We start from the raw sequence: 131,821 nt of genomic DNA, 5'->3' as shown, positions 1-131,821 counted from the left end.
TTCTAAACGACGCTGTTCACAGTTTTAAAGCTAACTTTGGCTCAGTACATTTAGCAAGAATATTGATATATCTCAAAATGATAAGTAAGTTTAATAAATATGATAAAAACCTGTTCAAATACCAACATATATCAAATTAAAGAGAGAGCTGAATACGGTCTGCGTATCACATGAATAAGGGTGTGATAAGAGTCTTTTATGTAGAGAAGTGCTTTTTAAAAAAATTTCCTTGTTACAATTGTCGTCTGTAGATGAAAAGGTTTCTTGCTTTTATGACTTATTCAGATTGCATATTAAAATGAGTACTTGTTTGCTTTGATATATTTGTTATAAATTATTTAACTGATTTATTATATATGAATATTTTTCTTTAGTATGGTATGCAAATATTGAACTCAGCTGAAATCTGTTTCATTATATATATGCTATATAATGACTGAATCTCATTACACTGAAATGAAGGTACGTTGCATACAGTTATCTATGTGATATGACTACGGTCAAACTTTGCTTATGAAACAGAAATATTGAAATAATTACAATTGTATGTTTTGCTTGACCTTCACTTTTTAATAGGTGTGACGTCATTGTCCAAAGATTCTCGAATAGCGAATATGCATTTGTTAAAGCAGGATCAGTTGGCCTATTTTACAAATAAATAAAAATAATAAATAAAAAAATCCTTTAATTGATTTTTTCTCATGTATTCTAATCAAACTTGATTTGTAGCATCTTTATTAGGCCCGCAGCCAACTTTGTTCAGCTGGGACATTTGACCCCTTTTAGGGGCTGCTAGAGCTAAAACTAGAAATGCCTTTATACAGCGTCTCATGAACAGCTTGGTGGATCTTTGTCATACTTGGTCTGGAGCATCATTATAAGGTCCTCTTCCAAATTTATTTATATAGGAACTTGGGCCCAATTAGGGACCACTATAGCTAAAAGTAGATATGCCTTTCTTCGCATTAACCACTAAAATGTAATGGATTTTTATCAAACTCGATGTGTAACAATATCGTAAGGTCTCATGCTATTTTGTTACAAATGGGGATAGGGACCAATTTAGCTAAAAATATAAACACGTTAAATGACCTCTTCTCATGAACCGCTTCGTGAATCTTCATCAAACTACTGCTGTAATTATTCGTCTAAGGGTAAACGAAACAAAATTGCAACCCTACGAAACCTTTGCGAAAAATTAAAAGAGAACCATTTAAATTGTTAAAGTGCAGTGTTTAGTTTTGCAATTTGAAAAATGTTAGATGAAAGATGAATGTTAGATAAAAAAATTCATAAACTTCTTTCCTTATTACAATTCGCCGACTATCATTTTTAAAGATATTTCTTGTTTATTATAATTTGAAGTTTACCAAAAACATCAAAATTATGTAGTAGTGGGTTTTATTGCAGAACATTTAATCTATAAAGAACAAATAAAATCAGAATGAGTTTTTAATATTAAAACAAAAACATGTAAAAACGAATCTCAAACTTGTACAATTGTTACATAGGTTCAACTTACCTTCATATGTGTAGTGAAGTTGGAAGTTACTCTAAAACTGCCACTTATAAAAGTCGGGCGCAAATCAATCAAATGGCTGTTCAACACCTACATTGTGGTCAATCAGAAGGTGAATTTATTTATTGAAACATTTGTTTTAAAGACAATGAAAGCATGGATTTCCTCAATATAAAGATAAGTAATGACAAGTAATGGAAAACTAACTGACCATTACTCTCATTTTTCAAAGAAATGCATTGGATTACCATTACATGTAATGAGAAGATAGCTCCATTACCCATTACATTCCATTACTGAAAAAATAAAATAATAATGCCCATTACCATTATCCATTACCCACTGCCCCAGTCCCTGATGACATGTGTTTCATGTAGTGGTCTTAGCTTATTCTCAAAGTACTGATTGAAATTTTAATGTCCTTTGCTAATATCTTTTACAGTTCACGCTGATCTTAGATTTGTCACTCGAGTTTAATACGTGTCAATATCTCTGTTTTCAAGTAGGCCGGTTTCAACATATATAACTTGCAGAATTCAGTTCTATCCCTCAACGGAATACCCACTATGTATTCCATATACCTGTTTGTAATTCGGCGTAAATGCCCGGTACGTGACATATGTGTGCAACCACTGAAACGTCGGTAAATCGAGTTTTTAAAAGAAGGTTCTTCGTCTCTTCATATCGTTACATGAGTTATTTCATTATCTGTCAAGTTATCCGCTAGTTCATGTAAAAACGATGAATGGGCTTTGGTTGTGCGTCTGGTGCGTTGGTCCAAAACATACTGGATGGTCTCCAGTGGCACGTTTCAACATTGACTTTCGGGGTGACGTGAAATTCAGCTAGATTATAAGTCTGATCTACATCAAGTATTCAACCAGATCTTTGCAGCAGAATCCCTGAATGTCAGTAATTTGCTGCCGCGTGTACAGTATGGCCAATAGGAAATTCATTACATTTACATGTTTGACGCTCTGTACGCATGCATGATTTTTCGTCATTTCCTCTGAACTTGATCTGCAATATTATTTGAATGTCCACCAGATTTTTTATTTGACAGCATATAGTTAATGTGTCACAATTTGTTTTCATTTCTTTGCTTATCCATATTCCTAAGATTTTCTCTTTCCATGTCCTTTGCTTGTCTGTTTTCAACATGACATTGTAAGGTTTCACAAACTTGCTCTTTTGTTCTATAGTATTTTATGTACTTTAATTTTTCACTAAACCATGATAAGCATGGCCGGGAAACATTCCAATGTACTCTAAAATTGTTCTATCTGTTTCTACTCACTGTACTATATGGTTGACACTTATAAAAGGTTCAACGTACATGCTTTGTTAAAGTTGTACATGGGACAGGATTTTCACTAATTTGCATGTTTAGTGTATATGGACCCTTGTAAATGTTCACAGTAGCATTTAAGTCGGTGATTTTGCGAAGTGCGCCTCGGGTGAAATCTAGTTCACTTCTGTGTCACTACTAACATCTGAAACATGTTCGTTAAGAACATCTGACAAATTGTCACCTATTAATACTATCCGAGTCGAAGTTATCATGACTGGTATCATTTATATCAGAATTAGACACAAGCTACAAGTACTGATGAGAACAGTATTGAAACTCTATTTGTAGAAACTGTTAAAGATCTCTTCCTACACCAGCATGTGAAGGAAGCAACAAGATACCGGCATGGGCAAGAACCCTCTTTACTTGATCTCATTTTCACAAACGAAGAAGACATGATACAAAAAATTGAATACAGAGAAAGTCTGGGCAAAAGTGATCACCTTATCCTACAATTTGAGTATATATGTACAGAAGAAATCAAAACAAACAATATACCAAAACTGGACTACAATAAAGCAAATTTTACAACTATTAACCAAGAAATAACAACAAGTGACTGGTCAGTGAACGAAGATCTGGGAATTCAGGTATCTTGGGATGGCTTTGCAGATAAACTTTCCAATATTCTAGAACACAACATTCCAATAAAAACCATTGTCAAAAGACACAGGAATCCCTATACTGATCGTGAAACTGCAAGAGATATAAAAGATAAAAGAACAAAATGGATAAAATACAAGTACTGTAAAAATCACATTACTTTTAACAACTATAAAGTAGCAAGAAATAATGTTTGCAATCATCTAAAAAGATCAAAATATAAATACGAAAAAAATATTGCAGATTCAGTAAAAGATAACCCAAAAATGTTTTGGAAGTATGTTAGAAGCAACTCAAAAACAACATCAGGAATCAATGTGATTGAGGTCAATGCAGAGAAGGTGACAGACGATCAGTTAATAGCAGAAGAGCTCAATAAACATTTTGTAACCGTCTTCACGAATGAAAACAGAAACGTTCCCAACCTTGATGAAGTATCTGCTGTAACTATCTCTGACACAACTATAAACAACGAAATAACATTGAAGGCAATGAAGGAAGTCAATCCATCAAAATCACAAGGACCTGATGGAATACATCCTAAGGTTATTTATGAGTGCAGAGAATCACTATGTAGAATACTGTCAAATTTATATAGGTATTCACTGGATGAAGGGCAGCTACCATCACATTGGAAACAAGCTAATGTAACAGCAATTTTTAAGAGCGGCAAAAAATCAAATAAAGAGAACTATAGGCCTATAAGTGTAACACCGATCTGCTGTAAAATCATGGAAAAAATAATAAGAAATGCCATAGTCAAACACCTAGAACAAAATAATATTCTATCTATATATCAACACGGATTTCGCAAAGGGAGATCTTGCACTACACAACTACTCGAATGCGTAGAAGAATGGACAGATGCAATAGAAAATGGACTTGAAATAGACATTGTCTACCTCGATTTCAAAGCATCATTCGATAAAGTCCCACATATGCGTCTTCTCAAGAAGGTATGGAGTGTAGGAATTAGAGGGAAATTCTACTCTTGGATCAAAAGCTTCTTAGAAAATAGATTCCAAAGAGTGGTAGTAAACGGCAAAAAAATCAAATTGGAAAAAAGTGACCAGCGGAGTACCCCAGGGTAGTGTTCTAGGCCCTGTCCTCTTCCTCATCTTCATTAATTATCTCCCAGAAGCAGTAAATTGTACCCTAAAACTCTTTGCAGACGACACTAAATTGTATTCAATTATCAAGAACAGCTTAGATTCAGAAATCCTACAGGACAAAAATTTTTATGCTTGTGATTGGGCTGAAAAAATGGCAAATGATATTCAACATAAAGAAATGCAAAACTATGCACATCGGAAAAGAAATATCTAACGAATATTTCATGAAAGATAGTCAAAAGAAAATATTCAGGATTCAGCAAGTAAAACATGAAAAAGATCTAGGTGTTATATTTGATAATGAACTATCCTTTAACAAACACATCAGTACTAAAGTAAACTTGGCAAACAGGAACCTGGGATTAATATTGAAAACGTTCACATATCTAGATAAAGAAATGTTCCTGCTTTTATACAAATCTCTAGTACGCCTGCATCTAGAGTATGCCTCGGCAATCTGGACTACTAAATACAAAAAAGATGCCATAGCAATAGAAAATGTCCAGAGAAGAGCAACGAGAGCGCTGCAGAGTCTCAATGGACTAGATTACAGTCAAAGATTGAAACAACTGGGATTACCGACTCTTGAATACAGGAGGGATAGAGCAGACGTAATTGAGGTATACAAACTCATAAACGAGTTAGACAAAACAGCTATAAGTTTATTGAAATTTAGTCAGAATGTTGTAACTAGGGGGAACAACCGAAAATTACAAAAGGACTATGCCAAACATAAATCCAGGATCAGTCATAGAGTGGTTAGAAACTGGAACAGCCTCCCAAATAATGTAATAGAGGCACCAAGAATAAACTCCTTCAAAGCTAGACTGAATAAATATTGGTCAGGAGACAGCAAGTTTCAAGCCAACTGTTACACCCCCTATGCTAGAATACAAGGAAATAACTATATCAACTGAAAATGTTTGTGTGATTTTGTGCAGGAATTGCTTTGCCAAAATGTACAGTAACAGAAACAATTTAAAAGTAATAAATATGCAATCGTGGTTGTGCAGGAATTGTTCTGCCAACAACATAATATTAACATATGAAAGAAACAGTCAACAACAATCTGTTGTGCAGGAATTTTTTTTCCGACAGAAATGATAGAATATTACCAATTGAGCGAAAAGAATAAGAAATTATTAACAAACCTAAAATAATAATGTGCCAATATTGAGAAAGCAAAAACTAAAGGGCCTAAGAAGCTGTAGCTTAACTCCATAAAATGGTGTTCTGGTCTCTATTTCTACATGGACTACATGGAATTTCATCGTTTTGTTGATAGATCCAGAGAAAAATCGTGTTCATTTTCCACAGAAGTGGTTATAGGGAACCATTCAAGTATTTTCTTCGTGTCTTTGTTTTTAAAGAGCAATTCTTTTTTCAAATGGGTACTTTTATGAATGACGGAATTCAGAAATGGTATAACACTCGCATAGACTCTTCCACGGTCTAAAAATTGTTGAAAAGGTACAATAGTACTAAATAGGTAATCAAGCAGCACTTGCGGGCTATAGTCGGATAATTGGGAAAAGAAAGAAGTATCCATTTTTTCCAAGTTAAAGTGGCATTTCATGTTTTATGTAAGCCAGGTCCTGTTTTTATTTCATTGTGGACCTATATTTGACATTTTGGTTGCATTTTCAAGGAGATATTTTGCGTTTAAAGAAAAGTAAACAAACCAAATTACACGTACATGTTCCTCTATATGGCACCCTTGGCAAAAATCCCTCACATACAAAATTGAACGAGTACAAGGATCTGCAGCTCGATACGTATGTAATAACTATGGCCATACATTAGCTGAAACCTTATATTGCATATTTTTGAATGGAAGGGAATAGAGCTCTGACTGAGGCCCGATAGGGGTAGCCGAATTCAGAGCTCTATGTATAGATCTAACTCCTTTTTTCCAAGAACAATTCGTTCCTAGAATGGTCTTCCCCTACACATACAGTCCAGCCCCAGTTTGATTCTATTCATTGAGAGGCTGGCAACTGTAACCATCTAATTTATATCTATGTTTTTAATCTTAGCAATTGTAGTTCTTTTTAACTTTGCACCTAATGAGCTTGCTCATCTTTTAACAGTCTTTCCCAGACAATTAAGCGCCTCCCAGTTGTAATCAGAATTGATTGTTGGTCAGTACATAGTAGATGCAGATGTAGATATTCATATCCACATTTTAGCTCTCAGTTTGGAAGATATCACATAGTGTTGACCTGTCAGACAAAAATCTCTCTTAGAAGATACATGACCCCTACTTTTCTTGGTTTCTTTTGTGGTTAAAAAATCAAATCAAATCAAATCAAAATTTATTTATTGTCGGAGATATTTTAACAAGTTAACATAAGCTATGTATAGCTTTTTACTTCCACTTTTTCTATTCTGTATGTCATTTAAGAACATAAGGCTAGCAATCCTTTTTTAAAATGGGCCTGGCTATATATATATATATATATATATATATATTAGCGACGTTAAATAAAGCTTAGGCCTACCTTTACCTTTCAGAAGATTGCTATAATTTTATGTAGAACATATAGCAAATTTATTTACTACTGTATACCCAAAACGAGCATGCGCGATTTTAACTTTTAGTTGTTTCAGTCCTGTTGACAAATATTACGGTGTACCGGGTACGCCTATAGTGCGCAATGGAGATAAAGTGCGAAATGGAAGTAAGGTGCGCAATGGAGTCAATTTTTTCTAGGAATGATTATTTATTTAAAGGAAATATTATTGGAAAGGTAATTAAATAATAATAATTAAAAAGGAAACAAAACATCAAATAATTATATATTTTTACATGTTATTTTTTTATATATTTATACTAAGTTTAAACGTATTTGAATGAAATGGAAGTAAAGTGCGCAATGGAGTCAATTTTTTTTTAGGAATGATTATTTATTTAAAGGAAATATCATTGGAAGGATAATTAAATAATAATAATTAAAAAGGAAACACAAACATCAAATAATTATATATTTTTACATGTTATTTTTTATATATTTATACTAAGTTTAAACGTATTTGAATGATATATATATATGATGTTAAAAATATACAAACATATGAATTTAATAGATTTAAAAGTAATCATTTACAACATGCTGCAAATCGTAAATGCAGTTTAATTTCATTTTTTTTCTTAAACAGAAATAATATATTTAAAACAAACAATGCGATGAAAACATAGCAAAAACATTTAGATTTCATACATTTTTAAACATATAATATATGTCATATATGCGCGGCTCTAAGTCTTTTTTAAACTTAATATCAATCATAAAATAATTTTTCTATATCAATATTTCCTGAAGTACAGACAAAGTTCAGAATAACAAACAACTGAACTTAAACAAATAAATTACGTTAGAACAATATACACAAACATTTGATTCTAGAAAGATTCGAACCCATAACTTAACATTTTGAAAAAAATATAGATAGACAGACAGACAGACATACAGATAACTTTATTTCACCTATGGTATTATACAGTACTACGTTAATAGTTTTATTTCTCTAAACAATTTTCCCAAAAAGGTTATAAATTATATGTTAAACATATAAACACGCGAATTTGAAACTCACTATAAAAACATGCTAAAAGTCTACTAGTTTAATATCAATTGTAAAAAGGAAGGGTCATATTTAAAAGAAAAAAATGGCAAAAACATGTAAATCTTAATACATCTTTATACAAATAAGATAAGAAATATAAAATGATATGTTTAATAACAATAGTATGGTACATATAAACAAAAAAAAAAAATATTTACACACTGCTCAGTAAACCCATGACCCTTTATTTATAATGTGCTAACATTTTTCAGAATAATTTATAGTTGTATATCTAAGAAAGGCGATAATACAACTTGGAACAATCGTAGCATTAGGATATTTAATCTCAAAGCTTACTTAATTAGTCTTTTATACATTAAAAGGCATCATCCAGCGATAGTTAGATCAATAAACACGTGCGCTCTTTCTTGATGTAACCAATTAAAATAGCGTGAAGTACTTACCAGATGCGTGATTTAATTAGTTAGCATAGGTGTGATAATCCTGATATTTCAAATATACACCTTAATCAGTCGGCAGTTTATTTTTAGATAAAGCAATAAAAGGGTTATTAAAATTCGTTAAATTTATAATTATGATATATCTATCATTTTATTGCAATATTATTTACCGATAATAAATTAAGTAAAACTATTTTAAACAGAAAATCTGTAGCTGGGAGTATTTTTTTAAAAATCAAGTTATCGCTCCTAATAGAATGTTTCCATTGCGCATTTTGCCTCCATTGCGTGCCAGTGATTTAGCACAAATATTTGTTATGTGCCTATTTTTTTAAAAGATTTTTCACGACAATTCCGTTATTTCAATCAAGTTTACACAATAATAATCGTTCCTATACAACGATTTTACAATAGATTTGATTGATTTTTTTAAGTCGGCAGTTATATAAGGGTTATTATTAATGATAGATATAATTATAATTATGATACATCTATTATTTTATTGCAACAGCATTTATCGAGAGTAAATAAAATTTTCCAAACAATTTTAAACAGATAACTTTGAGTGTTTTCTAAATATTCATCCAATTATACAGATAAGATAAAAAATATAAAATGATATGTCTAACAATAATAGTATGGTACATATAAACAAAAAAAATATATAATATTTACACACTGCTCAGTAAACCTATGACACTTTATTTATAAAGTGCTAACATTTTTCAGAATAATTTGTACTTGTATATCTAAGAAAGGCGATAATACAACTTGGAACAATCGTAGCATTAGGATATTTAATCTCAAAACTTACTTAATTACTCTTCTATACATTAAAAGGCATCATACAGCGATAATTAGATCAATAAACACGTGCGCTCTTTCTAGATGTAACCAATTAAAATAGCGTGAAGTACTTACCAGATGCGTGATTTAATCAGTTAGCATAGGTGTGATAATAATCAGTTAGCATAGGTGTGATAATCCTGATAATTCAATTATACACCTTAATCAGTCGGCAGCTTATTTTAGATAAAGCAATAAAAGGGTTATTAAAATTCATTAAAGATATAATTATGATATATCTGTCATTTTATTGCAATATTATTTACCGATAATAAATTAAGTAAAACTATTTTAAACAAAAAATCTGTAGCTGGGAGTATTTTTTTTTAAAATTCAAGTTATCACTCCTAATAGAATATTTCCATTGCGCACTTTGCCTCCATTGCGTGTCAGTGATTTAGCTCAAATATCTGTTATGTGCCCTTTTTTTTAAAGATTTTTCACGACAATTCCATTATTTCAAACAAGTTTACACAATAATAATCGTTCCAACACAACGACTATACAATAAAATTGATTGAATTTTTTTAAGTCGGCAGTTATATAAGGGTTATTATTAATGATAGATATAATTATAATTATAATTATGATACATCTATCATTTTATTGCAATAGCATTTACCGAGAGTAAATAAAATCTTTCAAACAATTTTAAACAGACAACTGTGAGTATTTTCTAAATATTTGAACATCCAATTATCGCTCCTAAAAAGGTTCTTTGCGCACTTCACCTCCACTGCGCACAATTTGAATTAGCACAAATATATGCTGCTTGTGTGCCATTTTCATTTCTTGGCATTTAACAACGTTTCCATTAACTATAGCCAGCAAGTTTACCCAATAATCGACGCTATAAAAAAATTGACTCCATTGCGCACTTTACCTCCATTTCGCACCATTGCGCACTTTACTTCCATTGCGCACTATAGGCGTACCGCGGTGTACCCGTATTACGGGGAATTCCCAGTGAATTGTTGTCATTGTTCTAGATATTCTACGAAGACTTTTTATATCAAATGCCGGTCAAATGCCACTTGAATATGTAGAAAAACATAGATTGGAGGTAATATTTGTTAAAGATTACATGTAACACCTGAAAGAGGCATTGATTGACATTAATAGGTTATATCAAAAGCTTAAAAAGAATGCCAGTCTAAGGGGGCAAGGGACAGTGAATTTGAAAACTCCACAACTCTGCGCTGATACCAGTGCGAAAAAATTCATAAAAAATCCAATTTCGACAAATTCAAGGCAATTTTTGAGCGAATGTCTCGCATAGACATAGCACTTCATTATGTGACATTTTCAGTCTGCCGATTCTGTTGCTTCTGTGCAAAGAAGTACAGTGAACTTGCCTATTCCGAACCAGTCTGTGAATTGACTCATTTCCAAGTTTTTAAGCAGCCGTCATGTATACGTCAAGAAAAACCTTAAGCTATGTTTTGGTTTTATATCTAATACATTTAAACTAATAATTAATTGCTGGTAAATGTTCAAGTTATTCTTACATAATACATATTTGCAACATTGTCCAAATGATATATTTTTTCTTATGTGGAAATTTGACGAATGTAAACAAAAATGTCAGATTCAAAGAGCGCTTGCGTTCTAGCTTTTTAATGAAATGAAACGGAAGGGAGATTAAAAAGAAGGAAATTTTATGCTCTTTCCAGTCATATATCCCACATTAAAAACAATTTGACCATTGAGATGCCTAAAGAGGAAATATTGATGGCATACATTGTGCCTATTCCGAATCACACATTTTCAGTTCTGTTCTGCTGCACGTTGTTTAAAGATTGCAGAAAAAATATCGATCCAATGTGTCCAAAATATTAATTTATGTTATTGTTTTTACCCATGGCCAGATGTTAAAGAAAAAGGCGGAGGTATTATTATACAATGTGACTATTTAATTCACATAAAGGACAAGACCGCCCACATGACTGTTTTCAAACAGAATATTTCAATAATGCCAAAGAAGGATGTCATGCCTATCGTTTTAGTCATTTAATTAGCCTTAAATGCGATTATTTCTATTCCTGACATAAAATAATTTCAGTTTTCGATTCAAGATGGTAGTTTTACGTTGTGGTGGATAGTAGTAAGAAAACCATTTCAGGTCATTTGTGGTGATTCGGAATAGGCGAGTATGACCCGGATTACGCACAGTACCAGTCTGATCAATTACAGAAATCTGTTACAAACAATGTTTTGTTTCGAATTTCTTTTCACATTATTTTAATCGTGACATATTTGTACAGCATTTAAAATGAAATGTATATTTAAAATATAAACTTGACGAAGTAAAACGATTAAAAATTAAAAACTGGTTCGGAAAGGGCAAGTTCGCTGTATAAAATACACAGAATGGCAACTGGCTGTAATCTCGCGTGAGCTCGTGTCAGAGCGTGATTCGGCGTTATCTTACTAAAACAAACATCGGCGAGCATGGAGTTACAATTTGTACCTTTAAAACTACATTTAAAATACATGTTAGCTTCCAAAACAAAATAAGTTTAATGTGAAATGATCTTAAGACACGAAGTACACGTTTTTTTTTTTTTTGCCGTCGAAAGAAGCGTGGTCATACGGTGATAATTATTTTACCGATGAATAATTGCATACAAAATGGCGCGTGGAGAAAGCGCCACTTTCGGTAAACGAGATCTCGTTTTTTTGTCACGGGAGGTTGGCGAGATTTGCTCTATATGCCTTTCAAGTTGCCAATCTATTTATTTTTATAGCTCTTTGTTCTGTGATAAAAACGAGTAAAACGCAGGTTTCAGGACACTAAATTTTTAGACAAAAATGGCCCAAAATGCACTCCTTGCGCGACCTGTACCGTATTATCTGCAAATGACTGACCTAAAACACATGCATATTTTTAAAGCATGTGGCCAGACAAAAATAATGGTGGGAAGAAAAGTATCACATAACCGTTTACTTTTTCCGCAAATTTGAGCTGAAGCTGGATGGATGGAGGACCGTTTCCAATTTGTCTGACTTCCGTTACCTCAGGTAAAGTTTTAGACCCGGCCGTCTACATGGAGCTAGGAAAATCGATACATGCACATATTTATTTTACACAATAATCACTCGTACGCAGGAATCCTTAGTTCTATAAACATCATAAATAACCAGTTGAATATATATGCCTGTAAAGTACATATGTCTATTTTATTTAAATAACGTACCCGGGCCAAATGCGAAACTGGCCCCTGCCACTTTAAGATTTTTCTTTTTATGACCAAAAGCGGATTTTACTGATTCTGAACTTTAATACCTCTTTTGCGAATAAAACCACACAAAAATAATTTTAGTAGCATGAAAAGATGTCTGTATGTGAGTGTCTAAACTAGCCCACCCCTCTCGCGCAAAATGAGCCAAAGTTTACAATTTGTCGCTACGAGACAAATAATGTAAAATACGTCTGTTTTTATCATTTTCTGGCGTAATTCAACGTATTCCATCAGTAAAAATGAAATAAAGTCATATTCGCATCATTTTGCGAAAATAAAATGCACCCACCCCCTGTTTGCCTATTTCATGGGGTCCCCACCCTCCAAGCATCCCCCTGATTGGTGGAAATCAGAGCTGATTGGCTAAATATGCGCTACGTGGGTTAAGAATAATGAAAACGGTGTTTTTACGGTGCTAAAACACTGTTAATGGTGGTAGAATTAAAAAAATTCGTCTGACTGTGCAGATACTGACTTTCAAACCTTGATGTGTCCTCACCGTAACATTTTTGAGCTGCTGTGTCGTCATTTAGCGTTTTAAGTGCCCAGAAGGTTTAAAATATCAATCTAGAGGTTCTTAACTACCTAAAACTGCGCAAAATCATGAGATTTTTCGAAATTTAATTTTGGCCGAATTCACTTATGGGGGCAAGGGACAGTAAATTTGAAAACTCCACAACTCTGCGCTGATACCAGTGCGAAAAAAGTCATAAAAAATCCAATTTCGACAAATTCAAGGCAATTGTTGAGCAGATGTCTCGCATAGACATAGCACTTCATTATGTGACATTTTCAGTCTGCCGATTCTGTTGCTTCTGTGATAAAAACGAGTAAAACGCAGGTTTCAGGACACTAAATTTTTAGACAAAAATGGCCCAAAATGCACTCCTTGCGCGACCTGTACCGTATTATCTGCAAATGACTGACCTAAAACACATGCATATTTTTAAAGCATGTGGCCAGACAAAAATAATGGTGGGAAGAAAAGTATCACATAACCGTTTACTTTTTCCGCAAATTTGAGCTGAAGCTGGATGGTGGAGGACCGTTTCCAATTCGTCTGACTTCCGTTACCTCAGGTAAAGTTTTAGACCCGGCCGTCTGCATGGAGCTAGGAAAATCGATACATGCACATATTTATTTTACACAATAATCACTCGTACGCAGGAATCCTTAGTTCTATAAACATCATAAATAACCAGTTGAATATATATGCCTGTAAAGTACATATGTCTATTTTATTTAAAAAACGTACCCGGGCCAAATGCGAAACTGGCCCCTGCCACTTAAAGCAAGCACGGGGATCCGTCACATGCTACCTAAACTGGGAAGAAGATAGCATTGCTCCAGCTAAAAGGCAGAGCTCCCTTGAAAAATCACCAGTGCCCCATAAAAAATTAGGAAGTGTCTACGAGTACGGATCCTCTAGACAAGCCTATTAGGGGTTTTCTAGGGGTACGGACCTTCGTTTTTCTAGAGATTAAGGGTCATTTACATTTCAAATACAGTGCTTTAGGGTATAGCGGATTTTAGGGTATAGAGGATAGATTGATAAATTTTATATTTAGACTTGAATTATTGTATAAATTTTCATATCATTCTTTTACTGGCATGCAAACAGACATTCTGACATACATTTTAAATATTTGCTTGTTGTGTTATTTTTCATATGTCATCAAATGTAAAATAAAGCTATCCCCTATCTGGAACAACTGATACGGGGACTGGAAACTGGCATTTTTCTTATCTTATGCTGTCGTCCAATCGAAGCGTATGCCGTAGGTTATTCTGCTATTACTCAAACACTTATGCCTTACAGTTTAACTCGTCCTTTCAGTGAAAATCTGGGAATGCATTTGTTGAATTTTTTGTTGAAAACAAAAGTTCTGTCATGAAATTATTGCCTGCATCTGTTTTTAAATGGAAAATATCTACATTAATGTTACTTTTCGCCCTGTGAAAATGGCTAAATCTAGACTTGTCTTACCCTGAGAGAAAGATGTCATTTTTTACATGATATTTGCCTTGTTGATTCAGAGTATTTAGAACAAAAAAATTAGGACATATTTTAATGAAAATAGCAAGTCAAAACTGTAAACTGTTGCCTGAAAATATTTGTTTATGATATTGCTCTGTTCTTTACCATTTAAATGCGTGTTAAACCATGTTAAACCTAGATGATTTTCTGCAGTTTTATCTAAAAGTTCGGAATACTAAATGTAACTTCGTTGTCGGCCTTTTTATAAAAAAAAATTTGTTATTTTAATTCAAATACATTGTATTTTTCACACATCAGTTTTAAGATTAAATTTATTAAACTAATTTTTGGAGTTTAAACAACAGTTTCGTTTGAAACATTCCCTACATTCAAGAAGAATGTTTGTTTCTGTATGTAGAAATCTGACATTATAAACAATAATTATAAATATGGCTCTACAAGATTAAGAAAAGTGTCAGCTTTCTGTTATTTTCCATTTTTTTAATTCAAATCCAACAAAAATCGGCCCTTTGATAAAGGTTTGAAGTTACATGGTAAAATATTTCTTCAGGGAAGTGAGCTCGAGTTAATTCATAATAATTAAGCATACCACATGCAGTCGCATGCTGTTTTTGCTTCAGAATCCCTTTAGATCAATCTCTGATCATCTAATTATCGCCACTTAACATGTGACTGGTAAACCCTTTGAACAATAAGTGTTATAGCTCTATGATTAACATGAGGTAATATGCTAATTACACGCTAATCGATAGTGGCGAAAACAAAATATCGATCGCTAACGACTGGTCGATATTTACAGGTATGGACGACAGCATAATATAGATAAATGTATTGATTTATACGGAGTTTCTACTCCCCGTATTAGACCTTCCTGCCCCTATAGACTAAATCAGTGTATATGTAAAAAACGTCAGTGAATGAAAAGTATTTGATAGAAATTTAAAAAACTGAATGTTTTTGAAAAGAGTATACATTATTATTCTGATTTATAGTAAAGAAATCTTGGAAAGTTTGCTAAGATGTGGATTTTAAACTAATAATGGAAAAAATGACCAAAACTTTTCTGTACACCCTAAATCAGCTCATATGTAAACAATGGCTTGGAGAGAAAAAACGCATTAATTTCTATGAAATGCTGAATGTTTTAAGAAGAAAAGATGTTTTCTGCCTGATAAAATGATAAAAAAACTACTATTTTCATTTCTTTGAATTGGAATGCAGGAAAAATTAGTTAGCTATCCGCTATACCCTAAAGCACTGTATTGTTGAAAATGAAATAACAAATTAGACTTCATCAGTATTCACCTTAAACTTGGATCTAAATGGTTTACAGACCGATAACAACGTTCGATCACCCGATTTGTTACATTTAAATTTCTTCCAAAACATAAATAACTGAGGAACACCAAATAAATTACGAGGATTCGAACTGGCAGAAAAAAGATATAAAGATTAAACAAAATAATGTTATTAGAATTGTTGTGAAAAAAAAACAACTATTTTTTATTGATAATTAACCCTTATGGTATTTATGTTTTCCACACATTTGGTAGCCTTCCGTTACGAGATACAAACAGTTTTCACTTATATATTAAATGTCAGTTAATAGATTATTAAACAATCAGTTGAACTGTTCTGTGCCGATTAACACAAAGTTATGTCTTGTTGAATAACAAAATAAATAAATGTGCATATTATTATGTAATAAAGTCATGCATTCTTTTTTCTGCTGAATTTCAAATTAATATAATTCATTCAGTGGTTAGATTCACTCATTAATCTGTTATCATCAGTTTATTTTACAATGTGTTCATTTGGAGTTCCCCGGTTATTTAGGTTTTGAAAGTGAAGGTCATTATACATTTTACAAAACTGAGACGATATATATCAACACAGAAATCTCTATAGAGTTTCATTAGAAAAAAAGTGTTTCGATATATAACAGCACAGTAAAACTGTTCCTATATATATCGCAACACTTTTTCTCTATTGAGGTCCTATCTGACAAGGGAGTATATTTTTTTCCTTTCAAAGAAAAGATGATTTTAGCTCCAATTTACAGTTCACAGAGAAAGAATTATCACAAACACCTACATTTATAAAGTAAAAGAATAAATAAACTAGAATATTTCAAAAACTCGATAGTTATCGCCAAATTCAGAAATAGGCCTACATGAAATTCTGGGATTTCTCAATTTGATTTATTTTACAAACAAAACAACAAGTTTTACAGTATGTTTGGCCAATGAAATGCAAAGATTTAAAACCAATGCAGAAATCTGTTGGATACTTTTATCTGGGGAACACATTTTCTAAAACAGAAGTTTTAGTGTTTCAGTCAGCGAGGTGCAGAAAGGGAATCAAAAGAGTAAAAATAATAATAAACAAATTTAAATGAAAATAATATATAAATTTTAATGATAAAACTATGCGATAAAACAGATATAATATGTAATGCTCGTGTGTTACGAGGATATGTCAGAGCTACGGGTACATCTCGGTATTTTTAGCTCACATGTCACAAAGTGACAGTGTGAGCTTTTGTGATCGCGCAGCGTCCGTCGTCCGTCGTCCGTCCGTGCGTAAACTTTTGCTTGTGACCTCTCTAGAGGTCACATTTTTCATGGGATCTTTATGAAAGTTGGTCAGAATGTTCATCTTGATGATATCTAGGTCAAGTTCGAAACTGGGTCACGTGCGGTCAAAAACTAGGTCAGTAGGTCTAAAAATAGAAAAACCTTGTGACCTCTCTAGAGGCCATATTTTTCACAAGATCTTCATGAAAATTGGTCAGAATGTTCATCTTGATGATATCTAGGTCAAGTTCGAAACTGGGTCACGTGCCGTCAAAAACTAGGTCAGTAGGTCAAATAATAGAAAAACCTTGTGACCGCTCTAGAGGCCATATTTTTCATGGGATCTGTATGAAAATTGGTCTGAATGTTCATCTTGATGATATCTAGGTCAAGTTCGAAACTGGGTCAGCTGCGGTCAAAAACTAGGTCATTAGGTCTAAAAATAGAAAAACCTTGTGACCTCTCTAGAGGTCATACTTATGAATGGATCTTCATGAAAATTGGTCAGAATGTTCACCTTGATGATATCTAGGTCAAGTTTGAAACTGGGTCACGTGCCATCAATAACTAGGTCAGTAGGTCAAATAATAAAAAAACCTTGTGACCTCTCTAGAGGCCATATTTTTCATGGGAACTGTATGAAGGTTGGTCTGAATGTTCATCTTGATGATATCTAGGCCAAGTTCGAAACTGGGTCAACTGTGTTTAAAAACTAGGTCAGTAGGTCTAAAAATAGAAAAACCTTGTGACCTCTCTAGAGGCCATATTTTTCACAAGATCTTCATGAAAATTGGTCTGAATGTTCACCTTGATGATATCTAGGTCAAGTTCGAAACTGGGTCATGTGCCTTCAAAAATTAGGACAGTAGGTCAAATAATAGAAAAACTTTGTGACCTCTCTAGAGGCCATATTTTTCATGGGATCTGTATGAAAGTTGGTCTGAATGTTCATCTTGATGATATCTAGGTCAAGTTTGAAACTGGGTCAGCTGCGGTCAAAAACTAGGTCATTAGGTCTAAAAATAGAAAAACCTTGTGACCTGTCTAGAGGCCATACTTTTGAATGGATGTTCATGAAAATTAGTCAGAATGTTCACCTTGATGATATCTAGGTCAAGTTTGAAACTGGGTAACGTGCCGTCAGTAACTAGGTCAGTAGGTCAAATAATGAAAAAACATTGTGACCTCTCTGGAGGCCATATTTTTCATGGGGTCTGTATGAAGGTTGGTCTGAATGTTCATCTTTATGATATCTAGGTCAGGTTCAAAACTGGGTCACATGAGCTCAAAAACTAGGTCACTATGTCAAATAATAGAAAAAAAAACACGTCATACTCAGTTCAAAACTGGGTCATGTTGGGACAGGTGAGCGATTCAGGACCATCATGGTCCTCTTGTTCTCTGCACATATCTGTCTCGGCCTACCAGCCTCGACGATATGTGTAGAGAAAAATACCCTCGATGTACCCCTAGCTCTGATATATCCTCGTAACACACTCTCACACATACTATAACTATTACTTCATAATTTGGTATTTCAAACATATGATCTTTATTCATTTTTAGCTCGACTATTCGAAGAATAGTCTAGCTATTCTACTCCCCCTGGCGTCGGCGTCGGCGTCACACCTTGGTTAAGTTTTTGCATGCAAGTACATACAGCCATCAATTAAAGGCATATAGCTTTGAAACTTATTTTTTCTTTTTCTAGGTCAATTACCAACCTCTCTGGGTCAAGTCCCATAACTGTGACATGTATTTTGAGCAAATTATGCCCCCTTTTGGACTTAGAAAATTTTGGTTAAAGTTTTACATGCAAGTTACTATCTCCAAAACTAATGCAGATATTGATTTGAAACTTCACGTGTCTTCGGGGTTATAAAACTAGTTGATAGCAGCAAGTCCCATAACTCTGACTTCCATTTTAACCAAATTATACCCCCTTTTGGACTTAGAAAATTCTGGTTAAAGTTTTGCGTGCAAGTACATACAGCTATTTCTAAAAGGCATATAGATTTGAAACTTATTTTTTCTTTTTCTAGATCAATTACCAACCTCACTGGCCAAATTATGCCCCCTTTTGAACTTAAAACTCTTTTGATATTTAACCTTTTTGGGTAATATTTTCCTGCTTCTGGGACAATATTTCGAATAGTCGAGCTTGGCTGTCTTACGGACAGCTCTTGTTGTGTTAATTTTCATCTTGTAATCAAAACTAACAAAAAAGTGGTGGTTGTTGATATGGTTAAACTTACCTGAGATACTCACAGTCATTACTAAGATAGATAGATACTAAGAGTAAGATAGAAAGGGAAAGTAAATTTATTTGGATTATTGAAGGTTAGAAGATTTTTTTTTAATATCATCGGCAAATTCTGAACATTTCAAAGAAGCATTTAAATCGAAAGCTTTGGGGTATTTGGTAACTATAAATGTAAAAAATTTCAAATATGAGAAATAACGGTCAAATCACGGCGGGTAGTAAACGTGACGGCTATATGTCTAGTCGCAGGGTACCTGTTGTGGCAGCGCTAGCACTGGCACAGTAGTAAACAAATTTGCTGTATGTTCTTTTTAAAATAAACAATCTTCTGAGAGCTTTCACACATAGCTGGGCCAGTTTTAAAAAAGAATATTACCAACCTCTTGTTCCTATGTATATTTAAACCACAAAAAGCACCAAAAAATATATAGAGCTCATCAACTTCTGAGACAGATTTTTGTCTGACAGATATGGGAAAACTTCAACTAAAACATGGGTATGAACTCATTGTGTGATACGATTTATTTACATACATGTCTTTAAATGAAAAAGTTCTCCTTGAAAATCCTACCAAAATGTCAAGTATAGGTCCACAATGAAACAAGAGGTATCTTTAATTAGTTTAAAAAAGATACACATCCAGATTAGTCAATACACACTTTCATGCATGCATTCTGCACTTTTACATATATGATCAGGTATTTGTAAAAGCAAAACATAATGTAGTTTTTAAAGTAAAATTTTCATGTTTTTTATTGTAGAATATATTTTACAGAACACATATTTTAGGTCATAATTATATTAATCATAATCAAGGAAACGTTGACAAAAAGACTAAAAGGGGGGGTGGGGGTGCGCGAAAAGTGGGGGACGAAATGACCAATTTGAAATCGACAAGGGATATGAAATGGCCAAAATGGGTTCGAGATGACTGGGGGACATGTTGACTGGGGGACAAAATGACTGTAAATCGTTTATGGGAGATCACTCCATATCATAGTAGCAGAGTTGGCAGGTTTGTAGTGGAACTCTGCCACAGTTTCACCACTGGGGGTTTCAGGTTTATGACATGATGACATAAGCTATTTCCACAGGAGTCTTGCAACGGATTATAGTGTGTAACAATACAGCTCAGAGCACCTGCACACTTCTTAAGAAAATATCTATTCCATTCAAAAACCTGTGGAATTTTTCATCCACCAATCAAAATGTACAGTTTTCAAAGAATAGTCTAGCTATTCTACTCACCCTGGCGTCGGCGTCTGCGTCGGCATCACACCTGGGTTAAGTTTTTGCATGCAAGTACATACAGCCATCAATTAAAGGCATATAGCTTTGAAACTTACTTTTTCTTTTTCTAGGTCAATTACCAACCTCTCTGGGTCAAGACCCATAACTGTGACATGTATTTTGAGCAAATTATGCCCCCTTTTGGACTTAGAAAATTTTGGTTAAAGTTTTACATGCAAGTTACTATCTCCAAAACTAATGCAGATATTGATTTGAAACTTCACATGTGTCTTCGGGGTTATAAAACTAGTTGATAGCAGCAAGTCCCATAACTCTGACTTTCATTTTGGCCAAATTATGCCCCCTTTTGGACTTAGAAAATTCTGGTTAAAGTTTTGCGTGCAAGTACATACAGCTATTTCTAAAAGGCATATAGATTTGAAACTTATTTTTTCTTTTTCTAGATCAATTACCAACCTCACTGGGTCAAGACCCATAACTCTGACTTGTATTTTGAGCAAATTATGCCCCCTTTTAGACTTAGAAAATTTTGGTTAAAGTTTTACATGCAAGTTATTATCTCCAAAACTAATGCAGATATTGATTTGAAACTTCACATGTGTCTTCGGGGTTATAAAACTAGTTGATAGCAGCAAGTCCCATAACTCTGACCTTCATTTTGGCCAAATTATGTCCCCTTTTGGACTTAGCAAATTCTGGTTAAAGTTTTGCGTGCAAGTACATACATCTATTACTAAAAGGCATATAGATTTGAAAGTTATTTTTTCTTTTTCTAGATCAATTACTAACCTCACTGGATCAAGTCCCATAACCCTGGCATATATTTTGGGCAAATTATGCCCCCCTTTTGGACTTTGAAAATTCTGGTTAAAGTTTTACATGCAAGTTTCTATCTTCAAAACTAATGCAGATATTGAATTGAAACTTCACATGTGCCTTCGGGGTTATAAAACTAGTTGATAGCAGCAAGTCCCATAACTGATATGCATTTTGGTCAAATTATTCCCCCTTTTGAACTTAAAACTCTTTTGATATTTAACCTTTTTGGGTAATATTTTCCTGCTTCTGGGACAATATTTCGAATAGTCGAGCTTGGCTGTCTTACGGACAGCTCTTGTTAATCAGCTGTTAAATGACCTTCACCCTAGGTATTTACAGGAAGTAAAGGTGAAATCAAAACCAGGAGTGTGGCCGGAAAAACAGAAACTGGCTTAATTAAAACATGAAAACTGCCTATTTAGCTGGGAATAAATTGAGGATTTTTTCTTTCCTTTCATATTCCGGTAGTACGTTTTTAAACGAAACTTCTTACACTTTTAGAAAATCATTACTAAGCATTGCTAGTCATATAAGAATTTGTTATAATTTTAACCAATTAGGTGTAAAATAAAGGCACTGATAGAAATATGAATGATATTGCCAGAATATGTGGAAGTGTTAAGAGTTTGTTATTTAGTTAAAGTATACTATGACATTTGGTTTACGGCTAAAACAAGATCAGATAGGGAAAATGAAATGGGCCCATGTTATGGTGATGGCATTCCTTACTGTTGACAGATAGGGAATAAGTACTTTGTGCATGTAAAAGTACAGGTTTCGGGCTTTCTTAAGATGTATAACATTACATACTTTCCTGCGATTTCTTACACACTGTAATAGATAATATGGTCGAAAAATGGTGTTTTTTCATCGTTATGGTGTTGCAAATAAAAAATGGCAAATTTTAGCAAGCAAGTGATCAAAGCAGTATTACATTAATGTGAATTGGCAATAACAGACTTAAAATGTGGCATTTCAAATTAAAGAAAGTCAAATTATTTCTTTATCAGTGAAGGAATTAAGTTTTAATAAAAAAAATACGAAAACAGGCCTTCGTTATGTTTTTTTGGTTTTTGAAGGTCTGTCTCTATCACCCTATTACAAAGGCAACAGTGATATGCCAGATACAGTATGGTAGTGTGTGCTGTTGCTGATAATCATATACCACTCTGAATATAAAGATTTTGCTTCAGGTCCAAATGAAAAAAATTGAGTCATAATTTGGTAACATGACTTTTTCGTAGTGTCCGTAGATCAATGTTTGCAATATGTAAATAGTAAGACCTACAAATAATATTTACTATTTTGTATTATTTTCTATTTGAGACTGTTTAGTTTTCTGACATTTTGTGCAGTTGATAAATGATTTATGACATTTCTCTCATAGCTTCTTAGTTTACTGGTTTTCTAGAATAGAAACAAGTTTGTAGCTCTAACAGCCAATATTTTTGCTAAAATTCTATATTTCAGGAAGATATGTGTCAAAGATGGGCTTTCACTGTTAGAGGCTAGGATCACATGGCAATGGCAACCAGAAGGTCCATTAATAAAGGTATATATACAATATTTGTAGTTCTCAAAATGACATAAAATTCATTGACTGTGAAAATGAATGGTCCTCATGAATGGTCCTGACTGCAAACAAGTGTTCATCTTCTTATATAAACTTACCTGACTGTAAAAACTTATGGTCATTGCGTAAAATTACTGAACTATGAAAGTCGGTAGTCATTCGATAAAGTTACCTGACCAGAGCAGGGTTCGAATTTAAGCTCGCATACTCGCGAAATGCGAGTGCAAATTTCAAACTGCGAGGTGAGATTTCAGACACCAGCATTTTTTTGCGAGTGAAATTTTTTGGCCGAATAATGTGCATTTCTAACGGTCGTCTCGATCTTACACTGTTCTTTCTTTAACAACTTGCAGTCATTGCAGCGCATTGTCATTTGTAGAACGAATTTCAGAGCACTCTTTCATCTTTCGTCGTAAACGGAAGTTTACACTCGATACATGTCCCGTGCGCATGTCTTTTCAACTGCTGACAAGTACCTGCGCCAATTTTGATGACGTTTGCCACATCCGGTGGGTTTTTTGGTAATCTATAATAAGTTACTATTTATATAGCGCAAATACGATTGGCTGGACTCGTCACGTGGATGTTTGTGTTAATGTTCTAATAAAGTGACAAGTCGCAGAAAATGCAAGTTGTTTTTTCATTCAGCAAGTTAAAAAAAATACCACTTGCGAAAAAATGCAAGTAGAAAATCTGGCTAAATTCGAACCCTGCAGAGAGATGAGTAACTCACATGAAATTGCCATGCTGTAAGTGACTCTCACATAAAGTAAACTGCCTGTGAAAAAAGAATAGTTCTCACATAAAGTGACCTGATTGTACTTTAGAAATAAGTGGCTCTCAAATAAAGTGACCTGTCTGTGGAAATAAGTGGCCCTCACATAAAGTGACCTGTCTGTAGAAATAAGTGGCTTTCACATAAAGTGACCTGTCTGTGGAAATAAGTGGCTCTCACATAAAGTGACCTGTCTGTAGAAATAAGTGGCTCTCACATAAAGTGACAAGTAGCTCTCACATAAAGTGACCTGTCTGTAGAAATAAGTGGCTCTCACATAAAGTGACCTGTCTGTAGAGATAAGTGGCTCTCACATAAAGTAAACTGTCTGTAGAAATAAGTGGCTCTCACATAAAGTGACCTGTCTGTAGAAATAAGTGGCTCTCACATAAAGTGACGAGTGGCTCTCACATAAAGTGACCTGTCTGTAGAAATAAGTGGCTCTCACATAAAGTGACCTGTCTGTAGAAATAAGTGGCTCTCACATAAAGTGTCCTGTCTGTAGAAATAAGTGGCTCTCGCATATAGTGATTGTCCTGTCCGTTCGTTCGTTTGTCCGTCCGTACAAGGTTAACCAAATGGGACCGTTTTGTCTAGCATCATAATACCCCTGTCTGTAAAAATTAGTGACGAGTGGCTGTCACATAAAGTAATCTGTCTGTAGAAATAAGTAGCTGTCACATAAAGTGACCTGTCTGTAGAAATAAGTGGCTCTCACATAAAGTGACGAGTGGCTCTCACATAAAGTGACCTGTCTGTAGAAATAAGTGGTTCTCGCATAAAGTAAACTGTCTGTAGAAATAAGTGGCTCTCACATAAAGTGACCTGTCTGTAGAAATAAGTGGCTCTCACATAAAGTGTCCTGTCTGTAGAAATAAGTGGCTCTCGCATATAGTGATTGTCCTGTCCGTTCGTTCGTTTGTCCGTCCGTACGAGGTTAACCAAATGGGACCGTTTTGTCTAGCATCATAATACCCCTTTACAAATGGCATTCATTTTCAAAGGGGGACAACTTTTTCAGAATATTTTCAGTACGGGACAGTACGACAGAACATGTAATGGTTAAGTAAAATATTGGTAACGATGTTATTCGTTTATAAAATATTTCTGTGTTTTGGTGATATACTCCTAAACCTTAAATTATCATGCGGGAGTAGTATGAAATACTTGATTTTTATTGCACCTGAATAATTAGACATATTTTACTGAAAACAAAGCGGAAGTGTTATTCACAATTTATTTGGAGATTACTTGACACTGCTATAAATATACATGTACTATCTTTGTCCTATTGTAGTCAACACTGGATATGTAGTTCATTCAGGTAGGGTTTTATGCTGAAAATTTAAACTGCATTTTTGTAGTTTTGTAATACATGTGGATTTAGTTTTTCTGGTTATGTTTTGTGTGTTGTGATTGTAACTGTAACTATGTATATTACAATGATAAACTTATTTTGGATGTACTTCAAGGTAGGTAGAAGTATAACTTTTGAGCTGTTGTCTAGGGAAAAAAAGTTGATTGAACTTTTAAGTATAAGATGTTTGATAGTAAATGTTCAGCTTGTAATAATTGAAGTTCAGAACACTTTGAAATTTAAATCTATTAGAGGCATGCATGAGAAATTAAAAATGTTTCCATTGCACTGAATTATGTTACCAGGGTCTGTTTCCAATGGATTTGGGTTTAACCCTTACCGTGCTGGAAACAAATGGTTCTGCCTTTGCGACCAGTGTAGATCATGATCAGCCAGCACATCTGTGTAGTCTGATCATGACCTGCACTGTTTGCCATTCAGTCAGTACCATTTTGGTAAGCACCCCTTTTAACAGTTAATGGTTCTTTCAAATTGAAAGATGGACTAGTTCATTATAGAAATTTAGCAAGGTAAGGGTTAATGTATTGGTGCCCGTCTGGTCATTGCTTTAAGCGGCATGGTCATATGTCTGAGTAGCACTACCGATCTTCCGCAAGTCAGCTAAATGGAATAAAATAGGTGATACTCATATAAAGCTACCTGACGATAACAGTGTGTGGGTCCCACTTTAAGTTTGTAACCAAACTGTAGAAATATTGAGTGGTTTAAATAAAGTTAACTACAGAAGTAAGTGGCTCTTACAAAAAATTACTTTACTATAGAACAAGTGGCTCTCAGAAATAGTTACTATACCATAGATTAAGTCGGGCTCGCAAAGATGCCGCAACTGGCTCTCAGAAAAAGTTACTATACTGTAGAATAAGCGGCTCTCACAAACAGTTACCATACTGTAGAAATAAGTGCTTCTCACACGAAGTTACCTGATTATATAGAAGTATTTAGTGTTACCTGAATGTAGATATAAGTGGTAATACTTGCATAAAGTTGCCTGACAGTAGAATAATTAAGAGACTTCCAGACTAGGATTTCAAACGAAAGAAATGAATGGTTTTCATATAAAAATACCTGATTACACAAATAAACGTGTGTCATATCAATTGATTTTAGAAGTAGACATAAAATTTACCAAAATTTAAAAGTAAGTAGTTACAGATTATAAAATATTATTATTATAAACTTTTTCTAAATGAAAGTTCTTTCGATTTTGTGCAACTGCTCGATGGTATTTTGTACCATACAGAAATTTCAGTCTCATTACAAAAAGCTAACCAGTTGTATGTGTATTTCAGTGTAGTATTTTAGTTATTTGATAACAGTACTTCAGCATTTGAGTGGGTATATCCTTTATATTTTTTTGTGCCTGAAGGATTACATATACCGTATAACATGTTTAAAGCAAAACGGAAGTAGATCGCGATCACAATTTTACATAATCTCTTTGTATTATGTCAGCCATAAATGTATGCCTTTTATCAGATTGTAATCAACACCCGAGATAAAGTGTGTTTGGACCTTTTATCATACTAGTATTGTGTATGCCAGATAAAATGTTCATTTTACAATAGGATTGATAACTATTAATTTTGACTTACAAATTTTACCAGTATTAAAATTTACATTCTGGTAGTTTTTTAATGGTTTAGTGTGTATTGTGAATAGGAAATGTATGTGAGAAAAATGGAGAAGCTTTGAAAAGTAAATGAAGCATGGAAACTAGTTGTTGTGTGTTTTACTTTCTTGTGTCATGGAAAGAAATACAGGAATAACTGGAGGTATATATTACAATGATATCAGGGAATTGTTTTGAATGCATTTGGATAAATCTTGGAAGTAGAGAATATATTAGTTCTTTCTCTGAAGCTACATGTCTTCAGATGTGTGGCAAAATTTGTAAAACAGACTGTGAATGAAATGTGAAAAATCATATATAAGATTTTTAGCTTGACTATACAAAGTATGGAGAGCTGTCCTTCTCAACCTGGCGTCGGTGTCCATCCGCATCAGCGCTTTGGTTCAAGTTTTCATTCACTTTCTCTTTATCTCTGTAATTACTTGATTGATTTGTTTCAAACTTAAAATAGTTATTCCTCATCATCACTCACATCATATGGCACAAGGGCCAATACTCTCACACCAATATTTTATGAATTATCTCCCATTTTTACTTAAAATTTCAGGTTAAAGTTTTGATGCACTTTCACACTATAAATGGATTTGATTCAAACTGAGAGTAGTTGTTCCACATCATCTCCCGCAACACAAGGTCCATAACTCTGGTACCAATATTTAATGAACTATCCCCTCTTTTACTTAGAATTTCAGGTTAAAGTTTTGATGCTCTTTCACCCTATTTCAGTTAATACTACATGGATTTGATTCAAACTTAAAATAAGTTGTTCAACATCATCACCCATATCATATGACACAAGGGCCATAACTCTTGTACCAATATTTCATGAATTATGCCCCTTTTACTTAGAATTCAGTGTTAAATTTGTGCATTTTCACTATATCTCAGTTATTATTAAATGGATTTGATTCAAACTTGAAGTAGTTGTTCCACATATCATCACCCACATCATATGACACAATGTGCACAACTCTTGCACCAATAATTTATGAAGTATGCCCCCTTTTTGCTTAGAATTATACTTACTATTTGGTGTTTTGATACACTCTATCTTTATCTTTATCTCTCTTTATTACTTAATATTTTTGACACAGACTCAAGCTATTGTGCAATATCTTCATCATACTTTAAACACTCCAGTGACAGCTCAACCTTCCTCAGATGTGTCCAGTTTCACTATCCAGCATCGAAATAGTCAACCCCTCTCTCTCCTTTGACAGCTCTTGTTCTATATACAAGTATGAATATTTGGTAAATTATGGGTAAACTTCAAAGACCTATACATTACAGTTTTAATTATTAGAATACATAATGGCACTACTAAGCTGCAGAAGCAGTTAGTACCTGACTGCAGAAATACAAGTTTGTGTGGTACCTTACGAAAATTAGTTGCATACCTGACTAGAAATGAATAGTACCTTATTGTAGTGTTTACAAACAGTAAAGAAAAAAACTTTCTCTCAAGATAACTTGGTTTTAGAAATAAGTGGTTTTTGCATTTGATATAGTATATTCTGTATGAGCTGATGCAACAACTTTGATATGAACCTGTTCCATGCTGGCAATGATAAAAGCCAACAATATTGCAATGTTTGAAGATGCTATTCAATGTTACTTTTTTCTGGTCAGTTTAGGGCCAAAATTATTCCCTAATCCAAATGGCAAATATTATGTTTTTCCCCAATTCCCAATTTAAAACGTTCTTGCTTTTTCAACCAAGAAAAACCTCTGAAACCTTAAACATTTGAAACACAAGTATGTATTTATGACCATCTTTTTTCTTAAATGTTACATTTTAATGAAAAAAAATATGACTTAACAGTTCCCAATTTAGATGTATTTTAAAAGATGCATTTTTCCCGAATTGTAATGGCCCTGGCTCAATTCCAAAATTTGTGTTTTCTGTGGATAGCAAAATTGTCAGAAGAAGTAAATGGTGGATTCATAAAAAAAGTAGTACAGTCATAGTGATACACTCCTAGTTTTTCTTTTGTATGATATTGATATATATACAAAAGTCATGTACTTTATTCTTCAGATGAAAATTTTTATAAAAGAGTACTAAACAGAAGTCATCAAAGGTTTTTGGAAGACCTTGATCCAGTATCCGTGTTGGATTTGTTCTTGGAGAAGAATTACCTGCTATACACACAAGTGCGCGATATTCAGGTACATGTATATACATTCTGTTCTGCTTATTTTCCTATACCCTATTGAAGCAGACAGTTTATATTTTTTGCCTTATGCCAGTTGCACTGTCTGTTTTGTGAGAATACTTTATTATTTCAAATTAAAGAAACTTGGAAAGGACTGACTCTAAAGCTATCAATTTTTAGAAAGATGATTTCCTGTGGTGAGTAGATGACCTTTAGAGGTTTTGGGTTCAGTAGGTCAAAGATCATAAAATTTTGGTGACCTCAGAACTGAAAAAGATTTATTATCAATAACTTGAGAAAGTTTTGGTTGGTCTAGTGCTTGACAGGATAATTGTTTGTAGTCCTCAGAGGTAGTCATAGTAAAAATAGAAAAAAAAAATCATGACCTGCTTATGTTCCATAATATTTATTAAATTATGATTATAGGTGCAAAATAGATAGAGCAGCTTTTCATATACAGAATAACATGAAAAAAAGTTTCCATTCGATGGCCAGTTTGGATCAATGTATTGAAATTGAATTGGCCTATAGGTAGCTTATAGAAAAACCAAGGTTTTGGTTGTATATGTGGTCAGTGGGTACAAGTTGAAGGTCAGCATAACTTAATTAATATGCACACTTTGAAAATCCCACTGTGACACAGAAGTGGATCATTTGTACCTTCCGTACTGAGGACAGCAGATGGGAAGTGGTTTTAATCTCAGGTGTGTTATATATAGCAAGCTTATATGAAGAACTGGCTTTTGCTTGTATTTAGGATTATTGTTACTAAAGATAGAAAAGAAGATTTCCACTCGTTTTTATGGAGACAAAGCTAAGGATTTTATTTGAGGGTCACTCTACTCTAGGTTCAGGTCAATGTAATGGTTTCAGCTCAGTATCTTTAGTTTGGATAGATCAGTTAGAAACCAAACTTGGTGTGTAGATAGCTTTTAGAGACAAAGTATATGATAGTATTTCAGTTATTCAGTTCAAGGTTGGTGTTACTGAAAGCATTGAAGAACTTGTGTCATGGTGTTGCAAGGTGTCTTGTTTGAAACTTCTCATACACCATGTAGTATATTATATTACTAAACACAGTCTTTCGATTATAGGAGCAGAGATTAACTTCTGACAAGACTAGAGAGATAATAAAAAAAGTTGGTTCTAAAGGTGTTCAAGGTTATAAAACATTTAAAGAAGTGTTAAGAGAATCGCATCAAGAACATCTTGCTGAATTCTTGGATAAACAGGAGAGGATTTTAGAGAGAGAGATTCAAATGGCTGAGAGGGAAATAGGCAGACAAGCCAGGGTCCAGCAGCTTGTTGCCCCTGCACAGACTGGTAAGTCTAATGAAAACTATGTGACAGGTGAGCTTTTGTGATCACCCTTCGTCCGTCATCCGTCGTGTGTGCGTCCGTCCGTCAACAATTTCTTGTCTGCACGATAGTGGTTTCATTTATGATTTTATTTTAACCAAACTTGCACACAACTTGTATCACCATAAGATCTCGGTTCCTTTCTTGAACTGGCCAGATCCCATTATGGGTTCCAGAGTTATGGACCCTGAAAGTGCCAAAATTAGCTATTTTGACCTTGTCTGCACAGTAGCAGCTTTATTTATGATATGATTTTAACCAAACTTGCACACAACTTGTATCACCATAATATCTTGTTTCTTTTTTTAAACTGGCCAGATTCCATCATGGGTTCCAGAGTTATGGCCCCTGAAAGGGCCAGAATGACCTATTTTGACCTTGTCTGCACTATAGCAACTTCATTTATGATTTTATTTTAACCAACCTTGCACACAACTTGTATCACCATAAGATCTTGTTTCCTTTTTTGAACTGGCGAGATTCCATTATGGGTTCCAGAGTTATGGCCCCTGATACGGCCAGAATTAGCTATTTTGACCTTGTCTGCACAATAGCAGCTTCATTTATGATTTGAATTTAATCAAACTTGCACAAAACTTGTGTCACCATAAGATCTCGGTTCCTTTCTTGAACTGGCCAGATCCCATAATGGGTTCCAGAGTTATGGCCCCTGAAAGGGCCAAAATTAGCTATTTTGACCTTGTCTGCACAATAGCAGCTTCATTTATGATTTGATTTTAACCAAACTTGCACACAACTTGTATCACCACAAGATCTTGCTTCCTTTCTTCGACTGGCCAGATTCCATCATGGGTTCCAGAGTTATGGCCCCTTAAAGGTCCAAAATTGGCTATTTTGGCTTTTGCAGCCATATAGAGACTTCATTTATGGTTTTAATTTGATACAAACTTCCAAAATATCTTCAACAACAATAAATCTTGGATTCAATGACAAATCAGATCCAATCATACGTTCCAGAGTTTTTTTATATCTGATTACCTCCCCTGATTGTAATCAAAATGGATTTATATCAGTAAGTACTTATAGGACTTATTTGAAATTTCATTATTGTTATTAGTTGGACTGAGACAATCAGGGTAGATAACTATGGACTGATTTTATGTCAAATTACCTCCCTTTATTTCAAATTAAAATGGGTATATCACCATAACTAACGAAGATACTGATCTGAAATTTCATTTATGTCAACAGATTTTTTTGGCAGATCCTTCTTTTGTTCACTTACAATATTTTTTTTTAATTACTTCCCTTTTACATTACTATAAATAGCTTATTTTTAGTAACTTTTTTATTATTGGCCGTAGGGAAAAACCGAGACCACTTGTCTGTGGTACAACATGGATGGTACCTCCAATTTTTAGGTGTATATGACATATCTATACCTTGTAAGATTTTTTTTTTCTTTTTGGTTAAATTTCTTCCTTTTGTTGTTCCTGTCCTTTCGACTTAGATATTTTTTCTGAGGACCTTCTTGTCCTCAAGTGCAATGATAACAGGTGAGCGATATAGGGCCATCATGGCCCTCTTGTTTGTGCATTGCACATTAAATTTTCATAAAACTTACAGTTTGATAGTGCTGGTATCTCTGAGATTCTGTTTGACAACACAATGTGTGACTTAAATTAGGTCCTGTCAGTTCTCAAGTCTACCTCTACCAAATGAGGAGGCGTTACTACTGAGCCATGTGTTAACAAAAGTGAAATCTTCTAATAATTTCTTTTAAATACAAATTTATTAATTGTCTGGTTTCTTAGTTTCTTTTTATATTTGTACCCCCACCAAACATATTTTTTTTGTGTGGGGGTGGGGGGGGCTATATAGGAGTCAGTTTGGCATGTCCCGTCCCGTCCCGTCCCGAAATCTATATGCCTGGAAGGATTTTAATTTCACTTTGCATTATTATTCCTTAAGACCAGATGACGTGTTGAACACATCACCTATGCCTGATGGTTAAAGGTCAAAGGTTAGATATTTGGTTTTTGCTCCGTAATTTCTATGTGCCTGGAAGGGTTTTATTATGCCCCCCTTCGAAGAAGGAGGGGTATATTGTTTTGCAGATGTCGGTCGGTAGGTCGGTCGGTCTGTCGGTCGGAATGTAGACCAATCCGTTTCCGGATGATAACTCAAGAACGCTTGGGCCTAGGATCATGAAAGTTGATAGGGAGGTTGATCATCACCAGCAGATGACCCCTATTGATTTTGAGGTCTGTATGTCAAAGGTCAAGGTCACAGTGACCCTGAATAATAAAACGGTTTCTGGATGATAACTCAAGAACACTTGGGCCTAGGATCATGAAGGTTGATAGGGGGGTTTGGTAATGACCAGCAGATGCCCCCTATTGATTTTGAGGTCAGTATGTTAAAAGGTCAAGGTCACAGTGACCCTGAACAGTAAAACGGTTTCCGGATGATAACTCAAGAACTCTTAGGCTAGGGTCACGAAAGTTGATAGGGAGGTTGATCATGACCAGCAGATGACCCTATTGATTTTGAGGTCAGTATGTCAAAGGTAAAGGGTTTTACAGTGACCGGGAACATTTAAAATGGTTTCCAGGCAATAACTCTAGAACGCTTGGGCCTAGTGTCAGGAAAATTGATAGTTAGGTTGGCCATGCCAGCGATGACCCTTATTGATTTTGAGGTCATTAGGCAAAGGTCAAGGTACATTGGCCAGGAACATTTAAAATGGTTTCTGATTTTTCTTGTCCAAAAATAGGGCTAGGGCTTTGATATTTGGTATGTAGCATCATTAGTGGTTCTTACCAAGTTTGTTAAAAATTATCCCTCTAGGGTAAAATATGGCCCTGCCCAGGGGTCATATGGTTCATATAGACTTAATCTATAGGGAAAAACTTAGAACCTTCATGTCCATAACTACATCATTCAAATTTGGACCCCATGTATAGTTTTGAGTGGCAAGATGAACCTTGACATGAGTTGACCTTGATCTTGACCCAGTGGGCCTACTTTTACATTTCTGTAGCTACAGCCTTCAATTTGGACCACATGCATAGGTTTGTGTACCGAAAAAAAAATTTGACCCTTTTTATTGACCTAGTGACCTACTTTCACATTTTGAAGGTACAGGCTTCAAATTTGGACCACTTGCATAGTTTTGTGTTCCGAAATAAAATTTGACTTGATTTTGACCTAGTGACTACTTTCACATTTTCAAGCTATACAGCCTTCAGATTTGAACCACATGCATAGTTTTGTGTACCTAAATGAACTTTGATCTTGAGATTGACATAGTGACCTACTTTCACATTTCTGAAGCTACAGGCTTCAAATTTGGACCGCATGATATTTTTGTGTTCTGAATTGAAATTTTACTTTGATTTCACCTTTTACCTACTTTCACATTTCTAAAGGGCCAAAAGTTTTCCCAAATTTTGGGAAACCCCAAACCATTTTTTTGAAACCGAATAAAAATTTGACATTGATTTGCCCCTTCCTTTAGTCTTAAAATTGGGAACATTCAAAAAGGCTCAGGGGAGGCCCCAAAGACCCATTTTTAATCTCTTGTTTTTTTAAAATAGGTTAAAGGTCAAGGTCGTTTAAATTCCGGGAAATGGTAGAATTTTTTGTTTCCCATGAGCTTTATAATTTCTGTTCCTTGGGGGCCAAATTACTAATGCATCAAGGGGGCATTTCGTGTTCGATGAGCTTTTTGTTAAAAATTTGGATTTGATTCAAATTTAAAATATTTGTTCAACATATAAACCCTTTAATCATATGACAAAAAGGGCTAAAAAAATTTTTGCCCCCAATTTTTCTTTAAAATTAGCCCCCCCCCTTTTTATTTAAAATTGCGGGTTTAAAAGGGTTTTGAAACACTTTCATTTATCTCATTTATTTACTAAATGGATTTAAATTAAAATTAAAATGAAAATTCCCCCTTATCCCCCACATCAGGTGAACAAGGTGAATAAACTCTGACACCAATTTTTCATGAATTTTCCCCCCTTTTACAAAGGGAACTTGTTTTTAATTTTGAGTTTTTCACAATATCTCGGTTTTTACGAAATGCATTTGAAAAACTTGAGAAAGTTGTTCCCCATCCCCCACTAAAAAAGGGCATTTTTTTTTTTTTTTTTTTTTTTTTAAACCTTTTACTGGGGTTGGTGCGCGGAAAAAACCCAAATAAATAAAAAAACAAACTAAAAAAAACTTTTGGGGACAGGTACCCATCCCCTTGGGAAAGGGGAATTTTTTTTCGTTTTTTAAACAAAAAGGGGAAGTTTTTACCCCAATTAAAAGTTACTGCTTTTTACAAAAATTTTAAAACTGGGTTTTAATCATTTTAAAATAATTTTAAACTATATAGAAGCAGTATTCTTCCCTTTTGAGGCACTATAAAAACAAACTTGAAAGAGAGTTCATATTTAGTTGGTCAAACAAAACCCGTTTTTAGGGGAAATTTTCTTCCCGAAAAAAGGGGGGAAAAAAAAAATTTTTATGAAGGGGGAATTTGGTTTCCCATATTCGGCCCAAAAAAGGCCCCAAAAGAGTGCCTGTAAAAGGGAAAACAAGTGCATAAACTCTTGCAAACCCAAAATTACCTGAATTATACCCCCCTTTTTTTTTTAAGTTAGAATTTTACTTTATAGTGTTTTGATACATTTTTTTCTGTTTTATATTTTTTTTCACAGACTCAAATATTGGTAATTTTTCATCCCCCATTGGAGGGCTTTTAAAAAAATCCCAGTGACAGTTTTGACAGATTTAAAAAGTTTTTTGGGGCGGTGTAAAAAATCAGAAAAAAAAGGGAAAGGATTTTACTTTGGTACAAACCCCCAATTTTTAGTCACCTGTCACAAAAATGACAAGGTGGCCCTTTTTTGACGCGCGGGGGTTTTCTCCCTTGTCCGTCGTCCGTGTGCGTGCGTTCCGGTTTTTTTCCGTAAAAATTTTTGCTTGTGACCACTTAGAGGTCACATTTTTTATGGGATCTTTATGAAAGTTGGTTTAGAAATTTTTCATTTGATGAATCTAGGTCAAGTTTGGGAAAAAAGGGCAATCCATTCCCAAAAAAATAGGTCAAATAGGGGCTTAAAAAAAGAAAAAACCCTTTTGACCCTCTTTGAGGCCATGTATTTCACAAAACCTTCATGAAAAAATTTGGGCGAATGTTTATTTGATGATATTTAGGTTAGGTTTTGAAATGGGGGCACATGCTATCAAAAAAAAAGGTCAGTAGGTTAAAAAAAGAAAAACCCTTTTGACCTCTCTAGAGGGCCCTATATTTTAATAGAAACTTCATGAAAATTGGTAAAAACGTTCAACTTTATGATTCTAGGTCGTTTTTGAAACTGGGGGCACGTGCCATCAAAAAAATAGGTCAGTAGGTCAAAAAATAGAAAAACTTTGTGACCTTTCAAGGTCATATTTTTCATAGGATCTGTATGAAAGTTGGTCTAAATGTTCATCTTGATGATATCTAGTTTAAGTTTGAAAATGGGTCACGTGCGGTCAAAAACTAGGTCAGTAGGTCTAAAAATAGAAAACCTTGTGACCTCATAGAGGCCATATTTTTCATGAGATTTTCATAAAAAATTGGTCAGAATGTTCATTTTGGGATGTATCTAGGTCAGTTTGAAACTGGGTAAAGTGCCTTAAAAAAAACTAGGTCAGTGGGGTCAAAAAATTTAGAAAAAACTTGTGACCTCTCTAGAGGCCATACTTTTGAATGGATCTGTATGAAAATTGGTCTGATGTTCATCTTGATGATATCTAGGTCAATTTTCGAAACAGGGGTCATGTGCAGTAAAAACTAGGTCAGTGGGTCTAAAAAAAAAAAAACCCTTGGACTCTCTAGAGGCCCATACTTTTAAAGGGAAATCTCAAAAAAATTTGGGTAAAAATGTTATTTGATGAATCTGGGTCAAGTTCGAAACTGGGTTTTCCCTTCAAAAACTAGGTCATTTGGTTAAATGATGAAAAACCTTTTCCCCTTTTAAAAGGCCATTTTTTTCGTGGGATCTGTTGAAAGTTGGTCTGAATGTTTTTGAGATATCTGGTAAATTTCGAAACTGGGTCTGTGCGGTAAAAAATAGGTCAATAGGTCAAAAAATAAAAAAACCTTGTGCTCTTAGAGGCCATTTTTTTATGAGATCTTCATGAAAATTGGTAGAATGTTCACCTTGATGATATTAGGTAAGTTCGAAAGGGGGCCCCGTGCCTCAAAAACTAGGTAAAGGAAAAAATTTAAAAAAACCCCGTGCCTCTAGGGCCATAATTTTCATGGCATCTGTATGAAATTTGGGTTGAATTTTTCTCTTGTGATATTAGGCAAGTTCGAAAGTGGGTATGTGCCTCAAAAAGTGGTCGTGGTCAAAAAATAGAAAACCTTTGTGCCCTCCTAAAGGCCATATTTTTCAAGGGTTTGTATGAAAAGGGTTTGAATTTATCTTGAGAATTAGGAATTTTCAAAAAAAGGGTTATGTGCGATCAAAAACTAGGCAGTAGGTCTAAAAATAGAAAAACTTGTGCCTCTAGAGGTTACTTGTAAATGGATTCCAAAAAAATTGGTAGAATGTTCACTTAATGTATCTAGGTAAGTTTGAAAATGGGCCCTTGCCGTAAAAAATAGGTTAGATCAAAAAAAAAAAAAACTTTGTGACTTTCAAAGGGGGCCTATTTTCATGGGAGAGAAAGTTGGTCTGAATTTTTCTTGTGATATCTGGGTAATTTTAAAACGGGCCACGTGCGGTCAAAAATAGGTCAGGGGGTCTAAAAATTAAAAAATCTTTTGATTTAGAGGCATTTTTTTTAAATGGATTTCATGAAAATTGATCTAAAATTTTCACTTGATGATTTGGTAAAGTGCAAAAGGGACCCGTTCCTTCGAAAATAGGTCAATAGGTCAAAAAATAGAAAAACCTTGTGACTCTCTAGAGACCAATTTTTAAGGTCTTCTGAAAATTGGTCGAATTTTTATCTTGATATTTAAGTCAGTTCAAAAATGGGTCACATGAGCTCAAAAACTAGGTCACTATATCAAAAAATAGAAAAAACGAGTCATATCAAACTGGGTCATGGGGGAAGAGGTGAGCGATTCGACCTCATGGTCCTCTTGTTTTATGTAGTTATGGCCCATTTCCAATTTTAAAATTTCCCAAAAACCAGGTTGCCGGAAAAATAATATGATAGGTTGACGATTTAGAAAAAATTTTGTACAGGGGGTAACATCATAAAAACGGGCCCAATTTCGTTTTAAATTTTGCAGCTTTTGTGGGCCTGTCTTTTTTAGGGTTGCCTTTTCTGTGACAAGACCGTATTGTGGGGGTATTCGTCCCCCTGTGACAGTTCTAGTTCTGTATTTTAAAAATAACAAAAATAAAAAAGTTTTCCTTTATTTATAAAGTTTTATTAACTTTCATGTTAAAAGATTTTTGGGGGTAATAATTTTTTTTTTTTGTTTGAAGAAAAAGGGGTTTTAAAAATTGTGGCCTCAACGCGAAAAAGTCTATCTGCCCCTATTTCTTTACAATAGATGTTTGCGTTTATGGGGCCCGGTTATTCAAATTGAATGATCAGTTTTAGCTCACCTGTATGCGACAGGGTGAGCTTTTGTGATCGCCCTTCGCCCCCCTCCCCTTTTCCCTCCACAATTTCTTTTGAACCCGATAGAGGGGAAAACATTTTGCAATTGATTTTAATAAAAATTTTCACACAATTGTATTGTTATTTCGATTCCTTCGAAAACTAGCCTGATCCCCTTTTAGGTTTGGTTATGTCCCCTTTAAAAAGGGCCAAAAAAATTTAAATTTGGTTGTAACACGATAGGACCAATTTTGCAAATTTAATTTAATCAAAATTAAAACAACTTTTATTGCATAATATCTCGGTTTCTTCTAAAACTGGCCAGATCCCATCATGGGTTTCAGAGTTATGTCCCCTTAAAGGGCCAAAATTTGCTATTTTGGCATTTGCAGCCATATTATATATAGAGACTTCATTAATTTTATTTTTTGAATTGATACAGACTTGCAAAATATTTTTAACAGCAATAGATCTTGGATTCCATGATGAGTCTGGCAGATCTAATCATAGGTTCTGGAGTTACACCCACTGATTGACCCCTGAAAGAGCAAAAATTTGGTAATATTTACCTTGTGAGCAAGGTAGAAGTGACATTTTACACTTTATTTTAACCACACTTACACACAACTTAAGTCACAATAAGATCTTGGTTCCTTTCGAAAACCAGCTAGATTCCATCATTGGTTCTAGAGTTACTGCCCTGAAACGGGCAAAAATTTCTGTTTTGGGCCTTTCAGCTATCTATTGATTTCATTTATGCTGTAATTAGATACAAACTTGCACAGAATGTTTATCTTGATGATCTCTAGGCCAAGTTTGAAACTGGGTCATTTGGTTTCAAAAATTAGGTTATCAGGTCATATCCAAGGAAAAGCTTGTTAGCACCCTAGATGCCACATTTATGACCCTATCTTCGTGAAACTTGGTCCGATTTTTTATTCCTAGACCAAGTGCGAAACTGTTTCATGTGCTGTCAAAAACTAGGTCACATGCTCAAATTAAAGGAAAAGCTTGTTAACACTCTGGATGTCATATTTAAGTCCCTATCTTCATAAAACTTGGTAAGAACATTTATCTTGATGATCCCTAGGCCATGGCAAGGCCAAAACTGGGTCATATGGGAAAAAACTAGGGCCAAAATTTGCTATTTTTGGCTTTTGAACATGATAGAGACCACATTTTGCAATTGAATCTAATTAAAGTTTAGGCATATCTTGGTTCAGTTTAAAAACTGGCCAGATCCGAGTTTTCTCATCATGGGTTCCAGAGTTATGGCTCTTTAAAGGGCCAAAATATGTTATTAGCTCATGAGCTTTTGTGATTGCCCTTCATCCGTCCGTCCATCTGTCGTCCGTCACAATTTCTTGTGAACACGATAGAGATCTGTTTTAATCAAACTTGCACACAACTTGTATTGGCATAATATCTCAGTTCCTTTTGAAAAATGGCCAGATCCCATAAGTCACAATAATATATGTTGGTTCCTTTCGAAAACCAGCTACATTCCATCATGGGCTCTAGAGTTACTGCCCCTGAAAGGGGCAAAATTTTCTATATTGGCCCTTTCAGCCATATAGAGGTTTCATTTATGCTTTGATTTGATACAAACTTGCACAGAATGTTTATCTTGATGATTCCTAGGCCAAGTTCGAAACTGGGTCATTTGGGGTCAAAAACTAGGTCACTAGGTCAAATCGAAGAAAAAGCTTGTTAACAATCTAGATGCCACATTTTTGACCCTATCTTCATGAAACTTGGTCAGAATGTTCATCTTGATGATTCCTAGGCCGAGTTGGAAACTGGGTCATGTGGTTTTAAAAAGTAGGTCACCCTTTCAAATCAAAGGAAGTGCTTGTTAACACTATACAGGCCATATTTATGACCCTATTTTCATTAAACTTGCAGATTGTTTATCTTGATGATTCCTATGCCAAGTTCAAAACTTGGTCATTTTGGTTCAAAAGCTAGGTCTTACCGTTCCGGTTAAAAGAAAGGAAAAGCTTGTTAACACTCTTGAGGCCACATTTATGATCCTATCTTCATGAAACTTGGTCAGAATGTTCATCTTGATGATTTCTAGGAAAAGTTTGAAACTGTGTGATGTGGGGTCAAAAACTAGGTCACCCGCTTAAATCAAAGGAAATGCTTGTTAACACTCTAGGGGCCATATCTTTGACCCTATCTTTGTGAAACTTGGTATGAATGTTTATCTTGATGATTGCTTTACCAAGTCCGAAACTGGGTCATGTGGGGTCAAAAACTAGGTCACCACTCAAATCAAAGGAACAGGTTGTTAACACTTTAGAGGCCACATTAATTTATGACCTTGTCTTCATGAAACTTGGTCAGAATGTTTGTCTTGTTGACTCCAAGTCCAAGTTTAACTTGTGAGCGATATAGGGTCATCATAACCCCCTTGTATATCTCTCAGATGAAACTCGCTTCTTTACCTCACTTTGGTGGCTGAACAACTAAGTTTCACTGAATGTAGCCACTTGTAAATTTATCTAAACTGACCACATAGAACATAAAATGAAAAAGGAAGAGTTTTAACCCAAACTGGTATCTAATACAGCAGATAATGTGTTACTTATTTTGTATTATCTTAGAAGATGGAATGTTTGCTAAAAATATGTTTATGTTTGATCCCTGGTATGTTGGTATTCTTCCGATATTGAATAAAATGTAAAAAAAAAAATGAAAATTATCTCATTTAGTGGAAAACCATTAGACCTTTGGTTTCCATACTTCATAAAGTGATTGCCTGTGGTGAGTAGATAACCCCTGTAGACATTTGGGTCAGTATGGGTCTGTAGGTCAAAGGTCAATGCCACCATAATTTAAAGACTGTATCTGGGTCACTCTGTTGCCTTCAAAATTGATCTGATGATTATTGTAGTCAGTGGATAGTCTTTAAGGGTCAGTTTGCCACAGGTCAAGGTCACAGTGACATTCTTATAAAGAATGATTTCTGACCAGTACAGGTAACTAGAACTGCCTTCAGTCTCTATAAATTATAGTGGTCGGTTGGTAGTTAGAGAATAATAGGTTAGTGCCGTAGATGAGAAAGTTTATTTGGCGAGGTGGAGGAGGTTATCGGGTGAGCCGAAGGCGAACCTGATAACATCCGGAACCGAGCCAGATAAACTTTCTCCATCTTAGGCACTAACCTATTATTCTATTTATCTTGTCATTACTTCATTTTCCAATATTTGACAATATATTTTACCAAAATTAGTGTGCGAAAACCGTTTTAATGACGTCATACTCGTAATGACGTCACTTATATAATGACATAATCACCGACACAGTAATGTGGTTACAATTAAAAAATCGCAATAACTTCTTCGTTTTTGAATAAAAACTCATTATTTGACCATTCATTTTCTAAGTCCGGACATTTCCAACACAGTGATGATGGTTTCATTGCAAAATTTCTTATGACAACAATATCGATCATAAGGTCACATGATCAACTGACCGTATATCACTGGTCACATGATCAACTGACGGTATATCAAGAAAGGTATACGGCACCCTGATATCGGGTCGAAAATACTGCAAGTGACCGGATAAATTTAGATAACCTCATTTGTTCAAGGTTATTACTTCAATAGATAAGAATGGCTTTGAGGATGAAAAATTAATGATTTGGGAAAACTAAATTTTGTCTACAGGGATCAAACTTCGTAGGATCATATCCTGTTACTAGATGACTCAAACAAAAAGGTCACAACATACTGGAGACTGAAAATTACTGGACTGAAAATTTGATGCCCTCCGTCGTGTTAGGCATGTGTGTTTTACCAATATCTTTTGTCATTTTAGTTGATGAAATGTAACTATTTTCAGGAAATAAGAGGATCCCTGGTGATAAAGAGTTAGTGTCCATTTCTGAACACATTGGAATGAATTGGGAAATGCTGGGACCTTTTCTTGGAGTACCTACACCTACTATTGACCAGATTAAGTTAGATAACCCCAGAACACGATTGCAAATATTCAGACTGTTTTATGTCTGGCGGGGCATGAGAGGTTCAGATGCTACTGTGGAAAATCTTTTGGCACAGATGAAAATGGCTCCTTCAGCTGTCAATATTAATTGGGATGCTGTGAATGGTAATGATAAGTTTATATATGTACACTGTTTCTTTTCATTTTTTTATGTGCACATGGCACAAATTTAGCTATATTGTTTAATATAAATTTAAAACTGCTTGAGCCATTAAGCTGAAATTGCACACATTTATCGATTTGGATATAAATTGCCCCAAAAAACTTTCTAAAACTGAACTGAACTAATGTAAGGAGAGAAGAAATAACCTCATAATTTTTCAATTCACCCATATATAAGTCATTACTTAAGATATTCAGTTTAAACATTTTATATTTATTATGTCTCCCACCACACAGTGGTGTGGGAGACATATTAATTTACTCCAGTGTGTGTGTGTGTGTGTGTGTGTGTGTCTGTCACAAAGCTTGTCCGCACTCTAAGTCGAACATTTCTCATCCGATCTTCACCAAACTTCAACAAAATGTGTCTGCCAAAAAGTGCTCGGCCAAGTTCGATAACTAGCCAAATCGGCCTAGGCACTTTGGAAATATGGCCCTTGAATTACCGAAAAATGCTCAGATTTTTGGCGCATTCCTGGAGCCAAAAGGACCCCTATACTACTCATGAGTAGTCATGAGTAGTATAGGGGTCCTTTTGGCTCCAGGAATGCGCATGCAGTCTGAGTAGTATAGGAGTCCTTTTGACTTGATGAATGTGCATGCGCTCTAGTAGGGCAAGTTCGATAATGAGCCAAATTGGTCCAGGCACTTCGGAGTTATGGCTCTTGAATTACAGAAAATCGGCCTTTTTACTCTTGTCTGCGCTCTAACTTGAACATTTCTCATCCGAGCATCACCAAACTTTAACAAAATGTGTTTGACCATAGGTCCGCGGCCAAGTTCGATAACTAGCCAAATCGGCCCAGGTACTTTGGAATTATGGCCCTTGATTTACCGAAAATTGGCCTTTTTATTCTCGTCCACGCTATAAGTCCAACATTTCTCACCCGATCTTCACCAAACTTAAACCAAATGTTTTTTACCATAACTCCTCGACCAGGTTCATTAACTAGCCAAATCGCCGGAGGCACTCCAGAATTATGGCCCTTGAATTACCCAAAATCGGCCTTTTTACTCTTCAAAGGTATATTTGTAGTGAGTAAACAGTATATAAAGACTGACTTGCTATTTAGATGATTAGGCAGTTGTGGGAGACATGCGCTTTTCTCAAAAGCAACTCTAGTTTATAGTGACATGTGTTTAATGTGACAAGATTAGTTTTCCCCCCTTTTTAGCTCAAGTGAACTGAAGGTTCAGGTTGAGCTATTAGTATAGATGGATGGTCTGGCATCATCTGGGTTATTTGGGGTTAAAAACTAGGTCACCAGGTCAGATTAAAGAAAAAGCTTATTTACACACTAGGGGCGACATTTTTGATTAAATCTTCGTAAAACTTGGTCAGATTGTTTGATATCATGAATTCTTATAGATTTCAAATCTGGTTCACGGTAAGCCTAAAGTGCGAAAATAAGGTTATTTTCGTGAAAATAGGAAATTTTTACGAAAATAAGCTATATTTTTTATATTTCTTTATTTTTTTTTAAATTCTTTTTTTACTTTCTTAAAGGCTATATTAGTACACACCTCCTTACGAAAAATGAGTGATTTTTATGTAATAATAAAGAAATAATCAGCATTTGTATGCCAACCGCGCTGATTTATAAAATAACCGTAATAAATGCGAAAATAAGCCATATCTTTTATATAAGTTTATTTTTTTAAAATTCTTTTTTTAGTTTCTTAAAGACTATATTAGTACATGCCTCCAATGAATGAATTTTATCTCGTGATAACGAAATAATCATCATTTATATGCCAACCGCGCTGAATTTACTTACGAAAATGACCGTAATAAATCGAAAAAAAGCTATATCTAAGTCTATAACAATACATGCCCCCATACGAAAAATGATCGATTTTAATCTTATAATAACGAAATAGTAATCACTTGTGTGCCAGACACGCTGATTTCAGTTACCGAAATAGCCGTAATAAATGCGAAAATAAGCCATATCGTTTTAACTTTATTATTTTTTTTAAATATCTTCTTTTACTTTCTTAAAAACTATAACAGTAAATACCTCTATGTGAAAAATCAATTATTTGTATCTTTTATTAATGAAAATAACGGGAACTATGTATCAGCCGCGTTTATGACGAAAATAATTTATGAACGAATCTATTTAAAACCTTGATATAACATATTACATACTTGGTGTTTAATTGTTTATTTTCTAAAAATCATCTTAAAGACTATTTTAGTACATGGCTATATACCAAAAAAAAAAAAATGAATGATTTTTTCAACCATGTGCCGATTTCGCTGATTTTATCTACGAAAATAACTTTAATAAAGTCACATCTTTTAAATCTCTATAATTTTTGTTGTTGTTGTTTTTGGTGAACGATACATGCATCTCATTTCAATGGGTTTCAACCAAATATAAATAATTATAATGTCATTCACAGAAGTTTTTTATGTCACCTTTTTCATTATATTAATATCTAAAATCATAATCAGGAAAACGGGTAATTTCAGTAAAATACATAGAAAAATAGTATATATCATATAAAATAACGATTTATGTTTCTTTGAAATAATATTGTTTCTCACCATAGTTCCCTTTAATTGCTACTACAAATAACATATCATTTTTGATTGGATTATCACACCTTGATTAATTGATTGTTGATATACAGCACGTGTATATTTATCTGCAGTGCGCATTGCAATTAACAATCAATTAAGCGATTGTGGTGACATCAGATAACGCTTTGGTGTATAAACTTCAAAGAAAAGTGCGACTATTATGAAAATATTTCTTTATTCATTTGAGAAATTGCTATTATGACTATCAGTATATATGCATTAATTTAAACAAGTTATTATCGTAAAAGAATGAAACGATAATCGATCTTTATTTTATCATTTGTCTACCAAATATCAGTGATTTTTATCTATAAACATGTGTCAACATTGTCTTTAAATTAACCAACATATGGCTTATTTTCGCACTTAATGTTATTTTCGTAAGCGATTTTAACGCACACATCTAAAGTATTTGCTGTTCATTTAGTTATTATTGGTATAAAATCAATTATTTTTCGTATATAAGTATGTACAAACATGTTCTTCAAAAATACAGAAAATGCAGATTTTTAAAATGTAAAAAATGAAACATATAGCTTATTTTCGCATATAAACAGTTATTTTTGTCAGCGATTTTGACGCACACATCTAAAATATTTGCTGTTTATTTCTTTATTACTGGTATAAAATCAATTATTTTTTCGCAGACAAGTATGTGCAAATATGTTCTTTAAAGTAACATAAAATACAGTTTTAAAAAATGTAAAAAATCATATATATTATATATAGCTTATTTTCGCATATAAAAAGTTATTTTCGTCAGCTATTTTGACGCTCACATCATAAATATTTGTTCATGTAGGGTCAAAAACTAGGTCACTTAGTGAAGTCAAAGGAAAATCTTGTTTACACTATAACCACCTTTTTGCTCCAATCTTCATGAAACTTTGTTCCAATCTTAATTGAAGTTGGTCAGAACATTTCCCTGTGAAATCTAAGGTGGGTTAAAAATTAGGTCCGGTTGGGTAAAAAAACTAGGTCACGAGGTTAAACCGAAGAAAAATCTTGTTTACACTCTAGAGGCCACATTTTTGCTCCAGTCTTCATGAAACTTGGTCAGAATGTTTATCTCCTTGAAAACTCGGAGGAGTTTGAAACTTCGTCATGTGGTGTCAAAAACTGGGTCACTAGGTGAAACATGTTTACGCTGTTATGGTGTGTTACTCTGCTGAGCGACCTAGGGCCATCTTGGCTGGGGGCAGTAAGCCTCTTTTAGGAGATGCTTAAGTTGTAAATAGAAATATCTTTAATGGTTTCTTCTCATGAACCATTTAATGGATTTTATCAAACTTGGTCTGTTGCATCAATTTAGGTTCCTTTCCCAAATTTGACCATATGGTGACATTTAGCCCCTTTAAGGAGCTGCTAGAGATAAAAATAGAAATAGCTTTAAAGAACTTACCATGAACCACAGGATGGATCTTCATCAAACATGTTCTGTAGCATCATTGTAAGGATCTTCTCAGTTTTTAGCTCACCTGAGCCAAAGGCTCATGGTGAGCTTTTGTGTGTGTCGTGTGTCGTCCGTCGTGTGTCAGTCAACATTTTCTAAAAAAAATTTCTTCTTGAAAACTACTGGGCAGAATTGCACCAAACTTCACAGGAATGATCCTTGGGTGGCCCCCTTTCAAAATTATTCAAAGAATTGAATTCCATGCAGAACTCTGGTTGACATGGCAACCAAAATGAAAAACTTTAAAAATCTTCTTGTCAAAAACCACAGGACCTAGGGCTTTGATATCTGGTGTGTAGCATCATCTAGTGGTCCTCTACCAAGATTGTTCAAATTATCCCCCTAGGATCATATATGGCCCCGCCCCGGGGGTCACATGGTTTATATAGACTTATATAGGGAAAAAATTGAAAATCTTCTTGAACAAAACCACATGGCCTAGGGCTTTGATATTTGGTATGTAGCATCATCTTATGGTCCTCTATCAAGATTATTCAAATTATTCCCCTAGGGTCAAATATGGCCCCACCCCGGGGGTCCCAACTTTGACATAGACTTATATTGAAAAAAAAATGTTAAAAATCTTCTTGTCTGAAACCACAAGACTTACGCCTTTGATCAGTCAGGGGAGTAACTGTTTCAAGTTATTGCAGTTTATAACCAGAGGTGTGGAAATCCTAATATTTTTCACTTGTCCACGGACAAATGAGACTTAAAAATCTACTTGTCTGCAGTCAAAACTTACTTTGCCCGGATTTTCAATGAAACCAATGATAATTCTTTATTTTGCACAATAATCTACAGGTAGTAATCAGCAATCGTAGTAAAATGTAATACTGTAACTGTTTAAAAATTAAGCTTACAACACTTTTGCTTGTGTTCGTCCACGAGGCAGTCGAACATTTAACAGAAATGCCTAGAAGACTGCCAATCATACCATGCGAAGCCATATTAGGACACATGAAACTTTCTGACTCGTACTAGCGGAAGAAATTGCAACAACGAATTTGTCCAAAACTTTGTGAATCACTGATAATTGTTTACGGTCCCGGTTTCTATTCACCAAGATACCATGTGCAGAATCACGCGAGACCGTGACAGGGAACCAATCAGAATGCAGAAAAATAGATGCTAAATTAAGACGCAGTATGATTTTCCCAAAACTGCAGAAATTGAGAGGCCCTCAGCGGATGAAACATCAATTTCGTATGTTAAATTCATTTATAGACTTCATAAACTTGAAGCAATGTTCAGCGTTTCTAAATTATTCTTTCCTTTCCTCATGTCAAACCAGAAAATTTGTGGAATGCAAAAACTCACTTGTCTGCAGTCAAAAAGTCCTGTGTCGGACAGTTACAGTTACACCCCTGACTGTTGATACTTGGTTTGTAGCATTGTCTTATGGTTCTCAACCAAAATTGTTCAAATTGTACCCCTGGGGTGAAAAGATCCCCTGCCCTGGGGGTCCCAAGGATTATATAGACTTATGTAGGAAAAAAACCTTTAAAAATCTTCTTGTCTAAAACCACACAACCTAGGCTTTTGATATTTGGTATGATGCATTGCCTAGTAGTCCTCTACCAAAATTGTTCAAATTATGCCCCTGGGGTTAAAAGAGGCCCCGCCCCGGGGTCATTTAGTTATTATATGAGTTATATAGGAAAAAATACTTAAATAATTATCTGATCCTATTTCCAAGACTGTTTGATTATAATTACCTGATGATTCCAAGTAATATGATGTCACTTGACTGTGACCTTGACCTGCTGACCTACTTTCTTGTTTTCGTGCCCCCCCCCACCCCACCCCCACATGAGTGGCGGGGGCATACAGATTTGGTCTTGTCCGTGCATCTGTGTGTCCGTCCGTCCGAAGTTCGTGACGTGCCTAGCTCAAAAAGTACTTGATATAAATTGATGAAACCTTGCATGAGTCTTTATCATGATATGAACTTGCGCACCTCCTATTTTTCGTCTGGCACCGCCCCCTATTTTCAGAGTTAAGGCCCCTGAAATAGTCAAAAATGCACATTTTCACCTTGTGATGCACCTAGCTCAAAAAGTATTTTTTGGCTGCTCCTCCCCCTATTTTTAAAGTTATGGTCCCTGAAATAGTAAAAAAATGCACATTTTCACCTAGTTATGTGCCTAGCTCAAAAAGTATTTGATGTAAATTCATGAAACCTTGCTTGAGTCTTTATCATGATGTGTCCTTGCACACTTGGCATTCTTCCTGAGAATCTTGGCATTTATTACAGAGTTATGGCCCTTGAAATAGCCAAAATAGTGGATTTTTTGTTTGTGATGCTCATAGCTCAAGAAAATATATGGCCTAGAATAATGAATCCTTTTCTTAAAATGCTATACTCTATTAAGACTGTAAACATTTTAATTATTTCCCCTTATTTGTGACAAATGTACTAGTGGGGGGCACACCCTGTGTCCTGCAGACACATTCTAGTTTAATTCACCTGAGCAGTTTTTGTGATCCTTGATGTCCGGCATCCGTCTGTCTGTCTGTCTGTCTGTCAACATTTAGCTTCTGTATGTGATAGAGGCTGTATTTTTCAACTGATCTTCATGAAATTTGGTCAGAATGTTAACCTTGATGAAATCTAGGCTGAGTTTGAAAATGGGTCATCTGGGTTCAAAAACTAGGTCACTAGGTCAAATCAAAGAAAAACCTTGTGTAGGCGATAGAGGCTGTATTTTTAGCTCACCTGTCACATAGTGACAAGGTGAGCTTTTGTGAACACACTTCGTCCGTCGTCAGTCCATGCGTGCCTGCGTCCGTCCGTCCCTGCGTCAACAATTTCGTGTCTGCACGATAGTGGTTTCATTTATGAATTTATTTTAACCAAACTTGCACACAACTTGTATCACCATAAGATCTCGGTTCCTTTCTTGAACTGGCCAGATCCCATTATGGGTTCCAGAGTTATGGCCCTTGAAAGGGCCAAAATTAGCTATTTTGACCTTGTCTGCACAATAGCAGCTTCATTTATGATTTGAATTTAATCAAACTTACACAAAACTTGTGTCACCATAAGATCTTGGTTCCTTTCTTGAACCAGCCAGATCCCATTATGGGTTCCAGAGTTATGGCCCCTGAAAGGGCCAAAATTAGCTATTTTGACCTTGTCTGCACAATAGCAGCTTCATTTATGATTTGATTTTAACCAAACTTGCACACAACTTGTATCACCATAAGATCTTGGTTCCTTTCTTGAACTGGCCAGATTCCTTTATGGGTTCCAGAGTTATGGCCCCTGAAAGGACCAGAATTAGCTATTTTGACCTTGTCTGCACAATAGCAGCTTCATTTATGATTTGAATTTAATCAAACTTGCACAAAACTTGTGTCACCATAAGATCTTGATTCCTTAGTTGAACCGGCCAGATCCCTTAATGGGTTCCAGAGTTACTGCCCCTGGAAGGGCCAAAATTAGCTATTTTGACCTTGTCTGCACAATAGCAGCTTCATTTATGATTCAATTTTAACCAAACTTGCACACAACTTGTATCACCACAAGATCTTGGTTCCTGTCTTGAACTGGCCAGATTTCCTCATGGGTTCTAGAGTTATGGCCCCTTAAAGGTCCAAAATTGGCTATTTTGGCTTTTGCAGCCATATAGAGACTTCATTTATGGTTTTATTAGCTCACCTGTCACATAGTGACAAGGTGAGCTTTTGTGATCACCCTTCGTCCGTCGTCCGTCGTCCGTCCGTCCGTCAACAATTTCGTGTCTGCACGATAGTGGTTTCATTACTGATTTTATTTTAACCAAACTTGCACACAACTTGTATCACCATAAGATCTCGGTTCCTTTCTTGAACTGGCCAGATCCCATTATGGGTTCCGGAGTTATGGCCCCTGAAAGGGCCAAAAATAGCTATTTTGACCTTGTCTGCACAATAGCAGCTTCATTTATGATTTGATTTTAACCAAACTTGCACAAAACTTGTGTCACCATAAGATCTTGGTTCCTTTCTTGAACTAGCCAGATTCCTTTATGGGTTTCAGAGTTATGGCCCCTGAAAGGGCCAGAATTAGCTATTTTGACCTTGTCTGCACAATAGCAGCTTCATTTATGATTTTATTTTAACCAAACTTGCACACAACTTGTATCACCATAAGATCTTGGTTCCTTTCTTGAACTGGCGAGATTCCATTATGGGTTCCAGAGTTATGGCCCCTGAAAGGGCCAGAATTAGCTATTTTGACCTTGTCTTCACAATAGCAGCTTCATTTATGATTTGAATTTAATGAAACTTGCACAAAACTTGTGTCACCATAAGATCTTGGTTCCTTTCTTGAAACGGCCAAATCCCATAATGGGGTCCAGAGTTATGGCCCCTGAAAGGGCCAAAATCAGCTATTTCGACCTTGTCTGTACAATAGCAGCTTCATTTATGATTTGATTTTAACCAAACTTGCACACAACTTGTATCACCACAAGATCTTGGTTCCTTTCTTGAACTGGCCAGATTCCATCTTGGGTTCAAGAGTTATGGCCCCTTAAAGGTCCAAAATCGGCTATTTTGGCTTTTGCAGCCATATAGAGACTTCATTTATGGTTTTATTCGATACAAACTTCCAAAATATCTTCAACAACAATAAATCTTGGATTCCATGACAAATCAGATCCAATCATAGGTTCCAGAGTTATTTTATATCTGATTACCTCCCCTGATTGTAATCAAACTGGATTTATATCAGTTAGTACTTATAGGACTTATTTGAAATTTCATTATTGTCATTAGTTGGACTGAGCAAATCAGGGTAGATAACTATGGACTGATTTTATATCAAATTACCTCCCTTTATTTCAAATTAAAATGGGTATATCTCCGTACCTAATGAAGATACTTATCTGAAATTTCATTTATGTCAACAAATTTATTTGGCAGATCCTTCTTTTGTTCACTTACAATAAATTTTTTTTTAATTACTTCCCTTTTACGTTACTATAAATAGCTTATTTTAGTAACTTTTTTATTATTGGCCGTAGGGAAAAACCAAGACCACTTTTCTGTGGTACAATATGGATGGTACCTCCAATTTTTAGGTGTACTTTGACATATCTGTACCTTGTAAGAATTTTTTTTTTCTTTTCGGTTAAATTTCTTCACTTTGTTGTTACTGTCCTTTGGACTTAGATATTTTTTCTGAGGACCTTCTTGTCCTCAAGTGCAATGATAACAGGTGAGCGATATAGGGCCATCATGGCCCTCTTGTTTGATACAAACTTCCAAAATAACTTCAACAACAAAAATTCTTGGATTCCATGACAAATCAGATCCAAGCGTAGGTTCAGAGTTATTTTGTATCTGATTACCTCCCCTGATTGTAATCAAAATGGATTTATATCAGTAAGTACTTATAGGACTATTTGAAATTTCATTATTGTCATTAGTTGGACTGACCCAATCAGGGTAGATAACTATGGACTGATTTTATGTCAAATTACCTCCCTTTATTTCAAATTAAAATGGGTATATCTCCGTAACTAATTTTTTGTTCACTTACAATATTTTTTTTTTTTTAATTACTTCCCTTTTACGTTACTATAAATAGCTTATTTTTAGTAACTTTTTTTATTATTGGCGGTAGGGAAAAACCGAGACCACTTTTCTGTGGTACAACATGGATGGTACCTCCAATTTTAAGGTGTATTTTGACATATCTGTACCTTGTAAGATTTTTTTTTTCTTTTTGGTTAAATTTCTTCCCTTTGTTGTTACTGTCCTTTGTACTTAGATATTTTTTCTGAGTACCTTCTTGTCCTCAAGTGCAATGATAACAGGTGAGCGATATAGGGCCATCATGGCCCTCTTGTTCAATTTATCTTCATGAATTTTGGTCAGAATAATTACCTTGATGAAATCTAGGCCGAGTTAGAAAATGGGTCATCTGGGGTCAAAAACTAGGACACTGGGTCAAATCAAAGAAACACCTTGTGTATGCGATAGAGGCTGTATTTTGCTTTACTGATTGCCCTGTGTCCGTTGTCCGTCAGTCGTCAGTCGTCCGTCCGTCATCCGTCGTCGTCAACAATTTGACTGTTAACACTCTAGAGGTCACAATTTTAGCCCAATCTTAATGAAACTTTGTCAGAATGTTACTCTCAATAAAATCTTGGATGAGTTCGATATTGGGTCATCTGGGGTCAAAAACTAGGTCACCAGGTCAAATCAAAGGAAAAGCTTGTTAACACTCTAGAGGTCACAATTTTGGCCCAATCTTAATGAAACTTGATCAGAATGTTACCCTCAATAAAATTTTGGACGAGTACAATATTGGGTCATCTGGGATCAAAAACTAGGTCACCAGGTCAAATCAAAGGAAAAGCTTTTTAACACTGTAGAGGCCACATTTATGACTGTATCTTCATGAAACTTGGTCAGAATGTTAACCTTGATGATCTTTAGGTCATATTTGAATCTGGGACATGTAGGGTCAAAAACTAGGTCACCAGGTCAAATCAAAGGAACAGCTAGTTAACACTCTAGAGGTCACATTTATGACCGTATCTTAATAAAACTTCGTCAGAATGTTAATCTTGATAATCTTTAGGTCAAGATCATTAGTCCTCCACCTCTGATCATTCATGTGGGGAAGTTGGCAGTTACTTGCGGAGAACAGGTTTGTACTGGTACAGAATCCAGGAAAACTGGTTAGGTTAACTGCCCGCCGTTACATGACTGAAATACTGTTGAAAAACGGCATTAAACCCAAAACAAACAAACAAACAAATTAGGTCAAGATCAAATCTGGGTCAGTTGAGGTCAAAAACTAGTTCACTTGGTCAGATCAAAGGAAAAGCTTGTTAACACTCTAGAGGCAACATTTATGATTTTATTTTCATGAAACTTAGTCAGAATGTTAATCTTGATGATCTTTAGGTCAAGTTCGAATCTGGGTCTTGTGGGGTCAAAAACTAGGTCACCGGGTCAAATCAAAGGAAAAGTTAATTAGCACATTAGAGGCCATATTTATGACTTTATGTTAATGAAACTTGGTCAGAATGTTAATCTTGATGATCTTTAGACCGTCTTTAAATCTGGGTCATGTAGGGTCAAAAACTAGGTCACCAGGTCAAATCAAAGGAAAAGCTAGTTAACACTGTGTAAGCCACATTTATGACCGTATCTTAATGAAACTTGTTCAGAATGTTAATGTTGATGATCTATAGGTCAAGTTTAAATCTGGGTCAGGTGGGGTCAAAAACTAGGTCACCAGGTCAAATCAAAGGAAAAGCTTGTTAACACTCTAGAGGCTGTATTTATGACTGTATCTTCATGAAACTTGGTCAGAATGTTAACCTTGATAACCTTTAGGTCAAGTTCGAATCTGGGTCATGTGGGGTCAACAACTAGGTCACCAGGTCAAATCAAAGGAAAAGCTAGTTAACACCCTAGAGGCCACATTTATGACCATATCTTAATGAAACTTAGTCAGAATGTTAATCTTGATGATCTTTAGGTCAGGTGAGCGATACAGGGCCTTCATGGCCCTCTTGTTTTTGTGCCCCCACCCAACCCCATGAGTGGTGGGGGCATATAGATTTGGTCTTGTCCGTGCATCCGTGCGTCCGTGACGCGCCTAGCTCGAAAAGTATTTGATCTAAATTGATGAAACCTTGCATGAGTCTTTATCATGATATGAACTTGCGCACCTCCTATTTTTCTTCTGGCTCCACCCCCTATTTTCAGAGTTATGGCCCCTGAAATAGTCAAAAATGCACATTTTGACCTTGTGACACGCCTAGCTCAAAAAGTATTTGATATGGATTCATGAAACCTTGCATGAGTCTTAATCATGACATGAACTTGCGCACCTCCTATTTTTCATTAGGGTCTGCCCCCAATTTTCAGAGTTATGGCCCCTGAAATAGTCAAAAATACACATTTTCACCTTGTGACACGCCCAGCTCAAAAAGTATTTGATATAGATTCATGAAACCTTGCATGAGTCTTAATCATGATATGAACTTGCGCACCTCCTAATTTTCATCTGGCTCCACCCCCTATTTTCAGAGTTATGGCCCCTGAAATAGTCAAAAATACACATTTTCACCTTGTGACACGCCCAGCTCAAAAAGTATTTGATATAGATTCATGAAACCTTGCATGAGTCTTAATCATGATATGAACTTGCGCACCTCCTATTTTTCATTAGGGTCTGCCCCCAATTTTCAGAGTTATGGCGCCTGAAGTAGTCAAAAATGCACATTTTCAACTTCTGACATGCCTAGCTCAAAAAGTATTTGATATAGATTCATGAAACCTTGCATGAGTCTTAATCATGATATGAACTTGTGCACCTCCTATTTTTCATTTGGGTCTGCCCCCTATTTTTAGAGTTATGGCCCCTGAAATAGTGAAAAATGTACATTTTCACCTTGTGACACACCTAGCTCAAAAAGTATTTAATATAAATGGTTGAAAACTCGCATAAGTCTTAATCATGATATTAACTTGCACACCTCTAATTTTTTGGCTGGCTCCACCCCTTATTTTTAAAGTTATGGCCCCTGAAATAGTAAAAAAATGCACTTTTTCACCTAATTATATACCTAGCTCAAAAAGTATTTGATGTAAATTCAGGAAACCTTGCTGGAGTCTATATCGTGATGTGACCTTGCACACTTGGCATTCTTCTTGAGAATCTTAGTTCTTATTACAGAGTTATGGCCCTTGAAATAGCCAAAATAGTGGATTTTTTGTTTGTGATGCTCATAGCTCAAAAAGTATAGCGCCTAGAATAATGAATCCTTTTCATAAAATGTTTGTTGAGGCTATACCCCATTAAGACTGCATACATTTGAATTATTGCCACTTATTTGTGACAAATGTACCAGTGGTGGGCACACCCTGTGTCCTACAGACACATTCTAGTTTCAGTAGATCTTCTTGAAATTTGGTCAAAATGATAGCCTTGATGAAATTAAGGTCTTGTTTCAATATGGGTCATCTTGGGTCAAAAAGTAGTTCACTAGGACAAATCAAAGAAAATCGTTTTGTATGCGATAGAGGCTGCATTTCTCAATTGAGATTGATGACATTTTGTCAGAATGATTGCCTTGATCAAATCTAGGTCAGGTTCGAATGTAGGTCATCTTAGCACAAAAACTAGGTCACTAGGTCAAATAGAAGAAAATACTTGTTAACACTTAAGGGACCACATTTTTGGTCCCCCGCCGTTACATGACTGAAATACTGTTGAAAAACGGCGTTAAACCCAAAACAAAACATTTTTGGTCCAATCTTAATGAAAATTTGTCAGAATATATGTTTCCACGAAATCACTAGGTCAGACATGTTTAAACTGTTATGGTGTGTTTCTCAGGTGAGCGACCTAGGGCCATCTTGGCCCTCTTGTTAAGGTACAGCCTTTAAATTTGGATGACATACACAGTTTTGCACACAGATCATAAAACTGAACTTCATTGATCATGAATATGACCTACTGACTTTGTTAATATTTTAGCATCAGTTTGACATTTGAAATATGGAGCTCATATTACTCAGGTGAGCGATCCAGGGTAATCATGACCCTCTTGTATTTAAATGAGGACACTTGGCTCCTTTTAGGGGTCACTAGAACTTCTAATAGAAAAGCCTTTTAATGTTTTCGTCTCATCACTTGTGGGATGGATCTTATCCAGCTTAGTCTGTAGTTGGTTCCTTATAGGGTACAATAGAGCTAAAAATAGAAGAAAAAAACTTATCATGAAGTTTGTTGTAATGTTTACACATTTTTGGGCAACATCAAAAATCTTTGAAAGATTTTATTTTAATGAACTGCTTAAAGAATGTTCACCAAATTTTGGTCAGGTGCAAAGTCATATGATCAAGGCCCTCTTCAGGTGACTGACTTTGGCACATTATGGCCTCTTGTTTGGTTTTGGCAAAAAATTGTTCTTTTGTGAGCATATGAAGTTATGCTTTTGAAGGTAAAAATGAAAGGTTATTAGTTTGTTGGGATTATATTTTGTGGATTGATGTATCTGTAAATAGTCCCCATGAACATGAATGATTTCACAGTACTAATTTACTCCTGACAGATCATCATTGGGGGCATGATGTGTTTTACTGTAATACTTACATATTGTGAAACTGCATTTATATTTGAAATTTAAAATAGCTAAATTAAATTGATTCTAAATTTGATGTTGAAAAACACTTAAGATTCTTGCATGGTGAACCAAAGTTTTTAGCTCACCTGAGCACGAGGTGCTCAAGGTGAGCTTTTGTGATTGCCCTGTGTCCGTCGTCCGTCGGTGTCCGTCACCGTCCGTAGTCGTCAACAATTTGACTGTTAACACTCTAGAGGTCAAAATTTTAGCCTAATCTTAATGAAACTTGGTCAGAATGTTACCCTCAATAAAATCTTGGACGAGTTCGATATTGGATCATCTAGTGTCAAAAACTAGGTCACCAGGTCAAATCAAAGGAAAAGCTTACAAGTTAACACTCTAGAGGTCACAATTTTGGCACACTCGTAATGAAACTTGGTCAGAATGTTACCGTCAATAAAATCTTGGACAAGTTAGAGATTGGGTCATCTGGGGTTAGAAACTAGGTCACAAGGTCAAATCAAAGGAAAAGCTTGTTAACACTCTAGAGGTCACAATTTTGACCCAATCTTAATGAAACTTGGTCAGAATGGAACCCTAAATAAAATCTTGGACAAATTCGATATTGGGTCATCTGGGGTCAAAAACTAGGTCACCCGGTCAAATCAAAGGAAAAGCTTGTTAACACTCTAGAGGTCACAATTTTGGCCTAATCTTAATGAAACTTGGTCAGAGTGTTACCGTTAATAAAATCTTGGACAAGTTCGATATTGGGTCATCTGGGGTCAAAAACTAGATCACCGGGTCAAATCGAAGGAAAAGCTTGTTAACACTCTAGAGGTCAAAATTTTGACCCAATCTTAATGAAACTTGGTCAGAATATTACACTCAATACTGTCTTGGACAAGTTTGATATTGGATCATCTGGGTTTAGAAACTAGGTCACCAGGTCAAATCAAAGGAAAAGCTTTTTCACACTCTTGAGGTCAATATTTTGGCCCAATCTTAATTAAACTTAGTCAGAATGTTACCCTCAATAAAATCTTGGATGAGTACGATATTGGGTCATCTGGGGTCAAAAACTAGGTCACCAGGTCAAATCAGAGGAAAAGCATGTTTACACTTCAGAGGCCATATTGATGACTCTGTCTTCATGAAACTTGGTCAGAATGTTAATTATAATGATCTCAATGTCCAGTTTGAATCTGGGTCATGTGGGGTCAAAAACTAGGTCACCAGGTCAAATCAAAGGAAAAGCTAGTTAACACTCTAGAGGCCACATTTATGACCATGTCTTAATGAAACTTGGTCAGAATGTTAATCTTGATGATCTATAGGTCAAGTTCAAATCTGGTTCAGTTGGGGTCAAAAACTAGGTCACCGGGTCAAATCAAAGGAAAAGCTTGTTAACACTCTAGAGGCCATATTTATGACTGTATCTTCATGAAACTTTGTCAGAATGTTAATCTTGATTATCTTTATGTCAGATTCAAATCTGGGTCATGTTGGGTCAAAAACTAGGTCACTGGGTCAAATCAAAGGAAAAGCATGTTAAAACCCTAGAGGCGGTATTTATGACCATATCTTAATGAAATTATCTTGATGATCTTTAGGTCAGTAGGTCAGGTGAGCGATACAGGGCCTTCATGGCTCTCTTGTTATTAGTTTTGTTACTTTTATCTTTTCAGAAACAGTCAAACGTTATGGCTCGGAGGAAAGGTAAAACTCATTCTTAATAATAAGATTTCTAAAATATAGGCATACTTCATGCACAAGAAATGAATAGGTGGCTTCCAAATTTCAAATCATAAATTATGATCTTTAGCTCACCAGAGCACAAAGTGCTCAGGGTGAGCTATTGTGATCGCTCACCGCCCGGCGTCCGTCCGTCCGTCCGTCGTCCGTCCGTCCGTCCGTCCGTCCACACTTTCCTTTAAACAACATCTCCTCCTAAACCAACAGGCCAATTTTGATGAAACTTCACTGGGATGTTCCTTGGATGGTCTTCTCTAAAAATTATTCAAAGAATTGAATTCCATGCAGAACTCTGGTTGCCATGGCAACCGAAAGGAAAAACTTTAAAAATCTTCTTCTCAAAAACCAGAAGCCCTAGAGCTTAGATATTTGGTGTGAAGCATTGCCTAGTGGACCTCTACCAATTTTGTTCAAATCATGACCCCGGGGTCAAAATTGACCCGGCCCCAGGGGTCACTTGATTTTACATAGAAAAATCTTTAAAAATCTTCTTCTCGAAAACCAGAAGCCCTAGACCTTAGATATTTGACATGTAGCATTGCCTAATGGACCTCTACTAAAGTTGTTCAAATCATGACCCCGGGGTCAAAATTGACCCCGCCCCAGGGGTCACTTGATTTTACATAGGAAAATCTTCAAAAAATTTCTAAAAATAAAGCAGAAGGCCTAGGTCTTAGATATTTCACATGTAGCATTGCCTAGTTGACCTCTACAAAATTTATTCAAATCAGACCCCCGGGGTCAAAATTGACCCCGTCCCAGGGGTCACTTGATTTTACATAGGAAAACCTTAAAAAATCTTCTTCTCAAAAAGCAGAAGCCCTAGAGCTTAGATATTTGACATGTAGCATTGCCTAGTGGACCTCTACTAAAGTTGTTCAAATCATGACCCCCAGGGTCAAAATTGACCCCGCCCTAGGGGTCGCTTGATTTTACATATGAAAATCTTCAAAAATTTTCTTAAAATAAAGCAGAAGGCCTAGAGCTTAGATATTTCACGTGTAGCATTGCATAGTGGACTTCTACAACATTTGTTCAAATCATGACCCCAGGGTCAGAATTGACCCCGCCCCAGGGGTCACTTGATTTTACATAGGAAAATCTTCAAAAAATTTCTAAAAATAAACCAGAAGGCCTAGGTCTTAGATATTTGACATGTAGTATTGCCTAGTAGACCTCTACAAAATTTCTTCAAATCATGACCCCGGGGTCAAATTGGCCCCGCCCCATGGGGTTACTTGATTGTACATAGAAAAATCTTCAATATTTTCTAAAAATAAACCAGAAGGCCTAGAGCTTAGATATTCGACATGTAGCATTGCTTAGTGGACCTCTACAAAATTTGTTCAAATCTTGACCCCCTCAGGGTCAAATTGACCCTGCCCCAGGGGTTACTTTATTGTACATAGGGAAATCTTCATAAATTTGCTTAAAATAAACTAGAAGGCCTAGATCTTAGATATTCGATATGTAACATTGCCTAGTCGACTTCTACAAACTTTGTTCAAATCATGACCCCCGGGGTAAAATTGGCCCCTCCCCAGTGGTTACATGATTGTACATCGGAAAATTTTCCAAAAAATTTCTAAAAATCATCAGTTTGACATTTGAAACATATTACTCTGGTGAGCGATCCAGGGTCATCATGACCCTCTTGTTATTAATGGAGTTTCAAGATATTTATGATGATACTATTTTAGCTGGACAGTTCGAAATATGTGTAAAACTATCCTACTTGACCTGGCATTGGCCTCGGTGTCTGCGTGGTCATCCCTTTGCGTCCTCACCTTGGTTAAAGTTTTGATGCATATTTCTTTTTAGCTCACCTGTCACAAAGTGACAAGGTGAGCTTTTGTGATCGCGCGGTGTCCGTCGTCCGTCCGTGCGTGCATCCGTCCTTCCGTAAACTTTTGCTTGTGACCACTTTAGAGGTCACATTTTTTCATGGGATCTTTATGAAAGTTGGTCAGAATGTTCATCTTGATGATATCTAGGTCAAGTTCGAAACTGGGTCACGTGCCTTCAAAAACTAGGTCAGTAGGTCTAAAAATAAAAAAACCTTGTGACCTCTCTAGAGGCCATATATTTCAAAAGATCTTCATGAAAATTGGTCAGAATGTTCACCTTGATGATATCTAGGTCAAGTTCGAAACTGGGTCACGTGCCGTCAAAAACTAGGTCAGTAGGTCTTAAAATAGAAAAACCTTGTGACCTCTCTAGAGGCCATATATTTCACAAGATCTTCATGAAAATTGGTTAGAACGTTTGCCTTGATAATATCTAGTTCAAGTTCGAAATTGGGTCACGTGCCCTCAGAAACTAGGTCAGTAGGTCAAATAATAGAAAAACCTTGTGACCTCTCTAAAGGCCATATTTTTCATGGGATCTGTATGAAAGTTGGTCTGAATGTTCATCTTGATGATATCTAGGTCAAATTCGAAACTGGGTCACGTGCGATCAAAAACTAGGTCAGTAGGTCTAAAAATAGAAAAACCTTGTGACCTCGCTAGAGGCCATATATTTCACGAGATCTTAATGAAAATTGGTCAGAATGTTCACCTTGATGATATCTAGGTCAAGTTCAAAAGTGGGTCACGTGCCGTCAAAAACTAGGTCAATAGGTCAAATAATAGAAAAACCTTGTGACCTCTCTAGAGGCCATATTTTTCATGGGATCTGTATGAAAGTTGGTCTGAATGTTCATCTTGATGATATCTAGGTCAAGTTCGAAAGTGGGTCACGTGCCTTCAAAAACTAGGTCAGTAGATCAAATAATAGAAAAACCTTGTGACCTCTCTAAAGGCCATATTTTTCATGGGATCTGTATGAAAATTGGTCTGAATGTTCATCTTGATGATATCTAGGTCAAGTTCGAAACAGGGTCATGTGCGGTCCAAAACTAGGTCAGTAGGTCTAAAAATAGAAAAACCTTGTGACCTCTCTAGAGGCCATACTTGTGAATGGATCTCCATAAAAATTGGTCAGAATGTTCACCTTGATGATATCTAGGTCAAGTTTGAAACTGGGTCACGTGCCTTAAAAAACTAGGTCAGTAGGTCAAATAATAAAAAAACCTTGTGACCTCTCTAGAGGCCATACTTTTCATGGGATCTGTATGAAAGTTGGTCTGAATGTTCATCTTGATGATATCTAGGTCAAGTTTGAAACCGGGTCAACTGCGGTCAAAAACACTAGGTCAGTAGGTCTAAAATTATTAAAATCTTTTGACCTCTCTAGAGGCCATATTTTTCAATGGATCTTCATGAAAATTGATCTGAATGTTTACCTTGATGATATCTAGGTCAGTTTCGAAACTGGGTCACGTGCGGTCAAAAACTAGGCCAGTAGGTATAAAAATAGAAAAACCTTGTGACCTCTCTAGAGGCCATATTTTTCATGAGATCTTCATGAAAATTAGTGAGACTGTTCACCTTGATGATATCTAGGTAAAGTTCAAAACAGGGTCACATACCTTCGAAAACTAGGTCAATAGGTCAAATAATAGAAAAACCTTGTGACCTCTCTAGAGACCATATTTTTCAATGGATCCAAAACTTAGTCACCCGGTGAAATTAAAGGAAATCTATGTTAACACTCTAAAGGCCACAGTTGTGACCCAGTCTTTATGAAACTTGGTCAGAATGGTTGTCTTAATGACCTCTAGCCAAGGTTAGAATCTGGGTCATGTTGGGTAAAAAACTAGGTGACCCGGTCAAATCAAATGAAAAAAATATAAACTTGAGGTCACAGTTAGATCTAATTTGAAACTGGGTTAAGTGGGGGTCAAAAACTAAGTCATAGGCCAGATCAAAAGAAAATCTCGTTGACACTCTAGAGTCGAAAGTTTAAGTTTGAAGCTAATGAGAATTGGTCAGAATATTTATCTTGATGACCTCTAGAATTACTTTGAATTTGGGTCATGTGGGGTCAAAAACAACTTCATCCGGTCAAATCAAAGGAAAATTTTGTTAACACTCTAGAGGCTACAGTTGAGACCTAATATTTATGAAACTTGGTCAGAAGTTTTGTATAGTTGATCTCTAGGTCAGATTTTGAAACTGAATCATCTGGGTTTCAAAAACAAGGTCAGTATCAAAGGAAAATCTTGTTAACATTCTAGAGGCCACAGTTGTGACGCAATTTAAATGAAACTTGATAAAAATGTTGTTTTTTTGTTGTTGTTGTTTTTTTATAATGTCTATGTCAAGTTTGAAACTAAATTATGCGAGGCCAACAAACTAGGTCAGTAGGCCATATCAAAGGAATATCTTCTTAACACTCTAGAGACCACATTTTAAGTTTGAAATTCATGGAATTGGTCAGAATGTTTGTCTTGATGACTTCCAGACAAGGTTAGAATCTGGGTCATGTTGGGTAAAAATCAAGGTGACCCGGTCAAATCAAATGAAAAATGTGTAAACTAGAGGTCACAGTTATGACCCAATCTTTATGAAACTTGGTCAGAATTTTTGTCTTGATGGACTTTAGATCTAATTTGAAACTAAGTGTGTTTTTAACAACTAGGTCATAGGCCAGATCAAAAGAAAATCTTGTTGACACTCTAGAGTCTAAAGTTTAAGTTTGAAACTCATGAGAATATGTCAGAATATTTGTCATGATGACTTCTGAGATATCAAGTTAAAATCTGGGTCATGTGGGATCTAAAACTAGGTCAACCGATCAAATTAAAGGAAATCTATGTTAACACTGTAGAGGCCACGGTTATGACCCAATCTTTATGAAACTTGGTCAGAATGGTTGTCTTGATGATTTCTAGGTCAGGATTTTAACTTGGTTTTGTGGGTTCAAAAACTAGGTCAGTAGGCCAGATCAACTCTGGTGCGGATATAGGGCCATGGGGTCCTCTTGTTTAAAATATTGCCATAAAACTTGGACCACTCGACACTTATTTCAAAGACTTCTACTACATATATTCAGTGAATAGTTTACCTCTGTGACAGTTTCGGTACTCCATTGGAGAACCAATGCAAAGTCGGCACAAGCACTCGAAAAATTGCTTTTGATAATCAAGCACTGATAGCTGATTGGGTCAAATCGAGGCAGTGAAAATCTGATTGGGATGTATCAAAGCACTGAACGTCTGATTGGGTTGTATCAAAGCACCGAAAGTCTGTAAGGGCTTTATCAAAGCACTGAAAGTCTGTATGGGTTGTATCAAAGCACTGAAAGTCTGATTGGGAATTAAAATTTATAGGGAGTAGGGTTTACAATCGAACATTTCTCATCCGATCTTATACTACTATTCAGATGATTAGGAAAACAGGTTCGGACTGGAATAAACTATCATTTCTATATTTAGTACCCAATTGAAAGAAATAGAAATGACAAGCGTTACTAAAACAAGCGTTAAAAGTATATAACAGCGATTTCATCAGACAATATCATTCTGACTTCAGAATTCTGTCTTTAACATGAAATATTTCGAGACAATAGAGAATTCCTTCACCAATGAAGACGAATTGATAAATTTTGACGTTACTTGGTCAATAGAAATTCCATGTGGGTAAGGTTTCGTATGTTGAAACACCATCTCTTATGAAGTCTCTGATATTTGTAATGATAGTGAATAATTTCCAGTGTCGTCGTCGCTCCTATGCTCCTATGATTATTACGTTGATGTCTCGGCATAACGTCACGTCTAGAGAACCACTCTTGACAAACAGGACACTGCTTCATTTAAAAAAAAACAGGGACAAAATGTCTCTCTGTAACATAAAGACACTGTTCATCTTCTTACAAGTTTTTAGACATTCTTACGCTTTTGACAAAAAGACATCGGAGGCGGGGGCGGCGGCGCTGGCGGCGGGGGAGGCGACGCTGGTGACGGCGGAGGCGGCACTGGCGGCGACATAATAAATAATTGTCAAATATACACGCAACTGAGATATCAAATATTGAACTTTTCTGATGTCATTAAGTTTGAGCAACACGCTTACAAACGGATGAAAAGTAAGACTTCGTAGCTATATTCTGCCAAAAAAATGGTATATCAACACGAACATTTTAATCATTTAAAATTGTATTTTACACTCTTAGAATAAGAACAGTAAGCGCTTAAATACTGTTGTTTTCGCTATATATGTTTCATACCTGTATCAGTGTAGTTCTGGGAGGAGGTAATGATGTTTAAAAAAAAAACACGTTAAATGATTCATGGTGGAAAATGTTCCCCCATGTGGAAATTTAGTTAATACGAAAATAAACGATTGTCGGCCATTAGATAAAGGTGAAATGTTGTATTTTACGCATGTGTAATTTTGGTCAAAATATAAAGAAAACAAATACTACATCCAGTTTAGTATTTTTATTGGCAACATATACCAAAACGTATTTTATGAGGTAATTAAAAGGTATAACAATACAGTAGAGTACAAATTAGGCGTTACTCTGATGTCTTCTACATATTTTTCTAGAATATCGATTAAATGTTCCGTAGCTTCATGAAATTCCCGTCTAAATTGGTAGGGTCTAAACCACTCGTCTAACAAAGTCGCAGTCATATATACAAATAGAGCATATTTATTTTCGTAGGTTCGTCGTGTTACTAGTAAAGCTTTTATTATTTTTTGAACAAATCCGGACATGTAGTTGTTGAACTAAATGCTCCAAACCGACCAATTCGCCGTGTTGTTGTTCCATAGCCGCCCAGTGTGGTACTATATCCATATCCGGTTTGTTTATTTTGACCATTTATAATGTTCATTTAAGGAATAGTCTGTTCTTTCCCACGCACTTTACTTTACGTGACATCGAAACATTCGCACACGACCGCTTTCACACTGTAAAACGGCCCCGCATTTGCCAACTCATATTTATCGGGAAGCATTTGTTTCTGATAAGTTTCAAACAGCTTAAGTCGATTTTCGTAATATTCCATATTTTGGTTAAGACATGTGCAGCCGATGGCGTTCATTTTGTTAATAATTACTGTCTTAATGATATAACAAACTTCATTTATATATATTCGTCTTGATTTCTGTTTGGTGATTAATTTCTAGAATGACGTTTTCAATCTATTTGTAGAAAAAATGTCATCGTTATTTATAGAACTATTGTCTTTGCACTAAGAAAAGCATACGTTTCAATCGGAATTCAATTATTGCCGTAAGGTACGATTACTTATTAACTATAATGTAGAGACTTACCCTAAGCCCTCTTTACACAAGGGAACAATCTGTTTATATAGTGAAATTGTTTAGTGAACACCGTTTTTTAATCCTAATCCTGTCCATGTTATATCAGTGCAAAGGAAAAGATACCTATCTATGTTAAATGCTATGCATGATAAGACAATCATGCACTGAACAGTCCTGAAATTGATTTCTTTGATTTTCTCATATGTATAGATATTTTTCCCATACTTTGACGCATATGTATTGGTAGAAGAGGTTGTTTTCTTTCCAGCAGTGGCCTTTTCAGTATATTTTACCATGTGAAATTCTGTGGGTTTTGACTTTTTCAAAATAATCGTCTGTTTGTTGACAAATTTCACCACAGAAAAGTCACATTTTCCCCAGGGCATTAACTTATTTGATCCTTACATAATTTTCTATTCAGATTGTTAATCCTTAGGGCAATTATGCATAATTAAGCAAGTTTTTTCCCTGCGTAGAGGTAAAAAGTGTATAGTTTGGATGGGGATCTAGGTCAATAGCCACCTAAGCCTACAGTAAAGTCAAAGCGGAGTTGTCTCCAGTTTTTCAAAATATTTTACCTGGGATCATTTTTTCAGCTCAAATAACTCTTTTTCCGAAAATAATATCTGAAATATTTTTTCAGTCTGTATACTTTGATGCAGTTAGCTATACATATATCTAAAACAGATAGTTCCTACTTGAAGTTTGTATTTTTAGTTACAGTGCCTATATAATGTTAATATTTTCGTCGGTCTTTTCATTAAAATCATTGTCACTGCGCATATAATTCTTCATGTAAGGAAGCCATCCAGCTGGCTTACGGAAGGTCGGTGGTTCTACCCAGGTGCCCGCTCGTGATGAAATAATGCACGGAGGGGCACCTGGGGTCTTCCTCCGCCATTAAAGCTTGAAAGTCGCCATATGACCTATCATGTGTCGGTGCGACGTTAATTCCAAAAAAAAAAAAGAAAAAGAAAAAAAAAATCACTACTAATCCGGTCAAGCTATAATGATACTATTTTCATCGTACACTCTGGTCTGTTTACTATTGGATCTGTTTGTAGATTCAATGCCGAGAGTACTTGTAACCGTTTCTGTAAAACATTCTTTTTTTTTGTTTTTACAGCAGACAAATACGAATCTGGAAAAGTGTGGGGAAAGAACGAAATACCAACTCATCAACCAATAGTGCAGAAATTCGGTGTTGGAACAGGGTTAACCTATGGAGAAATTCACTTCGATAATGCAGTTGTTAAAGAGATTGAATTCCACAGTGAAATGGAAATAGATAGCAATAAGTTAACGACAACTTTATATAAGCAATATCATATCAAATCAAACGACGTGAATGTTCGATTCAGTGACTTAGGAGATTCAGGGGCTCTGGTATTTATGAAAGATCACTTTGATCAGGAAGGTGATTTAAGATGTATAGGTATGTTAGAAGGCGTCTGGAACGACAACACGTGTGTTGTAACACCTATAACTGCTATTCTGGAAGAACTGAAGGTAACCCAGCTGAAGTCGTTCATACCAATCGTCACTTGGAAAAAAATTGATGAACGTCTCAGGGAAATGGAGGAACGACTAATGAGGGCAATTACAAGAGGAAATACGAATGAACAGAGCCCTTCTCAGTGAAGTTGTACTGTCCCAGTACTAAATCCAATCTGAAGGCACATATGTTTCTCAAAGAGAAACTGCTTACAGTTTATCTTTCTAGTAACCGTACGAAAACTGTTGTTAAGAACGTTTTGTAGAAGGTTCAGTTTACTGAATGACCATTTACACAAATGTTTATGTTGTACATATTATAGTCTATGTAATGCCGAAGCATGATATCTCGAACGTGCAAAGGGCCTTGTTTTTTGAACTACCAAACTTTAACTTATAACCTATTTGGATTTTAATCAAATCTTTACTGTGCGAAGGATACATCGTCTGCCCTCACCTCAAACTCTTAAATTTGAATTAAGGTTATAATGAATTTAAAGTCTGATATACCGCTTGTTAAAATTGTTACACTGTCGAGTGAATAAATCTAACACTGTAATAATTAGATTTCTGTTGAAGTATCATTGAAAACTATAAAATAAAAAAATAAAAAATTCTATAACAAATTTAATCATGTAATTTATATCTTCATTTTTAGTAGACAATACACTTTCAAATGATACCAAAATTGTATGGGCGTAACAGGTATCAATATTTGATGTATTTTGATAGCACTGTTATTATAGAACTTGCTTATTTGTGGACTATGACATGTCAAACGTTGCTGAATTATATAATTTATTTTATTATTGTTGTATGTCTGTTATTGTTATTTAAATATAGAATAACAATAATAGTTTTTTACCATAAGAATGTCGAACATACAATAAGAATAACGACATATAGAATAACAATGGTAAGACTAAGAATATGAATGACACGACATTGAATAACAATATCAGAGATACAATAACAATGACGAAATATAGAATAACAATAATGACTTTTACCATAAAATATCGAACATACAATAAGAATAACGAGATATACAATAACAATAGCAAAATTTAGAATATGACACGACATTGAATAACAATAACAAACAAACAATAACAAACATACAATAATAACATACATATATAATTTAGCAACGTTTGACATGCCATAGTGGACCGGATACTTTACGTGGTAATACAAGCATTGAACTATTATTTCAATGCTATTGATACAAACTAAAATTGATAATTTGTCAGTAAAATAAAGAAAATGTCCATTTCGTAAAGACTGTGTGGAAAATGAGTTGCATGTCTTAATTTATTGCCCTATTTGCACAAGTATAAGAATGGAATTATTTAACAAAGCTGAAAGCCTTTGTCAGAGATTTTCTCTGCTGGAAAATATAGAAACACACAAATGAGAAACCTACAAGTACCAGAACGTACTATAGCTATGATATTTTTTAAAATTCAGAAATAAACTTATGTATAACTCTCAAAACATATATTTTAATTGGAGCTATATGTATTAAGAACTACCATGCCTAATTCCATCTGGTGTTATTTTAGTACATGTTTATAGTAATATTTTAAATCTGTTAGTACATAGTTAAACAGCAAGTGTTATAAACAGTAGCTTGTTACTTAAATAGTCACACTTTTCAGTGAAATTATGTAAATCATGTGTTCAGATTTATATGACAAAGTTTTAAAATGTCTTTTATCTTAACAAAAGACTCAGATGTTTATTCTTTTATTAGAAGTGTTTGTAAGTTTTATGTTTGTACATTGTTTACCAATATAGTTTAAAGAATGGTCATTGTTAACAATACGTGTATTTCAAAATGTACTACATAATTTTATGTAAACTAAACTAACTAAATAAATAAATAAATAATACTTACTGAATGGCTTTCTGGTTAACAGTCTAAACAAATCCAAAAAAATCTGAGTATTAATATTTTTGATTTTTGACCTGCAAGTCATTCAATAAGTGTTTTATGACATGACCTCAGAAATATGACGTGACATCAGAAAAAAATCGTATTTGTTATACACCGGAAGTGGCGTCTATCACTAATGGATGCACATGCCATTAAAAGGCTCATGGAATTGACCTTATTTTTTTCAAACAATTTAAATAGAGTTTTGACAGGTCACCATTAATATTCACCTCTTACTTTTTACTATTTAATGGCATTTTTATGACCATAGCTTTAATGCCATATATTAAAAAGCCATGAAATAAGTACATTAAAACCCTGGTAAAATATACCTTGTTAAGATGGCTTTGAGGGCCATGAAAAGCTGCTTAAAATAAACCATTAAAATAATCTAATTGGCTCCTTAAAACCCCATGAAAATGTCTTAATTGGCATTAAAATAATTAAAGCCATTAAAACAAGTACCCCATAGTTTCACATTAATTAGTAAATACTAAGAGGTCCATTAATTTTTTTTGATACTCTATGAATGGCTTTTAATTATTAAGAATTAGTTAATGGTCTCATTAAATATGTCAGATTCAATTTTAATGAGTTAGTAATATTTTAGTGGTATATCAGAGTTAGGGCCATGAAAATTTACCACCATAATTAGACATCATTTAGATAATCAACATCATATTGAGATTTGTCTTATTGATTTAAACTACGTAATACTACAATTGTAATAGTATATATACATATGTACTGTTTTGTAAAATGCTAGAAGAATATTTGATCCCTTTTTTCTCATTATTTTGTAATGTAAACAAATGTAACAGCCTTGTACAAACATTTGGTATATTGTATCCTCATTCTGTCATATGTTCATATGAAATGAGAAAATAAATGGATATTGTATTGTATTGTGTTGTACTGAGAAGGGTTTACAGATACCGGTTTTACTGTTAAGATTAAGTGACCATGTGGGTAGTTTAAACTAACCAACATTTTTATACTGACAAAAATTCTGACCAAGTTTTTATTGGTACAGACATTAGGCGTCATATGTATTCAAAAAGCCACTGTTGATGACAATGTCAGCACATAATGGGCGATCACAATTTAGCTCACCTTCAGTATTTTGTGTTCAGGTGCATGCACTTAAACAGCTAAGAGCAAATGTTTGAGAGATTGCATCACAAGTAGTTCCCCCAATCAAGTGTACCACACTCTTTGATTCATTGGAACGAAGAAGCCATTGGTCTGCCCATGCCCCAAATGAATTTAAATCAGACTGTAAACTTCACAATCATGTGTACTGTTCACTTCTCTATAAACCTTAGTTTCTACTCAAGGATTAGAAAATTTGAAAATCTAAACTGGTCTGAACACAACTCATAATGTAAATTCCTTACCCCACCCACTTTCGTATAAAAATGCTGATTATTTGGACAGGAAAAACAGAAAACAGAAAAGTGGCATGCATCAATACGTATTTACCCTTACCAAAATAATGTAGATTGATGTTATCAAATGAATTAATATGTTTTCATCCGACTTTCATTGAAATAAATCCGATTTTTTTGTAGGAACACTTTAATGCAACTAAATATAACATCATAATATTATAGACGATGTGTGCGAAGTATGTATTAATTGTGATTAAAGTCCATTTTAAAACAATATGGGACTGGAATTATAAGCATTCAATGGGGCGAGCGCAAGCCAAAATCAAAAACAAAAACAATTGTTTTTCCGAAAATATAGACATCACATTTTACAGAATGTAGGATTTAATGGGCATCACATTGCTGTTAATGGCCATTAATTTTACTCTAAAATGAAATCGTACAGAACATAAACATTTAATGGGCATTAAATCAAAGTTAAGGGCTATGAATAATCCTGTTAAATTCAAAATATACAGAATTTCGTTATTTTTTCAAAGCCATTATCTTTTTAGCTACCAAACCAAATTTTTGACGGCATGATTCATGGTGAAAAATGGGTGTGTTAATGGTATATTAACATGTTACCCATTAATATTGTGAAACATGTTAAATAAAGTGATGCAAGAGTTAATGGGGTTAATTAACGGTTTTTCCTATTTTAATGTATATTTTACAGGGTTTTAAACAATATTTAATGGTATGTGCATCCAGTAGTGTATATCGAGCTCACCGCAAGCGGGCCCGACAAAAATGATAGTGTAAAGAAAATCATGTAGAAATTCAATTGATAGTTGGTCAAACATGTAAACAGATCACCAGAGTGGGAAATTTCTTATCTAATTTGAATGAAACTAACGCACAGGCATCACTTTTATGAAACAATATATCAATTTGTCTGAATTTATAACAGTATCAAGATTCCGAAGTTTTTCCGAGAAAACAGTTATTTTAGAAATATTGAAAAGGGCCAACATTATGTACCTAAACTAAAATGAATTGATCAAAGTATTTTTTTTACAAGTGAGTAAATTGTATACTGCTTTACATGTTTACCTAGATACTTCTGTGTTCTGTGTTATTCCTGTGCTATGTTAATTATTTCCAGTCAGTTATGAAGTCAACCCAAAAGACTATGATATTTTAAGCAAAGTTAATTATATCTAATTAAATAGTTTACGTTTTGCTTACATACTTGATTAAGTAGATTACCTTGAAATTACAGTACAAATCATTTATATAATTAAAAAACTGTTAAATGTTATAGCTTTTTGTATTGTTGTTGACTGATCAGTCGTGTACATTTTTTTCCAGTAAGACATTTACATTGACTTTGTCAAAATGTTTTATATTGTTTGACTGTCTTTTTTTCTAATTTATCTATGAGGATATCCTTTTTTAGCGAAATTTACGATTTTTTAGTTTTGAGAACAGTTTGATTTGCCTTTATAATGATTATATAATACTTGCTACCTGAATTTATATGTACAAATATGTTCTGTAATTGCTTAAAAGATTTGCATTTGTTTTGCAGTGAAAATATTTTGATATTTTGATATTTTTTATTACATACTCATCTACACTTTCAGTTGATACGGTGTGTGTGTGTGCGCGCGTGTGTGTGTGTGTGTGTGTGTGTGTGTGTGTGTGTGTGTGAAGATTTTTTCCGCATTTTTCAGTCATCTAAACAGCATTGTCATGACCGACATGACCGAAAAAAGTGTCGACAAATAAGTAAAATTGTAAAGTTTAAAGCTGCTTTCCACAGTCTAATTAAATTTCGTTAAAGAAAAAATAATTCTACTTGTACGTGGTCAAATAATTCTGGTTTCAATAGAGAAACATTGATAATTGTTAAATTCGGCGTACTTTCAAAGATTTCAGTGGTAAACTACTAAGTTTCGTTGACGGCACTTAGCAGTTCTAAAAATAGCAAAGCAATTACTAGCTGTGACTTTTATTTATAGATTTGAAATGTTACTGGAATAAACCACTTCAGTAGAGGGGTACCCTACCTTTTTATAACTTATTTTTATAATAGATATTTAAATGACTGCTTCTTTCGATAATAAGACGCCGTGGTGCAGTGGTAAGCGTGACGGCTCTAGAATCTAACTTTTGTGAGTTTGAATTCCAACGGAGATCAATATTTTTTATTTCATATTTTTTTCATTTATATATTTTGCTAACATACGCTTTAAACTGATGCTATGGTTAACATGTATTTGAATTGCATTACTAGCATCATTTTGCTCTTTTCGCATATAACATAGGTTTTTCAAATATCTTCTTGATTGTGAATTATTCAACATGATGTGTACATGCGCGGGAGTGCATGATTTTCACGAGGATAAAATTGTTTTATCATTTGCATATTACATACTGAAAATAGCCATACTCAGTTTGGCAAGGAAAATGGCACTCATCTCTCTCTATAAACGAACGATAAATAGAATTAGGAGAGTATATCTTATTCCTAAAGGCACACTTCAGTTCCTTGCGTGACTTTGAAGATTCTGATTTATCAGTGTTCTTAAAATATATTTCAAACCCTTATTTAATAAATGGAACAGTCTGGAAAATCCAAATCTAAAAATAAAAGCGACAGCTAGTACTTTCAATTTCAGGTTCTAAAAATAGGTTTCGGTAGTCCAAGGAAAATACGCGATTACAAAGTAACAAAATGGAATTTGAATAAAATAATTGCTATTTGCATAGTCTGAAACCATAAAGAAAATATAGACAAATGATAAGACAGCTTGCGATTCCATGGAAAGTAGCTTTAAATATTTATTTTACTAGTATTTTAAAGTTTTACTTGTAGGCATTCTAATGAATATATATTTTGAGTATCCCCTGGTGAAATTCTGAGAATTTGTTTTCCGTGATTATTTTTCTAAGTTGCTGATTCTTGACAGACATTGCAGAAATTGATTAACTCTCCATTTGTCATTTTAAACCTTTAGTAACACTTATTTCATTTACACTACAATTAAAACTTATCTGTCCGTGCTTGCTCAGATGACAAAAATCTGATCGTGAAAATATGTGACATTTTGATTTTAAAGGTGTAAGAACTATTTGTCAACATGTTTTAGGTACTTTATTGAATAAATCTTATAAATCTTTGTATTTTGAAAGGTTTACTTACAAACAAATACAATATTCTGGCAGATTCATATATCTAATTTTTGCCGAGGTTCAGACAGTCGTGTTACTAAAACGTCTAACTGGTTGCTTTTTCTGACAATTTTCGTGATTCCTGTAGCAAACAAAACTTACTTTGCAAGAATTTTCAATAAATGACCAAAAATTCATTTCATTTAGGATTTTTTTGTTTGGATTGGGATTTTTAGCTCCAAATTGTAAAATATGGAATCTATAGATTTTTACCCATCTCCACAACAACAGTATTACCTGTTCAGTTATATTCTGCAAACTGTTTAACATTTATTGCATATCATTTATTGATTAGTGCATTTTATTTAAAAAATAATGTATAGAAAACCCGTGTTTTAACGTTATAAAATAATTTCACGTGAAATAATTTCACGAGGGCGTAACCCAAGTGAATTATTCTGGCGACGTATAACCGATTTCGAGTGTATTAATGTAGGTTAAACAGGATTTCCTATACATTATTTCTATCCTAATATGCTCTTAATCTAAAACAGGAGATAAAATATAGAAGCGCTCGTTCTTGATCGTATCAAAAACATTGACGTCATCGCACGTTAACGTGACGTCATTTTAGTATAAGCGTGTTTTAACAGAAACATGCATATTAGAAAATCCTTTTTATATTTGGTAATTGATATATTTAATTTACCGCCATCATGGTTTGAAATTATGATTATCGTGCATTTTTTAATTTGACGTCTTTGAAATATGTATATACTGACTGAAGGTGACTTGTAGGCCCATGAGGCCGGATGTTCTTAGAATAATGTAGCTAACACTTGGCTTTATATGAATATTGTATAACACATGTCACTATAACATTTACTTACTTACTTACTTACTTACTTATTTATTTGCTGTTTGAATTTTATATCCGTACACACATCAATGCATTTGATATAAATTTGAAGTGCGACACAGATTTTTGTAAAAAAAATATGTTTCAGTTTTAGAATTGGTACATGTACAGTACTGTGTCAAAACTGTACATCTAGGAGCATACACGATAAAACAGTTCCAAATTTTATCTAGAGAGCTATTCACTTTCAGAAAAGAAAGCGGTAATGACACTTGTATTCAAAATATAAATGACATAATTATGTCCATACATTGGAACATTTTCTTTGTTATGAATGACATTTATGTTGATATCTATTGTGATTGTTTGCTGTATTTTATTTTTAGCTCACCTGAGCACAAAGTGCTCAAGGTGAGCTTTTGTGATCGCCCTGTGTCCGTCGTCTGTCGGCGGCGGCGTCGGCGTCGTCGTCGTCAGCAATTTGACTGTTAACACTCTAGAGGTCACAATTTTGGCCCAATTTTAATGGAACTTGGTCAGAATGTTACCCTCAATAAAATCTTGGATTAGTTCGATATTGGGTCTTCAGGATCAAAAGCTAGGTCACCAGGTCAAATCAAAGGAAAAGCTTGTTAACACTATAGAGGTCACAATTTTGGCCCAATCTAAATGAAACTTGGTCAGAATGTTACTCTCAATAACATCTTAGAAGAGTTTGATATTGGGCCATCTGGGATCGAAAACTAGGTCACCAGGTCAAATCAAAGGAAAAGATTGTTAACACTCTAGAGGTCACATATTTAGCCCAGTCTTAACGAAACTTGGTCAGAATGTTACCCTCAATAAAATCTTGGATGAGTTCGATATTGGGTCATCTGAGGTCAAAAACTAGGTCAGCAGGACAAATCAAGGGAAAGGCTTGTTAACACTCTAGAGGTCACAATTTGGGCCCAATCTTGATCAAACTTGGTCAGAATGTTACCGTCAGTAAAGTCTTGGATGAGTTTGATATTGGGTCAACTGGGGTCAAAAACTAGGTCACCAGGTCAAATCAAAGGAAAAACTTGTTAACACTGTAGAGGCCACATTTATGACTGTATCTTCATGGAACTTGGTTAGAATGTTAATTTTGATTATCTATAGTCAAGTTCAAATCTGGGTCAGATGGGGTCAAAAACTAGGTCACTAGGTCATAATGTCTCCCCCTCCCCCCCCCCCGCCCCTCTCTGGGGGAGACGTATTGTTTTTGCCCTGTCCGTCCGTCCGTCCGTACGTTACACTTCATTTCCGAGCAATAACTGGAGAACCATTTGACCTAGAACCTTCAAACTTCATAGCTAGGTTGGTAGGGCTTATAGAGGAAACGACCCCTATTGTTTTTGGGGTCACTCCGTCAAAGGTCAAGGTCGCAGGGGCCTGAACATGGAAAACCATTGCCGATCAATAACTTGAAAACGACTTGACCAAGAATGTTGAAACTTCATAGGATGATTGGTCATGCAAAGTAGATGACCCCTATAGATTTTGGAGTCACTCTGTTGAAGGTCAAGGTTACAGGGGCCTGAAAATTGAAAACCATTTCCGGTCAGTAACTTGAGAACCACTTGACCCAGAAAGTTGAAACTTAATAGGATGATTGGACATGCAGAGTAGATGACCTTTATCGATTTTGGGGTCACTCTGTTAAAGGTCAAGGTCACAGGGGCCTGAACATCGAAAACCGTTTCCAATCAATAACTTGAGAACCTCTCAACCCAGAATGTTGAAACTTCATAGGATGATTGTTACTGCAGAGTAAATGACCTCTATTTGTTTTTTGGTCACTTCATTAAAGGTCAAGGTCAAAGGGGCCTGAACATTGATAACAATTTCCGATCAATAACTTGAGAACCACTTGACCCAGAAAATTGAAACTTAATAGGATGATTGGACATGCAGAGTAGATGACCTTTATCGATTTTGGGGTCACTCTGTTAAAGGTCAAGGTCACAGGGGCCTGAACATCGAAAACCGTTTCCAATCAATAACTTGAGAACCTCTCAACCCAGAATGTTGAAACTTCATAGGATGATTGTTACTGCAGAGTAAATGACCTCTATTTGTTTTTGGGGTCACTCTGTTAAAGGTCAAGGTCACAGGAGCCTGAACATGGAAAACAATTTCTGATCAATAACTTGAGAACCACTTGACCCAGAATGTTGAAACTTCATAAGATGATTGAACATGCAGAGTAGATGACCCCTATTGATTTTGGGGTCAGTCTATTAAAGGTCAAGGTCACAGGGGCCTGCTCATGTAAAATCATTTCTGGAAAATAACTTGAGAACCACTTGACCTAGAATGTTGAAACTTAATAGGATGATTGGACATGCAGAGTAGATGACCCTATTTATTTTGGGGTCACTTGATCAAAGGTCAAGGTCACAGGAGCCTGAACAGTGACTTGAGAACCACTAGGCCAAGAGTGTTGAAACTTAGGGGGATGACTGGACATGCCAAGTAGATGATCCCTATTGCAGCCAACCATCAGTGTCTCTTTGACTTTCGCTCCTGACCCCTATTGACTTCTTGCCTATAGGACTTTGCATTGGGGAGGCATGCGCTTTTTTACAAAAGCAATTTCTAGTTTCAAAGGAAAAGCTTGTTAACACTCTAGAGGCCACATTTGTGACTGTATCTTCATTAAACTTAGTCAGAATGTTAATCTTGATGATCTTTAGGTCATGTTCGAATTTTGGTCATGTGGGGTCAAAAACAAGGTCACAGGGTCAAATCAAACGAAAAGCTAGTTTACACTGTAGAGGCCACATTTATGACCGTATCTTAATGAAACTTGGTCAGAACGTTAAGCTTGATTATCTATAGCTCAAGTTCAAATCTGGATCATGTGGGGTCAAAAACTAGGTCACTAGGTCATTGAAAGGAAAAGCTTGTTAACACTCTAGAGGTCACATTTATGACTGTATCTTCATGAAACTTAGTCAGAATGTTAATCGTGGTAATCTTTAGGTCAAGTTCGAATCTTGGTCATGTGGGGTCAAAAACTAGGTCACGGGGTCAAATCAAAGGAATAGCTATTTAACACTTTAGATGCCACATTTATGACCATATCTTAATGAAACTTGGTCAGAATGGTAATCTTGATGATCTTTAGGTAAGCAGGTCCGGTGAGAGATACAGGGCCTTCATGGTCCTCTTGTTTGTTAATTATTCCAACAAATGAAAGGCCGACAAGATACAGAAGAAGTCTTGTAACCTGACCATTCCGAGGGATGAAAACGATACAGTCTGAGTGCATATTAATAAATTTCGTTTTCGTTCCTAGATATGGTTATATATTTCATGATTTGTAGACTTTTCTTTGGTAATTGTTAAGATGCTGGAATATTGGCTAAGTACAGCGTGTTCACGATAATTTGTAATGGTAACGGATTAATTTATTTATAGATGCAAGTAATGGAAATGCTATAGAGAAGATTTTAACTCACTTAAACGTGCGAAATTTAGAAATATGTGGGTAATTGCGTGAACATAACTATATAAAAAGAAAAAAGCATTCTTACTACCATAACCATAAACAAAAATGTCAAAGGACAGAAATAATTTCAAAATAAATACAGGTTTTCTTAGACATGTTGTTTCCTTTACATCATGGCATCCCTTCAGTACATAGAATTAATAAACAGATTAATAAGCTGGTGCTAGAACGGTGTTGAACATAAAGTTACCTCCACTTAATTGAGCTGATACAATAAAACGGAATATTTTGCTATTATTTTGCTCTTTTTGCGTTCATTAGTTTTGTAGAAATTCAGTCCTCTTTAGTTTTTGCAAAACTTATAATTTGTTAAAGCAGCATTTAGTAGATATTTACTTACGTACGATGTTTTGCAAAAACAATATTACGAAAGAAGCCAAACGTCTAAGGTGATTTTCAAAAGATATACACAATTTTAAACGTTTTACTTACCCTTTTACAAGTGTTTAAAACTGGTTTTTTGCTTTTTTCTTTTATTCATCATCGCCAGTTATGCAATATTTATCAACTTTTGAATAAATCACCTGGCTAGAAAAGTCGCTTTCGTAGTTGGAATGAAATCATTTGTTTTCCAAAAACTGTTGGATTTTATTTTCTTTTTCACAATATGTAAAATTCATAGAAATATTTCTGAACTCTTCCTTTAGTATGTGCGACATGTATCATTTATAATACTGTGATAATGTGTTTGATTATTTAAACAGAATATAATATGTGTAAATGAGAAAGTGATCACATTAAAGTGTAAGCTTTTGCTTTAAAGAAGACTCCTTTCTCAATCAATTAGTAGTTTCAGTAGCTGTACCGAGAGATGGCATCGCAGTAGGCATATGAAAATTAAGTAGATGAACACTTTCGATTTCATCTTAAAGTCTTGTCATTTCCTGGTTCTAAGCTCTACTACCCTTCGCAAATATTGAAATACATTAATGATTTATGATTTTAACTTACAATAGGCTAACTTGAAAACATTTGCAACATAATGAAATTTCAAAAGTACGTCCGCCTTTTAAAATATTGCAGATAGCGACGTTGTATCCGTTTTAATAACATTTACATGTGTATATATATATATATATATATATATATATATATATATATATATATATATATATATATATATATATATATATATTCATGAAATATTTACAATGAATAACGGCAGACCTATTACGTTGGCAACTTTTCTATGCTACACAAGCATAAATAATGCTCATGAAGAATGAATTTTGATAAGTTTTATTTAGTCGTCCTTCTGAAATTCAGTCGTTTAAGTAGAATATCGTCGTTACACCATTAAAACATAAATCTGTTGACCAATATTTCCAATGGTAAAAGACTAAGTCGATTATTGCGTTGTAAAAGGCTTACGTTGACGTAATTTAAAATACTATGTTCGCGATCTGTCTTGTAAAAATTCGGTGACTCTCCTAAACCGAAATAACTGGATGGTGTTTTATCGTGTCACGATATAGCGTTTCGGGAAAAGATATTGAGCAACGCATATTTTTCCAAAATAACTTAAGTTGGTATTAATTTCAATAAAAGACAATTGATTACACGCAAAAGTGAAAGAAATGGCTGCTCTAGTTTGTGATTGACATCAATAAATACTGAGACCTAATTTTTAATAAATATTGAGACCTAATTTTCGTAAAGTCACTCTGTGATAATTGTAACGTATAGGTCACACAAGTAACGTTTTATGTATTATAACAAAATAACCACCATACTGGATCAGATTTAACGATAATGGTAATACAAATATGATAATATTTGCGTACATAGTGCAAAAAAGAATTAATTGCTAAACAGGGATGAGGCTTTTTGAAAGACTTTTGAGTGTGTATTTGTAGCCCTTATTTCGCAATTATGTGGAATATTCCATGTCAGTTTGACGAAAGTAGCATTTAATCTACGAAATCGTTAGAAACAATGCGCAGGGAAATTACTGCAATTGTTTTATTGTGTCAAGAGATATCATACAGAAATAAATGTATAAAGATAATAAATAACACTAGAACACTCAAAAAGACTTTGTCTTTATTTGATATAGTGCATTCAATGCAATATATATGGACTTTACCGTTTTGGCGGACATTTTGGATTTTTCAAATAATTTTCTTCTTTGCAATACACACTTGATGTTAACCATGTTATCCCCTAGCAATAAAAATAATATTTTCATTGATAATCCTGTCCTAATCTCCTGTTATATAGAGAATATGTCAATTTTGCATTTTGGCGGCCATATTGATGGCCATCTCAAATATTTTAAAATGCTCAATGACGACAAAGATGCATCATCCCGTTTCTATGAATGTACATGTTGTAGAACACTTTCGTGTAAAAATATTTTGTGAATACTCCTTGTTTTATTTTTTTTATTTATTTTATTTTGGACGCCATACTGACTAATATGAGCATTTCTTCCAATTAATATCGCGTATGTTCAGCGTCCGCATAACCAGCAAACAACTGTACTAGTATCTGCAATAAATTGTTCTTCCAGTCATCCATACTCGTGTTGCTGCACGCCATTGACCCTTTTGTTGCTGTACGTCATTGTTCCTTTTATCATAATACAAGAAACACGAGGTCTCAAAACTGTAATCGTAATCTTATTGTCATAACAAAAACTGTTTTCACCACCGAGGAATCAAGTTTTCTCGTGTTAAATTCAAGGGATACAACATCAACATTATTACCAATTCATATCAAAGCATCTCAAGTAGAAATAGAGCGCCCCTATTTCACTTTATGAATTTATTGAACATAGTTTATAAATGTATTTCTTTTCGTTGCGCCACGTCTTTCATTATGTAAATTAAGAAAAGAAATGTAGATGCACAGTTTATAACGAACCATTGGAATGATGAAATATTCTTGATTGTAATATTTTTTATTTCATAAGGGAAGTATATAAGATCATTTTACATGTCGTTTAACTGACCTGAGGGTTCAGTGTGGAGGTTCCAGAGTCATCGTCCGTTTCCCACAAAATGGTTAACACAGTAACACACAAGAGGGTCAAGGTTGCACTTTGGATACAGACGTTATGTTGTATAGTAGAACCTTTAATAGAATTCCCACTCCTGATAAAGGTTAAACACCTTTCTAGCGCTGAAGTAAAAACATTTTTTTCCAAATAAGAAACACTGTTATTTTTACATTCACTATATATTGTGGTATAGAAAGGAAATGAAAAGTTATTTTTGTATAAACAACATTCTGTGCAATAGTAAAAGTATCAAGTGTTGGCCTTTCCCTGCGTCATTCCCCAAATAGCATAAACAAATTAGCGTCGTTCGCGACTTAAGTTCAAAAAGAACAATATATCATAGTTACAACTCACTCTTTCACAGTAAAGATCGAAACTGAATTGACACGACTGTATGATTTATCAGTGGACTGAAGGGTATTTCAAATTAAAATCAGAAACTTACGGAAGCCTTGTAGGGACATTTTTAGTTACTTTTTATGACTTATTTGTTATTAGTTATTGGCTATTCCCCATTATGATGCCATCGCGTTTTTCCTCTCATATGTTGTAACAAATTAGTAGTAACAATCAATAACCGTAGTGCAAGTATGTATACACCGAGTTAACTTGCACTATTATTTTTATTTAAATAAAGACAATCACGATGACAAGTGTGTTGATATTTATTGCTTTATCATGGCTGCAGTATCATATCAACAGTATACTGGAAATATATAATAGGGAAAATTATTTGAGCATAACAAACGCACTAGACTGATTGCGGTACCATAATAAGACTTCATCCTCTCACGCCACCTTGCTCATGTAATATACGTATTATTCCCAGTATACTGATATGATACTGCAGCCATGGTAAAGCAATAAACATGTTGTTTTTAAAATCCACTTGAACACCTTTGTCATCGTGACTGCCTTTTTTAAAACTAAAAAATAATAGAGCTAGATAATTCGGCGTATACATACTTCCTCTGCGGTGATTCTCTATTACGATGCCGTTTACTGCGTTTTCCCTCTCATATGTTGTAATAAATTAGTAGTAACAATTAATCAATAACAAATAACTAATAACAAATAGGTTATAAGAAGTAACTAAAAATTGTCCTTCTAGGGTTTCCGTAGAAATATCTTAAATCCGAGGTATATAATGACACTTTCAGACAACATCAAAAAGGACCTCTTGAACGATTTGACGAAGCTCCAAAAGTCTCCATATACCCTTACTCCTTTAGGGATCCATGTGGGGAATGTGTTTATATTCTTTTGTAGATAAAAAACTGACGTCGTGCTAAAGCTCGGGTATTTAAAAGTTGTTAGGAAGTGCTGAAAATTGACTCATAATTAGAAAAAAAGAGGTCCACGCGCATACAGTTAGAAGGATAAACCCCTGCGCGTGACCCCTGACTATAGATCAATGCAAATGCGACTTTCGTTTTCAAGTTTAGGCTGTTTGCTTTCATTTTCTTTGCTTCCGGAAAAAGCTGAAGGTTATCTGCCATCATTTACTGTGTTGTCAAAAACAACCACATGCCTGCCGTCCTAAGGATATGAGGAAAATCAATTTGTTTATCCAGAATTGAGTGTTTTAATTCGACATTTTAAACACGTTTATATGGAAACAGACTTTTGAGACAAAAATAGCTATAAAAATACATTTTAGGAAATCTGTGTATTATCCTTTCCGCGGCCGTAACGACGTAATAACACGTATTAGCGTATGACGGCCCTTTCACGCTTCTATAGAATCAACATTTACTAAACAATTTCATTCTGAAAATATTTCTTAGATAAATTGCTAGGTTTGCAGCGTGACCCTAACTATAGATCAATGCAAATGCGACTTTCGGTTTTTACTTTCATTTTCGTAACTTCTGACGGCATTTACTGCTTTACTGCGTTGTAAAAATCATACATTCATGTCAAGAATGCATAAAAATGTGCCGGCCGTCCTAAGGATATATTGTTCGGAAAGTTAATAATGAAAATGTTCGTGTATTGATATTAATGCATGTATTTCAAAGTTCATTGAAGATTTAATAATCACCATGACACATACATGCTCTATCGTCATGTTCAAATGTTCAAAACGTCACACTAGTCTAAGATTATACAATTACACTATCAAACATTTTTAATACAACGATTCCACAAACAAACATTGTTTTATACAAATATTAGCTTAATTTTGAAATCGTGAGGAAAAACTAACAACAGCTGGGATTCTCCATTATGAAACAGAAAACAGAGAAAGGCCTATGCCTGAAAGTGTCTCGCCCACGGGAGTTTGTTTTATGACATAGGTGCGAAATGAATTTTAAACCAATCTTCAAAAGTTTAAAAGCAACATCTGTTTCAATGTTTTGAATTTTTAAAGGCGTGTCATAAAAATCTAAAAATGCTAATTTGTTCAATGTCAATGTCACTTGGGGACCAGGACACACCATGCGGGTGCTAAGTTTTTAACCATCCTACAATGTGTGAAAGCAATTAAAATATATAACGATTTTTGAGTAATTGACATTTTTGTCAATGTTGATATTAATCCTACAAAAATTAATGTTAAATTACAAACCGGTAATAGTTTGTTATTAAGAAATACAGGACAGTTTTTCAATAAGATATTACAGTATGTTCTCCCCTGTCCTCAGACAGCTTCTTATTTGGAGAAATCCAGAATAAACGGGACTTAAAAATTGTGAAAACACCCTGTTTATAGAACCTTCTAGAAAACCATAGTCAATAAATGACTTATTGACGTACTTGATGTAAACAATGAGTCATCAATTTTAAAAAAATAATACAGTGAACATACTGAGGAATGACATGTACATAACAGCCGGAGACAAAACAGATATAAAATCGTTGAGGTGTAAGTATGAACTTGTCCTTTAAGGCAGGGTTTTAGTTTTTTAGCTCGACTATTCATAGAATAGTGAGCTATTGGACTCGCCCATGCGTCGGCGTCCGCGTCCACGTCCGCGTCCCGATTTTGGTTAAGGTTTTGTATGTAAGCTGGTATCTAAGTAACCACTTGTGGGAATGGATTGAAACTTCACACACTTATTCACTGTGACAAACTGACTTACATTGCACAGGTTCCATAACTCTATTTTGCTTTTTTACAAAATTATGCCCCTTTTTCGACTTAGAAATTTTTGGTTAAGGTTTTGTATGTAAGCTGGTAACTCAGTAACCACTTGTGGAAATGGATTGAAACTTCACACACTTATTCACTGTGATGAACTGATCTACATTGCACAGGTTCCATAACTCTATTTTGCTTTTTACAAAATTATGCCCCTTTTTCGACTTAGAAATTTTTGGTTAAGGTTTTGTATGTAAGCTGGTATCTCAGTACTTACTAATGGGAATGGATTGAAACTTCACATTCTTGTTCACTGTCATGATCGGACATGCACTAAGCAGGTCCCATAACTCTTCTCTCTTTTTTTTTCAAAATTATGCCCCTTTTTCGACTTAGCAGTTTTTGGTTAAATTTTTGTATGTAATCTGATATCTCAGTATCCACTAATTGGAATGGATTGAAACTTCACACACTTGTTCACTGTCGTGATTTAACATGCACTGTGAAGGTCCCATAACTCTACTTGGCATTTTTACATAATTATGCCCCTTTGACTTAGCAGTTTTTTGTTAAGTTTTTGTATGTAAGCTGGTATCTCAGTATCCACAAATTGGAAAGGATTAAAACTTCACACACTTGTTCACTGTCATGATATGACATGCAGTACAGAGGTTCAATACCTCTACTTTGCATTTTACAAAATTATGTCCCTTTTTCAACTTTTGTATTCATTCAATTGACAAGGCTGTTGAATAGTCGAGCGTTGCTGTCTTCCGACAGCTCTTGTTTGTTTTACATTGCCTTTTCATGCTGAAGGTTTATGAAAGTTCTTTTTAGATGAACGTATGGAAACATTATTAAATGCGGATTCATAAAAAAATGAATAACATTTCTTATCAAAGTATACAAGACACATACACTATACTCACACATGCAGAAACCAACGTGCCAACCAAAGAGAAAAACGTTTTTCTTTTCATGGAAATAATACATTATATTTTAAAGTATTACATGATGCAATAATTTTGAATCAACAAATATTAATTATCTATACATTTCTCCAGTCATAAAAATGTGCATTCCATTTCGTACTGATACTCAACCTCTTAAACACTATGCATATGATATATTTGTTGGTACGACCTGGAACGGCCTGCAATCTTTGAAAAAAAACGATCGTTGTACTCTGTAGAAACAAATATTGCACACACTGAAAACTGAATTATTGTTTTGTTTGTTTGTTTTGGGTTTAACTCCGTTTTTCAACAGTATTTCAGTCATATAATGGCGGGCAGTTAACCTAACCAGTGTTCCTGGATTCTGTACCAGTACTAACCGGTTCTCCGCAAGTAACTGCCAACTTCCCCGCATGAATTATCAGAGGTGGAGGACGAATGATTTCAGACACAATGATTTTTATCAAATCGTCACGGAGAACATACGCCCCGCCCGGGGATCGAACTCGCGACCCCGCGATCTGTAAACACTGCTTTAACAATGTATAAAAACGATTTTTCTTGTAAAAACTCATTGCATGAACAACATAATTTCGTTAAATACATATACATGTAATACTGAACAACAAATACTTGTAAGCAAATAACAAGAGCTGTCACAGAAGACAACGCACTCGACTATTTTGATGCTGCATTGTGAAACTGGGCACATCTTAGGAATCCGATGTTTAATATCTCAACTGTAGATGATAATATTGGAGTAAAATTTAAGTGCGAGTCAATTGTATTACATTTCATTTCATTTCATTTATTGGCAAATCGGCATTACAAATGCCTTTGACCATTTACAAAATCTATTACAAATATGGTCAAGACATATTGACATAAAATATAGAAACAATTATAACATACAAATAAAGCGGAACATATCATCCAAAAAGATAACATAGTAAACAAAACTAAGAAGCGGTTAGAACTTCAAGGGTTTGTTTCCGTAATTTAAAAGCTTCGCTTACATATTTAGCATTATTAATCACTCTTTTCTTATTAGTAGATGACATAATATTAATGAATTTCTGTACAGACGGCCAGGCTGTATTTATAGAATATTTCTGTCTAATGTTTGAGTACTTGTTACAACAAAGTAGGAAGTGATATTCGGACTCAACAAAATGACTTGAGCACATTTTACAGACACGCTGTTGTCTATCAATACCAGTATAACGTCCAACCTCAATCTCCAGGCTATGCGATGCAGTTCTAAAACTGGTGTATTGCCTTCTCAATAAATTGCTTTGCAATATATCCAAATATTTCTCATAACAGAATTCTACTTTAAATTTTCTATAATATTCCAATTTTGATATATTTTGAATCGACGCTTTCCAGTTTTGTATATACTGATCGCGTAACCGTTGTTTAAACATTTTATAATAGTTACAATTTGAATCAAAATTCAGAAAGACATCACTAAAGCCTAAATTATCTAACAAAGATTTAATTTTTTGAGACCATGAATTTACATTTCGGCTATTGCATTGTTCAACAAATAGTCTATACATAGGCATATCTTGGTTTTTCATGACTTTTATCCAATATTTTAATGCTCTCTCTTTCATGATAACAGACAATGGAAAACGACCAAGTTCTCCAAAAACAGCCAAGTTTAGGGTTTGATTACGCACAACTAAGACATATTTACAAAATCGTAAATGAATTTTATCTATTTCTTTAAAATCGTATATTCCCCAAATATCAGACGCAAACACTAGAATAGGTGCAATCATTGTATCAAAAAGTGATAATTTCGTTCTAACATCTAGATTAATCCTACTAAATAGAGACAGCAAATTGCTATATGCCCTTAAGGCTTGATCAGAGAGAGTCTTTACAGCGTTTTTCATATTACCAGTGTATGTAAATTTTATACCTAGATAGCAAAAATTATCGACAATTTCTAATTTCTCACCATTAACAAACCATTCAAATGCATGATTTTGTTTTCGTTTTTCAAAAATGCAGACTTTAGTCTTTTTAACATTTATCTTAAGGCCCCATTTAATAGAATAATGATAAATACAATCTAGCTGTGCTTGTAGAGTATCAGCATTTGTTCTGAATAAAACGAGGTCATCCGCAAAGATTAACATATACATAGACAACTGATTTAAATCATTCTGTTAGGTTGTTGAAATCTATACAATTTCTAATATCGTTTAAAAACAAGATAAACAGTAGAGGCGAGAGTGGTTCCCCTTGTTTTAAGCCAATAGTGACGTCAAAAAAGTCGGACATTTTCATATTAGAAGTTAATTTAACACATGACTTAACACTTGCGTATATAGACTTTAACATTGTTATGACTTTACAACTAATACCTGAATTACAAAGTTTTACCCATAAAGCTTCACGAGTTACAGTATCAAACGCCTTTTCATAGTCTATAAAGGCACAAAATAATTTAGATTTATTATACAAAGCATTTTGAATAATTGTATGTAATAAAAGTATACAGTCACTAGTGCTACGATTATCTCTAAATCCAAACTGAACATCGTTAAAAACATCATTGGCTTCGCACCATTTATTAATTCTATTTCTTAGAGTTAGTGAAAATATTTTTGCTAATATGTTAACAAGAGTTATTCCCTGTAATTATTTGGGTTCGACTCATCCCCCTTTTTAAAGATAGGTATAATCACACCTTTACACCATGATTCAGGGTATCTTCCCGAGTCGTATATTTTGTTAAAGATAGAAACCAAATAAGGAGTAATAAAATTATTCGAGTCAATGAAAAAATCAGCAACATTTTTATCATAATCACAACTCTTATGTCTATTTAAACTACGAATTACTTTGGACACTTCCTCAACTGTAAATGGACAATCGAGTTCATATATACGTAAGTTCTCTGCACTACCAATATTCTCGTTATCCGACATAAAATCATCTTGCAAAGTGTTGGATAACGTTTTAAAATACTCGGCAAACTCATTTAAGCTAATATTAACAGAATCTGGCATGTTTTTATTCTTGTACTTTTTAATATATTTCCAGAACTTACGTGGGTTTCTTTTGCTTAAATCAGCTAGTTTGCTTTTTTCCATGTAATAAAATTCTCTTTTTGCCTTTCTTTTAATACTGGTAAAAGCACTCCTGCTAGAGAGGAACTTCAATCTGTTTTCTTCAGATGGATTTATTTTAAATGCTCTTTGATCATTACAAAAAAACTTTTTAGCCTGTTTACATCTATCATCAAACCATGGGGACTTCTTAAGTATCTTTGTATGGGGACGCACAGTAAATGTTTTACCATGTAATTGGTAGGAGATATCAAAAATTATAGTTTTCAGATTATTTATACAGGTGTCTAAGTCCGAATCGTCAGACTCTAGCTTCTTTAAAATTTCATCAAAAATATGTTTATTCTCGTAAAGTACATCATTTAATACCATAGGATCATTATCTTCCCAAATAATTTTATCATATGTCAAAACATCATTCTGATAAACAAGAGCTGTCTCCATAGGATGACACATGCCCCCGATGGCACTTTAAATGAATAGTTATGGCCGATGTTAGAGTTTAGGACTTGTGACCTAGGGAGCTGGGACTTGCGCGCGACACGTCGTCTTACTGTGTCACACATTCATGCGTAGTTATTTTAAAATCCATGCATGAATGACAAAGATATGGACCGGACACGCCCATCAATGCACTATCATGAAAAATGACCTTTAACGTCTAAGAGTGCCCTTGACCTTTGAGCTACGGACCTGGGTCTTGCGCGCGACACATCGTCTTACTGTGGTACACATTCATGCCAAGTTATTTGAAAATCCATCCATCGATGACAAAGATATGGACCGGACACGCCCATCAATGCACTATCCTTTAATGTCTAAGTGTGACCTTGACCTTTGAGCTACGGACCTGAGTCTTGCGCGCGACACGTCGTCTTACTGTGGTACACATTCATGCCAAGTTATTTGAAAATCCATCCATCGATGACAAAGATATGGACCGGACACGAAAATTGCGGACAGACTGACAGACCGACAGACCGACAGACGGACAGACGGTTCAAAAACTATATGCCTCCCTTCGGGGGCATAAAAAACATATCCTCACAATTTAAGCTAAACTCAATCGGACAGTGATCAGAAAATTCAGTTAAATCACATACTTTCATATTTGAGATACTGGCAAAATTATTGTAGCTTGTAATTAGATAATCCACCACGCTTGCGGCCTTCTTATTACGGGACGTATTATAACATGTAAAATTACCCTTTTCAAGCCGTCCATTCACAATGCTGACGTTATTTTCCTTACACAAAGACAACAATTTTAACCCGAAATTGTTAACGTGACTGTCTAGCGAAACTCGTAATGGTTTATTATTTACCGCTATGTCCTCAAAAGGCATGTGAACGTAACGGTCAAGATTAATGTTATTGACAAAATCAGGTTGCTGACCTGTTCTAGAGTTAAAATCACCTGTCACATAAACATCGCCAAAATTACTGTATCTCCTGATATCATCATTTATTTGTTCAAAAAAGTCAAAATTATACAAACTTGACGAACTATTTTTATACACTTTTGAGTCTTCAGGGGGTACATAACAGGTACAGAAATACAAATCATTCAACGAACCAAAATATTCTTTCAATAACTTGAACCATACGATACCTTTGTCATTTAAACTTACAAGTTCTATTTTCTTAAAATATTTTTCTTTATAGTAGATAATTACACCACCACTAAACCTTTTCGCTTTACGATTATATTTAGGCCTCGGACATGTAAAAGAACAGTAACCATTAATATCGATATTACTTGTCGTAGAGTTCCATGTCTCACTGAAAAGTAAAATGTCAAAATTGTTTATATAACGCAAGAAGTCACTATCATCTAATTTGTTTGCAAGCCCTTGTATATTCCAAAGAAGGAAATTTAACCGCCCTTGACCTTCCTAGATGTCGCCAAGTGGTGTTTCCCCGAACAAACTACCATTAATGTACAGTTTGTCATAACGATGAACTGCTTCCTTGTTTTCATCCCTGGCCTTAATCAGTTCTGGTATAAGTTTTTTCCTACGATCCTGAATCACTTTAGGGTATTGATCACTACACCTTATAGATATAGCATCCCTTCTTTCCAACACTTTCTGTTTAACTTCAATTTTGTCCGGAGTATGGTTAAATTTAGCTACAATGGGTCTCTTTTTGCCCGGTGTAAATTACAAATGATTACAGACATAGAGTTAAAGTCAAAATATTAACTTAGTTTAAAAAGGGACCTTATTCATGGTACATTTCTGCAGGAGTAATTCATCATTCCGTGTCTAAGTGTGAATCACATAATTTAAGTAATAACTAAGATAGAGCAAAAAAAAGCATCACAATTTGAAACATTGAACAATCTGGGCATAATTCATTAAATATTTTGACAGAGTTATTGACCTTGTGTCATATGAAGAAGAAGATGTTGTGGATGAACTCGTTTGAGTCTGATTCAAATCCATTAAGTAATAACAAAAATATCGTCAAAATGCATCAAAATTAGGCTAAAATTCTGAGTAAAAAGGGGCATAATTAATATATTATTGATGCAAGACATAGCTCTTGGGTCTATGATGTGGATAATGATGTGGAATAATTGCTGTCAGTGTTAAGTAAATCTAATATACATAAAGTAAAGCTGCATCGAAATGTTTACCAAGGTGCGGACATGAACGCCGACCAGTAGGACAGTTCTCCATAAGGCTAAAATGCATTAAAAACTACTCAAGTGATCACACACAACTTCAAATAAGTAATTTAAACTCTCGGATGCAGTTAAAACTCATCAACCAACAGAAAAGAGAAAATTTGTTCAACTTTGGCGTAAAACGTTGTTTTTTTTTCTCATAAAAATCATGCAATATATTTTCAAAATACTACTTATGGTGCTCACGACATGAAATTCATTTGAATCAACAAACATTATCTATATATGTCTGCAGTCATCATAATTAAAGTGTATTCAAAATCGTACTGATATTCAACCTATACATATGAACATCTGTCGGCAAGTGTTAATCATACGAACTGAAAAAGTTCCTTTTCTTAATGTAGTGAATATTGTGTTCTATAACAAACTTTAGATACTGTTAATAACTAAGGAAGAAAAAGCTTCTTTAAAACATTGCCCTGGTAAGTCACTCAACTTGTCTATATTGCACACACTGAATACCTAATTATTCATTGCTTTAACAACGTATAATACAGATTTTTCTTCTAAAAATTCATTGCATGAATAAGATAAGTTTGCTAAATAATTATGTATCTAGAACTGAATAACCAATACTTATAAGCGAAAATAATATGCATTAAAAACTATTCAAGAGATCATACTAAATTACAAATAAGAAACTAAAATTTCTGTAGCTCAAAACAAGAGGAAATTTGCAAAATGGTCTGCAATCTTTGAGAAAAAAAAATCTACTTCTTTATGTAGTGGTTGTACTATGTAAGGAAACTATATTGCTAGTATATGTTTATTTAAAGGAATACCTTGGTCAAAGTCACTAATATTGCACATGCTGAACACTTCATTTATATTGCTTAAACAATGTATAAAACCGATTTTTCTGTAAAAACTTATTGCAAGAATAATGTGATTGTGTTTAATATGTATGTAATACTGAAAAACAAATACTTCTATACAAAATAAAAATTGAGTTTTCACACCAATCTTCAGAGTTCATACCAAAATTCAAATAAGTTACGTAAATTTCTCTTATCTTTCTATATGGGTTCTGAAAACACACGTTCAATTCAAACAGGAACTAGATATGTTACAGAAACATTTACTGACCGTACCTTTCGACACTATACAAAACATCCATCTGAATTATATATATCCTGGAATTGAACACACTGTATTCATCTAGTGGCGTGACACATTATCTCAAATTTACAATTTTCTTAAAAAATATAACTCGATTTGAATAAATTAGTTGGAAAATAGAATTAATCGAATGTAGAATACAATGGATATGTACACAGTAATACATAGACAGAGTAAAACGTCTAAACAAACAAAGAACCACAATACTGGACATGCCTTGGAAAGTCTCAAAACACCACTGAAGTATTTGCAACGTAGTTTTGAATCACATGCCGTACGTTTTAACAATCCCACTTAGGAAACCAATAATGAAGTACGGTTATTACAGAGCAAGTGATACGGTTAGTTCCTGTCGTATACAACCAGAAAACTATTGTGTCAAATCAAACAATCATAATAAATGCTTTCTTTATACTTAATAGCTTTATGTCCGGTTGGTTACTGCTTTACGTCAATTCGTTAGATGAACTTTATTTATAGATATCAGTTCTGAGCAAACACCATATCCTTCTTACTTCTTACTACTTTCTTCTAAAATCTGTTTATTCATGCCTAGTGTCAGGAGCGTATAGGTATTGAAAAGGCAAATCATGCAAGTTGTTTTAAGTGCTGTGTGGCGGCGGTAAATTAATCCACGCACCAGGACTCACTCTGCGTTGTGCTCTAATGTATCTATTAAGAAATTGTTGTTTTACAAAGTCCTTCAACAACATATTATCAGGTGTCCCATCAAGTATTATTTTAAGGCACAGGTGGGCACTTAGGCAGATCCACGACCTTCCTTACATAAGCTGTATGGCTTCCTTACATGAAAGAATCGTACGCCCCAAGACAGATGTCGAGCCCATAGCGGTGAGGGGCAAGTGATTCGAAGCCAGCGGCATTAACCAATAGGCCATAGAGGACCCCTACTGTCCTTGATGTCACAAATAAGAAAGCCCGTAGAACAATTATTTAAATACCTTTTTAGACGTGTTAAAATACTCTATTTCCTTAAAGTTAATCACACATTTTAGATACATATGTTAAATAATTAAAGACTAAACAGATTTCAGTTATTGATTAACTTATTGAGTTTACTGTCTCAAGTGTAGTACTCTCATTTGTCACACAAAGATAAATTTTGTAAATCAATGGCCACTTCATCTTCATCTCGTTGAACTGTCGCATCTCCATTTTCTTCTGGGCCATGAACATCATTTTTAGTACTAGGTACATCACTATCCAGTCTGAAAAGACAGAAAAGAAATTGTTATTTTTTCTGTTTTCATTCGAGGATAATGTTCACGAAATTGTGATCTGTAGTTATGATGATTTGGCAGACTGAAATAGGAAGAATCTCCGCCCAGCATAAAAAGAATCTTACGTTCTTACGTTTTGATTTTTAACCTTGTAATTATTGAATGAAAAGCTCTAAATTTTGATTGAAATAATTTTAAAGAAAACCCTAATATTTCTGTGAATCATCCTGAATAAATGACAAAGTGGTATCAGTAGAATCAAAATTACCATGCCTCATTTTGTATGAGGAAATATTCATATCCCTATCAATGATCCCATTAACACGCTCAATAGTGATACTTGCGTCCGCACGCTTATAAGTAATGATAGTGCCACTTTGCTGAATAGACCTTTTTCCCGCTAGGCCTTGTAGTGAAATTTATTTTCAATATCCTTTACAATTATTAATGTTTGTAACCTTACCCCAGACTTGTGTTCCGGATACTGGTTTCAGCTGAAAATAAATTAATGTCTACAACATTTTCATGTTCACACATGGAAAGTCCAAATGTAAGACAAAAAATAAAACAGTCAAACTACGTTCGCTCGAACTCGACGATTGTTTGTGATTTCCACAAAAGTAGCTTTTTTGCTATACTAGTATGTAAAAGATTTTAAAATTTTCATTTTGGACTTCATTTCATTTAACTGATAAAAAATTAACTGAACGTTCTCCTATCAACCTAATGATTATACAAACGTAAAAAACTCGATTTTGAATTAAGTAAGGAAAAGATGTACTCGTCACATCTTCAAGTAAGAATTAAAATATTTATGCAGTGTGTGAAAACTAGCAACCATTTCCAAAAGGTTTATTTAAAGACAGGGACAAACAATTAAATTTTCGAAACATCTTGTTCTTATTGCTTACCATTCTGTTCATTAAGTTCCTGTTTCCGTTTATGCTTCTTGCTCTCAAAATGCTGTTTTGCATTCAATTCGCTAGAAAAAGGGCATGAGCAGATTTTGCAAAATAAAGGAAAGCCGCCTCCACCTTCTATTTTAGCCTTGTTTACCGCCTTCCTGTGCTTCTCACTATTGAAATGGGCTTCAGCACTTTCCTGGCCGGTAAAACTGCAGATACAAATGTCACATGACATTGGAAATACTTCTCCCAGCTTCTGCTTTTGCAGTAAAATAGCTTTCTTTTTGTGTCTATCACTGTCGTAATGTTGTTGAGCATTGTATTTGCTAGTAAAAGGAACATTACAGATATCACAGGAAAGACCTGTCTTACTCAAATCTACTGACATTGTTGTGCTACTTGATCTCAGAGTGTCTTGTGGCAGGGACATTTGACTATTGGGCTGACCAACATTTTCTGAAGACTGCTGAACACTTTCATTTTCCATGGAATCGTGACTGGGCTTATGAACCTCCGAGTCAAACAGAGCTTTTCTCCTTTTATGTGGCTTACCGCTCAAGTGACTATTTGCGTGTGACGGGGATGTGAATCTGACATTACACAGGTAACACTGACTGACTTGGTCATTGCAATTAATTGCGTTCTGCTCATGCATACTACTAGCTAGACTTGAAAAGTCACCGGTTTCATCCTCATTTTCTTCTTGATTTTCTTTTGCAAACTCTTGCTGTTCTTTAATCATATCCATGTGTTCAGGCGTCTGTGTATGTTGTTCCAAAATTTGCACGGTGTCATATGAAAGGTCACAAACTGAACATTTAAATCCTGTGAATTAGAAAAATAAGATTATTTTAGAGGACTATTCTGTAGGCTGTGTAAGACCCTAATTATAATATTGGTGATAAAATATAACCTATAGTTATAATACTAATATTAAATGAACAGTCATTTAAAATACACGATAACAATTATAAGGTGTTTTTTTTTTGTTGGATTTAACGCCGCACCGACACATGATAGGTCATATGGCGACTTTCCAGCATTAATGGTGGAGGAAGACCCCAGGTGCCCCTTCGTGCATTATTTCATCACGAGCGAGCACCTGGGTAGAACCACCGACCTTCCGTAGGTCAGCTGGATGGCTTCCTCACATGAAGAATTCAACGCCCCGAGTGAGGCTCGAACCCACATCGATGAGGGGCAAGTGATCTGAAGTCAGCGACCTTAACCACTCGGCCACGGAGGCCCCAAAAAAGGATAGATTTCCCGGAAACACAGAGAAAAACAAACACAGCCAGTCATAAATCGCAAAGTTGACCCGCCACAAATAGTAAACTGTAGTGGAAAAATATTACTGACGGGTGGCTTCAACACTAATATATCAACGTTTTCAAAGAAAACTTAGGGAAATGTATAAAGTAGTACTGCCCTTTGCGGTTTATTAGGTAAATGATATACGAACAAAACATAGAGAATGTCTATCACTTCATTGCCAATTGACCACATTAATTCGTCTGTCTCAGGCATAATGACCAAACGGACCTTTGTTCCCGTTTTAATTATTAGTAAAAAGACATTGCATCTAACCTGCACGATCATTAACAGTTGGTGAAGTTTCTTGAGCAGCTAACATTTCTTCTTCTAGTTTGGCTACAGTTGTGTCTAAATATTCTGCCAAGTGTTCTTGACGTGACTTTATCAAACACGTCTTGAACTCGGTGTACCCCTTGACACCTTTGGCGCTGACTTTTGCTAGAATTTCTCTATTCTTCTCCGACGTGTTGGTTAACTCCTATTTATGATAAATCATAAAAAAAGTTTAGCTTTGAAAACTCAGCAGCTACGTCAATATATAGAGAAAACCATATAAACAGGTAAATGTTTGTGTTTGCCTCGTCTTGATTTGCTAATGTAAAGTAATGGACATACATGTAGCTTCTCGTATAAAATGAATAAATCATTTTTAAGTGTCGTTGTTTTTCTGGTTTGCATTCTAACACAATTTTCCAATGGATATAGTCAGTTTACCAATCTAGAATACGATAAATATTATGTAGTTGTACAGAAATTCTAATACTTAGCAGACAGTGAATAGGAATACAATAGTAAGTATTCGTCAAGTAGGAAATGAGAACATTATGTAAACTATCAGATCATTCAGTGAAGTCCAAAGCAAACAAACAGTAATGTGATATTCTTAAATACATGTGATTTCATTCGATAGCACGTACCCGTATATCCCTTTCCTGTGTGACTGTAAAATATTCTTCTGCAAGGAAGACATCCAACAGTGCACTTGGGTCAAGATCTTCTATAAATCTTAACCGACATTTAATCATAACTTTCTTGTAAAAAGCAGAATCTGAAACGCGAAAAAAAATGAATGAGAAAATATTATAGAATTAGAAGGTCCAGAAAGTACTTATTCATAGAAGTTAGCACTCTTCATGCATGTATACCTGCAATTCAAATGTGGTCCACATTCGTTGACCGTGTCGGTATACACACCAAATTCAGTAACGCTCAGAGACCATTGTTTCATTGATGTACTGCTAACTTGTGACAAACTTTCAATGGATAAGATGAGTATAGTAAGGACAAAGGTCAAGTGCTTCTGATTAACTGTTTCCGGTCATTCACAAAAAATATGTGAACAATTCAGGCACGGGTAATGCAATAAGTGTTTAACTATAACTTACCTTTTTCGACTGACACTCCTGATGCCATTGTTGAAACAGTAACTGGCAGTCACAATTCAAAGACGGTATTCAATCTACAAATATAATGTTAACCATACATAGATATAAATTTAACATCAACATTAAGATATAATATTTTGTTTATGTGTTCTCATTTGACAAGGATACACTTATCATAATCTGCGTATATATTTAACTAAAATCGTTCAATAGTCTTTCATTCTATGGGGATATCTCCGATAACTCATTACAGCAAAAACAAACAGCTTAGCCTCTTTAAATAGCTACACTCATTACAGAAAAAGAAACAGCTTAGCCTCTTTAAAAAGCTACACTATATTGAAAATTTTATCATATTTTCCAAATCAAAGAAACGCCACGTGTCTGTAATGAGTAACACAAAATACGAAAGAAAACTGAAATAAACGAAATGTATGTTTTATTGTGATCCTATGGACTCCGTGCATGACTTCTTTTAAACAATCGCCGGTTTATAGTTTATGCTTTGAGTCAACGACAAATTCTTGCTTGGAATATAGTATTTCTTAAATATACAGGCAGTAAATGAATGTACAAATGTATTAGAAAAGGGTTAATGAGATAATACACAGGTTGTTAATGAATATATAAGATAAATGTTAATGAAATTATATGCAGGTAGTAAATGAATTTATTAAATAAAGGTTAATGAAATTATGTGCAGGTAGTAAATGAATGTATTAGATAAAGGTTAATGAGATTATATACAGATAGTAAATGAATGTATTAAACATAGGTTAATGAGATAATATATTGTTAGTAAACGAATGTTTTACACACAGGCTAATGAGACAACAATGCGCAGGTTGTAAATGGTGTATTAGACACTGATTAATAAGACCCTTGAAAATGAAATGTTTGAGTTTAATATTTTTCATAATGACGGTTCTTTATACCAGTTATATTGGTGAAAAAAGTACTTACCGACCCATTCCTTGAAGTACTGGGTCGGAAGCGGCAAACGAAGATTCGCCTATTTTGGCTAACCTGGTACAATGTCTTACAATTAAAAATAGTATAATATGGTTAAAGAAAGAAGACAACTCGAGTTTACAACGCGTTTCGTATTAAGATACTCCTTCAGGTAAACATACAATGTATCAATGTATACAAACATATGTATGACGTCATGACGTCAGTTAATATGGCATCATAACGTCAAAGTATGACGTTACATTTGGCGCACTATTTGTATTATATATAGTCCAGAAAAACAGCAATAGAACCTATAGTTGTAAGAACAATATTAATGTAGATAAGTACCATATATAAATGTATTTTTACTAAAAAAATAAAAAAAATAAAATAATAATAATAATAATAGTAATAATAATTTAAGAAATAATTTAAAGCAAATCGGTGCTTTAACACTATTTATACACGATGGGCGGTTATACGCCGGGCGTAATAATTTCACGAAGGCGCAGCCCGAGTGAATTATTTCGAACGACGTATAACCGCCCGATTTTGCTATAAATTACCAACTTAATATGTGTGTAAAATAATCAAGACAGTTGTTCAATGTGACATTTTATTTTAGTAAAACATTTGATCAAATTTGAAAGCGCTATTTCTAGATGTATACATGGCACTAAATATCACGTCGACATTATATCGTTGTGATGATTTGTTTGTTTGTTTTGGGTTTAACGCCGTTTTTCAACAGTATTTCAGTCATGTAACGGCGGGCAGTTAACCTAACCAGTATTCCTGGATTCTGTACCAGTACAAACCTGTTCTCCGCAAGTAACTGCGAACTTCCCCACATGAATCAGAGGTGGAGGACTAATGATTTCAGACACAATGTCGTTTATCAAATAGTCACGGAGAACATACGCCCCGCCCGAGGATCGAACTCGCGACCTCGAGATCCGTAGACCAACGCTCTTACCTACTGAGCTAAGCGGGCGGGCTCGTTGTGATGATTAAAGCATTGTTAGTCATATTTGAATAATAAATGAATTAATTAATTAATATAAATTCACAGTGAATAAGAAAATTTAAAAACAAAAACACTTGTGATGCTTTAGTATATGAAAGAACTTTATTTCTCTAAAACTCACGAGATTGCTGGAATAGCTTCTCCCCCCCCCCCCCCCCCCCCCCCCCCCATCCCGGATCTGTACCCTAAACCTACATTCACCCTACGTCCCAACTCCAACCCCACCTCATCCCTCACAAACTTTGAGAACGCTCATGCTATCTGATGAGTAAGCCTTACTTATTTGGCTTATCGGGATGACTTGTCATCCCTCTAACGGGACAGCGACATTCAAAAGTTATCATGCGGTCCTAAAATGTCCTATTATTTGGACTATCTGATAAGCATGTTATTTAATAAATAAATATGCTTATTATTTAAGTGATATTAATTTTAAAAAATAGTGTACATACATACAACATATTCAGTCAGTGTCGTCTAGCTTCGGTGCAATCAAAGAGATGCAGTAAAGTATATCCGTGCATAGGCCATTTTACTCCAGGAGTTAAATACTGGCCCCTGTGGGTACAGTAGGCCTACGTGTACAAATTGATAACGAAAACGAAAGTAGATTATGCTTTTAAACTAAAGAACGATTATGTTTGTTACTGAAAACGAATCATTTCAGCGCATAATTCATAAAAAATGTACTTACCAGTACTGTTTATTTCGTGATCTTTTAGTAAACTACGATGAAACGGTGTTATGTAATAACAGTAAAAATGTGCATCATGCTACATGTTCTGATGCCGATAGATGCAGGCGCGTATCGTGCAATACTCATTTACTCGCCTATCAAAGTGAAAAATAAGCAAGCTGTTTTTTCGATAAAGACAATAAAAATCAAAGGCTACGGGGGATGAGGCACTAAAGATATCGCATGTAGTATCATGGCGTTTTGAAATGAACAAACAAACGGATTATAAGTCCATTTACAACGTTTCCGATGCAAATACTAACACTTCAGTACTGACATATTTGCTATTATTATACCACACGGATATACTTTACTGCATCTCTTTGATTGCACCGAAGCTAGACGACACTGACTGAATATGTTGTATGTATGTACACTATTTTTTAAAATTAATATCACTTAAATAATAAGCATATTTATTTATTAAATAACATGCTTATCAGATAGCTATGCCATTATTAACACGCAGTCATGTTTAAATACACTCCGCCTTAAGGAGGTAGGTTACCTTGTTACAAGGGTAAATTCAAGTTAGTTTAACCGCAACATGTTTTTGTATTTCGTGTAATATGATGTTTTAACTGCTACAATCTCAATTTCGTTTGTCTCTGTCCCTTCAAGTTCAATTTTTATCTAGGTTTGAAGAACATGACCCTCTAAAGATATTTCATATTAAAAAAAGAAGGAAAATACGGATATTTAACACTTTTCAGCGTATTTTAGTTTCATTGATATTCGTAGAAGTCTGCATAAATATTAATTTTCCTAGTATGCACGTTAGCTTTCTAATATAAGCTTTAAATGCATATGTCGCGGGGCTCGTGTTTCCATGGTAACGCATTTTCTCTCATTTTTAAACAACTATGTATAAAAATAGGGGTTTTCGACCGCCTAAGTGGCATTCTGTTAATGACTAACATGGAATATTTGGGAAATATTAGAAGCAACATACCATGCACTTTACATGGTACCCTAGTTTTCTTAAAGTTTACAGTAACCATGGCAACATAGATGTTTAAAATAGCTTATATCTTACTTTTTGTCGTAATTTCTTATAAAAAAAATATTGAATAAGATTATCTTTCTAGTTACTGTAGCTTTAAAACATATTATTTCTAACGTAAGTTATATTTTCTTGTTATTTGCATTTATTCAAACAAATTTTACAGCTTAGAATACATACGGCAGTACCCCTCGCCTGGCATTTTTCATGGAAAAATCGTTCAGCATGCTGATATTATTCTTATGGATATTGTTGAAATGAAAATAAAAAGCCGAAGTTGTGTTTCTTAAATAGACCAGTGTCAACGCTTTTGAATTTTACATTTAGATACATAGGTCACGGGCTTCGTTTCCATGGTAACATCAATTAAATTTAAGGAATCACATTTTTCTACTGAAAATTGAACAGTTTTAGATCTTATTTTTAATATATAAGTAACAAATTATCAATGGAACCTGAAAAATAGGTAATACAAATCAAACTGCTAGATTTTTTATTTGAAAATGGCCGTTACAAGTAACCTTTCATCCAACTATATTCCAAATAACATTGGTTACCATCATCCATTTTCTTACAATCCGCATAACGTTTCAATATAACTACATAAAAGAAGCAAAATATTGATGATTATTCAGAGCAAAAGATTCATAACAAATATTTCAGCAAATATTTGTTATTTGAAGATAGTTAAAATAAAGAAAATGCACAGAAATACGTACTTTCAAGATAAAAGCTATTAATTTTGCGCGGTAACTGACACGTAACGTCATGACGTCAATGACGTCATTTTAAGGCAACATTGTTTTGAAGCGTTTCTGCGGCGATTGATTCATTATTTCTGCATTATTAAACCATAAAGTAACAGATCGGAGGCAGGTTCATGATTTGTTTTCAGGAGAATGAATATACAAACACATTTAATTTGTCGTAAACGTCGTCGTAAATCGTCACGTTAACTTCCGGTTGGACATGCGCACATACAAATATGAAGGTAACCTACCTCCTTAAACATAATGCAATGCTTTTGAAGCTCTCCTGTGATATTTTCAAGCACAATGGGTCATTTCAAATCTTACACTTCACTTAAAATAGCATTGCCATGCAATAAATTCAGTTCTGATTTATTTAGAAATGCTGCGAAATCAAGAACAAGTAATGAATATGAATAAGAAACTGGAGAAAACAAACTTAAACAAAGTATATTGCAAAGAAAAAAACTTTTTGGACGGATGGAGGATTCGAACGTCCAAAAATATCGCTACAAAATTGGAGGGCTTTACCATCCACTCGTCTCTTGCGCCAACAAGCCAACTATTATCTATATTCGCATATCTTTTATTTTAAATGAGAATGCTACTGAATGCTTATTTACATAAAACTTAAATCGTCAATTACACCTAATAAACATTAATTTTGTTTAGAAATTTGTGAATCTTTCACATAATTCAAAATATAGTATGATCAAGTAAGTACTTGGACTAACTCTGGGGCCATCACTGCCAGACCAGAAGCAAAATTATAACCCATGTGCCTAACTTCACTTGCCACATATCATTTTTGTAAAGTTCGGTAATTCTATATCAAAATAGTAACTATTTTCGATACGTAAGTACCTACGTATGCTCGCTCTCTTGTTCATTGGTACGTGCGGACGGAGAAAAGCAAATCTATATGCCTCCCGCGCTTCCCTAAATTGGGTCGGGGATTAAAATCATATGTCCAACATACACCTTGCCACATACTTCTGCTTTTGTCGTACTCTTACGTTACTGTTATAGCATTTTAATGTACAGGGTATATTTGGATTTGCACATGCTTGCTTTCGTATATAGCTCCTCGATATGGGTAAGCTATATGTGAAAACGTACTCCGAATATAGCTCCCCGGGGAGCCATATAGGGTGTGACATAGCTCATTCGGTAGAGTCGACTTACTGTGTTCCTTTGTTTGTTCGTTTTGTCCTCGTGTGTTGGCTTTGTGTGCGAGTGTGTGTGTTTGTGGTGTGCACGTCTGTGTGCTGTGGGTTTCGTTTTGGGGAGACTGCGTTTTTGGTACGTGGCATTCCCTGTTTGATATTTGTCTTTGGTTTTTTTTTTTTTTTTTTTTTTTTTTTTTTTTTGTTTTTTTTTTTTGCGTCGTTGTTCAAAGTCTGATAATATCAATTCTGAATGTTTATCTGAACTATGTCCGCAGACATGTCAGAAAATATGCTTGAATCATTGTTTAAAACTCATCAGAGGCCACAATTTGTTGTCTTTATTTAAAACATTTCTCGGGGGAGGCCCCCGCACCCAATCAGCGAGAAGGGCACTTCTCCCTCCCGCACCCACCCCATTGAGTAACTCTTATTTTACTCATGCTTCGCCCCCGTTTTTTATTACTTATCCTCAAAATTAAATGTAGATGCTTTTAATAATAACTTTTGAATTAAAATGATGGTTATGTTTGATAACTGGAAGTGATTCATTTCAAAGCATAATTCATAAAAAATGACCTTTTCGGTACTGTACTGTATCGATATTTTTTTAGTTAGTTTAGATGATTCATAAGAACATGACCCCACCCCCACCCAACCCCCTCCCCACACACACATGCACACCCTTAACGGGTTGTGTGCATACATACTACAAATAATAATAAACGAGATGAATTGAGATCATATTAAATGTCACCAGAACAATTAGCATAGGTTAACCGGGGATACAATGCTAGTAACTTGCCGCGTTCACAAGTCCCAACGCAGGACTTGAAGGCTAACTGCAATTATAACTATATATAAAATGAGTTAAATGTTGCATTTGAAGATTTGTTAAAGTGTATACTTGCAATGCATGAAACCACACATAGCCTGCGTTTATAACATGAGCCTCGTCACCTATTTATTTATATTCGCCATCGGTAATCCATATGGGATGTTCTTCTATAAGAATTTTAGTAGGCCTAATTTTAGTTCGATGCTAGTTCAAGATACAGAGGTCGCTTAGATTCCAGAAACTTTCCAGGTTCTATAGCGTGCAAGGTGTAAAAAAACCCATACATGGGACTCTTACCCGAATATAAATAATTTCAGTTGGAGGACGGTAGAGCTCGAACACGCGACCCCTGGTTTTGTAGTACGACGTGTACTACTGCACCCGCTACAGTTCTAGCTCCTATGGCCTATTTAAGGTATGAATGTATCAAATCAAGCGAATGAGATTGTTCAATAACATCAACAACATTTAGCAGTCAAATAATATCTTCTACACATATCTGATTCGTGTGGAGAAGTTACGTAGACCAGTTTTCATTCATAGCCTACGCCTTCTTTCAGAAACAAATTATTTGGAATATTTTGCACCAAGTGATGTGGGATTTAAATTTCCACAAGTCTCTTAATTTTATGTTAAAAACAGATTACGCTGCTGTCCAAATAGAGAGTAAACATAATTGAATAGTTTTGAATATTACACATGAAATTATGAAGTCATGGTCATAAAGGCAGATAATCAAAACATTTCATAGTATTTCTATTTTATTAATCATATAGCTCTAGTCAAACCTATGACAAATACATGAGAAAACAAGTATCAAAGATTGGATTTAACACAATAAAATACGTTTAAAAACAAAAAAAATGTGGAAGCCACATTTTAATCAAAGACATTATGACCCTTTAAGCTACTTACCCCAGTCCAGACCCTGGAATAAATATCGGACAACTGTTTTCCACTATTGATTGATTCTCTCGGAGCCGGGTAAAAGATATGTGCATTTTATTACATACTCATTTCAAAACTTCGTTAACTTTCACTGAAACCTGAGACGTCAACATTTTTCCACCACGGTTGACGTTCAAATTTCATAACGGTTGTGTGACGTCATTTGTGACGTCACTTTTATGTATGTCGTCGCGTTTAAATGTTCTATAACGACGATATTTTCGATTTCACACAGGTCAGAGACCACCAATTCAAAAAAGTACAGGGGTCTTACTGGAAATGAGGTAAGTGTATACCTGGGAATAAGGTAGCGTCTGTGCGTTCTGACTGGTCAGTCATGTAAACAAACCCAAGAAGTGATTTGTTTTGTTTTGTTTTTTTCAAAATGGAATATTTTACTGCATTTAGGCCTACAGTATTTCATTAGATATCTATAGGCCTACATTTTGACAAAATTTGCTACATTTATGTGTATTTAAAAAAAGTTTCATCAAACGAATTCCCCCCCCCCCCCCCCCCCCCCCCATGACAACGATGTAAACAGGGGGTCATCTCATTCACATGAAAATTACTGAAATAAAGTACCACTATTCATATGATTTTCTTCCGATATTTTGGTGGAATTAAGACAGTTCTTGAAAAAAATGTGATTGGATGTACATGTTTCGATTATGGAAGGCCGTACACGCCATAATGTTATAATTGAAGTCTATGGGAAAACAATTGGTGTTTTCTAACCCACAGGCTTAAAAACAAATTTGAATCATTCATTTAATTATTTCAGACCCGGATCCAAAATGTTTGACGGGGTGGTGGGCACCAGTCCACCATCGAAGCACATAGCAAGCGCTGAGAGCGGTTAGGTATTAGAGGGGTGTCATGTTGTGTGGGGGTGGGGGAGTCAGGGAGTCTCCCCGTGGAATCGTTTTTTAAATACAGGTATGAAATAATGGCCTCTGGTTCAATTTCTGGTGGCTGTACTCCCCTCATTTTAGGGGGTTCAGGGGGCTTTCCCCCTTGAAATTTTTGAAATACAGACATGAAACGGTGGCCTTTGGTGCATTGTAGGTCTAAATTTTGAGGTAATGGAGGGGTTACTCCCCTGTTGATGGGGGGGTGGGGTTTCAGGAGGCTCTCCCCTTGAAAACATTTGAAATACAGGTATGAAATGGTGGCCTCTGGTGCGTTTCTGGGTCTAAATTTTGAGAAAAAATTATTCCTTTGCCAAAATAGTAGGGTGCATCTTTGATGAATATAAGTCACTTCTCAGACAACTGGGGGGGATGGGGGGGGGGGGGGGTACGAGTCCCCTTGGCCCGGCCCTGGTCCGGCCCTGAACTGAATTTTAAGTGTAGATGCGTATGTAATAAAATATCATTAGATTTGCATAGAGAAATATGCACTCCACTGCAGAACTCATGCATATTTCTCGATACAAATCTAATAACCTATAATTATCATATTTTGCAAATTTTTAAGTAATGCAATTATCATAACAACCCAAGAGCTTACACTTCCTTGAGAAATATGTCAGAAACAGTCGTTAGTTGTTGCATATGTCACTATATATGATAACATTTGCACTGAATTTAAACGTATATAAGCAACGTGATGCCGATATCAGTTTTCGTGTGAGCTGGTGTGCCTGATATCGATATTTGGCACACTTCCGGCGATATCAGACACACTTTCGGCTGCGCAAAACCTCCAGATTTTACTTCCACTGGCAGGATGTCAAGTATATACATAGAGGATAGTTGTATGTTTTTGTGTTCTTATTTCATCTCGTGAGCTTCGAAAATAGAATTCTCACGAAAGGCGAAGCCACGAGTGATAATACTATTTTCGAAATTCACGAGATGAAATAAAATTACATCTTATACAAAAACAAAAACTTTTCAGTTTACGATTTTCCGCAATAAAACAAAACAATTGCCACTTTTATTATTCGATTAAATGTTTCCCACTGGTAGCCAAAAATATACGGACCAAAACACAATATGCAAAAAATATATCGGCAACAAAGATACTAGGAATATTATTCCACCAAAACCCATGATCAAATCATCTCATTATTTTATATGACCTGTTCCTCAGTATAAAATTAAAACTATTGCAACTTATGTTAGTAACTTTTTATACGAAATAATAGCGGACTGGAAAATACTCGAAGCGAAGAAAGGATTTGTATTGTTTCGGAAACAAATACTGAATTGATATTAATTCTTGGCAAAGGTAAACATATGAAAAAAACCTTTTCACTGTACCTGATGACAACGGCTTAGCGAAATTCAATGTGGAAAATGCTTTATTCAAAGTGTAGTTGGAATCGGTCAGGACAGCGCACTGAATGAGAAAATGGGATAATTGTTTACCTGCTTGGCAATATACTGTTCAGTGATATTTTGATTCAATGACAGTTTTTGCTGGGCTGTACATGAATATATGTATACCCGAAAATCTTCAAATATAGTGCAAGAAGACCTATAGAACAGACCTTCAGGCTTCACTGAATTGCAAATGTTGGCGATATCTTCGAACTATTCTGTTTATACAAGGCGCATAGCGAGATGAAATTTAAAATTAAAGAAGTCTTGACTTCAATATGAATTTGATTTGTACATTTAAAACTACTCAAAATGTAGCAAAAATGTTATATGCAGGAAACTGCATGGAGAAAATAAAAAATCCAGGGAGGTATTCCCATATTCTCTCTTCACTGGATTTCAATATTTAGTCTAGTTATGCGCCTGCATACTATTGTTTTGTTGGAGTTTTTTTTTTCCATTCAATACTGATGAGAATTATTAAGGATCAAATTTAATTTTAGCAAATGAAATTACATTATATTAAACTATAGGAATTGTCTAGCGACACGACCGTCGTGCCGATTATTTTTCTTATTTGCACGACGGTCGTGCCGATTAGTATTCTCGGTCTAAATTATATTGGTTTTTAAAATGAGTAAGTGGGGACTTTTCAAAAATTTTCAATCGATCTAGTTTACTGAAATGATATCTATGGATCATATTTATCACCGTTTCAAACAGTGGCAACAGGGGAAGATGTATTGTAAGGGAGGCGGTAATATACTTTTCACTGTTTCAAACAGTCGCATGAAGGAGAGCAGTATTACACTTTTCACTGTTTCGAACAGTGGTATGAGGTGGAGCAGTATTATACTATTCACTGTTTCAAACAGTGGCATGAAGGGGAGTGGGGACTTTTCAAAAAATTTTCAATCGATCTAGTTTACTGAAATGATATCTATGGATCATATTTATCACCGTTTCAAACAGTGGCAACAGGGGAAGATGTATTGTAAGGGAGGCGGTAATATACTTTTCACTGTTTCAAACAGTGGCATGAAGGGGAGCGGTATTTCATTTTTCACTGTTTTATACATTTTATACATTGGCATGAAGGAGAGCGATATTATTCTTTTCACTTTTTCAAACAGTGGCGTGAAGGGGAGTGATTTTATAATTTTCACTGTTTCAAACAGTGGCGTGACGGAGAGCGGTATTATACTTTTCACTATTTTTAACAGTGGCATGACGGGGAGTGATATTATAATTTTCACTGTATCAAACAGTGGCATGAAGGGGAGTTGTATTATAACTTTCATTGTTTCAAACAGTAGCGTGAAGGGGGTGGGCGGTAAATACTTTTCACTGTTTCAAACAGTAGCGTGAAGGGAAGCAATATTATAACTTTCACTGTTTCAAACAGTGGCATGAAGGGGAGTTGTATTATAATTTTCACTGTTTCAAACAGTGGCGTGAAGGGGAGCGGTATTATACTTTTCACTGTTTCAAACAGTGGCGTGAAGGGGAGAGATATTACATGTTTCACTGTTTTATACATTGGCATGAAGGAGATCGATATTACATGTTTCACTGTTTCAAACAGTGGCCTAAAGAGAAGTGGTATTATACATTTCACTGTTTCAAACAGTGGCGTGAAGGGGAGTTGTATTAAAATTTTCACTGTTTCAAACAGTGGCGTGAAGGGGAGTTGTATTAAAATTTTCACTGTTTCAAACAGTGGCGTGAAGGGGAGTTGTATTATAACCTTCACTGTTTCAAAACGTGGCGTGAAGGGGGTGGGCGGTAAATACTTTTCACTGTTTCAAACAGTAGCGTGAAGGGAAGCAATATTATAACTTTCACTGTTTCAAACAGTGGCGTGAAGGGGAGTTGTATTATAACTTTCACTGTTTCAAAACGTGGCGTGAAGGGGAACGGTATTATAATTTTCACTGTTTCAAACTGTGACATGAAGGGGAGTTGTATTATAACTTTCATTGTTTCAAACAGAAGCGTGAAGGGGGTGGGCGGTAAATACTTTTCACTGTTTCAAACAGTAGCGTGAAGAGAAGCAATATTATAACTTTCACTGTTTCAAACAGTGGCATGAAGTGGAGTTGTATTATAACTTTCACTGTTTCAAACAGTGGCGTGAAGGGAAGCAATATTATAACTTTCACTGTTTCAAACAGTGGCGTGAAAAGAGGTGGTATCATAACTTTCACTGTTTCAAACAGTGGCGTGAAGGGAAGCAATATTATAACTTTCACTGTTTCAAACAGTGGCATGAAGGGGAGTTGTATTATAATTTTAACTGTTTCAAACAGTGGCGTGAAGGGGAGCGGTATTATACTTTTCACTGTTTCTAACAGTGGCATGAAGGGGAGAGATATTACATGTTTCACTGTTTCAAGCAGTGGCGTGAAGAGGAGTGGTATTTTAACTTTTACTGTTTCATGCAGTGGCGTGACGGGGAACGGTATTATACCTTTTACCGTTTCAAACAGTGGCATGAAGGGAAGCAGTATTATACTTTTCACTGTTTCAAACAGTGGCAAGAAAGAGAGTGGTATTATATTTTTCTGTTTCAAACAGTGGCGTGACGGGGAGCGGTATTATACTTTTCACTATTTCAAACATTGACATGACGAGGAGTGGTATTATAACTTTCACTGTTTCAAAACGTAGCGTGATGGGGAGCGGTATTATACTTTTCACTGTTTCAAACAGTGGCGTGAAGGGGAGTGGTATTATAACTTTACTGTTTCAAACAGTAGCGTGAAGTGGAGTTGTATTATAACTTTCACTGTTTAAACAGTGGCGTGACGGGGAACGGTATTATACTTTTTACTGTTTCAAACAGTGGCGTGAAGGGGAGCGGTATTATACTTTACACTGTTTCAAACAGTGGTGTGAAGTGGAGTTGTATTATAACTTTCACTGTTTCAGACAGTGGCATGAAGGGCAGCGGTATTATACTTTTCACTGTTTCAAACAATGGCAAGAAGGAGAGCAGTATTATACTTTTCACTGTTTTAAACAGTGGCGTGAAGGGGAGTGGTATTATAACTTTCACTGTTTTAAACAGTGGCATGAAGGGGGCGGTATTATACTTTTCACTGTTTCAAACAGTGACATGAAGGGAAACAGTATTATACTTTTCACTGTTTCAAACAGTGGCAAGAAGGGGAGCATTATTATGTTTTTCACTGTTTCAAACAGTGGCACAAAGGTGAGCGATATTTTACTTTTCACTTTTAAACAGTCGCATGAAGGGGAGCGGTATTATACTTTTCACTGTTTCAAACAGTGGCGTAAGGGAAGTTGTATTATAACTGTCACTGTTTCAAACATTGGCATGAAGGGGAGCAGTATTATACATTCACTGTTTCAAACAGTGACACGAAGGGGAGTTGTATTATAACTTTCACTGTTTCAAACAGTGGCGTGAAGGGGAGCGGTATTATACTTTTCAATGTCTCAAACAGTGGCATGAAGGGGAGTGGTATTATAACTTTCACTGTTTAAAACAGTGGCGACTGTTTTAAACAGTGGCGTCAAGGGAAGCGGTATTTTTACTTTTCACAACTGTTTCAAACAGTGCTATGAAAGGGAACAGTATTATACTTTTCACTGTTTCAAACAGTGGCAAGAAGGGGAGCAGTATTATATTTTTCATTGCTTCAAATTATGGTGTTAAGGGGAGCGGTATTATACTTTTCACTGTTTCAAACAGTGGTGTGAAGGGGAGCGGTATTTTACTTTTTACTGTTTCAAACAGCGGCGTGAAGGGGAGTGGTATTATAACTTTCACTGTTTCAAACAGTGGCGTGAAGGGGAGCGGTTCTATACTTTCACTGTTTCAAACAGTCGCGTGAAGGGGAGCGGTATTATACTTTTCACTGTTTCAAACAGTGGCATAAAAGGGAGCAGTATTATACATTCACTGTTTCAAACAGTGGCGAGAAGGGGAGTGGTGTTTATAACTCATTGATTTTAACAGTGGCCTGAAGGGGAGCGGTATAAACGGTGGCGTGAAGGGGATCAGTATTATAAATTTCACTGTTTCAAACAGTTGAATTCATGGGACAGGACAGGTGGTCTAGTGGTTATGGTGTCGGTCGCTTTATCCGGAGGTCAAGGGTTCAAGCCCCACTATGTTCACGGTCACACCTTTCCATATGACAAAACTACCATTTTTAAACCTTCTAGGGAATGTGAACTAGATTTTACAAGCACAAATACACACTCAAACACTTAAAACAATTTCAATTTTAATACAGTTGATAAAGATCGTAAATGTTACAACAATTTTTTATTCCATTTAATAAATGATTTAATATTCTAGTATGTTTAAAATGAAGCAACAACTTTAAAATTCAACAAGTTGTCTGTGAAAATGAAAGAACCCGCTAAAGCACAACAGATTTTAATTTATTTCATCATTTTGTAAAGATGAAAGTCTCTGTAAAAATGAAAGAACTCTTAACAAAACTGTACAACAGTTTTGCATGTATTTCATAAAAATGTTAAAAATCAAAGCCTTGAAATGTCTGATGGTTGCGGGTTTTTGGTAGATTTATTTTCTGTTTAAATGCCAGTCTATGAATACACATGAAGAGAAACAAATGCAATTTAATGTACCACATATCTAAGATGAACTCTGCCTGACCTAGCTTGTGATGTAACCATGGGCTGGAATACCTTATCATTGATAGATATTATATAACCTAAATGGCCAGTGTGAGTGGATACAGGCTGAATAAGAACTGCTTGTTCGTTGATAATGCATACATTGTTCATGAATGGGACTATTTTGTGTAGCACATGAGCATCCTTTGGATGTGATTCGGAATAAAATAAAGATGCTATATGATTGTCAGAAATACACTTGTAACTTTGGTAGCGGGATAGACCCGCAGCCAATAAAAGAATGTCGAACACTACTTCAACTATCTAATCTGTTTCTCTCTGAAGTACAAAAAGTAATGAAAAATATATCCAATAATGATCTCTGACATTTGTGAAAAAAAATAACTTTGACAAAAATTATACAATAATTTTCCCCTAGATTGTTTACAAACAATACATGTTTAACTTTTTGACGTCTGTCTAGTTGCTGTTAACTGTCATCATGGCCAAATCGGAAATATCTCTGACATTTGTGAAAGTGAAATAACTTTTGACAAAAATTATACAATAAATTTCATTTTTATTCATTTTATTTGTAAAACAATGAAAGATGAGGTGAAAAAAATCACAACTTCTGTGGATATGGAAAAAACTGTTAAAAAACAATACAATATTTTGAAATATACAATTATTCAGGAACAAAGTTTTTGCATATTTACTTGTTTGTCAAACATTTTAATAAGTCGGCTTACTCGCTGTCACTATCGAAAAATACACTTGTTTATTTTATATGGCCTCTAACAAGGAAAATCAAAAACTGGTGATCCTTGTCTTGAAGGTCCATCTTGAGTGCAGGGCATTTGAAGGTTATTTGTTTGTGAAAGTTGTTGAGTTCAGTCTTTCTGCCCATATTAATGATCACATTGCCCTGAATATTTGAATTAATGAAAAACATAGAGGGTATTGTGAATAAGACTGGACCAGAAGTTGTTGGATGATCAGGGTTGCAAACAATGATGGAGGAATATTTTGTTGATTTACTTGACAGAATGTCGGATATCTGGCGGTTTTGAACATTGTTTAGTTTGCTGTAATTGTTAATGCTGCTCGCGTTCTTGTGTCCTGAGATTTGCATGATGTGATTTGAAGGTAAAGCTTTACATCACCCCGATACAACTGATGAATTTCTTTACCCGTACGCATTCCGAAATAAGATGTGCAAACTAATTACATTCAATGAAGTACTTCTGTTGGATTTTTGTTCCAATGTATCAGCCTCGTGCATTTTTGTAATTAGGTCTTCGTCAAGTGACTCAGCTCCTTTTGGTTTATTTCCAAGACCAATTTTCTTCAATTATTGTTGTTGTCTTTTAAACAGCTCTTGTCTTAGCAAAATCTATGTCCTTAAATAAGACCTGAAGTGTCTCTCTACTGACCCTAAAAACCCCCCTAAGTGTCGTAGGCTCATACTCCGATCCGTCCTTTTTGTTACTGCCAAAATGAAATTGCAGCAATGATTACTTGAGCTCCTCGGGTGGAATAAACTGAATCAACCTGTCCTCATTTCTTGACATCAAAAAGGCATTGACAAGCTTCATGTCATAGACAGTTTTCTTAAGAGTGTTCTAGTTTTCATAAGCAACGAGGCATTCATCAGGATCTACTTCTCTGAACATTCTTTCTCCAGCCTGTGCTACCTGGAAGTCGCCAAAAGGTTTTGTATCAAAGAGGTTATCCATTATTTGTCTCAGAACTTCTGGAACTATTTCCGATTCGGCCACGATGACAGTTTGCAGAAAGCAGACGTCAAAACGTTATATATATATATATGCATACTTTGTAAACAATGTAGGGGAGGTCACTCGAAATGCGTAAAAGGGAAGTAACGATTGACAGTGTTTGAGGCACCTTAACGGGGAATTTATTAAAAGCAGTCCAAACAGGAGTACTGTGAAAAATATATTTGTTATTTTTCAATGTGAAATTATTAAATATATTTTTCACTTATATCTCAGTATTTCACCCGAAAGCATAAATTTTCAATTGGAATAATACATGAATTACTGCAAGAAAAAATATTCTTGTATTTCCAGGATATAGCATATCAAAAGTTATCAGTCAGGTTGTTTATTTTGTCCCAGTTTACAGTAAGTCCTTCACATTCTTTCATCTGTGTAATAAGGTATTTCATTGAATGTTTTCCAGAACATCTTTTCTTCCATTCTTTCAAAATAAAATAAATTGTTGTTTTGACCCCTGATGAACAGTGGTCTATTTCGCAACGGTCAATATCATCTTGCCCGAGTCCAAGATCTATTCCAAGCAAGTTCCAGTTTTTCCCAATTGCTTGTGCTATTTTGCTAAGTTCTTTGTCAGTTAGTTCTCGATCTGGAAGACTTTCATCTGACAATGTAGTTTCTTTCTTGAACCATTGGCCAATGCTTTCCTTCACGTTTACCACATGACTGCCATGATCGGGACAATGTACATCTTTGTCGCCCCTGACTTGCTTTAAGTCATGTACATAAAAACTACCTTTGTACCCATGCTCAAAATGGTTGCATCGCAAATAATATCTATACAAGTCATCCTTTGAACTGCTTGAAAACTTTTCAAATTCAAGCAATATAACCATTTCAATGTATCTTCGAAATTGTTCACAAACCCTTGAATCTACAGTACTTGTTGGGCACAGATTGACGACCGTTATCTCTAAGCCATCGCAGTCTAAGCTTACTTTGCTTAGAGTTAGCAACCCCGCATGCTGATGGTTCAACAAAAATGCGCCAACATCTTGAAACAACAGTGGATCTCTTCTGGGAAAATAAATTGGTGGCCATTTTGCTAACACAGCAGCTGTTACTCTCTGATATATGAGTGGAAGAACTGAACTATTCTCTAGTTCCAAAACAAGCGAGACGTTTGATTTTCTTTTACATGGTGGAAGAAATGCTTTCATCACTTCTTCTTCAGCTTTACATTTCAGGAGACTTGGAACAAGGAAGCATCTCGAAACATTTCCATTTTGCTCCGATCCAGTAGAGCAATTTATGTCTTTTATCTCTGCAAATATTCTAAGCCTTTGCATAAATGCTATTATAACGTCCTTGAAAGCATAAAACTGATTTGTTTCATCATTTCCCCAGACTTCATCCAAGAGATCCATTTCCAGAACACCACTTGTAATGAGCTTTCTACCAAGATGATGTAGATTTGGCTTCAATCTGAAGAAACGTTTAGAAGTAATGATGCACTTAAATGCATCAATAAGAAACTGTGGATCGAGCACGACAAAGTCCTGAAGCTTTTCCTCGTCAAAGAAAATCAAACTTCCTGTCTCAGCATGGTATTTAAGAAACAACTTAACGTGTTCTTCATCTTGAATAGGATGACTGTTTTCAGAATCCAGCTTCTGTACATCTTCCAGCCGTATAATTTTCTTGTTTCTCAATTCCAACAGCTTCTTCTCCAGTGGAATCCATTTAGCTGGAATCAATCTATGCTGGGTCTTCGCCAGGCCAACTTTATATATAACATTTCTCAACTGTTCCAAAGACTCATCGTGAGGATCCATACACTCAACTGCAAACGATGATGGATATACATGACTGAATGTTTTGGTTGTACATAAGATTTCCATCGCTGCTTCAAGTTGTTTGTTTTCATTTCCTGTACAGTCTCCCTTGTGCGTTCCGACTAAAATGACAACAGGTTCTTTGCCATCTTGTGATCCTACAAATGAATGTATTGACTCCATCCAGTACGTAAGAGAACTTTTCATTGTAAACTGGTTGTTTGGAAAGTCTTCGTCTATTAATATGTTGTCAAGAGGTTCTTTCAGATTGAAAACTAGAAGGTATATTGCATTTCTTGAATGAAAGATTTGATGCGTAGCGTAGTAAATAAACTGTCCACCAAAGTCCCAAACGTTTATATCAATGATAGTGTCTTCATCAACTGCTGTTGACTCTCTCTTTTTGTTGGCATTCATTTTTTGTGCGAATTGTGCAACTGAATCCTTGTCATAAATCAATTCAACGGAACTGTTCTTCTCAACAGATCTTTCTGCCATAGGTTCTGTTTTATACAATGCCTCTCTGGACATCTCAAGAGCAGCCACATCTATTTCGTTTACCATTTGTTTTCCCATAGCTCCTAAAGAATTACCTGAAATATCATCAATGTGTTTCTCATTTTCATTCAGCGACTCAGTCAAAAGTGCCACTTTGACAAGTCGATTCGTCATATCATCTTCTACAGATGGTTTGTCATCCCAGTGGGATCCAATCTTTTGACATTGTTTGCTGTGTACTTCAATGCCATTTGTGCTTTCAACTCGTTCGATGGTTTGTCCGAAAAGCCTTCTTGTAAGTGATGTTTTACCCTGTGCATAGTGACCAACAACCATAATCCTGACACATTTATCTCTTTCTTTACCTTCCTCAAGAGCCTTCAAGTACATGGCTATATCACGTGGATTCAACATAAGCTCTTCTGGAACTAAATAGAAAACGAAACATTATACTGAATGTTCATAATGTTTTCATTAATAAAAAAAGTACTGCTCTAATCATATGTTTTACAATAGAAACTTAATGAAAGACAAGAGGGTCATGATGACCCTGGATCGCTCACCTCAGTAATATAACTACATAGACCAGTGTAAAAGATCAGGTAAGAAAGTCAAATATAAGTAAGAATTGAAATCTTTTCCCAGTTTTGTTAACATGTTTCAAATGTCAAACTGATGCTAAAATATTAAGAAAGTAGGTCAGTTTTAACATCGGTGTTCCCTAGGGGGATAATTTGAACAATCTCGGTAGAGAACCTCTACATGACGCTACATACTAAATTTTAAAGCCCGTGGACCTGTGGTTTTGGACAAGAAGATTTTAGAAGTTTTTCCTTTTGTTGCCATGGCAACCAGAATTCTGTATGGAATTCAATTCTTTGAACAATTATTAAAGAAGACCATCCAAGGAACATTCCTTTCATCAAAATTAACCTGGTGGTTTAGGAGGAGATATTCTTTAAAATGTGGACAGATGCCAAACGGACGGACGGACGAACGACGAATGAGCGATCCCAATAGCTTACTTCGCGTACTTTGTGTTCAGGTGAGCTGAAAAAAAACAATCAAGTTTGATGAATTGGTATCCCCCAACGAATGGGTCTGCGGTGTGGAATTGCAAAGAAATAGATCCGACAAAAAGTTAAGTAGAGACGGAAAACTGTAAAAGTAATCGTTTACCAAGTGTCGCTATTTAACTTGAATATTTTGAACTTAAAAGAACAGATGTTCTTAAGACATCACAATCAAGTAAGAAATATGGAACCTTGGTGGTGACGGGGTGGTATTACAACTTCACATGTTGATAAATAATCATGGAAGGTTTGCAAAATTAGAAAAAAAGAATGAAAAAAAAAAACATTTGAGGAGAGAGGGTGACTGGGTGAGGGTATAAAACTTCACATGCTGATAATAAATACTGATGGAAAATAAAACAAGAGGGTCATGATGATCATGGATCGCTCACCCGAGTAATTGAGTCTACAGTCTCTAGAGTGTTAACCGGCTTTTCCTTTCATTTGACCGGGTGATCTAGTTTTTTATTCCACATGACCCAGTTTCAAACGTAACCTATAGATCGTCAAGGTTAACATTCTGATCAAGCTTCATGAAGACAGGGTCATAAATCTGGCCTCAAGAGTGTTAACAAGCTTTCACTTTGAACTGATTGGGTTACCTAGTTTGGGACCCAATACGACCCAGATTCTAACCTGACCTAGAGGCCACCAAGACAAACATTCTGACTCATTCTCATGAGTTTCAAAAATAAATGTGGTCTCTAGAGTATTAACAAGGTTTTCCTTTGAGCTGGTGTAGTGACCTATATTTTTACCCACATCACGGCACATGACCAAGTTTCAAACTTGGCCTAGAGATCCTCAGGACAAACCTTCTGACTAAGATTCATAAAGACTGGATCACAACTGTGGCCTCAAGAGTGTTAACACTCGGCTAAGAATTGAAAAAGCACTTTGTGCTCAGGTGAGCTAAGAAATGGAAAGAAAAATTGTTAGGGGTTGCATGATCAGGGTGGTGGGGGTGACTATGTGGAAGAGCGAGGTGGGGGAGGGTATAACTTTGCATGTTGTTCAATATTCATGGAAGGCTAAAGGTTTAAAAACCAAGCGGGCCACTGACCCTAAAGTGCTAACCTGTGTACAAGGCTTCAAGCGTGTTTGTATAACGTAATGGTACATGTACAGAGACAGGTGTGTTCTATGTTAGCCTATATTATATACATGGCACACATATTTTTAAACCTAGGGAAACAATATGAACAATTACGGTAGACAGTACAACTCTGATATCACACGCCAAATTTCAAGGCCTTAAATATTACTAATTCAGAGAAGATTTTCGATGTTTCTTATATATACGCTTATAGTAAATACATGTCAGAGTCAGGGGCGTGATCATTGTTTTGACCTTAGGGCAATAATTTAGACAAGTATGGTAAAGGGTCAAACACTTAAATCATATGCTAAATATCAAAGCTCTAGAGAAAAAGATTTTTAAAGTCTGATAACTGAAAACCTATTTTTGATTAAAAATACCCTCTAAAATGGGCCACCCAGAGATAATTTGTGTAAAGATTCATCAAAATCCATTCAGGTTTTGGAGATGTTGCTTAAAGAAATTGTTGATAAAAAGTGGCAACGCCCTCTGGCAGCCATGATTTTTGACGATTTAGAAAAAATTGAACAATATTTGTAGAAAGTCACACAAGACCAATATGTGTGAAATATTCTTAACATTGGGCTAACAGATTTATACAAGAAGAATTTCTACTATATACATACAGGGAAAAGTGACCCCGCTTTCCCCTCCTGGCAGCCGTGTTTTAATTTATTTATTTTTTTATTTATTTATTTTTTTTTATTTATTTATTTATCTTTTTTTTTTTTTTTTTTTTTTTTTTTTTGATGAATTGGAATAATTTGAACAATCTTTGTGGAGGGTCACACAAGGACCAATTGTTTAAAATTATTTTAAAATCGCGTTAGCAGTTCCACACCAGAATATTTTTTAAAGTTTCCATTATATACATATAGGGAAAAGTGACCACGCCCTGTGGCGACCATGTTTTTTGACGAATCAAAATAAGGTGTTCGGGCGTCTGTGTATTTTGTACCACATTTTGTAGTGTCATATGAAAGGTCACAAACGAAGTATTTTGAGATAAATTAAAAAAATGTTGAGCACTCTAAAATCAATTTCGGTTAAGTTTCAATAGTTTATGAAGTACAAACAACTAAATATAAAGCATCGGCTTATTTCGATAATCGTCATTGTAGTAATATCATGAAAACACAAGAACATTGTTTGTGATTCTACAAAAGTAGGTGTTGTTTTGTTTTTTGCTATACTAGTATATAAAGGATTCTAAAATTGTAATTTTAGATTTCATTTCGTTTAATTGATAACAAATTAGCTGAGCTTTCTTCTATCACCTAAATGATTATACCAACGTAAACAAGGTGTTTTGTATAACGATTTTGAATAAGGTAAGGAAAAAAACTACTTGTCATATCTTCAAGTAAGAATTAAAATATTTATGCAGTGTGTGAAAACTAGCGACCATTTCTGTATCCATTTGGAATTCTCAAAATTTGGAAGTTTTCAAAACGTTTATTTAAACACTAGGATGTAATTTTTCGAAACATTTTGTTCTTATTGCTTACCAGTCTTTGCATTAAGTTCCTGTTTCCGTTTATGCTTCTTGCTCTCAAAATGCTGTTTTGCATTCAATTCGCTAGAAAAAGGGCATGAGCAGATCGTGCAAAATAAAGGCAAGCCGTCTCCACCTTCTGTTTTAGCCTTGTTTGCCGCCTTCCTGTGTTTCCCGCCTTTGAAATGGGCTTCAGCACTCTCCGGGGTACTAAAACTGCAGTTACAAGCATTACAAGACGTTGGTAGTGCTTCTCCAAGTCTCTGCTTTTTGTCTTTCATCTTCCTATGTTTCTCGCTCTTAAAATGTGCTTCTGCACTCTCCGGGCCATTAAAACTACAGTTACAAATGTCACAAGACATTGGAAGAGCTTCTCCCAGCTTCTGCTTTTGCAGTATAAGAGCTTTCTTTTTGTGTTTTTCGCTATCGTAATGTTGTTGAGCATTGTATTTGCTAGTAAATGAAACATTGCAGATATCACAGGTCTTACTCGAATCTACTGACACTGTTGGATTAATTGATCCTAGAGTGTTTAGTGACAAAGATAACTGACTATTTGGCTCACCAACATTTTCTGAAGAAAGCTGAACACTTTTAATTTCATCAGAACCGTGAATGAGCTGAAACTCCGAGTCAAACAGAGCTTTTCTCCTTTTATGTTTCTTACCACTCAAGTGACTATTTGCATGCGACGGGGATGTGAATCTGACATTACACAGGAAACATTGGCCGACTTGGTCGTTGCTATCAATTGCGTTCTGCTCATGCATACTACTAGCTAAACTTGAAAAGTCGCCGGCTTCATCCCCGTTTTCCTCTTGGTTTTCTTTTGCAAATTCTTGCTGTTCTTTTATCATATTCAGGTGTTCGGACGTCTGGGTATGTTGTACCAAATGTTGCACGGTGCCAAATGAAAGGTCACAAACTGAACATTTAAATCCTGAGAATTAGAAAAATAAGATTTTCATAGTGGACAATTCAGTAGGAAGTGTAAAAAACTAATAATAACAATTATAATATGGGTGATAAAATATAATCTATGGTTATGACACTAATATTAAATGAATTGTCATTTAAAATGCGAGATAACAATTATAAGGCAAGGATAGATTTCCCGGAAGCACAGCCGGAGTCATAAATCGCAAAGTTGACCCGCCACAAATAGAACATGTAGCGGAAAAATATAGCGGACAGGTGGCTTCAACACTAAGATATCAACATTTTCAAAGAAAACTTAGGGAAATGTATATGTATTACTGCCCTTTTCGATAACGTGAGTCATATGCAAACAAAAACATAGAGAATGTCTATCACTTTATTGCCAATTGACCACATGAATTCATCTGTCTCGGGCATAATGACCCAACGGACTTTTGTCCCCGTTTGAATTATTAGAAAAAAGACATGGCATCTAACCTGCACGATTATTAACAGTTGGTGAAGTTTCTTTAGCAGGTAATATTTCTTCTTCTAGTTTGGCTGCAGTTGTGTCTAGATATTTTACCAAGCATTCTTGACGGGACTTTATCAAACACTTTTTGAAATCGAAGTACCCCTTGACACCTTTTGCTCTGACTCTTGTTAGAATTTCTCTGTTCTTGTCCGAGGTGTTTGTCAGCTCCTATTTATGTTTAATCATAAAATATCTAGCATTGAAAACTCAACACATAAGTCAATATATATGGAAAATCATGTTAGTTGGTACTGTTTGTGTTTGTGTCATTTTGATTTGCTTGCGTAAAGTAATGGACTTATTGTATAAAATAAATATGAAAAACATTAATTTCCTTGTTTTCTATACACATCCTTCAATGAACATAGTCAGTTTTATCAAGTCTACAGAAACAAAAATATAATGTAGTTGTACAGAAAGTCTGATACCACGGCCAATACTCTTAGAGTCAGTGAAAAGGCATAAAATGAAAAGTATTCGTCAAACGAAAAAATGAGAATAGTAAGTGAAATATCAGATGAATGAAGTTTAGAGCAAAGAAACAGTAATATGATATTCTTAAACCCATGTAATTTCATTCGATATTTTAAGGCATAAAGTTATGAAAGATAATAAGCAAGGGTAAATTTCTCGGAAGCACAGAGCACCACAAATACAACCAAACACATGATATTCTTATTGAACACATACTCTAATATCCCTCATCTGCATGGCTGTAAAATATTCTTTTGCATCAGGAACAGCCAACAGTGCAGCTGGGTCAGGCATTTATTGATAACCTTTTTGTAAAAAGCTGAATCTGAAATATAAAGAGAAAATACTACAGAATTAGCAAGGCCCAGAAAGTATTTATATATAGAAGTAAGCAGTCTTCATACAGGACACATAACTGTTAAATGAGAAAAGTTTTATTGACCGTGCCGGTATACACATGAAATTAAATAACGCTCCGACACCATGATTTCAGTGACGTGCAGCTAACTAGTGACACACATGCGATATATAAGGTCAAAGGTCAAGTTCTTCTGAATTACTGTTTCCGATCATTCACAAAAATATGTGAAACATTCAGGCACGAGTAGGATACAATAAGCGTTTATTACTTACCTTTTTTGACTGACCCTCCTGATGCCATTGTTAAAACAGGAATTGGCAGTCACAATTCAAAGACGGTTTTCAATCTACAAATAGAATGTTAACCATACGTAGAAATGAATTCAACATCAACATTTAGATATAATAATTCTTTTGTGTGTGCGCGTGTGTGTGTGTGTGTGTATGTGTGTGTTCTCATTTGGCAGGAATACAGCTGTCATAAACTATGTAAATATTTAACTAAAATCGTTTTTTTTTTAGCTCACCTGTCACATAGTGACAGGTGAGCTTTTGTGATCACCCTTCGTCCGTCGTCCCTCGTCAGTCCGTTCGTCCGTCCGTGCGTCAACAATTTCGTGTCTGCACGATAGTGGTTTCATTTATGATTTTATTTTAACCAAACTTGCACACAACTTGTATCACCATGAGATCTCGGTTCCTTTCTTGAACTGGCTAGATCCCATTATGGGTTCCAGAGTTATGGTCCCTGAAAGGGCCAAAATTAGCTATTTTGACCTTGTCTGCACAATAGCAGCTTCATTTATGATTTGAATTTAATCAAACTTACATAAAACTTGTGTCACCATAAGATCTTGGTTCCTTTCTTGAACTGGCCAGATCCCATTATGGGTTCCAGAGTTATGGCCCCTGAAAGGGCCAAAATTAGCTATTTTAACCTTGTCTGCACAATAGCAGCTTCATTTATGATTTTATTTTAACCAAACTTGCACACAACTTGTCTCACTATAAGATCTTGGTTCCTTTCTTGAACTGGGGAAATTCAATTATGGGTTCCAGAGTTATGGCCCCTGAAAGGGCCAGAATTAGCTATTTTGACCTTGTCTGCACAATAGCAGCTTCATTTATGATTTGAATTTAATCAAACTTGCATAAAACTTGTGTCACCATAAGGTCTCGGTTCCTTTTTTAAACCGGCCAGATCCCTTAATGGGTTCCAGAGTTATGGCTCCTGAAAGGGCCAAAATTAGCTATTTTGACCTTGTCTGCACAATAGCAGCTTTATTTATGATTTGAATTTAATCAAACTTACATAAAACTTGTGTCACCATAAGATCTTGGTTCCTTTCTTGAACTGGCCGGATCCCATTATGGGTTCCAGAGTTATGGCCCCTGAAAGGGCCAAAATTAGCTATTTTAACCTTGTCTGCACAATAGCAGCTTCATTTATGATTTGAATTTAATCAAACTTACATAAAACTTGTGTCACCATAAGATCTTGGTTCCTTTCTTGAACTGGCCAGATCCCATTATGGGTTTCCAGAGTTATGGCCCCTGAAAGGACCAAAATTAGCTATTTTAACCTTGTCTGCACAATAGCAGCTTCATTTATGATTTTATTTTAACCAAACTTGCACACAACTTGTCTCACTATAAGATCTTGGTTCCTTTCTTGAACTGGTGAAATTCCATTATGGGTTCCAGAGTTATGGCCCCTGAAAGGGCCAGAATTAGCTATTTTGACCTTGTCTGCACAATAGCAGCTTCATTTATGATTTGAATTTAATCAAACTTGCATAAAACTTGTGTCACCATAAGGTCTCGGTTTCTTTTTTAAACCGGCCAGATCCCTTAATGGGTTCCAGAGTTATGGCTCCTGAAAGGGCCAAAAATAGCTATTTTGACCTTGTCTGCACAATAGCAGCTTCATTTATGACTTGATTTTAACCAAACTTGCACACAACTTGTATCACCACAAGATTTTGGTTCCTTTCTTGAACTGGCCAGATTCCATCATGGGTTCCAGAGTTATGGCCCCTTAAATGTCCAAAATTGGCTATTTTGGCTTTTGCAGCCATATAGATACTTCATTTATGGTTTTATTTGATACAAACTTCCAAAATATCTTCAACAACAATAAATCTTGGATTCAATGACAAATCAGATCCAATCGTAGGTTCCAGAGTTATTTTATATCTGATTACCTCCCCTGATTGTAATCAAAATGATTTATATCAGTAAGTACTTATAGGACTTATTTGAAATTTCATTATTGTCATTAGCTGGACTGAGCCAATCAGGGTAGATAACTATGGATTGATTTCATGTCAAATTACCTCCCTTTATTTCAAATTGAAATGGGTATATCTCCGTAACTAATGAAGATACTGATCTGAAATTTCATTCATGTCAACAGATTTATTTGGCAGATCCTTCTTTTGTTCACTTACACTATTTTTTTTTAATTACTTCCCTTTTACGTTACTATAAATAGCTTATTTTTAGTAACTTTTTTATTATTGGCCGTAGGGAAAAACCGAGACCACTTTTCTGTGGTACAACATGGATGGTACCTCCAATTTTTAGGTGTATTTTGACATATCTGTACCTTGTAAGAACTGTTTTTCTTTTTGGTAAAATTTCTTCTCTTTGTTGTTCCTGTCCTTTGTGGACTTAGATATTTTTTCTGAGGACTTTCTTGTCCTCAAGTGCAATGATAACAGGTGAGCGATATATGGCCATCATGGCCCTCTTGTATTATTATTATTCTTTATAATGTAGCCTTTGTAATACAAGTTTCAAAGTTGACTTTTTAGGATTATCTCTCCGAAAATTTACCAACCATTTATGCCCGGTGTTTTGTCTCCTAGCAATATGAAATTAATTACCATAATGCAAAATGGTCATCTAAATACGATAGTCGTTTATTCAAAGGATATATCTCCAATAACTCATTACAGTCGAAAACAAACAGCTTAACCTCTTTAAACAGCTAGTCAATTTTACAGAAGTTATTATATTTTCAAAACCCAAGAAAAGAAACGGCATGTATCTGTAATGTGCAACACAAAATATGAAAGAAAAATGAAATAAAAAAAATAAATAAATGGAATCCGTGCACGACTTCTTTTAAAGAATCACCGGTCTATAGTTTTTGCTTTATGACTGGTCTATATTCAACACAATTTTACTAGGCTTATAGATCAAATTAATTTGTTTTTTTAAAAGGACGTAAATAATATTAACTAATTATGTAGAGGTCAATACACAGACCGTCAGCTGCATCTGAGAAATATTTGAAATTTCAATTTTCATCATGCTTCTGTTTTGTTTTGTTTTGGGGGGGGGGGGGTGTTGTTGTGTGTGTGTGCGTGCGTGCGTGCGTGCGTGCGTGTGCGCGCGCGCGCGCGCGCGTGTGAGACAAACTTATTTCAGTCATAATCCAACACGTTTTCAGATTCTTAGATTATCAGATGTACATCAAATTGCACGAAATGCATTCCGGATTTTAAAAACTTTCTTGGAGAGCCCCCCATACCCCATACCCACACGTGCAGGAAGGGGAATCCCTCCCGAACCTACCCCTACTTGCCTCGTATTTGCACACCCTTCAAGAAAATCCTGGCCGTTCGTTAATGCTTATTATCTAAGTCATATTAATTAAAAAAATATTGTACATACAATGTGTGTATGATACATACAACATATTCAGTGATTGTGTCTAGTAGCTCCGGTACAATCACAGATGCCAGTATCAAACTCTTTTGGGGGCAAAATAGCCTAATTATGCTATTTTGTAATATAATATATTGGCAACCCGCCTACCAACCCATCCAATTTTTTTTTAAAAAGACCGTCCAGAACGAGGGGCCTCCGTGGCCGAGTGGTTAAGGTCGCTGACTTCAAATCACTTGCCCCTCATCGATATGGGTTCGAGCCTCACTCGGGGCGTTGAATTCTTCATGTGAGGAAGCCATCCAGCTGGCTTACGGAGGGTCGGTGGTTCTACCCAAGTGCCCGCTCGTGATGAAATAATGCACGGAGGGGCACCTGGGGTCTTCCTCCACCATCAAAGCTGGAAAGTCGCCATATGACCTATAACTGTGTCGGTGCGACGTGAAACCCAACCAAAAACAAAACAAAAAAACTCCAAAACTAGTTTAATACTAGCCCCTGTGGGTAAAGTAGGCAGAATGCTAGACAATTCGACCAGTGAGGATTTCGTTAGGTTTATTCAAGCAGAGGCAACTACTGGAGAAGCTCTGTTCAATAATTCATTGAGGGCCAGTGCAATGTTGTATAAGATATTAATAAGATGCGTGGTCAGGGTTACGAAGGAGCCAGTAATATGTCGGGGTGCCATCATGGTGTACAAGCTCGGGTACAGCAACTAGTTCCACAAGTCATGTATGTTCACTGCAAAGTTCATAGCTTGAATATTTCGATCGTGCACGCCTGCAAAGAAGCACTTGTTAGAAACTTGATAGACACACTGTGTATTCAAGTATTCTTCAAAACCTCTATTTGCATTTCAGGGAGTCTTCAAGAGCTGGGAAACGACACTTTTGCTAGAATAGACATGAACAAGCGAACTCGCTTACAGAGCCTCTGTGAAACAAGACGGGCCAGTCGTGCGGACTCGCTCTACACCTTTAAAGCCGCATACATCACTATATATAATAAATGCCCCCGTTGTGTTGAAGCGAGGAGACACTAAGGCGCGCATCTACAGGTGTAGCATCCTTGAGTTCGACTTTATCGTCACTCTGGTTGTTGTTGAGTTCGACTTTATCGTCACTCTGGTTGTTGTTGAGTTCGACTTTATCGTCACTCTGGTTGTTGTTGAATTCGTGCTTCAGGGTGTAATGCCGCTGAGTAAACTTTTACAGAAGCAAAACATCGACTTAATTGAGCCAGGTTCTTATAGCAACATTCCGTGCCGAGAGAGCGGAAGACGCTGTGTGGGATTAGATGTACGGCAAAGCAGTGGCCAAGTCCGAAGTGCAGGAAGTGGAACCTTCAAAGCCAAGAACAGGTCGACACCAGCACCACCGTGTCAACAGTCCCGCCGATTCCGTCTCGTAATACTGGTAAAGGGCACTATACTATCCGTTCGTTGACCATCTGGTTGTAGAACTGGAAGATCGCCTTGTAATCGCCAACGACAGATTCAAAGCACAGTATCTGATGCCAAGTCTTGTCCATGCACTGACATCTGCTCAAGAAAATATCATATTTGATGCGTTTCATAACGACTTCAGTGGAGATCGTGAAAGCTTCAGACGTGGAGTTGCCCGCTGTCTAGCCAGTATGCCTGCATGTACATTGATAACGAAAACGAAAGTAGATTATGCTTTAAAACTTAATTACGATTATGTTTGATAATTGAAAACGAATCATTTCAGCGCATAGTTCATAAAAATGTACTTACCGGTACTGTTTATGGCTGGATATGCAACATGGGAGGTGGGCACAAGAGTCTAATGACTCGCGTTCATTAGATCTAGGTACATATTTCGTGAACTTTGTTATCTACGACGAAACGGTGTTATGTATTAATAATAAAAATGTGCATCCGTCAGTGGGGATTTTTTTATGATAAAGGGGTAAAAAAAATTTAAATGTTTTTTAATGAAATTCAAGAACTTTGATGTAAAAAAAATCACCGATAAACAACATAAAGAGAGGCCAACATAAAGAGGCCTCTCTTTATGTTGTTTATCGGTGATTTTTTTACATATAAGTTCTTGAATTTTATTTTAATAAACATTTTAAAAAATCATATTTTCCCCTCTATCATCACACTGGCCATAGCTTTTTCAGATCAAGTGGTTCCAACGTTGTTTTAGCGGTGAATTTTACGCCGATCAGATGGAGAAATATGGCCGATACTACAAATATCCGGAATTGTAAGTATGATTTAAAGGAATTTCTACCCGTTAGATAACGAATCAGATGAAAACGATGGGTGCACCTGGAGCGCAAATGTGTCTATATTTTAGCACATGTGTCTATTTAGCTGAGATTTGTGCCGTTTATTTAAACACTTCTGTACAGTCCGGCGGGGGAAGGAGATTTTTGACAGTTTTTGACAATATCGCCTCAAGTTTAGTGTTTTTCGGGAGCAAGTAACTGTTAAAACACTTTTTTATGTAAAGGGCTACCTCTTAAAACAAAGCGTGTGTATTTTCATAGAATTATTCAGGGTTGTTTCTGAACAATTGGCCGAAAACCTAATACAACGCCGTTTCGAGTGGGTCGCTATGCAACGCAATCAAGTGGATTCCGTTTTGTGTCTTACTTGCGAAGTCTTATTCGTCTAAAAACAGTCATTATTTTCAAAGTCTAACAATGAATAAATTAATTTGGAGAGTTTTATATCATCATAATGATTCCGCCATTTCTAATATATTGTACTTTTACATTTTTATGCTCACTTAACATTTCACATATTTTTGCGGTCATTGTCAAAAAACATCAACACATTTATAAACATAAAGCAAGGATGAACATCGAACAATATCATTAAGTAAATAATAGTATTAGTTCGTTAAAACAAGAACCAGTTCACGGATATTTTTCTCCTCCACGAATGGAACTGAACAGCATGCCGAAATCGGGTTGACTCTTTAAATAAGTATAGTTACAGTTGGTCACTTTTAATCCCTTAAAACCAATACATTGTGATTTCATTACTGATTTGTGGTGCATTTAAGCTGTTCATACAAAATAAATAAAGTTTGGTCCATGATAAAAGTATTGATCAGTTGTTTGTATATATTTTCATTCATATTCCTGGGGAAACGTTCATTCATTTTCAGAGAGATAAATCACAGAGACCGTTAAAATTGGCCAGGGAAAAGGCAAGATTTTATTTGTCCTCCAGAAAACAGAAACGATGTAATAAAACTCTATGGCCGCCGTTTAAAAATGAAAATACAAATGAAATACAGACACCAATGAAAAAAAAATAGTACAACTGTAACACGCCTCTCTTAGTATTGCTATTCCGTTTATTTTCTTTCATTGGTGTCTGTATTTCATTTGTACATTTATACATTGATACCACACCCATTAAAATCCGTTCACTTTAGCCGTGTCTATCCCTCGCTACTAGTGTATACTAATACAAAAAATACGGTCCTATATTAAGAATCGTTGTACTCTTGGCATAGGGTGTAAAGACATTTTTGATGATATTTGTTCTGTTTATGGGCATAATGAAATATCTTTTTCGACAGTTATACGTTGGTTTAAGAAATTCAAATGTGGGTTAGTTTCAACAGAAGATGAACCACATGGCCGTCGGCCGAAAACAGCAACGTTTGCCAAGATGGTTGCTAGAGTGAAAGAAATAGTTGCTACTGATGCAAGATACTCCGCTAGGCAAATAGCTAGTATGATTGGCATCTCATAACAGCAGCTCATACAATTCTGAAACGTAATTTGAAAATGAGGAAGATTCCCCATCTGTTGACAGATGAGCAGAAAAAGGCACGCGTGCAATGCGCAAACTTGTTGCTTATATAGTTTCCAGATTACAATGCACGATCTTTCGCAAATGTCGTCACTGGTGACGAGACATGAGTTCACTTTTTCGAGCCCAAACGAAAGATTCAGAACAAAAAATATGGGCAACAAAGTCTGGCAAAAGACCATGCATTGCAAAGCGGACCATGAGTGTCAAGAAGGTAATGTATGCCATATTCTTCACAACACTGGGTCCTGCCATTCAGGTTGCTGTTCCTAAAGGCAAATCAGTAAATTCGAAGTTTAACAAGACTAAAGGTTTTCGAAAACTGAAGAAATATTTCAAAACTCGAAGACCCGCAACTGGTTTGGCCAATGTCAGATTGCTACATGAAAATGCGTCATCACACAAGACGTCTATTGTACAAGACTTTCTGAAGCAGGAAAAGGTTGTTGTGCTCCCTTCATCACCCTCCTTATTCGCCTGACCTTGCCCCGTGTGGCTTCTTTTTGTTCCTTAGGCTCAAGAATACCTTTCTGGTCGAAACTTTGTGCAGCGCAAATACCTCGGTTCTGCAATATTCCAGTGTCTTCATAGTATACCTAGAAAATACTACGAGAAAGGCTTCAAGGATTGGATTAGAAGACTGAAATTTTGCAAATCTGTTGGAGGTGAATACTTCGAGGGGACCAAATAAAATTTTCATTGAAATCTATCAAGGATACATTTTTATGGGCTCAGATGCATTCATATTTGAACAATCCTCATAAAGAGTCAACCCGCTTTTGGCATGCTGTTCAGTATACCATTCGTGGAGGAGATAAATGTCCTTGAACTGGTTCTTGTTTTTACAAACTATTACTATCATTTACTTAATGATATTGTTCGATGTTCATCCTTGCTTTATGTTTTTGTGTTGATGTTTTTGACAATGCAAACATATGTTAAATGTTAAGCGAGCATAAAAATGTATTATATATATTTAGTACAAGATATTAGAAATGGCGGGATCATTATAATGATATAAAACTCACCAAATTTATTCATTGTTAGGCTTTAATGACTGTTTTTAAGACGGATAAGACTTCGCAAGTAAGACACAGAACGGTATCCACTTGATTGCGTTGCATAGCGACCCACTCGAAACGGCGTTGCATTAGGTTTTCGGCCAATTGTTCAGAAACAACCCTGAATAATTCTATGAAAATACACACGCTTTGTTTTAGTAGGTAGCCCTTTACATAAAAAGTGTTTTAACAGTTACTTGCTCCCGAAAAACACTATATTTGAGGCGATATTGTCAAAAACTGTCAAAAATCGCCTTCCCCCGCCTAACTGTACAGAAGTGCTTGAATAAATGCACAAATCTCAGCTAAATAGACACATGTGCTAAAATATAGACACATTTTCGCTCCAGGTGCACCCATCGTTTTCATTTGATTCGTTATCTAACGGGTAGAAATTCCTTTAAATCATACTTACAATTCCGGATATTTGTAGTATCGGCCATATTTCTCCATCTGATCGGCGTAAAATTCACCGCTCAAACAATGTTGGAACCACTTGATCTGATAAAGCTATGGCCAGTGTGATCATAGCATGTGACGGATACCTGTGCTCTGATGCCGATAGATGCCATCCGGAAGATGTGAATTAAGGTTCACATAAGATGTTTACAGGAGCGTAGCGTGGCATACTCATTAACTCATCTATCAACGGAAAAGTAATAAGCAAGATACTAAAAAACTTCATTTAAAAATGAATACAAACTTTACATCCCAAAACAAAATTCTGTTCGTAATTCAGTCATGTAGGCCTACGTACACTAGCTACTGCCATGCAATGTTAACAGACCTCACACACTTAAATTATCGTTGTCTGTACTGAGCATCCGAATGAACTGCTAACATACCGCGAAACAACTCTCCGTACCTACGTCTTTTTAACCAAGTGTTGATTTAAACATATTTTATTTCAAACATATGTGCATATTACATTTTACAATTTACAATATCAATATTATACATGTTGAAAAAGGATAAGATCCGAAAGCTAAGCTTATAAAGGTCTTCTCCTATATGGGATAACTTACAGTAAATTTGGCGGTATTACATAATTTGTTTGAAATGTATCATCGAACAAACATTTAGCTAATATGCATTGAATAGAAAAAATGACATGAAACAAAATATTAGTATCAAGTTAGGAATTAGCAAATTTTGAAAAGAATCGAGATTAGAATCGAAGTTTATAGTATATATAACAATAAAAAAATAGAGAAATTTTATGTATAAGAAGATTCCGTCCGTTAATATGAACTGCATAGACAGATAATATTAGTCAAATATAAAGTATCCTATAGAAATGAGAGGAAAAAGAAGTAAATGTATGAGATTTGGTTTGATTTGGATTGATGAAGGTTTGGAGCAAACTGGAATGTTAGTTAATGTAGTTTTAAGCTCATGGAAAACGTTTACTTTCCCTGATGTAATTTTGAACTGCTAGGAATATGCTGTTATTGATGTCGTCGCTAAGATTCTGGTCACCATACAGGAATGTGTACAGAGTGACAGTGCAGAAGCTGGAGGTTGTTTGGAGGAGCCTTCTACGGATACCATTGTAATCTGGACATTCAAAAAAGAAATGATGATTGCTCTCAGTGCTTCCGCACTGACAAAGGGGTGAAGGAGAAATGTTTTTCATGTAAAGATGTTGGTTCAGAGAGCTACACTCGGTACGCAGCCGGGCATGATAAATTTGCCATTTCCGTGCACCAATGTAGAAGTGTTTTGGACATGTGGAGGTGTTTCGCTTTAGCTGTGATTTAAAGGAAGTCAGGGTTGGTGAATTCTGTATTTCTGACGGTAAACTATTCCAAGTGTTGAAAAGAATGATGGCGTAAAAGTGAATATGTTTAATCTGCACACAATTAAATACATATTCCCCAGCAGGTAATGCCTTGTGCATCCTAAAAGTAAACACCGTCTTGTAGGAGACCTGCGGCTACTTAACAGAAAGTGACTTTACCCAGAAGTTGAAATAATTAACACAATCTGATGAAAAGTCCGTCTTCAATATTACATGTTTCATATATGTTGATCTTTTATCATTTCATAAATGTCTGTTCATACGGGATAAATTTTAAAGACCACCACGACCTAATGGCACAAGACCACAGTTATTTGCCCTTGGTTGACCACCTAATGGCACAAGACCACAGGAAGTGGTTACGCGGAAAATAGTTTCTCTGTTTGATGGTGAATATTGGTGAATTTTTGAATGAAAGGCCTGCAAAAAATGGCATATTTTAATAGAGGAGATATGAAATAGTAGGTACATGTACAATTTGACAGAATGGGAGTGTCAGAATATGCATAACAAGACTTTTTGATAGGGCCTGTTTTGCCTGTTTGCGGTCATCTAGAGAGTATTCTTCATACGCATGTGATTTGGTTCAAAATGGTGGAAAAAAGAGCCGGTCAACCCCATGTTTATTGTGGCTGAAATTTTTTCTCTTGAATAGTTCTGTTGAGTTC

At 35.2% G+C, this 131,821-nt stretch overlaps 3 protein-coding genes and 1 long non-coding RNA gene across 7 annotated transcripts; 1 reads left to right on the top strand and 3 right to left on the bottom strand.

The window, feature by feature from the left end:
- Positions 1–10,425: 10,425 nt before the first annotated feature.
- On the top strand, positions 10,426–66,900 carry LOC128545989 (uncharacterized). The gene is made up of 8 exons (XM_053518894.1): positions 10,426–10,522; positions 23,084–23,161; positions 29,004–29,134; positions 30,216–30,444; positions 41,899–42,165; positions 58,036–58,066; positions 64,223–64,239; positions 66,386–66,900. Exons 2-8 carry the CDS (start codon positions 23,128–23,130, stop codon positions 66,898–66,900), a joined length of 1,224 nt encoding a protein of 407 aa, XP_053374869.1. The 5' UTR covers positions 10,426–10,522; positions 23,084–23,127.
- A 23,034-nt stretch (positions 66,901–89,934) lies between these two features.
- On the bottom strand, positions 89,935–103,969 carry LOC123535048 (uncharacterized). Of its 4 annotated transcripts, none has more exons than XM_045317571.2 (7): positions 103,815–103,969; positions 96,427–96,500; positions 95,959–96,089; positions 95,315–95,519; positions 93,734–94,552; positions 93,286–93,316; positions 89,935–92,810 (listed from the first exon to the last, which is right to left on the bottom strand). In XM_045317571.2, the coding sequence occupies exons 2-7, from the start codon at positions 96,452–96,454 to the stop codon at positions 92,681–92,683; spliced, it is 1,344 nt and encodes a 447-aa protein (XP_045173506.2). In that variant the 5' UTR covers positions 96,455–96,500; positions 103,815–103,969; the 3' UTR covers positions 89,935–92,680. The 4 variants fall into 4 exon arrangements, with proteins under 4 accessions (XP_045173506.2, XP_045173504.2, XP_045173505.2 ...); XM_045317569.2 differs by lacking the exon at positions 103,815–103,969 and adding an exon at positions 99,102–99,232; XM_045317570.2 differs by lacking the exon at positions 103,815–103,969 and adding an exon at positions 98,860–98,983.
- An 8,235-nt stretch (positions 103,970–112,204) lies between these two features.
- On the bottom strand, positions 112,205–120,737 carry LOC123535010 (uncharacterized). The gene is made up of 4 exons (XM_053518949.1): positions 120,671–120,737; positions 119,944–120,148; positions 118,541–119,467; positions 112,205–115,288 (listed from the first exon to the last, which is right to left on the bottom strand). Exons 1-4 carry the CDS (start codon positions 120,689–120,691, stop codon positions 112,893–112,895), a joined length of 3,549 nt encoding a protein of 1,182 aa, XP_053374924.1. The 5' UTR covers positions 120,692–120,737; the 3' UTR covers positions 112,205–112,892.
- A 3-nt stretch (positions 120,738–120,740) lies between these two features.
- Positions 120,741–126,348, bottom strand: LOC128547176 (uncharacterized). Its single transcript, XR_008366351.1, has 3 exons — positions 126,246–126,348; positions 121,088–121,161; positions 120,741–120,779 (listed from the first exon to the last, which is right to left on the bottom strand). It is a non-coding gene; the product is annotated as an uncharacterized LOC128547176 (long non-coding RNA).
- Between the last annotated feature and the right edge of the window lie 5,473 nt (positions 126,349–131,821).

Source organism: Mercenaria mercenaria, chromosome 12 (genome assembly GCF_021730395.1).
Source record: "Mercenaria mercenaria strain notata chromosome 12, MADL_Memer_1, whole genome shotgun sequence".
Taxonomy (NCBI): domain Eukaryota; kingdom Metazoa; phylum Mollusca; class Bivalvia; order Venerida; family Veneridae; genus Mercenaria; species Mercenaria mercenaria.
The sequence above is the reverse complement of the archived record's forward strand: the minus strand, read 5'-3'. Positions and strand labels throughout refer to the sequence as shown.

Coding starts and splice junctions, on each gene's coding strand:
- LOC128545989 (XM_053518894.1), top strand. CDS start 23,128: ATGGCAATGGCAACCAGAAGGTCCATTAATAAAG. Junction 30,445..41,898: donor TGTTGCCCCTGCACAGACTG/GTAAGTCTAATG, acceptor AACTATTTTCAG/GAAATAAGAGGATCCCTGGT. Junction 42,166..58,035: donor TAATTGGGATGCTGTGAATG/GTAATGATAAGT, acceptor TTATCTTTTCAG/AAACAGTCAAACGTTATGGC.
- LOC123535048 (XM_045317571.2), bottom strand. CDS start 96,454: ATGGCATCAGGAGTGTCAGTCGAAAAAG. Junction 96,090..96,426: donor AGGAGTGTCAGTCGAAAAAG/GTAAGTTATAGT, acceptor TTCGCGTTTCAG/ATTCTGCTTTTTACAAGAAA. Junction 94,553..95,314: donor AACTGTTAATGATCGTGCAG/GTTAGATGCAAT, acceptor TCTAATTCACAG/GATTTAAATGTTCAGTTTGT.
- LOC123535010 (XM_053518949.1), bottom strand. CDS start 120,691: ATGCAGATGAGGGATATTAGA. Junction 119,468..119,943: donor AACTGTTAATAATCGTGCAG/GTTAGATGCCAT, acceptor TCTAATTCTCAG/GATTTAAATGTTCAGTTTGT. Junction 115,289..118,540: donor GGAACTTAATGCAAAGACTG/GTAAGCAATAAG, acceptor TTTTCTATTTAG/TTCCAGAAGAGCTTATGTTG.